At 38.5% G+C, this 144,179-nt stretch overlaps 2 protein-coding genes, 4 long non-coding RNA genes and 1 pseudogene across 9 annotated transcripts; 6 read left to right on the top strand and 1 right to left on the bottom strand.

Moving 5' to 3' along the window:
* The first annotated feature begins 2,726 nt into the window (after positions 1-2,726).
* LOC137046517 (uncharacterized) lies at positions 2,727-4,706 on the top strand. The gene is made up of 2 exons (XR_010898980.1): positions 2,727-2,760; positions 3,593-4,706. It is a non-coding gene; the product is annotated as an uncharacterized lncRNA (long non-coding RNA).
* Positions 4,707-7,544: 2,838 nt separating this feature from the next.
* On the bottom strand, positions 7,545-21,450 carry hmgcrb (3-hydroxy-3-methylglutaryl-CoA reductase b). The gene is made up of 20 exons (XM_067423711.1): positions 21,380-21,450; positions 20,243-20,442; positions 18,264-18,375; positions 18,020-18,107; positions 17,852-17,936; positions 16,943-17,048; positions 15,781-15,887; positions 15,565-15,684; positions 15,359-15,483; positions 15,033-15,280; positions 14,790-14,896; positions 14,493-14,687; positions 14,224-14,382; positions 12,961-13,118; positions 12,772-12,877; positions 12,518-12,688; positions 10,277-10,417; positions 9,484-9,642; positions 8,791-8,945; positions 7,545-8,423 (listed from the first exon to the last, which is right to left on the bottom strand). Exons 2-20 carry the CDS (start codon positions 20,417-20,419, stop codon positions 8,372-8,374), a joined length of 2,571 nt encoding a protein of 856 aa, XP_067279812.1. The 5' UTR covers positions 20,420-20,442; positions 21,380-21,450; the 3' UTR covers positions 7,545-8,371.
* Positions 21,451-51,047: 29,597 nt separating this feature from the next.
* LOC137046514 (uncharacterized) lies at positions 51,048-59,038 on the top strand. Of its 2 annotated transcripts, XR_010898976.1 has the most exons (5): positions 51,048-51,216; positions 54,861-54,900; positions 56,859-57,009; positions 58,152-58,223; positions 58,380-59,038. It is a non-coding gene; the product is annotated as an uncharacterized lncRNA (long non-coding RNA). The 2 variants fall into 2 exon arrangements; XR_010898977.1 differs by lacking the exon at positions 54,861-54,900 and having other exon boundaries at positions 51,057-51,216.
* Positions 59,039-65,877: 6,839 nt separating this feature from the next.
* Positions 65,878-70,288, top strand: LOC137046520 (uncharacterized). Its single transcript, XR_010898983.1, has 4 exons — positions 65,878-66,757; positions 68,563-68,731; positions 69,047-69,115; positions 69,360-70,288. It is a non-coding gene; the product is annotated as an uncharacterized lncRNA (long non-coding RNA).
* A 6,520-nt stretch (positions 70,289-76,808) lies between these two features.
* On the top strand, positions 76,809-113,923 carry LOC137047059 (zinc finger protein 721-like; annotated as a pseudogene).
* Positions 113,924-114,593: 670 nt separating this feature from the next.
* On the top strand, positions 114,594-120,321 carry LOC137046493 (zinc finger protein 501-like). Of its 3 annotated transcripts, none has more exons than XR_010898974.1 (4): positions 114,594-114,693; positions 115,538-115,655; positions 115,837-117,459; positions 117,849-117,874. XR_010898974.1 is itself a non-coding variant. In XM_067423743.1 (4 exons), exons 2-4 carry the CDS (start codon positions 115,598-115,600, stop codon positions 118,694-118,696), a joined length of 1,026 nt encoding a protein of 341 aa, XP_067279844.1. In that variant the 5' UTR covers positions 114,594-114,693; positions 115,538-115,597; the 3' UTR covers positions 118,697-120,321. The 3 variants fall into 3 exon arrangements, 2 of the variants coding, with proteins under 2 accessions (XP_067279844.1, XP_067279845.1); XM_067423743.1 differs by having other exon boundaries at positions 117,340-117,459; positions 117,849-120,321; XM_067423744.1 differs by lacking the exon at positions 114,594-114,693 and adding an exon at positions 114,710-115,138 and having other exon boundaries at positions 117,340-117,459; positions 117,849-120,321.
* Positions 120,322-120,846: 525 nt separating this feature from the next.
* LOC137046515 (uncharacterized) lies at positions 120,847-136,455 on the top strand. Its single transcript, XR_010898978.1, has 4 exons — positions 120,847-121,065; positions 125,778-125,798; positions 126,291-130,502; positions 130,681-136,455. It is a non-coding gene; the product is annotated as an uncharacterized lncRNA (long non-coding RNA).
* Positions 136,456-144,179: the final 7,724 nt, after the last annotated feature.

The following is a 144,179-nucleotide window of genomic DNA, read 5'->3' as shown; positions in this document are numbered from 1 at the left end:
TGGTGGTTTTCCCAGTTGGGAAGAGGTAAAATGTGTAATTTTTACAGTTGATAACCAGGTGGCACCATTAACCCTTTAGATAGGCCTGTGCTGAAGAAAAAAGAAGAAGCTTAGTTTCTGGCATTTGTATAGAGTATAATAACTGCATATAAATGAGGGATTAAAACAATGTAAATCTGATGCTGCACACAAACTAAAAATGCATCAGAGCCAGTGTTGTTACTAATCTTTGACATGTCCAAGACTGTGATAAAAGGTCAAAAGATATCCAGTCCACAATCACTTTTTATATTGAAAATAAGTTATTTTGTGTGTATGTTTTTTTTTTCCAAATCAGTTTTGAATCCGTTTTTGAAAATAATTTATGAACTTAGTTAAAGAGTTAGAGTGATAAGAGTGACAATGAAACAATGACAGCAGCTCAACAATAATAATGGAATCAAGTATGTAAACTTGCAACAGAACACATTTTAAAGTATTTTACTTTTGATTATTTTATTTATTTCTGAAGATCTCTTTAGAAGCCTGTATTGGTGTACTTTAAAGGGATAGTTCACCCAAAAATGAAATTTCTGTCATCATTTACTCTCCCTCATGATGTTCCAAACCTGTATGAGTTTCTTCGTTCTGTTGAACATAAAAGAATATATTTTGAAGAACGTTTGTAACCAAATGTTTGCTTTGGGGGCAACATTGACTTCCATGGTAGGAATGTGTCTTCTACATAAAGAAATGCATACAGGTTTGGAACAACTTGAGGGTGAGGAAATTATGACAGATTTTTCATTTTTGGGTGCACTGTCTCTTTAAGCAGTCATTCTGAACCAGCAACCACTTTACTGACAATTCTGAAATTCAAAAATGTTTAATCCTCTTTCTTAATTTACTATTATGACTATATTATTATGTAATTATTTGTCCCATTTTAATCTAAATATTTTTTAAATATCAAACTGCTAAATGATAAATTGATAACATTAATATGCTATAATCTATTATTTAACAGTTCTAATATCTAAAAAAATAAGTCTGCCAAGCTCTGATAATGTATGAAATATTATATTATCCATTAAAAAAACAATAGGCCTACCTTTAGTTCACGAATGTGTCTGTCATCGCATGCTTTCAGTCAGACAGTCTGAGACACTGAAATGCTTCTCTGCAAAGGGTGCAGTTTGTCTTAGGTTCATCTTAAGTTACTGGACAGACCCACTCATGATACCTTTTTTTCTATTCAGCCCTATATCTGGAAATCCTCTTGCGTTCAAACTGTGGACGCGAGCTCGACATGTTTTAAAAAAAACCCAGCAGGGGTTCAGAAAAAAAATCGACAGCTGGCAGCAGGAAGTACCTGCCGATGGCAGCCGGAAGACACTTATTGGCAGCCGGAAGTCAGTCGTTGGCAGCCAGGCAACCTGCCAAAGTAGGCGGCACCTGCCACTTCTCGATCTCCAATCACTAGCCCCCAAAGAGTGACACCAACCAATCAGATGATGACCGGTGACTGCAGCGTGTAAACAGCGATGATGTCGGCAGAGCTCGAATGAGTAAATTGATAGGCATCATAAATAAATAACACCTGGCATTCGCGAAAAATCGTTAGGTTAGTTAACTTTAAAATCAGAGAACGACATACCTGAGTTAATTGTTTAAAGAGCTGCGTCTTGTATTTTACATTTAATTAGCATCACCGGCCGCAGTATTGTCTTTCAAACATTAACTTGTCAAAACAGAAGAGTCAACACTGGAGACTGTGGAATATGTATGTTTATGGTAAGAAATGTAAGTAAAAGAGCAGGCTTTTCTAACACAACATTAATGATAGACATGTTTAATCATTTGTAAAACACTGGGATATTCCTTATTTAGGTGTTTTCAAATCTTTAGTTTGATTTATATTCATAATTGTTATAAAAATGTGGGGGAAAAAACACTACTACACTGAATATTGCGCTGGACTGGGGGTTTGACTTTACTAACCATAACACATTTTGTAATTATTTATCAAAAGTATTTTGGGACGTTTTAAATGTCATTTTGAATGTATCTACTGTGCTTCAGCATGACTCCTACCAGTGAATCTGCTGGTGTCAGTAATAAAGAAGTGAAGGAATAGATTATGTGAGTTCAAGATATTTTTGACTTAAATTTTGGAATATTAGTAATAACCAAATAATATTTTCTAGGAAGACACAGGGCATATTTGATGCAGACGAAACAACAGACAAGGTAACAGCACATTCAGTGTGACAGGCTAATTTCAAGTGTTTCCCCCGTATACAGTATCTTTCTGAATAAAATACAGAATAAATGTTTTTCTTAAGTACTAACTGCACCCATAGGATGTGCATTCTCTATTAAGGAAAGTTACTGTAAGTAGTGATGTTTAGAAAATAATAGTGTTTAATGACAATGTCATTCATTTTTGTTAGTTTTGTATGCCTCATTGTTGCCAGAGAAATGCTACTTAATGTGCTCATTGAGGTGCTGTGATCCTGCTTTTGTAAACTTGGGTCTTGTATGTTTGCATTACAAATTCTGGTGGGAACTCATTCTTGTGAAAGCACACATTTGCTGGTTAGACCAGTGTTTCCCAACTCTGTTCCTGGAGGCAAACCAACAGGTAAACATTTTGAATGTCTCCCTTATATGACCTCTCCATTTCAGGCCTTGGAGCAGAGATGTGCAGTTTCGTTCACAGTCCTGCAGAGTTCAGCTCCAACCCTGATCAGCGTCTTCAGGGTTAGTAAGTACAGGCAGGTGAGTTTTGATCAGGAGCTGTCTCATTTCCGAGGCTACATTTGTCGACCAAAAAGAATCAGAGACCTGTAGACAGTAGCTGTGTCTCATTTCGTTTAATTTCGAAGGCTCCGTCCTGTGTAGGATGCAGTATACGGAGTGTCCTCAATCAGAATTGAGATGTCCTTCGTAGGACACACAGGCAGGAAGTATCACGCTGCTATGCCAACACGTTCAGCCTCTTTGCGCTCTCATGCCAGTTATATGAATTAAAAATTATTTATAACTTTAAAATGACTATGAAATGTTTCCTATCTTGTCAGCAATGTACTGTTTTAAACGTTTAAACAAGCACTAAACAGTTGTAATCCTGTTTACCACAACTATCTGTTTGAGGTAATCGAGCTTAAAAAACGAAAACAAGCTTGAACTAATTGCATTTAAACACCACATCAACACTTGCATGTATATCTGGCGAGGTGCTGTCTTTTCATAAAATAAAAAAAAAAGGCGGTTGTTAACGGCGACGCAAAGAATTGTGGGTTATTCCAGCTGTGAAGGATAGAGCTCATGCACACTCCAAATTCCTGTGAAAGAAGGACTCATTCGAAGGTCGCATTTGGAGTGTCCTACTCACTTTTATTTTAAATGAGACGGCCTTATGACGTATGCAGGCTTCAGATGCGACTGCCGGAGGATGCAGCCTTTAAACACGGCTTATCTAGCGATAACGGTTTAATAGGTATTTGATTGCAAAATGCAATAAGAATAGTATTCACATGGATGTGCATGTATACTACTGTTAATAAGGTCATGTAAATCTCGTGACACAGTTTTCTTATGAATCCTCTAGGCTACACTGGAAGAGGAAAATGGAGAGAGATGCTTCAAGAAACACACTGGTGCCAGGAGAACCATCTCTAACTCAACATCAACAACATAATCAGCTGGTGGTGGATTTCAGGGGAAAGGACAGAGAACACACCCTGTCACCTTTGACGCCTGTAGGGAGCAGGTCAACAGCTTTAAGTTCACATAACTAAAGATCTCACATGGTTTGCGCACAGCCGCACACATAAGCACGTCAGCACCTCTCTTATACCTCATGTGCCTGAGGAAGTTTGGAATGAACCCCAGCATCCTTAGACCATTCTGCATCTGCACTGTGGAGAGCATCAAGAACACTTGGTAGATAAACTGCACTGCAGGTGACCTACAAACCACATTTTAGGAGTTGAGCTTCCCTCCGTCCAGACGGTGTATAAAGCCCAGAGGATCATCAGTGACTCCTGCCACCCGAGCCACGGACTGCTCTCTCTGCAGCACCAGTCCCACACAAGCCGACTGAGGAATGGCTTTTTTCTTTTAGGCTATCAGGCTGCTAAACAACCCGAACTGATGTGCCTTACAACCCCACTCTATGCTATGCCATACACTGCACTTTAGACTCCACACTTTACACAATTTCAACCAAACGTGAACCTAATGTATTATGCACTGCACTTTTAACACCATCAATTCTGCCATCACCTACTTATCAACCTGCTGTACCTCTGTAACTGTACAATGTGTATAATTGGATGCTGAACACTAGTGGTGGTAGGAGAGACCCCTGACATGGTTGTAAAGCACTTTGGGTGTACATCAGTTCATATGAAACCACTGTGCCTCATTCATTCATTCATCTTATGCATTGTGTGTATAATATGTACATTATTTATTGTGTATAATGTGTATTGTTACCTGTTAAGTATGTCCAATTGTATTCTGCACTGCTCTCAGACTTTCACTTACCACAGTGCATATGCTGTTGCTAATGTGACAATAAAAGTGATTAGATCTGAAAAACACACACAACCAGGTTTCTGAAGTGACGTGTGCCAGTTGCTGGAGAAGTGATTCTTTATTTATTCTGTCTTTATAGTTCCACTCTTAAATTCACTCTCAATAAAACATAGTTAACATTTTGTGACTAGCTCAGTGTTTCTGAATTACATCATGAATCAATTTGTGGGATGTTTGAAACTCATCACACTTTGTTTTTTTTCTAACAACCTACCAAATTCAACATATCGCAATGAACGATATACATATATTTTGTTTATAAAAATTCAGCTAGCCTATCTACTATAGTAAGTTTTAATCATTTAATATCACAATTATGATAAGGCTGTTATTCATTAAATCACTCGTTCTATATTTGCCTTGCTTCCGGTGGCTAAAAGTGACAGGTACCGCCTACTTCTGGTAGTAAACGGCAGCCGACGTCCGGTTTTAGTGGCAGGTACTGTCGGCTGCCATTGGCAGCAACTTCCTGCTGCCAGCTGCCGATTTTTCGCTGGACCCCTTCTCAAAAAACGCGCAAGTTTCCAGCGCATGTTCTCGAGACTCCGTCACTATGGCAGCAAAGCGCCGCTAAAACGCAATCTTGTGCATCGCGTCCGTATTGGTTTGATACGGGACGCGTCATTTTGCTTATTCTAAATATTGATTGGGACTAGTACCTAGCGTCACCCCCAAACCTACGCCATGGCCAGCGGGGTGGCCAGTGGGGTGGCCAGTGGGGTGGCCAGGGGTTGGCCAGGGGTGGCCGCGTGGTGGCGCCACTGCGCAGCGTAAGCTTTTAAGGTGTGCAAACACCCTCAAGTTATTGCCTGATAAGGCAGCAAGGTAACAAGTCAGGGTGCAGCCATAGATATTCATAAATATCCAACAGCCTTGAGTGTGTGATCACTTCTGGTGTGTGAGGAAAATGTACACAATATGGCGCAGTTTACGCAAGGGCCGGAAGTGATCACACACTCATGGGGTTGTATTGGGGGTAAAAAATGATATAAATACTGTTGGGTTTCTCGCACAAACTGATCGTTTTGTGTCTAAAGACATGAGTGTGCGTCCTCTTGAGCCGCGGGGTTTAATATGGATTTGTATGTGCATGTTTTTTGTTTTTTTACTCTCGTAGTTCCCATAAGCCCTATTCGGACCAAGGGGGTAATCTAGCGCTCGGAAAGCGTTCCACCCATAGGGGCTGCCATTGCTAACCAAGCCATCACCTGCTGTTAGCATCCCATTGACTCCCATTCATTTTTGAGTCACTTTGACAGTGAATAACTTTACATCTGAGGCGTTTAAAGACTCCATTTGTCCATTGTTTATTTCTAAAGAAACACGACAATGCATAAAAGGCTCCGTTACCTTGTATCTTACACTATCGCCCCGTAGAAGCTTTTTTGTAAAAATAGGCTAACGATTGCGTCATAACCAACGCGACTCTGTCGCACAGTTGAGAAATTACCGTATAGACCTGAGGAGACGCTCGCAGGCAATCTTTTACTGTCTATGAGACAGTCGGGGGGAAGTGGAAACATAAAGTCTGATAAAGTTAAGGGGGAAGAATGGGGAGAAGCCCATAGTGAGCCAAAAGCAACGGGAGAAAATATTTAAACAACGTGATTCAGATTTCACTTTCCACAACTACTAGAAGACCTATAGCTGTCAGAGAGTTGCTCACGTCACATCTACGTCGTCAAGCTCAGTCTGAGCCGGCGCAGTTCGCTCAGCCATCAGGAAGTGAGTGCCCCTAGGTTGACTTCACTGAACGCCGTAGAAGTCAATGGGAACGCTCCGTCCATTTCTTTTACTGCCTATGATTCGGACGGGATTAGTTTAACATGGGGACATGGGGGTAAAGTCATTTTACCTCAGGACGTCTGTAATATTAATGGCCAATTCGCACAGGATAAGACATCTCGGTAAAACTAGCAGAAGTGGGAAGAGTAACTCGCTTTACACACAACGGTATCCTCCGTGTCGTCATGTGTGTATGACGCTGCTGTTATCACGTGAGCAAACACAACATGAGCGCCAGTCTGAACTCCGTCTCAGTCTATATATGTGTGTTTTAATAAACAGTTAGGTCCAGTCTAACGATTCTGATTGGACTGTATTGGTAATAGATACTTTCCTAGAGCTAAATTAAGTGTTGTGCCTCTGCTTTTGATCTTCTTTTTGCTTTAAATGATATGTGGAAAATACTGGACGTTTGACATAGAGTTGTCCCAACACCTATAAACGCAACCGAATGCTTCAAGCGCCTCCATGCTCGCAAAATGCGCTTTTTAAAAAACTTTTAAACCGGAAATGACGGGATTTTACCATACATTTTTGCAGTGGGTCTATTCGAACGGGATTAGTATTACCCAAGGTCATTTACAGAAGGTTAAAGTCTCGGTAATTCTCACTGACATTGTCCGTAATGATTACCGAGATGTCACATTCGGACGGGACTTAAATCACAGAGAACCTCTAGTAATACTTACTTTACCCCCACGTCCCCATGTTAATCTAATCCAGTCCGAATAGGGCTTTACTCTCCCATCCATGTCTCACCACTGACATACATGCTGGCACACAGCAAGGGTTGGAGTTAAAATCTTCATTTGTGTTCTACTGAAGAAACAAACACACCTACATGTTGGATGAAATGGAGGTAAGCAGATAAACATCACATTTTCGATTTGGGTGAACTATTCCTTCAAGGAACATTAAATTAAATCCATGTCATCAACCCTTTAAAAACACCCAAACAATTAATATATTACAATAGTGTACTCATTATGGGCTTGTTACACAGTTTTTTTAATGTTACATATATATATATATATATATATATATATATATATAATATATAAAATAATTTTTTATTTTATTTGTAAAGGCTTTCATCAAAATAAACTTACAAAACACTTAAATCATGGTGTGGATTGAACTGAATTTGCACTCTTTAGAAACAACTCCACACAAAATACAATTAAATCTCTCATAATGTTTAATTTCTCAGTTTGATGCATTTTAAACAGTTCTCCAACAAAAATACTGACTTTTAAAAATATGCTGATGTAATCAATAGTTTAGCAGGAGAGAAAGCAACTCTAAAGGACACTGATATGGCTTTACCGGCACTTCCTGTAGTCAGAAAGTCAAAGGATTTGCTTTTATCGAGAAAAGCTGAAGCACTTTACAGACATGAACTCATACAGTGGCAATTCAGAAACTCAACGCAATCAGACTCGATTCATTTGACACACACACACACACACACACACACACACACACACACACACACATCTACACTCAGATTCATAAAGTTAAATCACTTATTAAATTACATTAGCACCTCGTTTATAAGGTCCGTCAGTGGAGTTTGTCACAGTGAGTTTGGCGTGATTGATTAGACACATTAAATACATTCATTCACAATCTGACGCTCCTGAAGGTCCAAAACCCCCATCAAGCTCTGATCTGAGATCATCATTTAGTCTAAACTTTGCCCGTGTGCAAAAGAAGCCTGGCTTGTAGTGCAAGACTAAACACAGACTCAGTCAAATGAGCAATGACTGGGCATCTCGCTCGTTTACTCATATCGTCGCTTTATAAAATTGAGGCACAAAGCAAAGGAAAAGCATTAGTATTTCCCATAATTCCCAGTCAGACTGCTAACTGAGCCGCTTCACAGAAGAAAGCTCCTCCGGCCGTCTGTCCACTGTCTTCAGACGCCCTGACAATGAGCACGAGGAACCACACGGACGGGCGCTCAAGACTCCATTTCCCAGAGTTCTCTGGGGCGCGGGCTTCATGAAGCTTCTTTAGGCTGCAATTCAGTCTCTCTAACATTGACTTTTGACCTGAGAGAGAGAGAGAGAGAGAGAGAGAGAGAGCATCAGAATCCAAACTAAACTATTTAATCCCAAATCATATTGTAATCTAATTACGTATATAACTACTATAAACTTAAGATTTGTAATATTACTAGGCAATTTAGAACGAAACCATATAAATATAATATTTATTATATTACATATAAATGTAATATAAATAATACTTAATCTGCTAGTATATTTCACAAATTATTACAAATAAATGGCAAGGAACACATTGAATTAAATGTATTGTTTCCTGCATGACACTGCAAAAAAAAAAAAAAGTGAGATTCTTTATGTATAGAAAACTCTACTATACGTTCTATATGTACATTTGTATAATGTGTTTAACCTGTTGTGCGTCATGTGACTCTTGACGAGGTGTCCTGCGGCGAGCGCGGCCATCAGCGAGAGCTCTCCTGCCAGGACTGTGCCACAGACGATCCGCGCCAGCGTCCGGGAGTTCTCACCGGGACACTGAACACTGGCACCCTGGACACCCAACATCTGACAACACACACAACATCGGTTCATCTCATACAGGGCCTCACTGACCCTTGAGGTAGGTGTGTGTGTCCTTATTTATATTACATTGTGGGGACCAAATGTCCCCATAAGGATAATAAAACCTGAGATCACCGGCAAGCGGTCCCCACTTTTTAAAATGCTAATAAATCATACAGGATGAGGTTTTTTGAGAAAGTAAAAATGCAGAATGTTTCCTGTGATGGGTAGGTTCAGGGGCTGTGTGTGTGTGTGATGGGTAGGTTTAGGGGCAGACTGTGTGTGTGTGTGTGTGTGAGATGGGTAGGTTTAGGGGCAGGGGCTGTGTGTGTGTGTGTGTGTGTGTGTGTGTGTGTGTGTGTGTGTGTGTGTGTGTGTGTGTGTGTGTGTGTGTGTGTGTGTGTGTGAGATGGGTAGGTTTAGGGGCAGTGTAGGGGGATAGAATGTAAAGTTTGTACGGTATAAAAACCATTACATCTATGGAGCGTCCCTCCCCTCAAAGAACCAAATGTGTGTGTGTGTGTGTGTGTGTGTGTGTTACCTGTAAACAGGCGTGTTGTGCAGGCAGTCCGGTTCCTCCGCCCACAGTGCCCAGCTCTAATGAAGGCATGGTGCAGGAGATGTACAGATCGTCTCCATCCGTCCCAACACACTCCATCAGTGTGATACAGTTACTGCTGCCCACCGACTGCGCAGGATCCTACACACACACACACACACACACACACACACACACACACACACACACACACAACGTGTGCTGTGAGATCTTCACTCAGTTTTCCAGTTTATTTAATATAAAAATAGCAAGCAAGGCAAAAACAGATCCAAAATAATACTGATAATAAAATAATAATTCTATAATTATAATAGTATAATTATTATAAAATAATTAATCATCATACAAATAATAATGATTTGAATTAAACTGCACATAATGTGATTAAAAATGTGTATTTATAACAAATAACAGGTTCAGATATTATAGAAATGTATGCAATTAAGTTTATTGTATATAAACATTAACTTCTGACTTTGGATTTTCTTTCTCTCTATATATATAACTGTATAATACATATAAATGATATTAATGCATTTATTAGTTTATTTTTTATTATTCACTGGATTGTGAGTAGAGGATTTAATATATTGTTAATATTATTTCTCTATTTCTATTATTTATTATTTCTCTATTATCTATTATTTCAGTTTTTTTGTTGTTTTTAATAATAACATGCACTGATGAATCGAATCATGCACTATATGATCAGGAATATGTGTATTATTATTATTATTATTATTATTATTATAAGAGTTGTGTGTGTAGCGCGCACCTGTCCGCAGGCGATGTAGATGGCCGTTACGATGTTTGCCGCATGTGCGTTGAATCCGCCGATACTTCCGGCCATCGCCGACCCCACCAGATTCTTACTGATGTTCAGCTCCACCAGAGCGGCTGTGCTCGTCTTCAACACCTACACACACACATCAACTCTATTACTACAGCAATCGATTCATTTCCATTGGTTTTCATGCCCTGATCACATCGAGAAGCTTAAACGGTTAGTTCACTTTTAAATAAACTTTTGTTGATAATTTACTCACCCCATGTCATCCAAGATGTCTTTCTTTCTTCAGTCGAATTTTTTTTTAGTTTATTTTCTCCATATAATAATATAATCAAACAATTCAAGGTCCAAATGGCAGTTTCAGTGCAGCTTCAGAGGGCTTTAAACGATACCAGACAATGAAGAAGGGTCTCATCTAGCCAAACCATCGCTCATTTAAACAAAACATAAAAAGTTGAAGTTTTATAAGCACAAATGCACACCTTGCTCTGTTCTGTGATGTGTATTTGTGACCTCACGTAATACGCAATCACGTTTAAAAGGTCATGCTGGACGTAGGCAAGTGTTTGTAAAAATGTTTTAAACTGACAGATGTTTGAACGTGTGTATGGTCCTCCTTCCACACCCTTGTAAACACTGACTCGGCACTTACACCTATGTCAAGCGTGACTTTTTCAACATAATTGCGTTTTATGTGACGTCACGAACACACGTCACAGAACAGAGCAAGGCGAGCATTTGTGCTTATAAAACTTGAGCGATGGTTTGGCTAGATAAGACCCTTCTTGATCGTCTGGTGTTGTTTAAAGCCCTCTGAAGCAGCACTGAAACTGCAATTTGGACCTTCAAATGTATGGTGTCCATTGAAGTCCATCAAATGGAGAAAAATCCTGAAATGTTTTCATCAAAAACCTTAATTTCTTTTTCGACTGAAGAAAGACATCTTGGATGACATGGGGTGAGTAAATTATCAGCAACAGTTTATTTAAAAGAGAACTAATCCTTTAAACAGACACGTTTAGCCACTTATGCCTGGCTCACACTACAGGAGTTTTAGGCCGATTTATGCCCGATTTTCCCCTCCCGAGACTCAGAGAATATTTTTTTTCCAGGACTCGATCGGTTCCGATGTTCGGCGCAGATGATCTGGTAATGTGAGGCGTTCACAGATCAAATCTTGCACCTCCCGATCTGCTCTCACGCAAATCGGGCTCGCTCAAACATGTTTGATATTTATCGGGATAAGCAAAAGTGTAATAACGTCAGTACTGTCACAATAGCCAATAGGAAACAAGTCTACGACGAGACGGACATTTCGAAAGGGCGACCGCGAGTTGAGTTGCCGTAGTTTGCTGTAACGAGAGAGAGAGAGAGAGAGAGAGAGAGAGAGAGAGAGAGAGAGAGAGAGAGAGAGAGTATCAGCATTTCTTGTTTTTCATTTGACAGCACAAATCTACACTGCAACAGGTGATGATCACTTTTGAACTAGGCAGCGGTAAACATTCTAGCACACTAGTGTGACCTAGCGTTCGTGCTGGGTTCGCCTAAAATACTGAGAAATAAGAAAACAATAAATGACAGTCGTCTGAACGTTCCTTCACTTTATTCTCGGTCACACGCGTAATAACCAGCCTGAAAAACCCGCTACACTCCAGTACAATAAGTGTGCATGCACTACCTCTATACGGCAAGCCCCGAGGGGAAAAATACATTGCAAACACACACACACAACGAACGCCAGAACGACAGGATCAAATAAGGTCAATAAAATTACCTCCATTTCTCGCTGAAGAACTGACAATCCATGTTGAGCCCGTCTCCCCAACCATTGTCTAATCCACACTGGTTTAGTCTTACACTTTAGTCTTTTTTCCACAACAAATGATCATTATTGGTAGGCTACAGCAATCATGTTACAGTAGTAGGCTGATCCATTTTGTTTTCACGCTTACGATCTGCTGCGTAGATCACGTGACGCACTTTCTCTGGCACGATAATCTTAATAATATTTTGTAGTGTGTGATGCTCCTCGATCTTGTAGTGTGAGCATGTTTAAGATTTGAGTTAAGAAAATCTGCAAAGATTCTCCTGAAGTGTGTACTGCAACCAGATTTTATAATCTGATAGGATTTTAAAACTCCTGTAGTGTGAGCCAGGCATTAAAAGTCAAATAAGGAGTTCTGACGCCCCCTAGAGGAACTGAACCCAAGTGACTTTCTGTCTGACCTCTTTGACCACTCGTGCCGGTACGATGGCTTCACACACTGTGGATTTTCCTCTGCCTTGGATCCAGTTGACAGCGGCTGGTTTTTTATCGGTGCAGAAGTTCCCGCTGACGGCTAACAGACGCATGTCAGGATAGCGCTCCTGAAGTCTGCTCAGAGCCTCTTCTGTTCCCTACACACACCAAACACAACCTTTAAACCTTCACCACACACTGGAGCGAAGAGTTCAGGTGCTGACCCATGAACCCGCTGTACCTTTGACAGCATGTTCATGCCCATGGCGTCTCCGGTCTGAGACTGGAAGCGTATGTACATGTTCCTCCCAGCCAAGCTGACCTGCAGCCGGTCCAGACGAGCAAACCTGAAAAACACGGAGCTAAAGTTATCACTCTCCCATACAGTGCTAAACAAGGCCCATTCTGTATGTGACCTCCGCCCTCTGACCTGCTGGTGTGATCGAAGGCCTGTTTGATGTCACTGAAGCCCTCTGAACTCTCCAGCCAGCCCTTGACCTCCGCCGCCCGGCATGCCGACGGCATCTGGACCACCGGCCCGCGGGTCATCCCGTCCGCGAGAACGCGACTGCTCACGCCACCAGACAACTACAGACACAAGCACACTTCTGTCAGAGAGGAGACCAGACACTCACACTCAGAGAAGAAGACATGAAACCAGAGCTGCACCATTAATCGCCACAAACACCCGTGATCTTATTCCTAATGACAGCACGATCACAGCGAACATTCAGATCAGTGTTGGCGCAGCTGCTGATCCAGAGAGAGCCGTTGTCTTGTATAGGTAGGAAACAATTTCCCAAACGTGAAAAGATTCGTTCAAAAACGGATGAAGCACTGATGTCTTTATGAGTGAGCCATTGAATCACTCAATCATTTTTTTTAAATAGTTTATTCAAATTAATTAAATGAACAATTAAAGGTGGGGTAAGTGTTTTTTCAAAACCGTTTTAGAAAAAGGACTCGGGCCGAGTGGAATAACAAACTTGTAGCCAATCAGCAGGTAAGGGGCGTGTCTATGGTGAGAAGAGAGGCTCAGTGCGCGTCATTATTCAAAACACACGAGTCACACAGGACGGACATTAGCCAAGAAAGAACTAATATATGCTGCTTGAATATGCTCGTGTCATGTTCGCTTGGAGCGACTAAATCTCATCAATGTGTGTTTCAAGATCAGCTCACCAAATGTGTCCGACAAGTAAGATACTATACTCCTAATATATGTTTGTTTCCTCTTTTCATGATCTATATAACCCATCTGGTCTTAATTGTAATATGTTCGCTAGCTGGACTGACGGCTCGTGTACTATAGAGTTGTTCATGAGAACGTTTCTTGTTTTTGTGATGGAAGGGATGACTTTTTCATTGAATATTCGACCTGGATTAGTTACACAGAGATTCTGCCATAGTCGTTGCCTGGGTTACACATGTGTGGGGCGGAGCTATCACAATAGGGCCGAGACCCTTTTTGGGGGTAGGGGCGTGTCTGTTTTGGTGATTTGAAATAACAACAACGGTTACCAGAAAGCACTTACCCCACCTTTAACATTTTTTAAGAACCTCTAGTAAATGACATGTTACTTTTTAGTTGTCCGTTTCTAATCGTAGGAGAGTCGATCTCAAAAAGAAAATGAGCAGAAGAAAGAGAAAATAAATAATTTTTATTAGAAAATGAAATGGAAGTATGACTCACTGTGACGGCTCGGCATCCTCTGTTAGTGCTGGCCACTAAACAGCCTTCCGTAGTTGCCATGGGGATGTGGAATTCTTTCCCGTCCAGTAAGAGGGGCCCGGCCACGCCCACTGGCACAGGCACATAGCCAATCACGTTCTCACAGTTAGTGCCAACCACCTGAGAATGAGGAAACAACAGTTAAACACCACGCCATCACACGTGACTCTCCGCAGCCCATCGTGAGTAGAGTGCGGATCAAGTATCCATCCTCTAATCGTGAGACGCACCTTCGAGTAGTCATAGTGTCTGTAGGGCAGATTCTCCAGCGCCGACGAGTCCGGGAGTTTGGCGGAGAGCATTTCTCTGCGTATGGCCACGCCTCTCTCTGGAGTCTCCAGCACCGTTTCCAAAAGGTATCCCAGAATCCCTCTGCACTCCACTAACGCCGTCACCTCAGCGTTGCTCAGGAACCGAGCTCCTCTCTTAGAGAGAGAGAGAGAGAGAGAGAGAAAGATCATGTAAAGCACATGACCTTTTAAGATCAGTGAACACGTGATTGATTGATTGATTGATTGATTGATTACTTTGGGGTCTTTAAGTATGGCGAGACATTCGTCCACAGGGCGGCGCTGGTTAGACTGGAGCTCATGACACTCATCCACTTCTTCCTCCTCAAGCTGTCCATCTCCATCTGACAGATCAATAAGAAAGAATAAATTCATAAACAACAGAAATTAACCCCAAAAAAGAAGGAATCAATCAACAAAGGGAGGGAAATAAAGCAGAAATAATAAAGAAAAGTTAAAAGAAGAAAAGATCTTGTTCACCTTTATTGGTATTGACACTCTTCAGGTCGTTGGGCGGGGCCGGCCCGACAAAAAATCTTCTCGTCGAAAAATCTTGGGCGGGGCTCTGACAGCGCTCCTCTTCTCTCCGATTGGTCAGAGCACAGTTGGGCGTGGCCACAGGAGATCTGATTGACAAGGAGGATTCCGCTTCGGCCTGCTCGAAAAACACGTACTTGGCCGCCAATAGCAGAGCGAGAGAGAGCGTGATGACCTGCTCCAAATCCACACTGAGAACAATAACGAGACCGTTTAAAAACGACGGCTGAAATCTGTGCGAAAACATCACTGTGTTTCTCAGCTCGTACCTGGACATGCTTCTGTCAGACTCCATGTTGGGTGCGGGCAGAACCACGTCTGAACTGCTCATGTTGTGCGTCGGAGATTCGGTCACGAGGCGACTGTGAGCGTGAACCAGCGCCAGGCCGAGAGACTGAAGCAAACGCAAACCAGAAGAGTTAAAATAATCCCACAGAACAGCAGCGTGTGACCTCTTTCTGTCTGTAAAGCTCACCATGATCATTTTGACTCTCTGAGTGACGGGGTTCGGTTTGTTTCCTTCTTCTTCCTCCAGGACACGAGCGAAATGACTAAGCTGCCAGATGGGCCGACCCTCGCGACTCTCACGGGACAACTGGAAGTGACGGGGGTCAGTGACAGGGGTCAGTGTTCACTCACAAATGGGTTTACATGTCATGCATCTTAAACACGAAACAAATGCCACACTGACCTCTAACACCAGCGACACACAGGCGGGGAAGAACGTCAAGAACACGAAGTAATTGGCCAGAACCGACATGCAGCCGAAACAGCACATGATCTCCAGCTGACGCACTCCTGGAACCAGACAGGAAGTAGTTACAGTGACACATGTATAAACAGAAAGATTTAAGGGTTAGGTCATCCAAAAATGAGAATTCTGTCATTGACTCCTCACCCTCATGTCGTTCGACAGCCGTCAGACCTCCGTTCATCTTCAGAACACAAATGATTATATTAGTGTTGAAATCCGATGGCTCAGAAAGGCCTTCATTGACACCAATGTCATTTCCTCTCTCAAGACCCATAAAGGCGCTAAAGACGTCGTTACAAAGCCCATCTCACTACAGCGGCTCTACAATCATTATATGAAGAGACGAGAAGATTTTTTCCGGATTTTTTTTAAATAACGAACAAAGTTTCGAACCGTTATGCATCATCATTGATTCATGATTCGGATCGCCAATGTCACGCGATTTCAGCAGTTTGACACGCGATCCGAATCATGAATCGATTCACTGATTCATAACGATTCGAAGCTTTGTTTTGAAATCGGCCATCGTTATTTCGATTTTTTTGCGCACAAAATCTATTCTCGTCGCTTCATAAAATGATTGTAGAGCCGCTGTAGTGAGATGGGCTTTGTAACGACGTCTTTAGCGCCTTTATGGGTCTTGAGAGAGGAAATGACATTGGTGTCAATGAAGGCCTTTCTGAGCCATCGGATTTCAACACTAATATAATCATTTGTGTTCTGAAGATGAACGGAGGTCTTACGGGTGTCGAACGTCATTGGGGTGAGGAATTAATGACAGAATATTTTTTGGGGGGGTGAACTAACACTTTAAAGTCAGATTAAGACAATAAGGGTTCAAGCAAATTCTAACCAATACATTTCTTTGACTTAAAATTGCATAAGGTATTTGCTGAGCAAAAGTAAAATTTACATAATACTTAATATCCTAATAATTTTTGGCCCAAAAGAATATAATAATTATATATATATTATAATATATTAATTATAATAATGATAATTTTGACCCATACACTTTATTGTTGGCTATTGCCACAAATATACCCGTGAGTCACACAACTGGTTTTGAGCTAAAGGGTCACATGTTCCTTTAACTTACCAGACATGGTGCCCACACCGATGACCAGACACTCCACGACCGCGTCCAGTGTGAACGTGGGTCCCAGAATGGCCATGCCTTGACCGATATTCTCTCTGACCTCCTCCTGTGGGTCACATGACCCGGCATTATTTACATTCTTATGCACAATTATAACATATATGGTTATAAAATATACAATATAAAATGTTTTAAACTAGCTTTACAGAAAATTGTTATTGATGTTTATAATGCATTATAGTGAAGTTTAGCAGATTAGAGCTGGCGAGAATAGTAACATATTATGGCGATACAAGCATAAAAATAGCAATACATTTCTTGAATGTGTATTTTTTGTCAATTAATTATAGTGTTAACTTCACTTGATTTGCATCATCAATTTTTTATCTATTTATGTTAAATGGACGAGAAATCTAGTCTGGATGTCTAGCAAGGTTGCCTGCTAAAATTCGCACTCATGGGTCTATATATCACATAATAGTCGCTTCAAAAATCAACCCGCGGACATAGAAAACAACCCGCAGAAAAAAACGCGGATTTGGCAACACAGTGCAGTTGAGCTCTGTTGACATAGGACAATGCGTCGCTTCGTTGCTCTGATTGGTTGTAGGTCTATCCAATTGACGTCTTTCCTGGTTGGGTTGAAACGCCCCATAATCACAGCCCAATGGAGCAGTTTCAGACTCATATTCTGACTAGAATTAAGTATGACCACGTCAGGCTACGAGAAATCATTTAAATTTACTAAAAATGTTGCGTTTTTAAAAACCCAAAACACTATAAAAACATCTCTCTTAACACTCAGGAAGGTATGTGAAACTCCAAGCTCTTAAAGAAATGTTCAAAACAAAAAGCAATATTCACGATGTTGTTTAATGTTATATTGGCAGCCAAATCATATTTCTGTACCTGTGAGTTTGAGCTGAGAGCGAACTTGGCCAATGTGCAGGCTTTAGACAGATCGATCAGCAACAGGAAGAACGGCAGCGCCTCACTGGAGGAACACGAGGACACGGGTTACAGACACACTCACCACACAGAGATGATAATGAATGAGGGAGACGGAGGAGATCATACTTCAGTCCTGTGAGCTCTTTGCCCAGGAAGTGAACGACCACAGTGCTGAACACAAAGCTGGAGAAGATGGTAAACAGACCTGCGATCCCTGGACATGAAGAGATGAGAGGTAAAGATTAATGCTTGTATATAAAGACCATCTAGTTCTCCACGATAAACACCAACTTAATCTTGTCAAATATCAGGCTTCATTTGGAAATGAATCACATTAAGGAAGTGAAATGAGCTGGACAGAGAAACTCACCCAGTATGTATTTGGAGCCGAGCTGACGAAGGTTTTTGAACTGGATGTAGATGTAAATGATGGCTATGCATCGTGTGACGGTTAAAATGATCATGTCACTGCTTACAATTTTCTAAAAAAATAAGCAACACAAACAATCTGCATTATCAATCTGTAAAGATCATATTTCCTCATTACACAGCACACTGCAGCCTATAAACTGAGCTAGACTTCAGAAGCAATGAAACAGTTCAAATAAGAACTAAGCCCTAAACTTTATAGAGATACATTTTTATGTCAATGAATTCCTGATTGGGCTGTGCAATATTGAAGAAAAATGCGATATGCAATATCTTGATAAATAATGCGATATTCGATGTGATATTGCCATTAGAGTGTAAAATCTATTTAAATTATATTAGGGGTGACCCCGAATAGTCGAAGATTCGATGCATCGATATGCGGAGCCTGATTCGACCACCGATCTCACGGTCGAATCTTCGCGGGTGTTATGAAACGAGGATCATACCATTTTAGCAATATGGGGGTGCTCAATATTTTAAAGACGTGTCGCGGCGCTGAGCTGAGCATCGGCGTGTAACCCCTTTAAGGGCGCTGAGCTTCGCACCGTGGCTTTAAAATTAGAACACGTTCAATGAGTGTACACACACCGGCGGCAGCATTCAGCGCCTGTCCACGGCCACTCAGGAAGTTGTTTATAATCCTGCCGCACCACAGAGCGCTTTCGTGCAGCTCATCTGTCAGTCATTTCAAAATTGAGCTCGCGTGAATATAATGTAAGCATCAGCTGGCGGTGTGAGTGAGATCCTGAGGCGTGCGGGGCTGAGCTTTGCGTACGTCTTCACCCGCTTTAGGCACAATCGGCTTCAGAACGTGCATGTAAACGCACTCAAAGTGTTCTTTTCCTCTCTAGGCAGGTATATTTTTAGGTTTATTTATCAAAATATTCTTTTATATATTTGTGTGATGTTCTGTATTTCGATCGCAGCTTTAACATGTTATGAGAAAACGGTTTATTAATGTTTATCCACCACTTTACCTTTTAGGCTATTTAAACCTAAATTAGAAAGCCATTGTCAGTTCGTCTGTCAGTTGGCAGGCAGTTTTGGTCGTTTTATTAAAAGTTGTTGCTGTGTGCAGTGTGTAAAGGAAAATAAAAATAGTTTTACCCTTCTGCTGACAGTGTCGTGCCCCTCCCAACCCATTCACACACACAGATGATTCGACTATCAGTCGACCATAGAGAGATTCGACAATTCTGATTCGAATGTCTAAATCCTTAGTCGAGGACAGCCCTAAATTATATATAAAAAAATAAATTAATTAAAAACTGAGAATGATACCATTTATGTGATTCACATTCTTTCTGGGAAAAGACAACTTCTGAAAGTGACCAGCAGTGTTTTAGCAAACCTGACAATATAATTTTAAAATCAATGTAAACAAACAAAACGCAATGCCAATATTTAAAATACAAAAAACCCTTTGCTTGACTTGGTAATATATAGTTATATCAACCTAAAACTGAACATCAAGAGCACCCTGGTAAAAAAAAACCCTCCTGAACTAGGGGTGGACGATTATTTTTGTTATTTTAATTTATCTTTGTTATTAAAAATAAGAACTAAAAACAGTCATCTTCACATTAATTAAATATACACTGTGTACAGACAGTGGCAGGTTTACGGTATTAGCTGCCTGTCACTTTAAGAGCTAATGCATGGATCCTATTGACACACACTCAGCTTTTTCCCCCGACTGATAGCGTCCCCTTAAAGCATAACCGACTGTGTTAACATGAATACTCATCAAGATGGCCATTTTGACATAACTGTGTGTGTATATTCACAATGTTGAAGTAGCCTATTAAAATCATTCAGTGCGTGCCACTGCGATATGCATATTGTGATATTTCGATATATTGCACAGCCCTAATTCCTGAAGTGGAACAGCTCTCTGTAACAAGGGTGTCTCTGTACCTCCTGTACTCTGGGACACTGATGGTTCCAGCCGCAGATCTGGTCATTAGTAGCGAAAGCATTCATGGACATCAGACACATCGTCATGGCAACCGTTCCCACGATCACCTCCCACGGATGAGAGGCGACGAACAGGCCATGCAGCCTGAAGAGACGCGACAGCATCATCATCATCATCACCACGGCCTTCAGCGGGTCACCTGTTCAAATACAAAACACCCAAACCAACGGCCAGATGCGTTACAGACCATTTACAGCACTGACCATCGCTTAGAATGAATGTTTAATTGAATTTAGCCATTTTATTACTCTCTTATTCTCCAACATGTGGAAAACAACAGTTACCTAAAAATATACGTCAATTTTGATCAAAACAGTGATGGATACCTTAAAATATTATTCAAACAATCAATATTATTCTGCAAATAAATGATAAACTTTTTTAAATGTTTTTCTTCGCTCTTTTCTCATTATACTTTTGGTTTTACTTCATTAAGTATTTGGTTACCAAATACTTTCCACTCTCAGTGAGATTTTTCTTGAGCTAATTTTAATTTATTCAGATAGTTAAACGTCATAGATGAGAACATTTTACTGATATTAAAGTGAAGAGACAATAAAACTCACATATAAAGCATATCCATCAGTACAGTAATAAAAGCTAACTCATTTAGTATATCATGATAAGTACAGTAATGAAAGCTAACTCAAACACATATAGCATATCCATCAGTACAGTAATAAAAGCTAACTCATAAAGCATTTCCATCAGTAATGAAAGTTAACTGAAGACAAACTAAGGTTAGTTCACTAGCATTAGCACGATCACATTTATCATCAAGTAAGTTATAATAATAGTAATCGGGATCACCATAAACACACCATGTTGCCTCTATAACACATAATGGATAATGAATTATTGATATCGTGCCTTACTGAGTTTGTCAAAGTAGGAATGAGATGCTAGCCTGTTAAGCTAATGTAGCATAAGCTAAAGGAGTCACAGCTGTCATTGAGCCTCAGATTCACCAACAGCACCGAAACATGACAAGATGACTCACCATATCGCCTGAAGTAAGACACTTAAGAACTAAAGAAACAGATATGATTATTAATGTCTGAAATAGTCAAACATACCCTCATCCGTTCTCTGATCAGTGTCCGTGTTACACGGGTCGGTGACTGACTGTAACTGACGTAATCCGCACTCAACGGGCTCGCCCCTGGTCGTGACGTCACCGTACACGAGTGACTGGGAGGTCAAGTGTGACGCGAAAAATGAGCAAGTGTAATAAATATTAATTCTTCCAATTTATTTTATCAAGTTTTAGTTTTTCTTCATTTAGGCTATTGTAGTTTCAATGGAGGGGCGGCAGAGAGGGGTAAAACGACCTATGGGGTTTGAAACACCTATGAATGTAGAAAATACAAAAACGATACAAAAGAGAGTGGGCACTGTCTATTGCACTCCATACATAGCCATAGATATGTTCATATCTATGGTCTTACCTATGTATGGAGTGCAATAGTGCATTGCATACAGTCTTCCAATATATAAAGTCCCCCCCCCCCCCTTAGACAGCAATTTAACTACAATTTAATAATAAAAATAATGACTTAATTCTTTATTCTCTTCTCTTGAACGTTATTCTCCTATTCACGTAGTAAACACGATCCAGCACTTCTGTGTTCTACATCAGAACGCCGGTGTCATTGCTTATCAAACAAACCAAAAAAAGAGTTTATTTCCCTCAGGATTTATATTTCTGAGGTATTTTTGTAATGACTTAATATTAATTAATTCAAGTTAATATCTTTATATTGTGTTTGTTGGATTAATATGAAAATGTAGCTCCGTTTCTGTTTTTCATTTTATTTTATGTTTTATTTCAGTGATATCATAACTGTTATTGACAACAATGCACATTACATTTAAGGAATTTAAACCACTCTGGAATCAATTAAATGTTTTGGTCCATTTGTTTTGATTATTATCTATTATCACTGAGACAGGTTTATGAAGAATTCAAAATATCTCAAACATTTTCAAGAGTTGATCCTTGAACTAATCTGTAAGCTGTAAATATGTAATAATGTTTATGTTTAAATGTTGTCAATATGTCCATACGTTTCAGCATATAGCCAAATGTACAAAACTGTAAGTGGTCAGGCTGGAGCAGCATCATTTCATCCATGGTTGCCAGGTTTCGGAAAACAAAAGTCCAATAGCAAATCAAAAAGGTCATAAGCGGATAGTGTACACTCATTGAATGTGTTTCGAGCTTGAACGAGCTTCGCTTTCGGTGTGCAAGGTTGTAATCGTTTTTTTCATTGACTAATAACAACTAACAGCATTTTGAAGTGAATCTGTTGTTTTTGTTTAAAGTTTGCTGTTAAAACCGCCATTTGGAACATGGGAGGTGTCTTGGAGTTATTTTCTGGCGGTTACCGTCATCTGAGGAAACTGGTAAGCAGAAGCTGGTGATTATATGGCTCTTATATTAAAACGTTAACCTTATATCGTTGGGGGGGTTGAGGGGAAATTATGTTGGACTTGGATTCCCATCCTAAACATAGACAAAGTTTCAAAAACTAATGTTGGACGTTTGATGGAGTATTTCTGTGTCAAAAATACTCCTTACGGTTTCTCACAAGTTTCGGAGAGTTTTTTTCGAGTATGGGTCGGCTTGACGTTAATAGAGCGGAAGGTCCTTGTATGGGCCGTACGGGCTCTTCTCCCGGTAGGGTGCGCGCGCGTGACTAGAGCGAGAGAGGAAATGCACGCCCATAAACACTCGCTCAGCTGCAGATCCAGTCGTCTGTGAACACTTATGACGCGCCGCGCTCCACTTTATTCCTATGGGTGACGTCGAGCGACTTCAACGCTTCAGCACAGCATTCCCAGAGGGCAGCGCTGCATTTGAACGCAGAAATGACGGGAAGCTTCACAACATCGTGGATCTCCACGGTCACTGCTGTCACAGGACTTCACCAAATCATACCAAAGAAGTGTGTTTTTGACGGAGCAGTTCCAGCGATAAAGGTTCGGTCCTGCTTTGGAAGCAGCCGGTGAGTAAAACTGCTTCAAATGTTGTTGGCTATCGTCGCGTTAGTAAACATCAGTAAACAACACAATCGTATAACGTTAGTTAATTTATCAATGGAGCATGCGATCTATGGTGTGTGTTCAAATACATTTGTTTAGCTGACCACTTACGTTATAGGTGTCAGTTTGATTATTGTAAAACCACCCAAACATAAACCTAGCGTTCTCACAAAGCGTGCTTCGTCATTCAAATGCGCTAACGTTACTCCATTGCTGTTCTATGTATAACGTTACACTAGTCTGACGTGCAAAACCGTTTCGCTTGCTACTGCTAAGGTTTAGTCGCATACAATAGTCCATAAACCGAATCATGTCCTCATAAACTGCGAGTAAACACACACAAATGTTGACAGGCCACTAAATACAGTCCATACCACAGAGACCGACGTCCTGCTGTTGCTGTTTCTCCTGTTCAATTTATTTCAGCCTCCGGATCTGATTCTGGATCATATCCGTATTAGTTGAATCTGATTGATAGGCCATGATTTATTTAGGGTAATGTTTTCTTTTCTATGCTTGAGGATGTCAGCTTTCAGAAGCTCTCGTGCAATAGCTGCGCACTCGTCATTCTTTAGCTCCGCCCACACGATACGCCTCCAGCCGCTCGTTTTTTTCCGGAAAGACTCAGCACAGCCTATATTTCTTTTATAAATATAATAAAACTAAAGACTTTTCGGAGATATGAAGGATGCAATACTACTCTATAGGTACTCAAGATTGACATGAGATTGACTGAAACTGAGTGTTTCACCCCCCCTTTAAGATACGGTTTCTAAAAGCAACAGTCAAGATGGTTGCGCAGTTTGTTTGCAAACACTGCAAGTTGTCTGTGCAAACACATTGCAGATTTTACACCATATAGGAACCTCTTGTGAACATGTTGGAGATTAATATTTTGTAAATAAATTAAATTATGTTTAATTGTTTTAGGCAGCAGCCAATCCAACCAGGCTGTACATCACCAGCACTTATCCTAAAATAATTTATTAATGTAATGCATTTATTTGATCAGAAACACAGTAATATTTTTAAATATTATTGCAAGTTAAAATAACTGTTTTCTTTTAAAATATATTTTAAAATGTAATGTATTCCTGTTATCATTACTCCAGTCTTCAGTGTCACTTGATCCTTCAGAAATATTTGTAATTAAGATGGCTTACTGCTCAAGAAACATTTCTGATTATTATCAATGTTGAAAACAGTTACGCTGCTTTTTTATTTGCGTTGAGAAAGTGATAGATGTTTTTTTTAAGATTCCAAAGAAGTATTTAAATAAATTGCTAAAAAAATCTGCTATGATGATGTCTGTTACTGTTTTCTCTGTTTTCTGTGACTCTCATCAAGTTTTCCCACCATCTATCACTTTCGTCTGATAAGGTCAAACGGATGTGATCATATAGATTCCTCATTAGTGCCTGCACAGATCGGTCTAATGAGGCATCTTCGTACTATATATCTATGATTGCGTCAGTTTGACCTTATCAGACGGAAGTAAAAGACCATGGGAAAACCTGATGAGATTTGTCTGGATATGAGGTAAAAAAAATTACATAAATACTGTTTGGTTTCTCACAGAAACCGATCAGTTTGTGTCTTAAGAAATCAATGTGTCATCAGGAGCAGCAGGGTTTTTGTGCATGTTGTCTAAGCATGTTTTGTTTTCCTCTTATTAAATTGTTACCCATTCACATGCATTATGACTGGCACACAGCAACGGTTGGAGTCAAAAATCTTCATTTGTGTTCTACTGAAGAAACAAACACACCTACATGTTGGATGCACTGGGGGTAAGTAGATAAACATCTAATTTTCATTTTTGGGTGAACTAACCCTTTAAAATACATAGCTTCCAATTATAATGTTGTATTGAATGGTGATACTTAATGTTTAACATTGAAAAATAATAATAATTGAAGACATCAGTTGCAGTATTGGTATCAGTGATACTGGCCTTCATTCCTAAAAAGATGTCATTAAACAATAATTTAAAATATACTGTCTTTATGTTGTTTCCACATGTGGTTGTTTCCACAATCATTTGGAGATTAGCTGTGAAATTATTTTCTGTTTTTCATGCTAGTAAGTCAGTCAGATCTATTTAAGATTCAAACTCTTCGTAACAAAAACATACCCTGTAAGTTCCTGTGTTTAATGTTGATCACATACGAATATCCACTCAATTGCAAATGTGACATTGATTTTATACAACAGTTCATCAAATGAAAGGTATTAATATTAAGTGATATTCATATTAAACAGTTATTGTCAGTTTTCTTTGGTATGAAAAATAGCTCCAACGAAAGCCACTGCAGCACACAGCAGTGTTTGTGAACGAATCTGCGGCTTTGAATAAATCATGAGAGTCAATGATTCATTCATAATTACAGCCACTTGCTTTGTTACTGAATTACGGTGACGGGTAGGGGACATGTTCGGTTGACTTAGTTTTGTCGTGGCCACAACATATAAACTCATGATTATATGTTGTTGCCACGAGATATTATTTAGTGGGAATGTCATATTAAGTCGTGGGAACGTGATAATTATTCGTGGCCACGAGATCATTTTGTTGAGTTAATGACATCATTATGTCATGGCCTCGACTTCATATTCAATATATCTATTTCTCATGCCACGAGTTATGTTTAGGGAACCACACCGTTCACTATAGCCTACTGTAACCACAGAAGTTGGAGATGGAGATGACTGATAAAAACATAATTTTACTCTGCATTAGGAATGGCATATACAGATATAGAGCAGTCTCTGGCATTAAGACATGGTTACGGTATTAAGTGAAAGACACTGAAGCCAAGAATAGTTTTTGTGCGCAAAACTAAATAACGACTTACAGATAGGCCGATTTCAAAACAAAGCTTTGAATAGTTATAAATCAGCGTATTGATTCATGATTCAGATCGCGTGTCAATCCGCCAAATACTGAAATCATGTGACATTGGTGATCCAATTCATGAATCAAATTGAACGGTTCCCTAAACTCGTGGCATGAGAAATAGATATATTGAATATGAAGTCGAGACCATGACGAAAGGATGTCATTAACTCAACAAAATGATCTCGTGGCCACGAATAATTATCACGTTCCTACGACTTAATATGACATTCCCACTAAATAATATCTCGTGGCAACAACATATAATCATGAGTTTATATGTTGTGGCCACGACAAAACTAAGTCAACCGAACATGTCCCCTACTGTCCCCTAACATGTCACTGTACTGAATCACATAAGTATTTCCCTATAAATTATCTTCATTCACAAACCACTGTTAATTTTAACAGAAAATTAAGCTTAGGCTACTGGATGTTTGAGTTGGCATGGCAGAAAGCACGCAAAGTGCTGTCCCTTTATAATCACTAAAAATGTGTCCCTCATTTTAATTGCAATCTCACAAATTTCCATTATAATCTGTCCACACTGTTATTTATTTATATAGTACATATTGCTTTTATTATCATCTAAGTGCATACATAGCACCTTGTTATGACTGTTGGGAAAGCAGTGGTTTGATAAATGTCTTTTTTTTTCTTGTGCTTGCAGGTTCATTCTGAGAATTAACACTGATGGCACCAAATGGCAATCAAAATCACAGATCAGCTGGATATCTGGAAAAAGGGCAAAATCGCCATCCTAAATCCCCTATGTGGCATCTTTTATCAGAGAGCTTGTTTACTTCGATTGCAAAATTATTGAAGGCTTGTTCTGCTTTTCAGTATGTTTACATTTTTAGCCATGTTAAAGGGTTAGTTCACCACAACTGAACATTTGATGTTTATCTGCTTACCCAGTGTATCCAATTGTAAATGGAGCCATTGACTTCTTCCACAGTAGGAAAAAAAAAATACTATGGAAGTCAATGGCTCCAGTTAACTGTTTGGTTTCTGACCTCCTTCAAAATATCTTCCCTTGTGTTCAGCTGAAGAAAGAAATTCATACAGGTTTGAAACAACTTGAGGGTGAGTAAAGGATGACAGAATTTTAATTTTAAAGTGAACTATCCCTTTAAGAAGGAAATCCTTCTGTCTCTTTCACTTTCAAAATGAGTGTATTTACATAAGTTTGTGTGAATGCGGCAGTGTTTTTCCTAATAACTGATCATTTTTGTAGCTTAATTTCATATTTTCTCTGCAGTATGTCTTGGAGACACAGTCCTAAAGGTATAAGTAAACTGAAACTCAACTTTCTAGAATCACTTTTTAAAATGGGGAATTCATTGTTTCATTATCACAGCTTTTGGCAATGCTTACATTCATTTACAAAATCTATCTGATTTGTGTTTTACAGTATATGATGGTGATATTGAAATGGGTAAGGTCAAATTGTTGGTATATTAAGGTTATGCTATAGTGGTGTAAAAAGCATATATTTTAGTTAAAGGGAGTGCCGGGTTAGCTGTAACACGCACTTTCCACACATATCAGGATGACGAAACTTTGTGTATTTACTAGTTGCCATATCAACATTATTTAGAGAAAAAATGGCATCAAAATTTAAATTGTGCTTATTTGTGCTGTTGTGCTGTTTTAAAGTATATTATTAATCTGAAAAGACTCCTTGACTAATTGCTAGCTTAACATAGTGCCACTATTGACTATGTTCATGCATCTGGCCACTTAAAAGTACCATTATTTTAAAGTATAGTAATAAAGTAGTGAAGTAATTAATCGTTTTTCACACCCATAAAATCACTGTTGATAACAGTTACACTTCAGACATAAGCGTAATCAGTCATATTATAAATCTGATTCAAGTGAAATCAAATCATTAAATGTTATTTTAATTTATCCATATTGTTTTGGTACTCATCTATGCCTCTTGTGCTTTTTACAGATGATACAACTTGTCTCTTAAGTGAAAATTATGGTAAGATATTTGGCTCTACATTTTCTGATTTTAATTCATGGTGTTCTCATTGTATCCATTAAATTGCATAAATTTTGTGACTTTGCTAACGTAGCATAGAAATGAGAATAGGAAAACATTTTTGTGTGTGCTGGAATTAGAAAAATAGTGTGAATAAATTAGATACAATTTATATTCAGAGCTTTAGTGTTAAAAGTATCTTTGGTGTTAGAGATATAAGATCTTATACAAACGATCTTGTTTTCACCTGTTGTGTTAAGGAGTTTTATGTTGAAGTGTTTTTCTGTTCCTACACTCTCAGAAAAAAGGTACAGCGCTGTCACTGGGGCGGTACCCTAAGGTACAAAAGTGAAAAGGTACATCTTTGTACCTCACTCACCCATAAATGATACATATTAGTACCTTAAAAGGTACATATCAGTACTTTAAGAGTGCGTATTAGTACCTTAAAGGTATATAGTAGAACATTTTTGGTTTTGTACCTAGGGTACCGCCCCTGTGACAGCACTGTACCTTTTTTTTGACAGTGTATTGTTCCTATTGTTCTAAGCTCTGAAGTACATTGACAGGACATCAAAAACAACTCTAAAGCATGTAATAATTCTGTTATTCTTTTAAATATCACACTGTAAAAAATTATTTAGAAAAGAAGTTACCTGGTTGCCTTAAAATTTTGAGTTAATACAATGAACATTTTTTGAGATTCGACAACCTTTATTAAAAGATTATTAAATGATTTTGTAAGCATATTGGATAATTGTGTGTCTGTTTTATACCTGATGACGCAGTGAAACATGCCAAATAGTGCTATTTTCATGATTTATCAAATTTTTTATGTGGTTCAGATACAAAAATATATTGAGTTTCTATTTACTAAACTAATTTCCTTCATTGTATCAACTCAAATTTTTAATTTCAATAAACTCCAAATTTTAAGGCAACGAGGTTACTTACTTTTTTAAGTTAAACCAACAAAAAACAACCAACATTTTTTACAGTGCAGGCCACCATTATTGTGTCTTAACTACAAGCATTTTTACTCACAGGAGAAAATGATGATTCCGATTTTGAACATAGACGTGCACACACAGCACATGCAATAACGTCGACAAAGGGGAACAAACAGGAAAATCTTTCAATAACCCATGGAACACAATGTAGGTGTTTATTTAAGGAATAATACACTTTAATATGTGGTATTACTTTAAAGAAGCCCATTGATAAATGTTCTGAGCTATCTATATAAAATGAATCAACCTTTGGTATTTTTTATGGTAAATTTAAAGCAAATCTTTCTTAGAATTGTATTGCTTAAAACGCAAGATGGGCTGTTTAGGTCCTCAATCAATAAATTATGTTGGACAAGCTTTAAATGTTTTAAAATATGTTACTTTAGGCTTATGGTTGTATATTATTACTTTAATAATTTATTTATTTATTGAAATAAAATGTAATCAATGTATATTATTGACAGGGGCGTGGGACTGGGGGGATAAAGGGTACTGAGTAACCAGGGCCCGAGGCAGGGGGAGGGCCTTAGAAGTCAGTTTTCTATGCATACACATACTTGGTACGGGGGCCCAGCAAGATGGTTTGTACCCAGGGCCCAAAATTTGGTGCTACGCCCCTGATTATTGATATGCTCCTGTTAAATTGTATTTCTACATTTTCTACCACAAATTAAAACCTTATTCATTTTGGTACAATAGTTTCTTGTACACCGGCTGTAAGTGGACCGACAAATGGGCACAGGCTGGACAAATGTGGCTGCTTAGCCAAAAAAAAAAAAAATTTAGACATGGACAATAAAAAAGAAAGAATGAATACAATTTTGCAGAACACAAAAAATGCCCAAAATGGGGTCAGTTATACAGCATTGCCCAGGACAACAGTAAATTTAAAGAAAAAAGGAATAGCTGTTATATACTGTGTATTTTACCATATATGAAACTCTATATTACTCTGTATTTATCAGCATCTAAGTCAGTTTTATAATTTTATTTAAAAAGTGTGCGTTTGAATTTGTGATCTGACTCACTTTTATCCCTATTTACAGATGGAACATCCACACAAGCAGCTGGACATTCCACTGGTTCCATTGGAAACATGAGATTTATAGTGCTTGGAAGTAATAATAATATAATGAATAAAGTTCCTGCGTTCATATTAGGGAAAAGCCAGACAAGTACGAGGAGCCGTCCTGGAATATGTGAGTTAAGAGAGGGTCATGTTCACGATCGCCATGTTTCTGTAGTGAGAACTCCAGCTAACTGGCTGGAACGCTTGAATTCATTCTGGTTTTTCAAAAAGGCAGTCAGATCATTGAAAAATGAAATGGAGTTCTGTGAATCTCTGGTCTTTCCTGGGCCACATGCCTTTCTCTTAGTCATTGATGGCCAGCAGAGCAATAAAGAGCTTTATCTTTTGAATGCAATCAGAGAAGGGTTTGGCCAGGAGGCTTTAGACTACAGTATGGTGCTCTTCATCAATGCATGTCCTCGGCCAGAAGATAATGGTTGTGTCAAGGCATGTGGTAACAGGTTCCATATATTAAACAGCACAAACCAAAGTGTAGCGGATTTATTTGTAAAAGTGGAGAGAATGATACAGAGTAAAAAAAGTATTTTTTTTACAAACCATTTGGAGTTCTTTAAAAAAGTTTCAGTTCATGTTTGTGAGGAATTAAAGACTGAATATAAGAAAAAGGAGAGTGAACTATTGAGAAAATTGACAGAGATGAATGACTCAGTGCAAAATCTACAGAAGGAAATTAAGGACCTTAAAACAGAAGTTTACAGGAAAGACAGAATGCTGCAAAAAGAGAGTCAAAAGCGTAAAGCACTAGAACAGATGCTGAAGCGGGAGTTAAATGAGCCCTGCTAACAAGAGGACAGCCAAGGACAGCACAAAGACAGGTAGGTAAATATGTATATGGCATAAGAAAGTTGGCAAAATTGAGTATACAAAGACTACTTGTGTTGTTGCAGCTTTTTTGAGTATAAAATGTGGTGCTCATCGGGTGTAGCCTTTCTTAAAGGGATAGTTCACCCCACAATTCTGTCATCATTTACTCACCCTCAAGTTGTTCCAAACCTGTTTACATTTCTTTGTTCAGCTGAACACAAAGGAAGATATTTAGAAGAATGTTTGTAACCAAGCAGATCTCTGCAGACATGGTAGTCAATGGCTGCCGAGATCTGCTTGGTTACACATTCTTCTAAATATCTTCCTTTGTGTTCAGCTAAAAAAAAAGAAATTATCAATAATTTGTAAGACTATTCATATGCTTATTTCTGTATTTTTCATTCAGTGTCCATGTACAAAGGTAAAAGCTGGAGAGCATGATATCAGAAAGAAAGTTTCCCAAGCTGGATCACAGAAGTTTGAAGGATTAAGGGCCTCAAGGAAACTGATCCAACACCGAATTGACTTGTGGAGAATAATGACACTATTGTCTTTGAATATTGTATTTGAATTTGGCTTACATTCAGTGAAGTTTGATCATGAGTGCGTTTACATGCACACTCTTAATATGATTATGCTACATAAGCATACACTGACTAGGTTTACATGCTCCCTCATAATGCGATTATAATAGGATTTTGACAATATTGCAATTAAACTTGACCTCATGTAAACGCGAATACTTACACACTTAAAAAGAAAGGTGCCAGGAAGAACCAAAAATTGCTTTTCAATGTGATGCCATATAGAAGAATCAAGTTTGGCTCCCAAAAGAGCTGTTTTGTGAAAGGTTCTTTAAAGAACCTTTTTTTCTAAACATTTTGTAGTCTAAAGCCCCGTTTCCACCAAAATTATCCGGAACAATTTGTACCAGGAACTCTTTTACAGGAACTTTTCTCCCCCCAGACCTGCAGCTGTCTGCGTTTCCACCGCGATCTAAAGTTCCGGGAAGATTAGGCAAATTAATCCGGTGATGTAAATTAGGACTGCGCGCGACTGCTCCTCCAACAAGGGACAGTAATCATTTTTGTGTGTACCTATTGAAAGATTTAGTGTTTACATGAGACGTTACCGATCATGTTTACATGTGATGACTTTCAATCGACTTTCAATGTCTGTATCTGAACTAATATAGTATTATATTATAATCTATTTATCTGTTGTAAAGTGTAATAATCATCTCAGAAAAAAAAAATCTTCTGTCAGGCGCAGTTAAAGTAAAAACTACCTGGGGCAATATACGCTGTGTCATTACTCCAACATTATCTTCATACGAAATAAAAAGTTAACCCCTCAGAAAAATTTACTTTCCTCTCTTGTCAACATGAGTGCGGCGCGCTGTCACGTCATGTAAGGACACACACTTAAAAGTAATCAGTCAGGTCATTTACATGGTGAAAAATAGACTGTAAAAAAATGAATAGCGTGTATGGAAGAGATTCAAGCTGTGCTGCTTTTGCTGGTTATGTATAGGTTTACTAAAGAGGTTATTAACAACGACGGAAAAGAGCACTAATATGCAGATTCAGCAGCATATTCAGAAAGCTTCTAAAGCTAGATTTAAAATGACAATGTATATTATTATCAGCTATTACGGACATTGCACGTGAGATGGCTGAGACAAACGCGCGCCATCAGACAGAGAGCAAGACTGATATTTACTGAACGCAGACCGAACCTCGCAAAAGACTTTTTAAAATGCCGGTTGAAATAAAATGCTGCGTGAGCTAAACCAATCAGCATGTTCAGCGCCCGAGTCCCGCCCTCGAAAGTTCCTGAACTTTGAAAAAGTACTACCTCGCGAGCAGGGCCGTTTGGAGGGGGAAATATTTACCCGGAACTTCATTTGGACCCTGGTTCCTGCGGTCTAAACACACCGAGTACCACCCAAAGTTCCTGGTTCCTGGGTAAAGTTCCTGTGGTGGAAACGCGGCTTAAGGTACCCTTCTGCACTACAAATAACCTTTTGTGCAATGTAGAGGTTCTTTGAATGTTCATGGAACCATACACCCTGCTAAACAACCATTTAAGAACCTTTATTTTTAAGAGTGTAGATCAAACTAATGCGAGTAATAATCATAGTTGCATTAAACTAGGTAGCGTACGTCAACTTTACTCGCTGTGCAGTCTCTGCTCTGTCTTGATAGAGACGGCGCGAAGAACACGACGGTAGCAGGCAAACCTGGCATTGCGATGTTCATCATGCCGCCGAATAATATCCAGCAAGCTACGTCCATAGAAATGTAGGCCTATTGTGAATTTGATGCGATTGGATTAAAACAATGGCTGGTAACATACATACTGTATGCCTATCTGAGTGTGGTATACTTACTATTAGCGAATAATAAGAATAATGGAAATTGCATGTAAACTGGAGTGAAGAGTTCTGCTCATGTAATGTAAACATCTTCATGTGATTAAGACCTTACTCTGATTATTATAGTTGCATTATTTATGCACATGTAAACATAGTCACTGTGTGTGGTCATGTAAACTTGTCAACTGGTTTTCCTTTATTGGAGTGATGACTTTCAATGGCTTAAAGGTGGGGTAAGTGATATTTCAAAATGGTTTAAAAAAGTGTCTCAGCCAAGTAACAAAACAAACTTGTAGCCAATCAGCAGTAACGGGCATGTCTACTTATAATGGTAAGGCCGGAGACACACTGCAAGCGTGGCGTTTCTGCTGCGTGTCAGCCGCGGGGCGGCTGCGCAGGGTTTTCTCTGTCTTTGCACACCAGAAGCGTGTCTGACGCGGCGCTGCTGCTGCTGGGAAGCCCTATACTTCATGTTAAATATAAATATATTGCCTATTGATACAGCAAAGACAACGTCGGCAGTAGCCTATTGGCCATACATATCTATGGTATTGACGGCAAAATAGGCTACAGAATATTTCGTTCTGTATTGACAGGTTTAATATTTCAAAATCGATAATTATGTTGTTTTTTTATTATTGCAAAGGCCTATATCTGCATTTATGTTAACCTAAAGACTTTCAAACATGAAAATGTCATTTATTAATATGTATTCGTGTCAAAATGGCATATAAACATAGTTTCCTATGCTGTTTTGCCTAGAAACGCTTCCAACACGCTCGGGTGTCGTGTGAAAAATAGGCGTCTCTTCTATTTGAAGCATGCACGCGTTTTCCGCGTGGCTCGGACCGCGCGTGAGCCGCGCGGCTGACGCAGGCAGTATGCAAGCGCTAACCGGTTAACATGGGAGCCGAAATAAAAACGGACTCGCCACGCAGCCGAGACGCTCACGACATGCTTGCAGTGTGTCTCCGGCCTAAGAAGAGAGCGCTCAGTGCACATCATTCAAAAGACATGACACTCACGATGGACATTGGACGAGCGACAACAGAAAGAGAGAGGCAGATAAAAAACAAAAGAGGCAAATGTCTGTATAAAGAAGGCTTACAATCAGGCACGGAAAAGGACCCCTGTAAATATTGGATAAGCTTTCCAGTGCTGGAGAGAACTCAAAGAGTGGGAAGGCCTGCAATTGGACGCCAAGGTTGCTTTATTTCTTCTCGACAGGCGAGTAACATTGGTTTTGTTTTGTTTCACAGAACTAATATATGCTTTTCTTGAATATGCTTGTGAACAGTGGCAGCTCCAGACAATTTTGATTGGGGGGGCAATGGTCATTTCAATGGGGGGTCTCATGAAAACCAACAAAAAATACAGCGGACACAGCTAATAACTGCATATTACGGCTACTAAACAAAAACAACACAACATATCAACTACTTTGTTTTAAATTTGCAGTTTGCAAACAATATGCTCAAACTTTAATTTCCATAGCCACACCCATGTCAGAGAAAACAAATTTTTTAGCTCCAAGCTATAGCTTTAGTGTATCAGTTCTTGCGGGTTTGTTGCAGCGCATTGAACGCAACAAAGCAATGCACAGCAACGTTCATAGTGTGGCGTAGTAATTCTTGTTTATATTTTTTTAGGGCTGTCAATCGATTAAATATTTAATCGCACATTCTTATCAGTTCTAAATGTACCTTAAATGAACATGTTTCAAGTTTTTAATACTCTAATCAACATGGGTATGGAGAAAATGCATGCTTTATGCAAATGTATGTTTATTATAAACCATACTCAGAGCATGAAGACTAGACATGTACCAAAGGTCACAGATGATTTTCAAAGAACTTGTTCATGTCTCTTAAGCCAACAATTAAGAATAAGCAGTGATTTCTCTCATTTTAAGAATATAAATAAAGGGAGTTTTTACACTGGCAGTTTAATTTAGAACACGGCACAGTTCAAAAGCTGTAATGCGGACCTGTCAGCACACCATATTCCACAAGTAGGAATATAGTTTGGCCCCTTTAAGAGATGCGCGTTCCTGCCCTATATCTATGTTCCTGCCGGTTTTTGGTGTGTGCGCCAAGCTGTGTGCGCCGAGCTATGCCGCAGTGAGAGAAACATGGACTCGGGAGCGCTCTTGTTCAGGAAAGTAACCTGCTGCTTATTAGTTTTAGCCAATTGTAATGTATTTAGTTCAATAAAACACATGTACTGTAAGTATATGGGAGGCCGTTTCAGCATAAAAACTTTCCAGCGTTACTCGTCGTAATTATATTTTTACTAGTAACAATTCAATTAAAGAGCTCTATAATTTAATTTGTACTAGTAACAATTCCAATTAGAGAGCTCTACAATTCATTTATTACTAGTCATATGTCTCCATTGACTTCCATTCATTTTTAATTATAGAGCTCTGTAATTCAATTGTTACGATTAGAGAGCTCTCTAATTGAATTGTTAGTAACAATTCAATTACAGAGCTCTTCAGATGATTTATTACAAGGCGTTTTTTAGGAGGGTTTTTTGAGACCCCCCAAGACCCATTATCCTCCTCCCCCAACACCCCCCCCCCCCCCCCCCCCCCCCCCCCGGCGGTGAAAGACCCGTTCATTTCCACACCCTATACGCCTGGAGAGTCTAAACCTTCTCCACTGAAGATAATAAACTCCTAATACACTCACCTAAAGGATTATTAAAAAACACCATACTAATATTGTGTTTGTCACCCGTTCGCCTTCAGAACTGAACGATGTTTAAACGATACCCAATTGGCACTAAGAGGCCTAAAGTGTGCCAAGAAAACATCCCCCACACCATTACACCACCACCACCAGTCTGCACTGTGGTAACAAGGCATGATGGATCCATGCTCTCATTCTGTTTACGCCAAATTCTGACTCTACCATCTGAATGTCTCAACAGAAATCGAGACTCATCAGACCAGGCAACATTTTTCCAGTCTTCAACTGTCCAATTTTGGTGAGCTTGTGCAAATTGTAGCCTCTTTTCCTATTTGTAGTGGCGATGAGTGGTACCCGGTGGGGTCTTCTGCTGTTGTAGCCCATCCGCCTCAAGGTTGTGTGTGTTGTGGCTTCACAAATGCTTTGCTGCATACCTGGGTTGTAACGAGTGGTTATTTCAGTCAAAGTTGCTCTTCTATCAGCTTGAATCAGTCGGCCCATTCTCCTCTGACCTCCTCTGAAGGCATTTTCGCCCACAGGACTGCCGCATACTGGATGTTTTTCCCTTTTTACACCATTCTTTGTAAACCCTAGAAATGGTTGTGCGTGAAAATCCCAGTAACTGAGCAGATTGTGAAATACTCAGACTGGCCATCTGGCACCAACAACCATGCCACGCTTAAAATTGCTTAAATCACCTTTCTTTCCCATTCTGACATTCAGTTTGGAGTTCAGGAGATTGTCTTGACCAGGACCACAGCCCTATATGCACTGAAGCAACTGCCATGTGATTGGATGATTAGATAATTGCTTTAATGATAAATTGAACAGGTATAGGTATAAAATAATATATATACAGGTCCTAATAATCCTTTAGGTGAGTGTATATGTTTGTTTACTTCTAATAACCCTCTAATCATTTTATAAATGTAATATGGTCATTAGTTGGACTGTCTTGGTTGTGCCATCGAGTTTGTTTTTTGTTTTCGGGATGGAAGGGATGACTTTTTCATTGAACATTCGACCTGGATTACAGTAACACGCATTGCTTTCACTTATTGTTGACACGCCTGGTAGAGTAGATTCTGCCATAGTCGTTGCCTGCGCTGCGTACGTATGTGTGAGGCAGAGCTATCAATATAGAGGTGAGACCCTTTTGGGTTAGGGGCGTGTTTGAAATATCAACATTGGTTACCAGAAAGCTTTTACCCCACTTTTAATCAATATTTATCCTTCTATATTAATATAATGATTTTTAATTATTGTTTCCAGTTATGATATTACTAATCAAGAGAACCACTGATTGTTTCTTGTTTCTTTATATATGTTTTTTTTTTCTTCATATATGTTTAAATTCGGATTTGGTCTCAGGAGTGACTGAGGGTCTGGCCCATGTCAGGATTCCAGTAACAGTGCTTACTCACTTTGCCTTGCATCCAGAGATGAAATATGGATTTGTCTTTTACTTTATATTATTTTCTTTTATTGAAACACTGAAGAAACTGAATATTGTCAGTGTACCTCTTACTAAGAGAAAGCACATGCTATCGGTATGTTTTGGGAAACTTTCTGGTCAGAGCTGGAGCTCTGCTCAACCTCAGAGAAGTCTGTATTTGTATATGTGCGCTAGGGTTCTGTATTGCAGATTAGTATTAAAGCGTGTCAACTGTTCTCCCCTAACTGGGACAATGGTTCATTTCAATAAACAGTTTTTTTTTGGGTGAGATATCAGCATATTGATGCATGTAAACGTGCTCAATCTGATTGTTATTGTCCTGTCCTTTTTATTACTGGTTAACTGATTCAGAAGCTTGCATTTTATGTTTGTGTGTACCACTCATTTTTGTACAAGCACAAAATAGTTCATACATCTCGTGTAAAAAATATATATTCAAAAGCAGTCACTGGGTAGGCTACTGTTTCAAAAAGGTTTTCTTTGAACTTTATTCACCCCTAAATAATACAAATGAATACCCTTTGAAATGATACCGCCTCAGTGAACTGTCCTTATCTAAAGAGAACTATCCCTTTAATGTTTTTTTGTGCATTGATTGTCGAATAACGTAAATGGCAGTACAGTCTGAGAAATAGGAAATTAATGTCCAATATTTAATTTTTATTTATTTATAAATAGTCATGAAATATTGCTGTATTGACTCGATATGTTCAGCTGTTTATCTTATCCTAATTATCTATAAGCAACACTGGACAATTTGATATAATATTATTTCTTGCTACAGGCCTATGTGAACATGACTGAAATTAAATATTTTCTTTTACCTTTATCTTTTCTCGGGTATCTTTATGGTGAAACCCCATCTCTTTGATAGTCTCTCATGAACGGTTCTTTACTGTATTGTGTTGGCCATAATTAATCTTTGTCTGCATTATAATGACTTCCAAATTCGGAATATTATCATAAAGCCTATTGCATATGTGGACGTGTTCAGAGAAATTAGCCATTGAAAAATTATATTTTAATATACCAGTAGGCCTATGTTTTAATAAACAAAATGACTGAACGGAATTCAAAGGCGTCAAGTCAGTAAAATCAGTATCACTGCTGTAGCCAAGGCCTATGGGTGAAGTTACACAAAACAACGTGTGTAAAGAGAGCTTATTTTATTGACAAATCAATTGTGTATAGCAACCCATTTATAGCCCACATTTAACAACTATATGTGCGAACGCAGACTGAGTGACGAATAAAAGGACATCATAAATATCATTAAACATTCATAAAAGGACATCACTACTTGCGGAACACGGGTTGCAATCTCATTCGGTTTTGCTTCTCTGCACTGGTTCTCTTGAATCGTAGCGTTGCCAGTCAATAACCGTTACCATTTCATGATTTACTGTCGAATGCCGAATTCGGGAATTATCACTTTAGTGCAATGGGGCAATTATATATAAATAAAATAACTTATTTGAAAAAAAGAAGAAGAAGGAGAAAGAGAAAACCACGCAGCCGACCAGCTTTGCCATGCAGGTGTGACAGAACAAAGGTGGGAACAGGCTTTCACTTTCGAAACGAGCTTGTTTGCGGAAGATCGTCTTAGTCCCAAAATAGATTTATTTAGAGTTTTCCTATAACAGTAGACATTTAATTGTCTCATTTTTCTTTTTCCATTCTCAGCAGTAGGCTAGCCTTGGCGAGGAGCGGCACAGGTAATACAAATAAAGTACACTTTAATATTACTAATTAAGCATGTAGTCCCTAAGTATAGGCTACTTGAAGTCGTTCCAATTTAGCACATAAAGGTAAACTCTAAATCCACCAAATGTCCTGCTTTTAACACAACTCAATTCCAACTAAAATATACAAAATTAGTTTTTCCAAAATAGCAGACTTTAAGGTAGGCCTACCTAATTATTACCACACTTGAAGTATACTGATAATCTGGTTGCAATTAGGTTATACTTAACGGTAGTCTACTTTTTTTACTATAGGAAAAGTCAGAGGAAATAGTCTAGAAAGTCAATTGAGTAGCTAAGGCTATAAGTAGGCTATTCTTTGTTTGTGTAATGAGTATACTTTTTGTGTTTTAAGCACATTACAAATTAATTACCAGCAGGGCCGTACCCACCATTGAGGTCCCCGAGGTCCGGATGTAGCAACTGAGTGTTTACCGTCTCATTTCCCAACTTTCCCAACCAGATAGCATTAACCAAAAATGAATAAAATTGTATCCAAAAATAAAAACAAGGTTACATTAAAACAATTATAAAAATAATTACAATTAAAAGAATAAAAAGATGATGCTTATAAGATAAGGTGCAATCAGTCAGCCATACAGTGCTCAGTGCTCATTCAGTAAATGCACAGCTGAACAGATGTGTTTTGAGTCTGGATTTGAATGTGGCGACTGTTGGAGCACATCTGATCTGTTCAGGAAGCTGGTTCAGCTGCGGCTGGCATAATAGCTAAAGGCAGACTCTCCTTGCTTTGAGTGAACTCTTGATATTTCTAACTGACTTGATCCTGCTGATCTGAGTGATCTGTTGGGTTTGTATTTAATCAGCATATCTGCGATGTATTGAGGTCCCAGCTCATTGAGTGATTTATAAAGAAGTAATAGTACTTTAAAATCGATCCTAAATGTAACTGGAAGCCAGTGTAAAGACCTGAGGACTGGTGTGATATGGTCATATTTTCTGGTTCTGCAGCTGTCTAATGGTCTTTTGGGGAAGGCCAGTGAGAAGACCATTACAATAGTCCACCCTACTGATGATGAAAGCATGAACGAGTTTCTCTAAGTCTTGCCTGGAAACAAAGCATCTAATTCTTGCAATATTTTTCAGATGATAGTATGCTGATTTAATTATTGCTTTTACTACTGAAACTCAGAATCACAGCAAGATTCCTGATACCCTTAGCCTTAAGATACGCGTTCACCTTGAGAATTTCCTCTTTGTTTCCAAATGTAGTGATTTCGGTTTTGTCTTTGTTTAACTGAAGATAGTTCTGGCACATCCAGTTGTTAACTTCATCAATGCATTTGCACAGCGAGTCAATGGGGCTGTAGTCATTAGGTGACAGTGCTAAGTAGAGCTGGGTATCGTCAGTATAACTGTGGCAAGATTTGGTTCATTCTTATTATTTTCTACAGGTTAAACAGGAATGGTGCAAGCATTGACCCTTGTGGGACTCCGCATGTCATGGATGTCCACTCAGACTTATTGTCTCCTATACTCACATAATAACCTCTCCCTTCTAAGTATGACCTAAACCATTTATGGACTATATACGGACTCAATATATATAACTTGCATTAACCTTAGCTAACTAGCATCAACACTATCTTTACACTGTATAGCCAAGAGAACTCTGTAAAGCTGCTGTGGAAAACTGTGCATTGTTAAAAAAAACTATGTAAATAAAAATTATACAAATTATAATAAAGGAAATGCCATAGTGATTACAAAATGAGTCGACTCTACTTCCAGGCTCTCAAATACAGAGATGAGTGTGTATTTTGTAAAACCTTTGCAACTGCTTTTTATGACTTAAAGGGCACCTATTATGCAAAATGTTTTACTTTTACATGGTGTTTGAACATAAATGTGTGTTGTGTGACAAAACCACCATTAAATGGTAAAAATCCCCATTTTTAAATCTTTTTTTTAAATCCACATAAATAATAAGCAGTCTCTCAGAACAAGCCTATTGCAGATTCCTGGCAAAGTGATGTCACATTGCACAGGCCCCGCCCACAAGGATTGATGGACACTGCCGTATTAGCATAGACCCGCCCTCGGAGAGCAGTACAGAGTCCGCCATGTTTATCTCCTCCCCAGAGCGTTTAACAGCAGCATTCAGGTCAGCTTCTGTGGGGATGAGATCTTTGTACCAATCACACTGAGACGTTTCATATGACACCAAACATGTATACTACTGTATAGTATTTGTTCACATTAAACTGTATAGATTTTGGGTGAAATGTATGTGATCTCAGCATGAGAGGGAGTAGGAGTTGGGGGAGAGGGAGTCAATAGAGAAAGATGTAGATTAGGTGATACTGAGGTGAGGTCAGATTTTAATTTCCAGAAAGTGTCTAATGTCTTCTCGGAGAGTAATCTTTCCTCAACCAGATAACCCGGCATCTGCTAGTTAATTCCAGTCTTCCAATGGTTTGGGTTCCAATGGGACCCAAAAAGTCGCCGTGTTCCTTTAAAACATTAAAGCATTTTAGAATGCATCCTGGAATAATTAATGGGATAGTTCACCCAAAACTGAAAATTAGCCCATGATTTACTCACCATCAGGTCATCCTAGATGTATTTGACATTCTTCTTTCAGACGAGTAAAATCAGAGTTATAGTAAAAAAATAAAATAAAAAAATAAAAACGGTCCTGGCTCCAAAAATTGTATTTCTATCCATCATAATTCGTATGACACATGCAGGTTCCTAAAGGCCTTCCCTTGTGAAAAAGAAGTGTGCTTAATTGTATTGAAAGTGTATTTTTTGTGCACTTAATATATTTAAAGTATATTTTTTAAAAACTGCACTTGTAGATAATATGATATAATTAAAATTAAGTGCCACTTAAGTGTACTTAAAGAGAATACACTTTAATGACAATATTTCTAAACACACTTAAGTACACTTTTTTAAAATTCACTTTGTAATAATATCTAATTAATTTGTATTTTTAAAAAGTACACTTTCATGACAATATTTATAAACACACTTTAGTGCACTTTTAATAAGTGTACTTTGTAATAATATATAATTAATTTGTACTTTAAAAAAGTACACTTTCATGACGATATTTATAAACACACTTTAGTGCACTTTTAATAAGTGTACTTTGTAATAATATATAATTAATTTGTACTTTAACAAAGTACACTTTCATGACTATTTATAAACACACTTTAGTACACTTATAATAAGTGCGCTTTGTAATAATATATAATTAATTTGTACTTTAAAAAAGTACACTTTCATGACGATATTTATAAACACACTTTAGTGCACTTTTAATTAGTGCACTTTATAATAATATCTAATTAATTTGTACTTTAAAAAAGTACACTTTCATGACAATATTTATAAACACACTTTAGTGCACTTTTAATAAGTGCGCTTTGTAATAATATATAATTAATTTGTACTTTAAAAAAGTACACTTTCATGACGATATTTATAAACACACTTTAGTGCACTTTTTATTAGTGCACTTTATAATAATATCTAATTAATTTGTACTTTAACAAAGAACACTTTCATGACAATATTTATAAACACACTTTAGTACACTTATAATAAGTGCGCTTTGTAATAATATATAATTAATTTGTACTTTAAAAAAAGTACACTTTCATGACAATATTTATAAACACACTTTAGTGCACTTTTAATAAGTGCGCTTTGTAATAATATATAATTAATTTTCACTTAAAGAAAGTACGCTTGTATGACAATATTTATAAACAGACTTAAGTGCACTTTTTTAAAAATGCACCTTGTAATAATGTCTACACCTAAATTTACTTAAACCATTTTAATTATGAGTTTGTTTCATAAAGTGCACTTATTTTACTAATGACAAAGCACATGGAAAATAAATGATTTTTTAAAAAAAATTAGTTGTCCAAATTTACATTGGCTAATGTATTTTTCTTCAAAATTTCACTCGCTTACACTCCAGTACAACATACTGTTGAAATGTTATAACTAGCTCCTATGAACTCAACTACAAGTGTCAGTTTTCTACATAATTTGACATTGTCAATCTTTATGAGAGGAGTTGTCTAATGTACTGTAGGCTACTTTACATCTGTGTACAGAATAACCTACTTTAAATATTATGTTGTTGTATGGCGATTAAACACACATTTAATTGCATTAATTGCAAGAAAAAGTTGAACAAATCTAAACCAAATTAATTTGCATTAAAATTCAGTTAAAATAGGCTACATTTAATTTTAATCAGACTCTAAACATGATTGACTTTTAGTTAGGTGAATGAGTCAAGTTCTCTGAAACACAGTCCAACTACACAGTGTGTTAGAACAACCTGAACAGAAATGGATAATTAATAAGTGATTTATAATCAACATTTAATGCACGAAATATCTTATTTTATATTTATACTTAATATTTCAATGCGCATGCGCCAAAAATACTACGTCATAATTTTGAAAAATGCGCGGTCAGCCATGATTGCGTCATCTCGATGCGTGAGGAGAACAGTCAACAGAGGAGCGAACCGTTTGGATCATTACAGATGAAATGAGACGTTATATGCTACAAATAACGAGTCAAGTAAGTATATCTTGATATAAGCTCTCTTGATTTTACATTTTCACCGTAACATGGTAGCTCTCTATTACGGTGTAGTAGTTATTTAGTTTAATCGCAGATAGGATAGACGCAATATGGACTCGGGAGGTGAATTAACATTAATCATGTTTCCTATGTATCTAAGATTGTATTATTCATATTCATGTATCTAAGATTGCATTATAATAATTTCTTAAATCGGAATGTGATCGCCGGTGTGGGCATGTTCAATGAATTTGCCTGCTGTAAATACAATATTTTAATCGATCTCCTACTTTTTAAATGGACAGAAGACATTTAACGTTATATACATTTATTCCATATATTAACTTAACGTATAACAACATCCAGTAATGAAATAATGATTTTAATATGTTCTTTTCTTTTTGCATTTGGAGAGTAAGATGTTAAAGTACTATTTGTGTTTTTAATATTTTGTGCTTATTTTATTTTTTATTTTGTAGGATCAATACAGATGTGTTATTGGAGATCCAGTGCAAGCTGTGTGGAATCACGGAGCCATCTTGATGAGGTCAAGTTAATGTTAATTATGAATTTATGCCCAGCCATGACACTGATCACACAAGCTAAAACATAACTATCAAGTCTTTAGATTTTAAATGCTTTGCATCTTGTCCATTTGTAAGTAATGCATTCCCACTTGTGCATTTACAGATCCCCTAATCATTATATATTTTACAGGCCACACACCCAAAGGAAAGGAGGGCTCCGCAGCATTGCTGTGCCAGGCGTGGTAAATACAGGAACATCCTTCATGGAGATGGGCGAGGTAAGCTGAAACTTGCAAGGCAAGATGAGGAAAAATGCAAGAATACTTTTCTCAATTTACATTGGTCTTGGGTTATTTATCTATATTTAAGTTATGTTTAATTCCCTGTAAAGTAGGAATAAAAACCATTATTAAAATGTTCTCTATTTTTAAAGTCCAGTGTCAGTGAAGATGATGTGCTCAGTGGGATACGTGAAGGAACCTCCAATCATTCTACCCTGACGACTGAGGTAATTCATCACATAGGGGATGCAGTTGTGGTCAAAAGCTTAAACACACCATGCAGAATAAACTGCTTCATCAGGGCAGTACTAGATTAAAAAGAGACATGCTCATTTTTATGATCCCTCTTATGGCTATTTCTTTTTTTTCTTCTTTTTTTCATACAGATACTGCTGTGTGAATATAAACTGTACATCTATCGTTTTAATTTAATTGAGCCAATTATAATAATGGATAGATCTGTTTTATAAACAAGTTTTTTCTTTGCGTTTTCTTTTTCTTTCCTCAAGGTATATATTTTTTTGCTTTCCTGCCTCTTTGGAACATGTCCATTCACATCTACTGTGGAGAGATGGTGCACCAGTTTCCTACTGATGGAGAGCTTCTCGGACATTGGCATAAACAGCACTTTCCAAACAACTTGAAAAGAGTTGGTGACAAACAATTTTGTGTGCCTTTGGAGTTCTTCAGTTTTTTTTTTTTTTTTTTTTTTCATTCACTAATGCTGGAATAAGATTTTAGAATAAACCTTTTGCTCCTAATTTTGGTGCTAGTAAAGGTTTAAGAGCTTATAAGTTCAGTAACACTTTACAATAAGATCTAATTTGTTAACGTTATTTAATGTATTGGCCAACATGATCTAACAGTGATTTCTTTTTATTTCTTTTTTTTATTTAATTTTTTACAGTGTTTATTAATAGTTGTTGACCTTGCTTAATAAATTATAGTTCAAAGCTAGTTAATTAAATTTATAGTCATTGTTCATGCATTAACAATGCATTAAATAATTAACATTTAAGATTGCATTAATAATAGAGGTGTAACAGTAGACAAAGCTGACAGTTCGGGGAGGAACACTAAATATAAAAATGCTTCTTTTTTTTTATTGGTTTACTGAACAAATTGTAATTGTCCTAATCTAAAGGTTTCTTAAAGAATTAAAAATATAATATAAAAAATATCTCTACTAATTATTATTATTATTATTATTACCTTTATTTAACCAGGAGAAAAACTCACCAAGATTAAAATGTCCTGTCCTGGCCAAGATAGCCAGCTGTGTTTGCATGTACAGTTATACATAAAAAGTCACATAAAAAACATAAAACATACAACCAGTCAAAAACAATTACACACCATTAATTTACTCTCAAAATGATGTAGTAAAATTTTAAAATGACTAAATGTCACCAGATCTTTTAGCTTCGACTCAGTCTGGAGCAAATTCCAATCTGAGGCTGCGACATATCTGAAGGATCTAATTATAGGTTAGATTTTTTTCAGGTTTTCAGGTTAAGTAGAATATGATGAATATATAGGCTAATATAATGCATACATTTAGTGAAAGAGTTCATCTCTCTCGTGTTTTATCGACGTCTTTCTGCTGTTGAAACACTGAACGATTACACAATGTGATACATTTTAGTAAGTTGTAATGTATCCTTAACATACCTTCTGATGTTAATTCATGTTTATTCTTTGACTATGACAAGGTGATCACATTCACTCGTGCCGCGTTGCTGCTTGAACTGATGTGTCTTTACAGTGATCTGTCATGTCACATTAAAGAGCATCAATATGGCATCACTTGAATTTAATGATAAAATTGACAGAATACATATGTTCTTATGAAAACTTGTATTGAAGTGTGTTCCACTCATTAAACAAGCCGTCTGTTAACTGTTAAAGATTGCATTCGTACCGCTCGGTACACACGTGCACTGTACCGGAAGTCCTTTACCGAACCGGTTCGGTATGAATACATGTGCCGTTACACCCCTAATTAGTAAATGTTGAAATTAACATTAACTAAGATAAATAAATGTTTATATTATTATTAATTCTAAGTTCATGTTAAATTAAGTAGTTAACTAATTAAACGTTACCCAAAGTTTTGAATCTTAGTGTTGTACATAAAACGATTCTTTTCTTTCCATTTGTTTGTATTTATTCATCTGTTGTGTGAGGTAATTTTCTGTGATGGGTAGATTTAGGTACCTTTGAATGAGGGAGATATATAATAATGCATATAATTACATATAATTGCATATAATCCTCATTGTCCTCCAGACTCTTTCTAAATGAATTTGTGTTTGTGTAAATAGTTTTTTGGGTTTTTCTTGGGCATCAAAAAAAAGTTTTTTTTGTATATTTGTTTTACAGATCGTTTTGTCAATAAATGTAGAGGATTTAAATTTGGATGTGTTTATTATATGAAATTGCAGCTGTATTATTTGAAAAATGTAATTATGAATGTATTTCATTATATTAGAGTGTACATGTAAATTACGTTAAGGTATATTTTAGTTCATATTAATTGCTTGTTTTTAAGACAGTAGAATGGATGTCAGTACATTGAGCAGTGCACTTTAATTACAATTTTAATACACTAGAAGTGATTATGAAAGTACATATAAAGTTGTATTAAAGTACCACTTAAGTTGTTCCAAAAAATCACTCTTAATTGCAACTTATTGTATTTTATTTCAACTTAATATGTGATAAATTTGAAATCAATTACATATAATGTGTGTTAAGTACACCGAAAACATTGCATTTAATTCACACTTAAGTGTATATTTAGCTGACATTAAAGTATGTTTTAGTTCACATTAATTGCTTGTCAGTACATTGAGCAGTGCACTTTAATTACAATTTTAATACACTAGAAGTGATTATGAAAGTACATATAAAGTTGTATTTAAGTACCACTTAAGTTGTTCCAAAAAATCACTCTTAATTGCAACTTATTGTATTTTATTTCAACTTAATATGTGATAAATTTGAAATCAATTACATATAATGTGTGTTAAGTACACCGAAAACATTGCATTTAATTCACACTTAAGTGTATATTTAGCTGACATTAAAGTATGTTTTAGTTCACATTAATTGCTTGTCAGTACATTGAGCAGTGCACTTTAATTACAATTTTAATACACTAGAAGTGATTATGAAAGTACATATAAAGTTGTATTTAAGTACCACTTAAGTTGTTCCAAAAAATCACTCTTAATTGCAACTTATTGTATTTTATTTCAACTTAATATGTGATAAATTTGAAATCAATTACATATAATGTGTGTTAAGTACACCGAAAACATTGCATTTAATTCACACTTAAGTGTATATTTAGCTGACATTAAAGTATGTTTTAGTTCACATTAATTGCTTGTCAGTACATTGAGCAGTGCACTTTAATTACAATTTTAATACACTAGAAGCGATTATGAAAGTACATATAAAGTTGTATTTAAGTACCAGTTAAGTTGTTCCAAAAAATCACTCTTAATTGCAACTTATTGTATTTTATTTCAACTTAATATGTGATAAATTTGAAATCAATTACATATAATGTGTGTTAAGTACACCGAAAACATTGCATTTAATTGCACAATTAAGTGTATTTAGTATAAGTATATTATCTGTGTAATAAGTACACTTTATAAAAGTACACTAAAGTGCACTTTTTTTTCACAAGGGTTCTGAAACAAAGCCATATGTTTATGTAAGAAAAATATCCATATTTAAAACAGTATGAACTAAAATAACTAGATTCTGACAGACGGCTGTACACACATTTTATATTTTATACTTGATCTAGTTATTTTGTAAGCTTTAAAGGGGGGGGTGAAACACTCAGTTTCAGTCAGTGTCATGTCAATCTTGAGTACCTATAGAGTAGCATTGCATCCTGCATATCTCCGAAAAGTCTTTATTTTTAAAATAATTATATAAGAAAGATGCGCTGTTCCGAGTCTTTCCGAAAAAAGCCGAGCGGGTGGGGGCGTGTCGTGTGAGCGGAGCTAAATAATGACGTGTGCAGCAGCGCGCTGTGTGTTGAGTCGAGTGCGTCATCCCTAACAGCGGGAAAAAAACTTTATTCAAAATAAAAATATGGCTTTTAATCAGATACAGCCATACATCTATGATCCGGAATCAGACCCAGAGGCTGCAGTTGAACAGGAGCAGCAGCAAAAACGACTAGAGCAGGACGTCTGTATGTGGTACAAGTTATACACTAACTATATAATATGCTTAGCGGCTTGTGTTATTTACATATTTATACTTGAATTATATCGTCGTATTTTTGTCTTTGAAGGTGTACATGTGGGAAGTGCAGTTGTGCACGTGTGTTTGTGTGTTTACGCGTGGTTTGTGTAGACAGTAAGCGGACTAAAAAAAACACAGACATTTGAAGCAGTCTCACTCACCCTTCTAACGTTGGGACTGCTCCATCATTCAGCATTAGGCGATTGGGAAAATCCGGCGTCGAGCTGGGCCTTGTTTATGAAACAGTCGGCACCGAAATGCAGCGAACAGATATAAACATTCGCGCAACTCAGTTGCTGATCCGGAAAAGCAAATTACATCCACTGTTGCCTTAACGCAGGGTTTTGGGGAATCTGTGCAGGACTGTCTTGGTCTGGCAACCAAAAACGCACTTTTTTGGTGACATTGTTATGTGCACATCACCTGTCCTACAAGCATCCTACGAGCCAGCGCTTTGATGGGCGTAGCCTGTTGCTTTCGCTCTCTCCCTCTCTCTCTCACGCTCTTCCGGTAGAATTGTCCGTACGGCCCATACAAGGAAATTCCGCCCCCACTAACGTCAAAGGGGACGCATGATCTCAAAAAACTTGCCGAAACTTATGACTAACCGGAAGTAGTATTTTTGACAAAGAAATACTCCCATCAAACGTCCATGAAACTTTGTCTATGTTTAGTATGGGATCCCAAGTCTTTAACAGTGTAAAAAGATCAGTATGCATGAAACAGCATTTCACCCCCCCTTTAATGTGAATGTTATCTGTATGCACCGGGGTCTGAGAGTAACGCAATTTCGATTCTCTTTATGTATGTACTGTACATGTGGAAATTGACAATAAAGCAGACTTGAACTTGAACTTGAACATCATTTTTAAGGTGGAAGATAAACTCCTGACCTGATGCACGCCGTATTGACGAAGGATAGAGCAAAACTAAACACTGATCACGAATTAGAGTCAAAAAAAAAATACACAATGTCAGAGGATTTCGATATTAGTGAAGATGAGCTTGAGTTTATTGCTGAGCACTATTTGTTTGAACCGCGAGAGGCGTCAGAGCTTACTCTACTCCTCATTGGCCATGGCGTATTTCCTAAACTGCTTGTCGATTGGTCAGAATTTATGTGGGAAAATTCCAACAGAAGAGGAAAAACAAAGCAAACTATGACACTATGGAGAGACGACTGCGCGGGCTGGTTTTGTCCCTGGCCATAATCTACTACACTGTGTGTGTATTTACCACAGTATGCAAACAATACATTTCTATAATGAAGTGCGGACGCGACGTGAAAACAACGCTCTAATGCACTGCAGACGGCGAGCGCGCATCACTCATCACGTCAAGCGGAGGCGTGCATTAATTATTCTTGACATGCTCATCTTCCCGAAAATATTGCCAACGATCTATCAGGTAATAATGTCATGCACACAATGTCAGCACAGCTAACTACGGCAGCTGGTTCAGTCCAAAAATGATCAGTACTTTTGCAGTTGGTTCTGTTCGAGGTCGGATCACGTCTCACCACAAAATAACCGCTCCAGAGTTCGTTTGAAAGCAAATCGAGACCACCTCTTCAAGGAGGTCTCAGTACGCTTGTTTGGTCCGCTTTCGGTGCGCACCCGAGTGCGATTGCTGCTTTCAGACCTGACCAAACGAACCGCACCAAAGAGGGAAACGAACTCTAGTACGATTCAACCGAACTAAATGAGGCAGGTGTGAAAGCACCCTAAAACTGAAGACTCTTCTGAGATATGAAGGATCAACTCTACTCTATAGGTACTCAGGATTATGACCTCTTTAAACATGCCTAGTTTACTTTTTCAGCTGTACAATGTAGCAGTGTGTGACAACTGGCACATAAAAATCAGTTCCAAGTCATATACAGACAAATCAACCTGCTGTGAAGGCACTGTGAGGAGGGGGACTTTTCCAGTGCATCTGTCTGCCCCGTCCCACCGGTACTCCTGATGACTACTCCATCCCTCATCATCCCAAAAGATCTGTGATTGGACCATCTCAACCAGTGCTAAAAACAGTGAACGCCTCGCCTGGTGTGCTTCTGCTTCAGTGTTTGCATTGACTTAACACACACACAAACGTATAGTTAACATAGGATAACCATTGGTCCAGGCAACTTTTCGCAATCCCGGTGAGTCAAAAACAGCGTTCCTAACTTTCACTTCAGAAGATGAAAATTGATGCTGACGTTTGTTTCTTCTTGGTTTAATCAATATTTTTTTCTAAAGAACCATTTACTTATATTTACTCACAGCACAGTTAAGAGGATAAGCACTGTTTGTTTCTTTATAAAGGGGAATGTGATGTGCTTGTTATTTTTGTCTGTAAATAATTGCTTGACAGACTTCTCTAATGATCAGAGCTTATTCATTTTACAGAACAGAAAATCTACAAATGCCATTGTCCTTTGTTGTTTCATGTAGCCAGGCGTGTGATTTTGGGGGCAGGGACTCAAGTGGAAAAAAGGACACTTCTCATAATTATTGATTAGATTTTTTTTTTTTTTTTTTAACAAAATGTTAAATATATTAACACAACTTTTGCTTCCTTATGAATATATATGAATTCCCTCACTCTCACGCAATTGTTTCATATTCAACAGATTTCTACAAAATAATCAGTTCACACAGAAACCATGGTCTTCTTTAGTATTTACTCGGTTTATCACAAGAGCAATTGTGGTCAATTTGGGGATTTTGGTATATTTTGTTTTAGTCATCTTTAACTCTAATGGAAAGAACTTCTAAAATCCACATTTAGATGGTGTTTTTTACCGCCCTGTGCGCATCTGTACATTTCTTCTAAATTAACCAAAACAACCTAATCTGCATATTAATCAACATTGCAGGGGAAAAGACACATTCATAAATAAAATACAACCCCAAATCAGAAAAAGTTGGGACAGTATGGAATGTGCAAATAAAATAAAAAAGAAGTGATTTCTAAAATTACTTTGACTTGAATTTCATTGCAGACAATATGAACACAAAATAATTCATGTTTTGTCTGGTCAACTTCATGTCATTTGTAAATATGCATCCTTTCCTGTCATTCAGACCTGCAACACATTTCAGAAAAAGTTGGGACAGTAAAGCATTTACCACTTTGTAATGTTGCCATTCCTTTTCACAACACTTAAAAGACGTTTAGGGACTGAAGACACCAAGTGATGAAGTGTTTCAGTGTAATTTTATCCCATTCTTCCTGCAAACATGTCTTAAGGTGGGTTTTGCGCTTCAAAATGCGCCACACATTCTCTATTGGAGACAGGTCGGGACTGCAGGCAGGCCAGTCAAGTACCCGTACCCTCTTCCTCCGCAGCCAGGACTTTGTAATGTGTGCAGAATGTGGTTTTGCATTGTCTTGTTGAAATATGCATGGACGTCCCTGGAAAAGATATCTTCTTGAAGGCAGCATATTATGCTCCAAAATCTCTATGTACTTTTCAGCATTAATGGTGCCTTCACAGAAGTGCAAGTTACCTTTGCCAAGGGCACTGACACAACCCCATACCATGACAGACCCTGGCTTTTGGACTTTTTGCTGGTAACAGTCTGAATGATCCTTTTCTTCTTTGGTCCGGAGCACACGGCGTCCATTCCTCCCAAAAAATACCTGAAATACTGATTCATCTGACCACAGTACACATTTCCACTCTGTGATGGTCCTTCTTAGATGCCTCCGAGCCCAGAGAAGTCGACGGCGCTTCTGGACACTGTTAACATAAGGCTTCCTTTTGGCACAGTACAGTTTTAACTGGCATTTGTGGATGTAACTACGTATTGTGGTACTTGACAAAGGTTTGCCAAAGAGCCCATGTGGTGATATCGCTTATAGATGAATGACGATTCTTGATGCAGTGCCGCCTGAGGGATCGGAGATCACGGTTGTTCAGCTTAGGCTTGCAGCCTTGTCCTTTACGCACTGAAATTCCTCCAGATTCCTTGAATCTTGTAATTATGTTATGCACTGTTGAATGTGAAATATCCAAATCTCTTCCTATCTTTCTTTGAGGAACATCGTTTTTAAACATTTCAATAATTTTCTCACGTATTTGTTGGCAAACTGGCGATCCTCGGCCCATCTTTGCTCCTAAAGGATTAGATCTTTCTTGGATGCTGCTTTTGTACCAAATCATAATTTCCATCACCTGTTGACATCACCTGTTTCAAATCACATCATTATTTAACCCTTTTACCTCATTACTAGCCCTAAATTGCTCCTGTCCCAACTTTTTTTGAAATGTGTTGCAGGTCTGAATGACAGGAAAGGATGCATATTTACAAATGACATGAAGTTGACCAGACAAAACATGAAATATTTTGTGTTCATATTGTCTGCAATGAAATACAAGTCAAAGTAAATTTATAAATCACTACTTTCTTTTTTTATTTGCGTTTTCCAAACTGTCCCAACTTTTTCTGATTTGGGGTTGTAGATAAAGCATATCACCACAGAACTCCCCCAGTTAATGAATGACATGATGTAAGTCATTAACTGGTGAAGTTCTGTGGTCTTTTTGTTCATCAGCAATCACCTGCACACAAGCCAGAAAAAACACCACTGGGATAGGAGTTAAGAGGAGCTGCGGAGCGAAGGCGAGCATCACAACTTGACATATTCTAATCATATATTAATCTATATTATCTGTGCATGCACATGCCTGATTAATAGCAAAATAAAGTTGCATAGCATGGTAGTTAAAAGTAAAACCATGCTTCTCATTATGGTTTATATATATATATATATATATATATAAAGAAAAACATTTTCTATAGGCTATGGGTCCGAGTTGCCTTCTTCCCATAATGCATCCTGGGGCCATGTGTTCCCCAGGTAAACGACGCACACACACACACCCGGCCATCCAATTGATGTAAAAGAAAACGTGAATCATTAGACCAGGCCACCTTCTTCCTTTACTCTGTGGTCCAGTTCTGATGCTCACGTGCCACTGTTGCTGCTTTCGGCGGGGTCAGGGGTCAGCATTGGCACCCTGACTGGTCTGTGGCTATGTAGCCCCATACACAACAAACTGAGATGCTCTGTGTATTCTGACACCTTTCTATCAGAACCAGCATTAACTTCTGGAGCAATCTGAGCTACAGTAGCTCGTCTGTTTGATCAGACACGGGCCAGCCTTCGCTCCCCACGTGCATCAATAAGCCTTGGCCGCCCATGACCCTGTCAACGGTCCTTACACTTGCCCATTTGTCCTGTTCTAACACATCAACTTCGAGGACAAAATGTTCACTTGCTCCTAATTTCTCCCAGCCACTAACAGGTGCCGTGATGAAGAGATAATCAGTGTTTTTCACTTCACCTGTCGATGGTCATAATGTATATGTCTGATCTGTATTTATCTTTTGGTTAATTATCTGTAAAGCCGAGACACTAGTCTTTTGTTCATCACCATTCACCTGCACACAAGCCAAGAAAAACACTAGGAGTTGGGAGGGTCTGCTGCCTTCCTGTCTGTGTGCCAGACATCAAAAAGCCCACTAAACCCTCATCAGTTAAAAAGGAAGGCTAGATGAGGCTTACCCGTATGGTTGCTGTGAGTCTTTATCTCCCTTTGGATGTTGCGAGAGCCCTCCCGGTCAGGCATATGTTTTCTCTTTCTCTGTCTGGCTAGGCTAATTAATACACTTATTTTATATACGTATGCCCCTGAGGAATTCCCATCTCCTGACCTGATATTTTTATTCTTTTATTCAATATATTTGTTTGACAGGGAAGCTGTACACAAACAGTAATATATATAATTTGTTACAGATTTGGCCCAACACCCAGAAAAAAAATGGGAGGAGCAAGTGTAAGTCATGTATTTTTAATTTAAATGTTTGACACAGCTAACATTTGGAGCTTAAAATGCAATTGTTATTTTGATTGCTTATTAATTGTACTTTTTCAATTTGGTACTTTAAATTTATATTTGTTCATTTAGCAGATGCTCTATCTGTGTAAAAATGTCAGAGATCATCACTGACAAATTATTTTAAAAACTGACTCAGTGAAAGGCAAAACACTTTCACAAAATAACTGGAATGTTTCAGAACAGTTAAAACATGCCATGTGAGGAATAGACATTTGATAGAAATTTGAACATCTGGCAGAATGTGAAGCTGTGATTCCATAGTGATGCTAATTTGGGGAGGTTGTTGCCAGATTTAGTTACTATCTAGATGCAGGTGAGATGACTTACTGCTGAAAAGGGCAAAAGACCCAGAGTACTGGGGTGCAGAGTACATTGCACCCCATATTTACAGAAAAACACTGAAATGTTGACATTTTTGCAGATTAATTAAAAAAGAAAAATTGAAATATCAAATGGTATTCAGACCCTATGCTCAGTATTTAGTAGAAGCACCCTTTTGATCTAATACAGCCATGAGTCTTTTTGGGAAAGATGCAACAAGTTTTTATTTGGGGATCCTCTGCCATTCCTCCTTGCAGATCCTCTCCAGTTCTGTCAGGTTGGATGGTAAACGTTGGTGGACAGCCATTTTCAGGTCTCTCCAGAGATGCTCAATTGGGTTTAAGTCAGGGCTCTGGCTGGGCCATTCAAGAACAGTCCCAGAGTTGTTGTGAAGCCACTCCTTTGTAATTTTAGCTGTATGTTTAGGGTCATTGTCTTGTTGGAAGGTGAACCTTCATCCCATTCTGAGCTCGTGAGCACTCTGGAGAAGGTTTTCATCCAGGATATCCCTGTACTTTGCCAAATTCATTTTTCCCTCGATTGCAACCAGTCGTCCTGTCCCTGCAGCTGAAAAACTCCCCCACAGCATTATGCTGCCACCACCATGCTTCACTGTTGGAACTGTATTGGACAGTCTTTGTATTTTTCTCCACACATACTGCTTAGAATTAAAGGGATAGTTCACCCAAAAATTCTGTCATAACTCACCCCCATGTTGTTCCAAACCTGTATGAGTTTCTTTCTTCTCCTGAACACAAAATAAGATATTTTGAAGAATGATTGTAACTAAGCAGCTATAACAACCATTCACTACCATAGTAGGGGGAAAATATTATGGAAGTATTAACCATAGTAACAAAAGGGTAAACCGCATGATTAAAGATACGCTCCACTTTAAAAAAAAAATTGGCTCAATTTCAAACTCCCCTAGAGTAAAACAGTTGAGTTTCACCGTTTTCAAATCCATTCAGCTGATCTCTGGGTCTGGCGGAAGCTTTTTTAGATAAAATAAAAATGACCAAAGAGTTCTGAGTCATTTAAACCTTGACTCTTCTGTAGTTACATCATGTACTAAGACCGACATGATCTAATCTAGACCTAAATCTAGACCTATATGGTCCGGAACTATCTTCTCATTCCTGCGTAATAATCAGGGAACTTTGCTGCCATACCATGAGTGCAGCAGCACTATGACATTACAGTGCCTGAAGTGTAACTTGGATAGAGATAAGTATAGAAATGGCTACTGTTTGGGCTTTTGTGCACAGACAACATCTTAAACCCTTTTTTTATGCTAAGGTATCGCATCGATAGATGTCTGAAACACTCATGTATTTATGCCCATCTCTGAATCGAAGGGGATTCTCTCCTAATGCGGTTGTCACTCCTGAAACTTATCAGTGTGTCTGTGGTTACAGTGTTCCTCTGAACAGATACAGTGATACTCTGAACTCACTCTTCATTTACAGTGGATAGCCCTAAAAATTTATACAAATGCTAAATAATCAATGAGAATTAAGCCAAGTTAAAAAAGAAAGGTTGTAACAATACAATCTTATCGTCACAACATACAGTCAAGTGAGCTAGAGGGAGAAATGGATAGAAGAGCGGTGGAACTGGATAAAAGAGAGGTGGAACTGGACAAAAGAGCGAAGGAACTGGGGAAGAGGGCTGAAACAAGGACTCCGGTGCGCCGCAACAGCCAAGAATTGGAGATGCTTAAAAGTAAGAGTTATTGTATTGATTCACATTTTGATTGATGCATATGATGACAGAGCATAAGGGAATAATCATAATTTCATAATCTCAGTATAAGCAAAAACAAAAATCCAAAAAAACAAAATAATAAGCAAATACATTTGCTTAATAAAACAATGGCTCTGCAATTGCTCAACACTAGCCTGACAAGCCAGACCCACATCAAGATGTTTGGTCTGGAAACTCACCATTGACAGCTCAATCCGAGGGGCGGGATAAACGGTTGTCTTTCAAACTCCCTCTGCACCCGATAGGATAGCGCTACAACCAACCAGAGCAACGAAGGTGAAGCAGAGCTCGTTGATAGATTAAACATTCGCCGTATCCGGTCAGCAAAACTCCGAACACATCTTCCCTTTTTAAGAATGACTTCAGTGCCGTTCTTTGTTCTTTTCTCAGAGAAAAGCTTAACTCCAAGTCTTCCAGAGTCGCGGTCAAAGCTGATTCGAAAGACCGCCGTTCGCCAGTTTCTGTGTTTACGAGAAGCACGCAAACGCAACTCGGCCGTCATTATGTTAAGCCCCGCCCACCGAGTCTATACACGATGTGATTGGCCTGACCAGAGTTTGGCGATTACAGCTCAGAAGGGTATTGAGAGTTGCTAGACGACATTCGCGGACAGATTAGGTTTGCTGCCGCTAGGGTGCATCTAGATTTCTAGGCTAGCTCAGCACTGTAAAAAAAATAATTAATGTCTCCAATTGAAAATGTTCTAGTGACTTATCACATCAAAAATTTTCAGTTGGCCAAATTGAATTGCTGTGAATTGATGGAATTTAATTCACAGAAATTCAATTTAACCAACTAAAAAAAATTTCAATTTTTTTACAGTGAGTATTAGAAAGTGAAATTATACTTAAATCTTTATCAAAAATATGGGAAAACAGAAGATATGTTCTTGATGCATGGAGACCGTAAAAACTGTAATAAACTGATAAACGGACTGACGGTAGAGCCCGTGACCTGTAGCATCATCTGATGGAGCAAAAAAAGAACTTACATTTTACGTTTATGCTTTTTTTTGATAAAGCATCATCTTAAATGTTTATCATCAGCGGCAATTTTATTGTGCAATTCAAAAACAATGATTGTTTGTTTGCTGCTCTTAGATTGCGGTTGCTGGTTCGTTCGAACGGTAACACAGAGCGAAGAGGAACCGATTACCAGCTGTCCAGATTCAGGTTTCCTTCTGAGTTCTTCTTTCTTTGTTTTTGAGTTCATACATCTGTTTGTGTTTTTAATGATCTGCTTGTTTGCGCTCATCTGTCTCTCCTTATTGCTTGATTTCTGTGATCTATCGATGCTTTTTTATCTCACATGTTTTTTTCTCTGCCCAGTTTGCTCTGTGTTTAAAAGTTGCGCTCCAGAGTCCATTGATCTCGGACAGTTCTTCTGCTGCTGACCATCTGGACTGTTACTGGTGCTGGAGTTTGGAGGGGTTACCGTTCGCCTCTCTGGACTGTTTTGTTCCAGTGAACGCCTGCCTGTTTCCGATCCCCTGTTGGGATTTCCCTGTTGGTTTTGTTTACCCCTCGCCTGACCATCCTGTCTGTCTGAGATTGATCCTGTCTTGTAATTGTAAAAACACATCAGACGGTGCTAAACAACATCAGAGGTGGAGGGGAATTTGAGTTTGTAATGATTTGGGGGTTTATAGTGGGGATAATCATTTTGGGATTTTGGGATTAATAGGGATGGGAATCTTTAGGCACATCACAATCTGATCCAATGATACTGGGAGTCCCAATCCGATTTCAAAACTATTCTTAATCTAGTTTTTAAGTATGGTTTACCCTTATTAATCTTATTAATACATGTTAAAATCTTTTTTTCTTTTATTTGAGTAAGTACTTCAGTAATTCAATTAAAACAAATGTATGTTAAGAAATTTAAATATATAAACCAATACAGCTTTAACACAAAAAAGCTATTAGTAATTAATAAAGAGGAATAAAAAAAATTAATTGCAAGCAATAAACAAAGAGTGCTTTCAGTCTGTAAGAGTATGCTGTGGAAGTTTTGTCTCTTTCTCATCTTTAGCTTTGTTTAATTATTATGATGGCGTCATAGACAGCGGGAGATCCGATAAGCGGCATTCACACCAATGCACAGGTCTCTTTTGAAATATGTTGTGGTTTGTTCTGTCTGTTTAATCCCTTAAAGTCACCATGAAATTTTGATTTTTAGAATTGATACGTTAACCTAATTGTTATTTATAAGCTAGTGTCCTCTAGACTGGGTAAACCCAGCCTGATCTGCCGGAGATTTGATGTCGCCCGGCAGCTCAGTCTGGAAACATGTACATTCTTTTCTTCTGCTTCTGTTACACTTTTGAGGGAACCAATCACAGACGGGCTTATCCACCATTGGTGGGTTTAACACGATGACAGATAGAGAAGCAATGGCTCATTGCCTGTTGATCACTCCTCTTGTGGTCGGATTGGTTGAAGGACTATCCAATTGTGTAAAGAGTCATTTGAATAATGCTCGTTGATCACGCCTCTTGTGCTGTAGAATACACAGAGCAGACTCCCCAGACCAATGTTCAATCTTAAACTGAGCTCGGTCTGGTGATAGCCAGACAAAGTGTCCTCCAAAACAATGACAAAATTCATATTAAGAAGCATTCATAACTTACAGTTTCTCACTTACACCAATATGTATCATAGATTTTGATGACAATACTCTGCAATTCAGCTTCTCATCAGATTTTCTGTCCAATCAAATGCTCTCTAGAATCTGAAGCCCCGCCCCCTACATTATAAATAAACGCTGAAGCTGCGTCTGAAATCAGTCACTTGTTCACTCATTTACTGTTTTCTACATGGTTAAGGGCACATAGTGCACTATATAGGGGATAGGGAACGATTCAATCAGTATGTGAGTTTGTTAATACTGAGTGAGGTGAAGTCACATGTTGTTAAGTGACAGCGTTCAGGAGTCTGATGGCCTGTGGGAAGAAACTCCTCCTGAGTCTCTCAGTTTTGGCCATCAGGCTACGGAAGCGCTTACCAGAAGGCAGTGAAGTGCTGCAGCTCCGGTCCACAATCTATCCAGAATTGTTGAAGAATCTTGATGCATCGCTTTTTCAGTCTCTCCCACCCCGTACAGCATCTTAAAACATCAACCTGGGCCCTAGACACACTCTCCACTTCTTCTTTGTCATGGATGTCCACTCACACTTCTATGTATGACCTGAACCATTTAAGGAAAATCCCAGAAATCCCCACCAAGTTTTCCAGCTTGTCCAGAAGTATGTTGTGATTGACAGTGTCGAATGCAGCACTGAGATCAAGTAGCACCAGCATTATGTATCTGTAGTAAGGCAAATATAATTTATATAATCTTTATGAGCTTCCAATGTCCTGGACATTGTAAACTACATAGGAAAAAATCCCACAGGACTATAAGACAGCACATCTTTATATCATGTATATAAGAAACTGCTATAAAACACCAAAGAAGAAGAGCTGTGTTGCATGGGCTGGGTCCGAAACCTGGAAAATGCTGCCTTCGGAGGAGACATTTCAAGGTAGGCATTAAGCCACATCCGAATCGAATGTTAGCTTCACTTCCTGTCTCCTGCATGAGAGACCTTCATCAGCGTGTTTTCTGAAGGCATCATAAATGTATCCTTCACTGCCTCTGATGTCCCACAATCCTGTGCAGTCCATTCTGTGATAGTTGATCTAGAAAAGAAAGATGGCGTCTGAAAGTTGCGTTTTCTGGTCAGCTTGTGTGTAAATGTAATTAAATATTCACTCAGTTACCACCAAAGCTCTCACTATATTGCTGTAGATCATTAAACTGTGACACTGCCTCAGAAGTCTGTCCGAAATCAGTATTGTGTGGGGCCTTTGTGCGCAAATGTTCCCTTACAAGTCATTGCCTGATAAGGCAGCGAGACAAAAGTTTTCAATTTTCATAGATTATACTCTATGATTGTCTTAAAGGGTTAGTTCACCCAAAAATGAAATTGATGTCATTAATGACTCCCCCTAATGTCATTCCACACCCGTAAGACCTCCGTTCATCTTCACACACAGTTTGAGATATTTTATATTTAGTCCGAGAGCGTATGCAAGTGAATGCACATTATACTGTCCATGTCCATCAAAGGGAATAAAAACATCATCACAGTAGTCCATATGTGACATCAGTTAGTTAATCAGAATCTCTTGAAGCATCGAAAATACATTTGGGTCCAAAAATAACAAAAACTACGACTTTATTCAGCATTGTCTTCTCTTCTGCGTTTGTATTCAGTCCTCAAATAAAGATTCAAAAGGTTATGAATCAGTGAATCGATCAATGATTCGGATCGCCAATGTCACGTGATTTCAGCAGTTTGGCAGTTTGACACGCGATCTGAATCATTGATCGATTCACTGATTCATTACGCTTCAGGAGATTCTAATTAACTGACTGATGTCACAAATGGACTACTTTGATGATATGAATACTTTTGCTACTTTTAGCCTGACAAGCCAGACCCACATCAAGATGTTTGGTCTGGAAACTCACCATTGACAGCTCAATCCGAGGGGCGGATAAACGGTTGTCTTTCAAACTCCCTCTGCTCGCGATAGGATAGCGCTACACCAACCGGAGCAACAATGGTGAAGCAGAGCTCGTTGACAGATTAATCTTTCACCGTATCCGTTTGCAAAACTCTGAACACATCTTCCCTTTTTAAGAATGACTTCAGTGCCGTTCTTTGTTCTTTTCTCAGAGAAAAGCTTAACTCCAAGTCTTCTAGAATCGCAGTCAAAGCTGATTCGAAAGACCGTCGTTCGCCAGTTTCTGTGTTTACTAAGCACGCAAACGCAACTCGGCCGTCGTCATTATGGCCCCGCCCACCGACTCTATACACGATGTGATTGGCCCGACCACAGTTTGGCGATTACAGCTCAGAAGGTTATTGAGAGATGCTAGACGACACTTGCGGCAGATTAGATTTGCTTTCGCTAGGGTGCGTCTAGATTTCTAGGCTAACTTTGAATAGCAATGCACCTGACACATGTGGTTTTCAGACCAGCACACAAATGGCGACGGGTGCATTTGCTATTTAAACAACGTGGCATGAAATGATAAGTGTGTCAGGCTGAAACTAGCAAAAACACTTGCATTGCGCCGGGTGTATGATAGGGCCCCATATGTTTGAGTTTTAATGTTTGCATGATGGTGACCGGCTGAAACGTGCTGTACTGTCTTTTTTTAAAACAAACTATTCACATTATTATCCATGTGGAGAGCAGGTTGTGTTTGCTCTAAATGACTCAAACTGTTTCTTGATTTAACAATGGTCACACTGCTACATTGTAAACTAAGCATAAACTATGATCCTATTAGAAAGATGACTACAATTTTTATTGACAAGTAAAGAATAAAATGAATGCTTGACAGACGTGTATAACCGTTGTGCTCGCCACTTTTGCAGCGTCTCGCCCATGACATGCCATTCTTAAAACTCTGTGGTCAAGTTAAAATCAGTTCATCTGATCTCGTGCAAATACAGCTGTACCTTAATTCTAGGTAAGATTAACATCTCGTGTGAAACTTAACAAACAAGATAGCACACATATTAGACAGGTTACCACAATGAGCAGAAAACGGAAATAAGACTGCGTGTCTAGCTAGTAGCCACACTGTACATTTACACAGTAGAAGTGAACTAAATATCTGGTCTGAATATAACATGAGTATATGATATCAAAAAACACAGACAGACAAAAAGCATAAATGGATTATGTTTGAAAGGATCATAGAAATTACCATTAATGAATAATCATAATAATCATATTTTTTGCTTTATCATACACCACGTTTAGCAATTTTTCATCTTTAATATAAGTATGGATGTATAATCTTTACTTTTATACTTTTAAGTTAATATTTAAGCTCATATTAATGCCTTATTCTACATTCCTAACTTAAAAGTATAAAAGTAAAGATTATACATTCATACTCACTTATATTTAAAGATTAAATATTGCCAATATCCTACTAATATGCATGCTAAAGGCATTTAATAGTCCAACAGTCCTTCCCAGTTAAAAGTGCATTGGATCCCAAAACTAAAGTTTTACCAAAAGTTATTTTTGAAACTTTACCAGAATTTAACATGGTAGTTATAGGCAAAACATGCTTGTGATTACTATTTTGTTTAAAAAAAAGTTTAAAAAATAAAGTTAATAATAAAAAACAACATTTTCTATATGTGTGGTGTGTTGAATGAAAAGCTATATGAAATGAGTGTAGTTTTAACAGGCTTTTAAGCCTTCAAGTTTCCGCTGCAAAGAAAGATGAGAGAGATGTATATGTGTTTTTTACAGACTTGTAATGACCTTGGGAAAATCTAATTGATATAGTCCAAGGACAGTAGCTTACCTTAAAAGGAATTGCTGCATTAAAATGAGAGCCCGAGCTTCTTAAGGCCACACCCCATAAGATGTGCAAGTATAAAAAGCTTTGATTACGGTTTTTCGGCCGAGCTTGGGTGAAGTCTTAAATTCTGTTATTTTTTCCTTTTTTTAAATTATTGTCTTTGTGTTATTCTGAAACCTTTTTGAGTAAAACGAAACCATTCTTTGGTGGTTCGAGAAAACTTTTACAACAAGTCTAAGAGTGATTTTTCCTGGACATATTAGACATATTACTCCTAACATCTTTAACCTGCAGGTAAGGACAGTTTTCTTTGTTTTTATATTTGATTTAATAATCATTAATTTATATGGTAGTCATTTAATTTATAATTTATTCATATTATAATTTGATTTACATAATTTATTATTTTTATCATTGAATAATTTTACTATGCCACTTTATGTATTTATATATTTTTTTATTGCTCTTGCAATGGTTGCTATTGCTGTTTAATCTTATGATTGTGTAGTTTGAAGAGATGTTGGTTCACGAGTAAAAGATTAGAGAATATCTCCATTTCAATGTTTTAATGTCACAGAACGATGTTGTGAAGGATTAATTTTCCATTGTTTCCCTTGGTATAATAAAACATAGGTATTGTACTGGTCGGACAAAGTATAACTTCTAGACGAATTCTGAGCATTGAGCATCGAAACATTGAGATGAAATCTTAGACTTTGAACAAAAACAACTAAGATAAGCCAATAAACTGCTCTTTTATTATCATCACTTCATCTCCTGCTTGTGCTCTTCCTTGGCTGTCTCAGTCAAACTCTCAGGCTGAGAGAAGACTTATATCTTCTGCCAGGAATTCGACGTCCGGGGTCAAATCTGATCTTTCCCATTCAGTCAGCCACGTCCGACCTTAAGACATGTGGTCTCATCTGGGAGCCGAATCACCTCCAAGTGGTACAAAATGAGCCAATGAACATTGGCAAGAAAGATTTGCATGCCGAGCCATACCCACCCAGACATACGGGTAGAAATAGGGTCGGCATTACTCAATTCATTCAGATTTTCCCTCATACGGAGCTTGGGAGCCTGGCTAGCACTTGCCTGCCTTTGCTGTTGGCTCATTTAGAAAATCAGAATCAATTCTGTCCTGTTAACCTCCACGATAGGGAAGGACTCTCATGTCCTAAGGGCCGAGATAACTGTCCTTTTGGCGATGGACGCAATAGCTCCTGTCCCTCTTGCTGACATGAAATCAGGATTTTACAGTCCATACTTTATACCCAAGAAGAGCGGGGGGTTACAGTCAATTTTGGATCTGTGTGTCTTGAATCAGCCCCTTCACAAGATCCCATTCAATATGCTCACGCAGAAACGCATCCTCACGTGCGTACCTCCATGTCTTGATTTTACCTCGACACTTAGCTTTGGAATACCAGTACAAGGTCCTCCCCTTTGGACTGTCCCTGTCTCCCTGTATCTTTACCAAAGTTGTAGAAGCTGCTCTTGTCCCGTTCAGGGAGGTGGACATTCACATCCTCAACTATCTCAATGACTGGCTCATTCTGGCCCAGTCCCGAGATTACACAGCTACCTCAGGCACTTCAGACTTCTGAGGATTCGGGTCAACTGGGAAAAGAGCAAGCTCTCCCCTGTGCTAAATGTCGGCAAACATTTAGCCGTTGGTCAGACTTTGCTTTCTATAGGCTGGAGTGTCCCTAGAATAAGTATCCAGGCATGCTGTTTTCACCACAGATGCCTCCACCACTGGCTGGCATGCCTTTTGCAATGTGCGGGAAAAGTGTCTCGCTTGCGGATCATGCTAGGTCTTCAGGTGATTTCCCCGCTTGTTTAAGTTCCTCCAGCATCATTCGGCAGTCGGACACTACAGAGGAGTCAGACGCCAGGCCCGCCTTTCCCGGGGTGGCTCTGCTCTGTCCTGTCTCTTTGCTGGTAGCAGTTCCTCCCTGGCTAGACCTAGGTCCTGTCCCAAATGGCACACTTCATGTGCACTTTCGGTCTTGTGGACTTACAATGGCGTTGTGTGCGTGTGTCCGTTAAGTCCATGAGACCACAGGGTGTACCATTTGTCATTTAAGGTCTCGGAAGGGTGCTCGCGAGCGGGCCCTTTGAGGTCGATATGCGCCCTCGATGCGCACTTCTGCTGAGCCCGCACTGGTGCAGGTTATGCAGAGGACTTCTTCCCGGCAGTCAAAGCGGCATTACATCGTGAAAGTGCAGACTCAGAGAAAGACCATGAGGGTTTAGGGTGCAATTTGGGACAGGGTCCATTTGACTCCAGAGATCCTCCATATGCTGTACTGCCCTACCCCACGGGTCAGTCCATATGTGTAGCCTTCACACGTTACCTCCCTTCAGGCAGGCTGTGGTGTCCATAGCGTTCCCCTCCTCGTGTTTTGGTAATGGCTGAAAATTCATAGGAATGGGAACAGCAGTTTTGACCGTCCTCAGAGTAAGACCCTGTCCCTTCTATCTCCTTCAGTATGGAGGACTTTTCCCTGGCTTACTTGGGGAGCTGGGTAGGTTACAACATTTGTGGGAGAAGTTGCCAAAAGGGCTATTGCGGCTTTTCAGTATCTGCATCTCCAACACTCGTTACACAATTCAGTGGCTATGATGCTTTCCATAGTGACCCCATGACGTCAGTCCGATGTAACATTGAACGTGACTGACTGAATGGGAATATCTAGGTTACTAATGTAAGCAGGGAACAGAGACATTAAGTCCCCCTGCGATAGCCCAGAAGTATGAATGAAATCAGTAATGCCAGTCCTATTTACACCATATGGCTCGGTATGCAAATCTCAGTGGCCAATGTCCACTGGCTCCTTTTTTTTTACTACTTGGAGGTGATTGGGTACAGAGACGCCCCATGATGTTATGTCTCTTTCTCCAGCAGATTCTGTCTCTTAGCGCTATTTAATACAAAACAATGTTTATTTATATACCACATTTAAAAACAACCAAGGTTTATAGTTTACAATAAGCCTGTAAGCTTTATATACCACTGAACACATCAGACACACTTTAGGTAGAATTCTAATGTCCTTGCAATAATTTAGCCTGAGGGTGGTGCTCTAATGACGAATGGCTGACTTTATTACACAACAAACACATTGAATGCCATTTTCAACTTGCCTTAATGCCGTATTTATTGCCTCTGAATGTTGTTTTAGAATGTTGCAATCTCCAAATGCACAAGTGTCCTTTGTTGTTGCCTATTCATAACGTGATTCACCATTATGCTTTCTTCAAATGGGTTTTGTTACAGATTTGGTGCAAAAAAAACCTCAAGAAGATAATGGGCGCAGGAAATGTAAGTCATATATGCTATATAATTAAAGTTTGATACAGCTAACATAATTATAGTGTTTCAGAACCGTTAAAACATGATGTCAATGTGAAATATGAATTTGACCGCTGCATTTAACCCATCCATTCAGTGCACACACATTAGGAGTAGTGAGTTGTGAACACACTGCAAACCGTGGACACACACCAAGAGCCTTTTTGCTCTGGGGCTAATGGTGCGTTCCATTTCGTTGAAATTATGCCCTTCACTCGCTGACTTCCCTCCATCTCGTTCACTCGGATGTGCATCATTGCTCACGTTGCATGAGTGCACACTATTGGTGAAACCTTTGCAATGGACTGAACAGGAATGTCCTAAGCCCTTAATCACTAGGAATCCACTATGGATTTTTTTTTCCCCTTATGAAATGTATTTATTTATTGCAGCATTCTATTAGCCTGACAAGCCAGAACCACATCAAGATGTTTGGTCTGGAAACTCACCATTGACGGCTCAATCCGAGGGGCGGATAAACGGTTGTCTTTCAAACTCCCTCTGCACCCGATAGGATAGCGCTACAACCAACCAGAGCAACGAAGGTGAAACAGAGCTCGTTGACAGATTAAACATTTGCCGTATCTGGTCGGCTAAACTCCGAACACATCTTCCCTTTTTAAGAATGACTTCAGTGCCGTTCTTTGTTCTTTTCTCAGAGAAAAGCTTAACTCCAAGTCTTCCAGAGTCGCGGTCAAAGCTGATTCGAAAGACCGCCGCCGTTCGCCAGTTTCTGTGTTTACTAGAAGCACGCAAACGCAACTCGGCCGTCGTCATTATGGCCCCGCCCACCGACCCTATACACGATGTGATTGGCCTGACCAGAGTGAGGGGAATACAGCTCAGAAGGGTATTGAGAGTTCCTAGACAACACTTGCGGGCAGATTAGATTTGCTGCTTCTAGGGTGCATCTAGATTTCTAGGCTAGCATTCTTTATGTATATAAGTGTGTTTGGGTTGTGTTTTTGTGTTGCATTGTGGTATATGGATCTGCCTGAACTGTACATATGAAGTGTACATCCCTCATTTAAAATCGAGGGAGTGAGGGTCTGTCCATCCATATAAACTTCCCTCGTCCACTTCACGAAGTGGAACACGCTTCAAAATGGCGGCAGGGTTCCCCTGAGAGGAAGTGCTTAGGGAAGTTCGTAAGTGCATGTCTAAAAAGTGGAGTGGAACACATCCTATAGGTTGGGGGTTAGGTGCCAGTTTACCAGTCTGACTCTCTAACCATTAGGCCACGACTGTCACTGTAAATGTAGTGTTAACCTTTAGTATCTACTCTTGCAGCATGAGAATATAATACTTTTTGCTGTGAGAATAGTGAAATTTCACATGTATCTATAATTTTGGTATCGTAACAACCAACATTTATTTAGTAATGTTCACCACAAGTAACAGGCTGCAGTGTAACCTGGTCAGAAATAAGAATAGAAATGGCTTCTATTTGGCCTTTTGTGCACAGACGACATGTTAAACCCAATTACCCAAGGTATCGCATCGATAGATGTCTGAAACACACATGTATTTATGCCCATCTCTGAATCTAAGTGGATTCTCTCCTAATGCGGTTGTCACTCCTGAAACTTATCAGTGTGTCTGTGGCTACAGTGTTCCTCTGAACAGATACAGTGATACTCTGAATTCACTCTTCATTTACAGTGGATTGCCCTAATAAATTAATACAAATGCTAAATAATTAATGAGAATTAAGTCAAGTAAAAAAAAAAAAGAAACACTTGTAAAAAATTAAATTTTAATGTCACACCATACAGTCAAGTGAGTCAGAGAAAGCACTGAGCAAAAGAGTGTTGGAACTGGATAAAAGAGCGGTGGAACTGGACAAAAGGAAGATGGAGCTAGACAAAAGGGAGATGAAACTGGAAAAAAGGGAGCAGGAACTGGAGAAGAAGGCTGGAACTCACGATTCAGAGACGCCTAACAGTAAGAATTATGGTTGATGCAATGACAGTGGATCATTAAATAATTTCAATTTCATAATCTCAGTATAATTAAAAACAACAAAAATAATTATTTATAAAAAGTGAGAGTTAGAGTGGCAAGAGTCCTTTGATGCATTGAAATCTTACAAACTGTAAGAAACTGATAAACAGGGTGACCACCATTGTTAAAAAAATAAAAATAAAAACACATTTTCCCTGCTTTGAGCTTTGTGCTATTTTTGATCAAATAAACCAGTATCTTTACGTCAATTTTATTGTACAGTTCAATCAATGAGTGTTTATTTGATGCTCTCAGATTGCGGTTGCTGGTACACACAAACAGCACAGAGCGAAGAGGAACCGACTACCATCTGTTCAAATCCAGGTTTGATCTTCCTTCTGTTCTCTTCTTTCTTTTTGTTTCTGTCTTTTCCATGTGTTCACACACATCTGTTTGTGTTTCGCGATCTGCTTGTTTGCGCTCACCTTATTACTTGATTTCTGTGCTCTTGCGATGCTTCCTTCCTCTTTGTCTTCTGCCCGTGTGTTCTGTGATTCTTGCTGTTCAGCTGCTCATTTTTTCTTAGTTTTTTACATTTTATATCTCACATGTTTTTTTCTCTGCCCAGTTTGCGCTGTGTTAAAAAGTTGCTCTCCACAATGTCTCGGACTCCTCTGTTGCTTGTGATGGACTTATCTGGACTGTTACTGGTGCTGGAGTTTGGATGGGTTACCTTTCGCCTCTCTGGCCTGATTTGTTTTCATGAACACCTGCCTGTTCCTGATCAAGAGTTGGGATTTCTTTGTTAGTTCTGTCCTTTTTATTGCGCTTCAGTGGTCAAGCATTCTTCTGCTTTTGGTTCCTTCCTTACTGAGATCATCACATCAAGTTACAGTACAAACTGAAATCAAATCAAACGGTGCTAAAACATACTTTACAGTGCTGAAATTTATCACCTCATGTTGTCTCACAATTCATTTTTCAACCACAAGAAGACTGCTTATCACCAAATGTTACAATTGAATTATATCTAATTCACAGATTTCACATGATGACACCATTGTCAAACCACACAAGTCAAACAGAATCTACCCCAATTTCAGAAAGGAGTCACTATGTTTGATTTTGAGGCAATTGGTGGTAAAATCTTGAAAGAAACTGTACAGCATCTTAAAACATCAACCTGCGCCCTTGACACACTCCCCACTTCATTTTTCAAAACTGTGTGTAACTTTTTTTAGCTGATTTCCTAGAAGTGGTAAACCCCTCACTTCTTTCTGGGACTTTTCCAAACTCCCTGAAAACTGCAGTTGTAAAGCCCCTCCTGAAAAAGAGCAGTCTAAAAACATTTTACGCAACTATAGACCAATCTCAAATCATCCCTTCATATGCACGATAATAGAAAAGGCTATTTTCAATCAACTGTACAAATTCTTGAGATCAAATGGATATTTGGACAATTTTCTTTATTTGGATATTTTGACCGCATCACAGCACAGCAACAGAGCTCATAAAGATAATAAATGATATTCAGTACAGATACAGATAAATTATCAGTGCTGGCCCAGATAGCAAAATTGCTCTGGCCCAGATCCGGCCCACACTTTACACTTTCATCTGGCCCACTACCCGCGTGGAATGATGGCACTTGGGCGGTCCGCTCCCGTTTGCCAGATTTAGGCCGCAATAAAGCCATAGCAACGTCGCATGTCAGCCATGAACAAAACGCATGAAGCAGAACTGGCCCACATCTGGCCCAGATAGCAAAATTGCTCTGGCCCAGATCCGGCCCACACTTGACACTTTCATCTGGCCCACTACCCGCGTGGAGTGATGGCACTTGGGCGGTCCGCTCCCGTTTGCCAGATTTAGGCCGCAATAAAGCCATAGCAACGCCGCATGTCAGCCATGAACAAAACGCATGAAGCAGAACTGGCCCACATCTGGCCCAGATAGCAAAATTGCTCTGGCCCAGATCCGGCCCACACTTGACACTTTCATCTGGCCCACTACCCGCGTGGAGTGATGGCACTTGGGCGGTCCGCTCCCGTTTGCCAGATTTAGGCCGCAATAAAGCCATAGCAACGCCGCATGTCAGCCATGAACAAAACGCATGAAGCAGAACTGGCCCGCTACTTGATCTCAGTGCTCATTTGACTCAATCACAACATTCAGTTGAATAGGCTGGAAAACTGGGTCTGGTTTTCTGGGATGGCCCGTAAATGGTTCAGGTCATACACAGAAGGGTGAGGTTACTATGTGAGTATAGGTGACCATAAGTCTGATTGGACATCCATGACATGAGACCCACAAGACGTAATTATTGCACTACTCTTTTTTTATCCTGTAGATGCTCCCACTGAGCCAAAAAATGAGAACGAACCAAATCTTACCACAGCTATGTAGACGACACTCAGATCTACTTATCCCTATTGTCTAATGACTACAGCCCCATTGACTCCCTGTGCAAGTACATTGATGAAATTAACAACTGGATCTGCCAAAACTGTCTTCAGTTAAACAAACACAAAAACTGAACTTATTGCATTTGGAAACAAAGATGAAAGTCTCGAGGTGAATGCATACCTTGAGGCTAGGGGTCGAAAAAAAAAAAAAAAGTCAGTAATCTTGCTGTGATTTTGGAGTCAAACCTGAGTTTCAGTAGTTATGTCAAAGCATACTAACTAAATTAGCATACACTCATCTCAAAAATATTGCAAGAGTTAGATGTTTTACAGGTGCTGGCCATATAATTAGAATATAATCAAAAAGTTGATTTATTTCACTAATTCCATTCAAAAAGTAAAACTTGTATATTATATTCATTCAATACACACAGACTGATATATAATTTAAATGTTTAATTCTTTTAATTTTGATGATTATAACTAACAACTAAGGAAAATCCCAAATTCAGTATCTCAGAAAATTTGAATATTGTGAAAAGGTTCAATATTGAAGACAGCTGGTGCCAAACTCTAATCAACTAATTAACTCAACAAACTTAAATGCTCTCTCAGTCTAGTTCTGTAGGCTGCACTATCATGGGGAAGACTGCTGACTTGACAGTTGTCCAAAAGACGACCATTGACACCTTGCACAAGGAGTGCAAGACACAAAAGGTCATTGCAAAAGTGGCTGGCTGTTCACAGAGCTCTGCGTCCAAGCACATTAATAGAGATGCGAAGGGAAGGAAAAGATGTGGTTAGAAAAAAAGTTTACAAGCAATAGGGATAACCACACTCTGGAGAGGATTGTGAAACAAAACCCATTTAAAAATGTGGGGGAGATTCACAAAGTACTGCAGCTGGAGTCAGTGCTTTAAGAACCTCTACGCACAGACGTATGCAAGACATGGGTTTCAGCTGTCGCATTCCTTGTGTCAAGCCACTCTTGAACAACAGACAGCGTCAAAAGCGTCTCGTCTGGGCTCGAGACAAAAAGGACTGCTGAGTGGTTCAAAGTAATGTTCTCCAATGAAAGGAAATTTTTCATTTCCTTTTGAAATCAGGGTCCCAGAGTCTGGAGGAAGAGAGGAGAGGCACACAATCCATGTTGCTTGAGGTCCAGTGTAAAGTTTCCACAGTCAGTGATGGTTTGGGGTGCCAAGCCATCTGCTGGTGTTGGTCCACTGTGTTTTCTGAGGTCCAAGGTCAACGCAGCCGTTTACCAGGAAGTTTTAGAGCACTCAATGCTTCTTGCTGCTGACCAACTTTATGGAGATGCAGATTTCATTTTCCAACAGGATTTGGCACCTGCACACCGTGCCAAAGCAACCAGTACCAGGTTTAAGGACCATGTTATCTCTGTTCTTAAAGGTGCACTATGCAACTTTCCGTCCACTGGAGGGCGCCTATTCAAAACAAATGCGTGCATTGATGATGCAAAGTTTGAGCGCAGTATCTTGGGACATGTGTTCTTCACATCACAGCCGGAGAAAAATAGGACTCGGGCAGAAATCACGTTCATGGATGCGGTTATTAACGTTACTGTAGTGTAAAGCAGAGCAGGGCCGAGTGTTGTGGACCTGAGCACGGCCACTCGAGCGATTTTTGACAAGTTTCGCTCAAACTTTTTGATGACATTCAATTTATATAATATATATATTTCTAGGCGAGACTTAGAGAAATTGTTCATGCTTGTAATGGTCTTCTCACCGGCCTTCCCCAAAAGACCATTAGACATCTGCATACAGAACGCTGCTGCCAGGATTGTGAGCAGAACCAGAAAATATGACCATATCACACCAGTCCTCAGGTCTTTACACTGGCTTCCAGTTACATTTAGGATCGATTTTAAAGTACTATTACCGAGGACCTCAATACATCGCAGATATGCTGATTAAATACAAACCCAACAGATCACTCAGATCAGCAGGATCAAGTCAGTTAGAAATACCAAGAGTTCACTCAAAGCAAGGAGAGTCTGCCTTTAGCTATTATGCCAGCCGCAGCTGAACCAGCTTCCTGAACAGATCAGATGTGCTCCAACAGTAGCCACATTCAAATCCAGACTCAAAACACATCTGTTTAGCTGTGCATTTACTGAATGAGCTCTGGCCCAGAGTTAAATTATCAATATGAAAGGAAATAAACTTATTTAAACTCTTTTTTAACTGTTTTACCGAATGAGCACTGTGCCACTGTATGTCCGACAGATAATGTATTTTATTTTTGCATCCTTCTTTTTTCTGTTTTAATATATTTTATATAATTTTTTGATTCTCACCTTTACTTTTTTATTTTATTTCTTTTGATTATTTTAATTCCTTCTATGTTAAGCACTTTGAATTTCCATTGAAATGTTCTATATAAATAAACTTGCCTTGCCATTGTAAAACAAGCCTTTCCTCCATTGACCACCAGCCTTTTTTTACCAGGTTTGTAGTAAGACAGTGATAGTAAAAGACCAAATATGGACCAAATTTAATATACACATTATTGATTATGCATATTTATACAGGCAAGCAAATAAACACAGAATATTAATGTAACACAAGGTTTAAAGAAATTATAAAGATTATAAAGAAAATGGATTGTGTTCATATTCTTGGCTCATCTACTTGCCTATAGTATGCATAATCAAAAAGGTCTAAGTTAAATTATCAATTTGTAAATTATTAAATAACAACATCTTTTCTTTTTTAGTACATTAAGACACCCTGGGTTGCACTAATGAGGATGAAGCCTGCTTTCTTGATTAGCCCTTTAGTTCTGTGAACATTTTGTCCTCAGAGTTGATGTGTTAGAAGCAGACAAATAGGCAAGTGTAAGGATTAGAGCGAGTTTGAGAAGGGCCAGATTGTGATGGCTAGATGACAATCAGAGCATCTCCAAAACTGCAGCTCTTGTGGGCTGTTCCCGGTCTGCAGTGGTCAGTATCTATCAAAAGTGCTCCAAGGAAGGAACAGTGGAGAACCGGCCACAGGGTCATGGGCGGCCAAGGCTCATTGATGCACGTGGGGAGCAAAGCGCTCCCACCATGCACTATACATAGGGCACCAAGTGCTGAGGGGGCACCAAAAAAAAAAAACACCAAATCCCCCAAGTCGGTGGAGATTTTAATTTGAGTAGCTAATCAGACAACCTTCTAAATTGAATGACTCTCATATCAACAATATTAGTCAAAATTTCTGCTCTTTAAAATTTTGATTGATATTTGGAGACTTGAAATGGGCAACAAAAAAATGTGTCTCTCTTGAGTGTCTTATTACAGCCAATGACTGCAAAGAATATCAAACCATTGCCATAACAGTACTTGACACTTAGGAAATGATTTTATGGCTGTGTCCGAAACCTGGAAAATGCTGCCTTCGGAGGACACATTTCAAGGCAGGAAGGCATCAAGGCATGTCCGAATCTAATCTCCTGAGAGACCTTCATCTGATTGATTTTTGATATCCCAAAATCCTGAGCATTCCATTCTGTGAAAGTTGAGCTGGGAAAAAAGATGGCGTCCGAAAGTTGCGCTTGCTGGTCAGTTTGTGTGTAAATGTATGTTTTTTACCAATATTTTCCACTTCTGATGTCAAATCTCGCTCTATTTTGCTGTATTCATTAAACTGTTACACTGCCTTAGAAGTCTGTCTGAAATTTGTTTTGTAAAGCCACTGTCTCATAAGGCAGCGAGGCAACGAGTCAGCTGCCTATAGGTTCGTTCGAGAACCTAAGTTTCTAAGGTTGTTAAGGGGGCGGGGCAATCCCTCATTTTGAGATCAAACCAGAAAAAAGCAAGGTGAGTGGCCTAACATATCAAATATTACTTCGCAATTATAAGGTTGATAAACAAAAAATAAACAACAACAAATGAACATTTAGAAATAATGATTCAAAACACATATGGATGAACTCTGTGAGATAAAATCCTGATTTTTTGCTAAATAATCCAGATTTTTATAATAAAAGCATTTTTAGTTACTGGCCCAATTTAGCTGAATGCATTAGATAAAAGGGGTTAATTGATTTCAGTTAAAATGGGCCTTCTGAGTTGAGTTTAAGCAGAAATTCTGGTGGTTCCTCTTATTAAAAATTATATTTATTATTTATATATTGTATTTGTGACATACTTTCTCACATTTTAACTTCTAAATGTGTTTGTATCTGATGTGTGCTCAACTATGTTTGTGTGTGTGTGTGTGTGTGTGTGTGTGTGTGTGTGTGTGTGTGTGTGTGTGTGTGTGTGTGTGTGTTAGTGAGGTATGTGTATGTGTACACACAAACATTATGCCAACATGGACTCCCTCACTGAAAAGGGAAAGGGTGAAAGAGACAATAGGATGACAGGAGCATTATCTGTCAGTGTTTCAAAACCTGTAGGGCCTGAACTATATCTATATATTTTTTGCATCAATTTAACACAAAAACAATAAAAACAGTCCTTATTAATCATAAGAACACAGTTAAATGTCCTACATAGGTTTCCAGTTAGTGTCCCAAGTGATTAACCAAAAAGTGGCCCAATTTGCCTGATATCAGCCTACCTGAATTTAAAAGTGGGAATAAAGCAGGATTAACTGATGCAACATATATATATATATATATATATATATATATATATATATATATATATATATATATATATATATATATATATATATATATATATATATATATATTAATTCTGTATATCAGTATACAGAATTAATCGCCACTCAGATTGCACTTCAATAGCTGGAAGAGGTGATGCCCAACTCAGAAATGAACATTTTAATTTGTTCAGATTCAGTGGCATTGCTTTCAAGCTTGCACACTTTTCAGTCATGTAAAGGATATACAGACTGAAATATTGATAATTTTATTTAGATTAAGACATCTGCGATAAGACATATACATTCATATCAATGGTTTCGGACAGGAACCAGGAAGATCCAAAAGGCCCAGAAGAGGAAGAAAAGAAAGTAGAAACCACGCCAGGGCCCTTCCAGTGGAGGACTGGTCTGGCGGAGCAAGCAGATAAGTCATCAGACAAATGGAGAGATTAAACAAACAAAACAAAAAAACTGTTGAATGATGTTAGGTAGGAGATTAATGCTAGAAAGTCAATTTGAATGCCCCAATGAATGCCCCAAATATCTGTAATTTTATTACTGATCTCGGGTGCATGTGCATCCTGTCTACACTGATCTTTCTTGAGATGTTTCTACAACTTGATTTGAGTAAATTTGTGGTAAATATCTCTGGTAAATTCAGTTGATTGGACATGATTTGGGAAGGCACACAACTATATAAAGTCTCACAGTTCAAATCATAAAGTTCAAGGAATTGCCTATAGACCTCAGAGCAGACATGTTCACAAGTCCCTGTGGTTCAAATCATGTTTCAAGTCTCTGAGGTCCAAGTCGAGTTTCAAGTCTTTATTCTATTTTTAGCAATATTTTTTTTTCCCAGCTATTGTCTATAATTAACAGGGAATTTTGTATCAATTTAAATATTACTTTTACTTTAAAATTGCATAATAAAGCACACAAAATACTACCTAAAGCATTACTATTACTATAAAGTTTGTACAGAATTATATTATTTAGAACCACCACAAGGAGGGAAAAGTGCGGTGTGTATTTTGAGCTATTTGAGTTGCCGTAGTTAGCTGATCTCAAGTGAGGACCGGCGGTAACAAAACAACAAAACCTTTGTATAGACGAGTTCAACGACACAAAGAACAACATTTCCATCTGCATGTCTCGTTTATGGAAATGAGTTGGGCAGGGTCAAAAATTGTGTATGAAAGTAGGCTACATGGAAATGTGTACTGCTTGAAAATCTGCCGAGATCAAGCCTCTGCTGTGCAGCACCGCAGCTTCATCAATTGATTGTTTTGGTTTTTTTGTAAGGTAAGGCTTGACTATATTACTAATTCTTGCTAATTTATATATCAGCAGTTTTCTCATGGGTGATGCATTTGCGTGCCTGAGCAGTAAAAGGTGGCGTTTCTGAGTGAACTGAGTGAAACGTCACGTCATCATTGCATATCATACATTGCCACCTTGCGGAATAAAGGTGAATTGCACACTGTTTTTTCATTGTAGATTCATTCATCATTGTGCAAAAAAAAAAAAACAGTATATGTCAGAGGCGGCTTTATTATTGTGTGCACTTCAGATGTGAGCGTGAAATCTGTGGGAATGAGTAGATTTGTGTGCATCCTGTGTGAAATTCAGACCCCTTACACCAACACTAACACACTGTCATGAGTTAAAATCCAGCAGAAAGCGCATTCACGGTGTTCAGAGGGTTAGCCGGAGTTAATGAGAGGAGACTGGTGTTGTGTCAACTCGCGGTCGGTCGGAGTATCGATACTGTATACTTTTTTTTTTTTTCTTTTTTTTTTGATATTTCAGTATCGATACATATTAAATATCGATATTTTTGACAACACTAATGTATAGTAAGTGTTGTATTAATCATGCAATTGGGATACACAGGCCTGGCGGCAGGAACATTTTTTAAATGTTGTGAAATGTCTTTTTTAAATCAACTTCAATATTTATACATAGATGTTAACTGTGTGTTGTGTCAGGTGAAAGTGTAAACGAGGCTAGGCGGCTAATATGCTAAAATGTTAAATAACCAGCAGTTATACTTGCATCCACACATAAATGACCACACAGCTATTGACTTGTTAAAATACTGGGGAATATTCCCATCTTCCCACAGGAGAAGCAAGCATGAGGAATTACTCCAGGAGAAACCACAGACGTACTTTTATAAAGATGGAGTTTAAGGAAGAACCCTTGAGAATAAAAGATGAAGATACAGAGGAACAAATTGGTCAATGTTCATTCTTGATTCTTCATTAATAACTGCTATTAAACTATGGATTACTTTTATTTCTGTCTTTAATTGTCTAATGTGATGTTTGTTTTAGACCTGATGGAACAAAGTGAAGTGGACAAGAAACGCCAGAAACCTCAGCCAAAATCTTCTTTAGTATGCGTTCAGTGTGGAAGGAGCTTCAAAAATAAAACGATCATGACGAATCACATGAGAATCCACACTGGAGAGAAACCCTTCAAATGCAGTCAGTGTGGAAAGAGCTTTACATGGGAAACTGGTCTCAGAAAACATCTGCAGTTTCACTCAGAAACAAGACCATTTAGCTGTGATCAGTGTGACAAGGCTTTTTTTGGAGCAGCGCACCTGAAAAGACACCAAAAAATTCATACAGGTGTGAAGCCGTACAAATGTTCTTTTTGTGGGAAGAGATTTTTAATTCTGGGTGTTTTTAAACAGCATGAGCGTACTCATACTGGTGTGAAACCTTATGTGTGCGTTGACTGTGGGAAGAGCTTCAATACATCCAGCAGCTTAAAAACACACCACAGAATTCATACCGGAGAGAAACCGTACAAGTGCTCACTCTGTGGGAAGAGCTTCAATTCATCTGGTGGCTTAAAAACACACCAGACAGTTCATACCGGAGAGAAACCGTATAAGTGCTCACTCTGTGGAAAGGGTTTCACTCGGTCAGAAACATTGAAAGAACATGAGAGAACTCATACTGGGGAGAAACCGCACAAGTGCTCCCACTGTGGACAGGGTTTCACTTGGATGGCAATCTGTAAAGCTCATGAGAGAACTCACACTGGAGAGAAACCGTATAAGTGCTCAAACTGTGGGAAGAGTTTCACTCTGTTAGGAACATTGAAAGATCACGAGAGAACTCATACTGGAGAGAAACCGTACAAGTGCTCACACTGTGGAAAGAGTTTCACCCGGTCAGGATCATTGAAAGATCACGAGAGAATTCATACTGGAGAGAAACCGTACAAGTGCTCGCACTGTGGAAAGAGTTTCACTCGGTCAGGAACATTGAAAGAACATGAGAGAATTCATACTGGGGAGAAACCGTACAAGTGCTCACACTGTGGACAGGGTTTCGCTTGGATGGCAATCTGTAAAGCTCATGAGAGAACTCACTGGAGATAAACCGTATAAGTGCGCAAACTGTGGAAAGAGTTTTTCTCAGATCTCAAGTTCAGAAATAATCTACATACTCATGAGAAAAAGTGTTGCCCAAAGATGTCCAATTGAGCAAAGTTCACATTCAGATCCATCACTTAGTGCATCTGGAAAGAATTCACAGCGCTTCAAGTTTTCCACGTTATGTTACAGCCTTATTCCAAAATGGATTAAATTCATTATTTCTAAAAGTTCTACTAACAATATAACCCGTGACAAAGTGAAAGATGGTTTGAAAACTTTGCAAATAAAAAAAAAAATCACATGTACTGTTGTGCAGTGAATTTTAATTCTTTTGATGAATTCACAGAAACAAGATGATTCAAGTGTAAAAAAGTGACTGATAAAATTGAGTTGTTTATGGATGATATTTTAGTTGAATGACTGCAGAAAAATCACACCAGGAAGATCCAAAAGGCCCAGAAGAGATAGAAAAGAAAGTAGAAACCACGCCAGGGCCCTTCCAGTGGAGGACTGGTCTGGCGGAGCAAGCAGATAAGTCATCAGACAAATGGAGAGATTAAACAAACAAAACTGTTGAATGATGTTAGGTAGGAGATTAATGCTAGAAAGTCAATTTGAATGGCCCAATGGGGAAATATTTTTAACTTGCAAGAGTATAATTCAAACTTGCCTTGCAACAAAGCTTGCATAATATGTGTGAGTGGATTTCTATTTTTCTTGTTTAGAAGTGTTAATAAGCTTAGCATAGCAATAACTGTTTAAAAAAGTTATTTTTGACAGGTTTTAAGCCTTCAAATGTCCGCTGCAAAGAAAAGATGAGAGATGTATGTGTGCCTTTTACAAACTTGTAATGACCTTGGGAAAATATAATTGTTATAGTCCAAGGCCAGTAGCTTATGTTATAAGGAATAGCTGCATTAAAATGACAGCCCAATGATTAGCACAATGACGAAATGTTCACAACATTTTGGACCTCAAAGTTCATATCAAGTCTCAAGTCTTTGAGGTCCTAGTCAAGTCTCTGAAGTCCATGTCAAGTCTTTATGGTTCAAGTCAAGTCTCAAGTCTTTAGGGCCCAAGTCAAGTCTTTGTTCTATTTTTAGCAATATTTGTTTTTTCCAGCTAGTTGTTATAATTAACAGTGTATTTTGTATCAAAATGTAAAGATTACTTTTACTTTAAAATTGCATAATAAATCATACAAAATACTACATAAATCATTACTATTACTTTCAAACTTTTTACTATTTAGAACCTCCTCAAGGGGGGGGAAAGTGCGGTGTGTATTTTGAGCTATTTAAGTTGCCATAGTTTGCTGATCTCAAGCATGCCAGATAAAGTAGTCTCTTACTGAGCACCGGTGGTAACACAACCTGTGTATATACAAGCGATACAGTAAACGACACAAAGAACAACATTTCCATCTGCGTGTCTCGTTTGTGGAAATGAGTCTGACAGAGTCAAAAATTGTGTATGAAAGTACATGGAAATGTGTACTTCTTAAAAATCTGCCGAGAGCAAGCCTCTGCTGTGCAGCACCGCAGCTTCATCAATTAATTGTTTTGTTCTTTTGTAAGGTAAGGCTTGACTATATTGTTACTAATTCTTGCTAATTTATATAACAGCATTTTTCTCATGGGTGATGAATTTGCGTGCCTTCAGATGCGGCACGCGCTGACGGGCTTGGTGTGTTTAGAAATGTTTTGTGATATTTCCTGCTGCAGTACGTATTTGTGAATGAATGAGTAGTAAAAGGTGGCGTTTCGTACTGTCATGTGGGGCAGTAAATAGAGAACATAATCGGGAATGCCGTGCCAAAAGATTTTTTCCAAAAGTGTCAGTCTCCATGTCCAGTCCAAGTCAAGTCTCAAGTCAAATTGAGTGATCAGAGGAGAAGAGCCTTAGTCAGGGATATGACCAAGATCCAGATGGTCCCTCTGACAGAGCTCCAGCGTTTCTCTGTGGAGAAATGAGAACCTTCCAGAGAAACAACCATCTCTGCAGCACTACACCAATCAGGCCTGTATGGTAGAGTGGCTAGATGGCACATGACAGCCTTCCTGAAGTTTGCCAAAAAGGCACATGAAGGATTCTCCAGACCATGAGAAATAAAATGCTCTGATGAAACACAGATTGAACTATTTAGCCCGAATGGTAAGCAACATATCTAGAGGCACTGCTCATTACCTGGACAATACCATACCAGTGGTGGTGGCAGCATCATGCTGTGGGGACATTTTTCAGTGGTAGGCACTAGGACACTAGTCAGGATTGAGGGAAAGATGAATGCACCAATGTACAGAGACGTCCTTAATGAAAACCTCTGACTGGGGTGAAGGTTCATCTTCCTACAGGACAACGACCCTAAGCACACAGCCAAGATAACAAAGGAGAGGCTATAAGACAACTCTGTGAATGTCCTTTACCCCTTTTCCACCAGAATGAACCGGGTGCTAGTTCGGAGCCAGTGATAGTGTCAGTTCTAAGTTGGTTCGACTTGAGAGCCTTCTAAGAACCGTTTTCTTTTCCACATGCTAAGAGCCACAACAGAGCCAGGTCTTACGTCATACCAGTCCTGCACGGGTCCATCCCAGACCCGTTAATATTTGCCCGTTACCCGATCCCTGCCCGCAATAAATCACACACGCTAAAATCATTTCAATTAAAATGCTTTATTTTTTTTAATATTGCACTTCTCTCAACATCAACAGCATCATGAATGGGCTAAAGAAACAGGCTAAAGTGCCTTTATAGACTCGTTGTCAACAATTTTATATACTTCACTCTCCAACTTTACTTTTACTTCATCCATTGCTTATCCTGCAACGCTCGCTCCATCTGGGCTACGAGTGGCATCAACAAAAGTCACAGTGGTGGTGACGTGATGGATCAAATGGCAAATAGTTGTTGCGTGTATGTGTAATGGTAAATTGGACATAGAAATTGTAATACAGTATGTTTGGGGGGGAAGAAGGACGACCGGATCGTTTTGATCGTTTTTCGAGAACCGGCGAACATTTAAAAGACTTAACCAAACAAAGCGAAAGTAACGCGGCCCCTCACGGACATCTGCCACGCACACACATAATAAAACAAACACAACTCAACGTAAAATCCAGGTCTGGTGATCTCTCGTCCTTATATGCCGCCGAGCTTCCTCGTGAGAGGATTTGAGACCGGTGTGGCTCACAGGTGACACTCATTCGCCATCACGCCCCGGTCTCGCTCGCTCCTCCGCCTTGCCACAGCACAGAAAAATATTGCACATATTTTTCATCCGCGCTTCTACCCGCTCGCACGGAATTAATTATCCGCCCACACCCCGCCCGTGTATTTTATAATTTATGTCACAATCCACCTGTTTTAGCCACTTTTATGCCCGCGGGTACCCGACCCGTTGCAGGACTCTACTGCTAGCGAGGCAGCGGGAAACACACACACACACACAATTTCCAGGCGTGTTCTATCTAATGCATTGACGCTGCGCAGACCAACCCACATATGATATCCAAATACTGCGCGAGCGATTCAAAAGCATAAGGGGTCTTTGGCGCTCGCTCTACTTTGATGTCATACGCAATCAGTCTGCACAGCGCGCGCCGATGCATCTCGAACAAGCCTTCCCTCAGTGGCTCATGGCTTTATGATCCTACATCAGCATTAAAACGCCGCAAATCCAACGCATTTGTGCAGCTCTCCATGATTTGTATAGACGGAGATTACAATCCAGCAGCTGTTAGCTTGATTAGCTGCTATTGAAAAAATGGCGGTCACAGGTTTGTGTTCATCTTGTTGGTCACGGTAACGCCGCCCCCAGCCGGTGACGCAAGCGGTTCTTACTTCTAGCCCAGCAATGTTTTGGTGTTACTTAAGAACCACTTTTCCTGGCTCGGAGCTGGTGCTTTGGCTGTGGAAACACAAAGAACCGATTTGAAACTAGGCTCTGGCTCCGATTTAGCACCAGCACTGCCTTGGTGGAAAAGGGGTACTTGAGGGACTTAGCCAGAGCCAATGCTTCAACCTGATTGAACATCTCTGGAGAGATCTGAAAATGGCCATATGCTAACGCACTGTTGTAGTGGCTGCTGTTAACAAAAGACACAATCAGCTGCTGGGGAATAGCAGACGGCAATAGAAGAATATACGCTGGAGCTGGAACGGCAGGCGGCTTAACCAGAGTCCGAATCCGTCGTCCTCAGGGGGTGCACGAGGTTTCGCTGAGTCCAGAGATCAATGAAGGGTAAGTCGCTGAAGGAGATAAAATCTCCTTTTTGAGAGTACTTTCATATTGTGTAGCATTACACTAGGGGACACAATACTTTTATTTAAACGTTTATTATACAGTTTTTTAAGACAGGAATGTTCGCTCTCTAACTCGGACCGCTTTAGTTTGGCAGCTTCCATGACTGGACTAAACTGAAATGAAATATGCAGTGTTTGCCACCAACTGGTAACCCGGGTTGCCAAAATACAATTGGATACTCTGACAGGTGGCGTATTACACAGACCAAAACAAAGACACACTTGTCTGAATCACATATTAATATGTTTAATATTGTTTTAAATGTAAACAAAAAGAGGCAGGGTTGTGTTTTATGACATATTTCATTTTATTGTAGACTAGAATATACATACAGAGATAACCGGCAACTTCTCCACTTTCAGGTCTTGCTACTCACTATTTCAACTTAGCATGAATCGAAAATCTAATCAGAGCTATATATTAATATTTACAAGATACTTATTCACGAATACAACTCCAGTCAAAGTCAAACACTTTGAACAAATGTACTGGAAATAACAACTGTAATTGATTTTAGAATGCATTCAATTAAATTTCTGACTGAAATATTGATCATTTTATAGAAGACATCTGATAATTGTAGTGCAGTTTCATGGGTACCAGCAAATGTTGGGATACAGGGAAATTAAATGGCAGATAAAGTGAATAATATTAAAATAGCAGTCACATTTAGCCAGGCAAAATGAATGCCTTTGATTCAACAAGATTGTGGGAGTAAATGGTAGAAATGTAAAAAAATAAGTAATTTCTATAGAACAAAGTAACATAAAAAGATCCAATAAGTCATAGTTAACAGGATGGAATACTAATCTTGTATGTCAGGAAACTGTTGAACATGTTTTGATTAGAATGAAAGAAAGAAAAAAGTAGGTGGCGGTATGCACCTTTCCATGGCAAACCCACCAATAAATCCACAGAAGAAGAGTCCTACAATAGCGGAAGTCGACAGGTGCTCGCTCAGCCACAACAAGTAACACATCTCGGAGAAATCTTCATCTGGAGTCTATAAGGTTAGTTAGTTTTAATGTTATAAGATCATTACTCGTACTCCTTGATAATTAGCTGTTCTGTGCCTCAGCATGGAGAGAGGCGGACTCTCTGTTCGGAACTCCGATTCAACTGAACCGATTGCTTCGCGAAATGATTCACTCTTTCGCCGCCGCTATCCTCGTTTCAAAGGCGTTTTCAATGAAGAAGACGAATAAGTTTCAGCAGATATATGAATATTCAGCTCTTGCATTAGCTCTACAACTATATATATATAGTTGTATATATACATATATATATATACATATATATATATATGTATATATATATATATATATATATATATATATATGTATATATATATATATATATATATATATATATATATATGTATATATATATATATATATATATATATATATATATATATATATATATGTATATATATATATATATATATATATATATATATATATATATATATATATATATATATGTATATATATATATATATATATATATATATATATATATATATATATATATATATATATATATATATATATATATATATATATATATATATGGAGATGAGAAGTAAACAACCCGCCCTGTAAAGCTGTTCGTTCATCTTCGCGGAGCTTTCAAATAAATGTTAGGGAAAAGGCGACGCTGATCGGTTAGTTCTTCATATGATCTGGTGCGTCTTTGGCATTTTGAAAAGTTGACAGACACGTCGCATGAAGTGGGGTCACAATTTATAGTAAGCAATATTATTATGTTTAAAAAATATTATGAAATTAAGATAATGTCTGTAGCCTACTGTGTTATGAATCTATTGTACAATTAGTCTTCAATCTGAACATTTTACCTCAGGGTGCAACGTTACGTTAACTAAATTAATCGGGAATCTCACCTGAAAATACAAAAACATCAGCTATTATGAAATTAAGATAATGTCTGTACTGTGTTATATGAATCTTTTGTACAATTAGTCTTCAATCTGAACATTTTACCTCAGGGTGCAACGTTACGTTAACTAAATTAATCGGGAATCTCACCTAAAATTACAAAAACATCAGCAATCTTAATTCACACAGCTGATTTATGGATTTTGTCCCTCTGATCAGTCTTGTTTCACTAGCTAGATTACACACACACACACACACACACACACACATACACACCAAGGGCGTAGGTTTGGTCTCAGCTTTGGTGGGGACATCCCACCAGGTTTGCCCAGATTAGTCTATTATTTATGTAACTGAGTATGGAAATGCACCATAGTTTATGAATGAAAACGTCTATTAATTTATGAGGCGCTTCAGTTCAATCCAGTACCATAATTATAATAATAATAAAAATACTCTTTAATTGCCAAGTTCAAAAATTATTTTCAAAACTGATGTGATGAAAAAACAAACACACAAAATGACTTATTTTCAATATAAAATGTGATTGTGGACTGGATATTTTTGACCTCTTATCACAGTTTTGAGCATGTCAAAGATTCGTTTAGCTTTGATGCATTGTTAGTTTTTGTACAGGATCAGATTTTTTCCCCCTCATTTACTGTTTGTGGCTGTTTTTGCCCCATTGACTTCCATTATAGCCACATTTTTTGATTGCAAAAACCCATGATGCCATATAATCATGCCTTCTTTATTGTTGGTGGTTTTCCCTGTTGGAAAGAGGTAAAATGTGTAATGTTTTACAGTTGATAACCAGGTGGCACCATTAACCCTTTAGATAGGCCTGTGCTAAAAAAAAAAAAGGTTAGTGTCTGGCTTTTGTATAGAGTAAAATAACTGCATATAAATGAGGGAGAGAAAAAAAATGTAAATCTGATGCTGCACAATAACTAATAATCTTTGACATGCCCAAGACTGTGATAAAAGGTCACTTTTTATGTTGAAAATAAGTTATTTTATGTGTGTTTTTTCCCCCTAATCAGTTTTGAAAACCATTTATGAACTAATTGTCACTCTTACTTGATAAGAGTGACAATTAAACAATGACAACAGCTCAACAATACACATGGAATCAAGTATGTAAACTTGCAACAGAACACATTTTATATTATTTTAAATTTGATTATTTCATTTATTTCTAAAGAACTCTTTTGTAGCCTATCGGTGCACTTTAAAGGGATGGCTCACCCAAAAATGTACTTGCCCTCATGATGTTCCAAACCTGTATGAGTTTCTTTGTTCCGCTGAACACAAAAGAAAATATTCTGAAGAAACTTTGTAACCAGGCTACTTTGGGGGCATCATTCACTTCCATTGTAGGAATGAGTCTTCCTATGTATTTAACATAACAAAGAAATGTATACAGATTTGGAACAACTTGAGAGTGAGGAAATTGAAAGATTTTAAATGTTTGTCTCTTTAAGCAGATATTCTGAACCAGTAACCCAATTCTGAAATTCAAAAATGTTTAATTTTCTTTATTAATTTATTATTATGACTATAATATGTAATTATTTGTCCCATTTTTATCTAAATATTTTTTACATGTCAAACTTTATATGGCATGATTGTTCACTATTAATATAGCCTATAGCTAAATGATATATTAATAACATTAATTAGGCTATAATCTATAAATTAATCAGTCTAATGTCTAGAAAAATAAGTCTGCCAAGCTTTGATAATTTTTGGAATATTATATTAATATGCTATTCATTAAAAAACTGATACCTGATACCACTGATACCTTTTTTTCAATTCAGCCCTATATCAGGCAAATCCGCAAATCCTCTTGCGTTCAAACGGTGGACGCGAGCTCGATATGTTTTTTTAAAAAACATTAAAGTTTCCAGCACATGTTCTCGAGATTCTGTTGCTATGGCAGCAAAGCAGCTAAAACGCAATCTTGTGTAATTTTGCTTGTAAAAACGGGACAATTTCGTATATCAAGGGACAGGTGGCAACCGTTTCATTTCTTTCATCCTGTCCGTCGGAATCGATCCATATAGCAGCACGAAGGAGTTTGCTAAAATATTTAACATATCTAACATTTTATTTATTTCACTTATTTCATTCAAAAAGTGAAACTTGTATATTATATTCATTCATTACACACAGAACACAGACTGCATATATTTCAAATGTTTATTTCTTTTAATTTTTATGATTATAACTGACAACTAAGGAAAATCCCAAATTCAGTATCTCAGAAAATTAGAATATTGTGAAAAGGTCAAATATTGAAGACAGCTGGTGCCAAACTATAATCAACTAATTAACTCAACACCTGCAAAGGCCTTTAAATGCTCTCTCAGTCTAATTCTGCAGGCTACGCAATCATGGGAAGACTGCTGACTTGACAGCTGTCCAAAAGATGATCATTGCATTGACAACATTCCACACCAGGGCAAGACACAAAAGGTCATTGCAAAAGAGGCTGGCTGTTCACAGAGCTCTGTGTCCAAGCACATTAATAGAGATGTGAAGGGAAGGGGAAAAATGTACAAGTAAGGGATAACAACACTCTGGAGAGGATTTTGAAACAAAACCCATTCAAAAAGGAGATTCACAAAGAGTGTACTGCAGCTGGAGTCAGTGCTTCAAGAACCTCTACGCACAGACGTATGTAAGACATGGGTTTCAGCTGTCACGTTCCTTGTGTCAAGCCACTCTTGAACAACAGACAGCATCAGAAGCGGCTCACCTGGGCTAAAGACAAAAAAGGCCTGCGGAGAGGTCCAAAGTTATGTTCTTTGATGAATGTAAATTTTGCATTTCCTTTGGAAATCAGGGTCCCAGAGTCTGGAGAAAGAGAGGAGAGGCACACAGTCCACGTTGCTTGAGGTCCAGTGTAAAGTTTCCACAGTCAGCAATGGTTTGGGGTGCCATGTCATCTGCTGGTGTTGGTCCACTGTGTTTTCTGAGGTCCAAGGTCAACGCAGCTGTATACCAGGAGGTTTTAGAGCACTTCATGCTACCAGCTGCTGACCAACTTTATGGAGAGGCAGATTTCATAGGACTTTGCAACTGCACACAGTGCCAAAGCAACCAGTACCTGGTTTAAGGACCATGTTATCGCTGTTCTTAATTGGCCAGCAAACTTGCCTGACCATAACCCCATAGAAAATCTATGGGGTATTATGAAGAGGAAGATGCAATAATGTCAGACCCAACAATACAGAAGAGCTGAAGGACACTATCAGAGCAACCTAGGCTCTCATAACACCTGAGCAGTGTGATAGTGTGATAGTATTGAAGTTAATATTAAAGACACCATTCAATCAGTTTACTCCGAAATAAATACTCATTCTAAAGTGAAAGTATAATCCGTGCGGCCACACAGGAATTCATAACGGTACGCATTATGAATGCAGACTCCATTCTTTGTGAAAGATAAAGATAGAAATGCTCACAGGAAAAAAAACCCGGCAAAAATTATATACAATCAGCCTAATCCTGGCCAAATCACAGAGATGTCGATTCGCACGGGAGTACTATTATCACAGGACCTCGGTGTTCGGCGAAATTTGGTAGGTAATTTGCGGGGGAATTTTTACTTTACAAATTACAGAAATGGCCGATTCGCACGGGATTAAGATCACAGACATTCTCTGCAATTATTACAAATCACCAGAGGTCCCTAGATAATACTAGTCCCTTGCGAATTTAAATTACTTTAAAATACAAAGCAATGATCTTTCTTAATTTCACTTAGTTCCCATTTTTCCAGCTCATTTTCCGCTACAAACTTACATACAACTGTGGAATTTTAAGCTATTAACAAAAACAATTTTAGCTAACGTGATATTCCTGCAAGTAGTACCTGCGAGTGTAAGTTTGAGTCCTTTGATAAATAAAGCGTTTTCATAGCTGGAAAACATGGTTTTTGTTTGCGTTGTTAAAAGTTTCCCTGGTGTCTGCATGGCTTGCACATGTAATAAGTGGACGGGCAATATGCCAATGTTTCCTCGTGACGTCACAACGAAACAGCTTAGGACTCGTTTGAAAAACGATTTGTTCAACTCTTACTTTTCAGAGATAATTTTATATATGGTGAACTTTCAGATTTATAACTTTGCAGGATGTTTATTTTTATTTTTTTATGATTGTTAAAATACATTTAATAATTGATGAAAACATCACATAAAAAAACATTACTGATATACCCAACTAAATAAAAAAGAAAACTGCTGATATATTTCAAAATGTTGTAAAATGTCTCGTTATGGTAATTTTTTAAAAATAATTTTTTCAATATGCTTAGTTCAAATGCTGTTGACTAAGACAGGTTTAAAATAGGTAGGCTATTGTTAAACATTTTAAGGCAGTAAGATCACAACCTTTTTTTAAGGCCACTAAAGGCACTGGATCACATGAATGACACTGCAGGTTAACTATATGTTGTCTGTCAGCTGTGTCACATGAAAGTGTAAACAAGCCTTTTGGCTAGGCTAAAAAATGTAAGCAACTGTTAAACGACCAGTTATACTTGCATCCACACAGAAATGACCACACAGCTTGACCTGTTAAAATACTGGAGAATTTTCCCATCTTCCCACAGGAGAAGCAAGCAGGATGAATTACTCCAGGGGAAACCACAGACATACTATTGTAAAGATGGAGTTTAAGGAAGAACCCTGGAGTATAAAAGATGAAGATACAGAGGAACAAATAGGTCAGTGTTCATTCTTGAGTCTTCATTAATAACTGCTATTAAACTAGGGATTACTTTTATTTCTGTCTTGAATTGTCTAATGTGATATGTTCGTTTTAGACCTGATGGAACAAAATGAAGTGGAGAAACACCATCAGTTTCAGAAACCTCAACCAAACACTCAAAAGGAGGAGTTTGAGGAAGAACCCTGCAGTATAAAAGATGAAGAGACAGAAGAACAAATATGTCAGTGTCCATTCTTGAGTCTTCATTAATGACTGCGATTGAACTAGGGATGGCTTTTATTTTGGTCTTGTATTGTCTAATGTAATATGTTTGTTTTAGACCTGATGGAACAAAGTGAAGTGGAGGAGAGAGAGCATCAGTTCCAGAAACCTCAACCAAACACTCAAAGAAGAGCAGCTGAATGTTCTTGCATATGCGTTCAGTGTGGAAAGAGCTTTGCACATAATTCAAGCTTAAAGAAACACATGAGAATCCACACTGGAGAGAAACCCTTCATATGCCATGAGTGTGGAAAGAGCTTCACGTGGGAAGGTAGTCTCACAAAACATCTGCAGTTTCACTCAGGAAAAAAATCATTTGGCTGTGATCAGTGCGACAAGACATTTATTTTAGCTGAACAACTGAAAAGACACATGAAAATTCATGCAGGTTTAAAGCCGTACACATGTTCTGTTTGTGGAAAGTGTTTTTCACTGCTGGACCATTTAAAACAGCATGAGCGTATTCATACTGGTGTGAGACCTTATACATGCTTTGACTGTGGGAAGAGCTTCAATACATCCAGCGACTTAAAATCACACCAGAGGATTCATACTGGAGAGAAACCGTACAAGTGCTCACACTGTGGAAAGAGTTTTACCCGGTCAGGAGCCTTGAAAGACCATGAGAGAATTCATACTGATGAGAAACCTTACAAGTGTTCACACTGTGGACAGAGTTTCACTCGATCAGGAGCCTTGAAAGACCATGAGATAATTCATTCTGAAGAGAAACCGCACCAGTGCTCTCACTGTGGAAAGAGTTTCACTCGGTCAGGAACATTGAAATCTCATGAGAGAATTCATACTGGAGAGAAACCATACACATGCTCATACTGTGGGAAGAGTTTCTCTATGTCAGGAACCTTGAAAGATCATGAGAGAGTTCATACTGGAGAGAAACCGCACCAGTGCTCATGTGGAATGAGTTTCAGACGATTATTTCATCTACGGACTCATAAGAAAAAGCATTGTCCAAGCATTGCTATAAGTGAGCAAAGTCGACATTCAGATCCATAGGCAAGGATCCTGGGGGTGCTCCTTCCTTGGACCACTTTTGATAGATACTGGCCACTGCAGACCGGGAACAGCCCACAAAAACTGCTCTGACTCAGTCGTCTAGGCATCACAATTTGGACCTTGTCAAACTTGCTCAAATCCTTACACTTGCCCATTTTTCCTGCTTCTGACACATCAGCTTTTGAGGACAAAATGTTCACTTGCTGCCTAATATATCCCACCCACTAACAGGTTCCGTGACGAAGAGGTAATCAGTGTTATTCACTTCACCATGTAATAATGTTATGCCTGATTGATGTACATTCATGTCTTCACTACAAATGACTATTGTATTGCATTCAGTGCATACCCTTTGTTGTCCCTCAAAAAGTGCAAGAGCTGTGATTGAATCAGCCCTTCTTGACGGCAGTGAAACAGCTACTCACTTCATGAGCTATTGTGAATTTACATTTATGCATTTAAAATTAATAGTACCCACTGAAAAAGTATACTAGGGGTGGCCAGAGTTTGGCCACCTTTGGGGGCGCCCCGGTCATGTGCTTGAGCACCCATGGAAAAATACATTATATTAATTTTAACCAAAAACAGTGTCTATATACATTGTGCCAATAGCCCCCATTGTTGGCAAAAGGCATTTACAGCATCTCTGCCCACAGATGTTTAGTTGAGCCAGACAAAATTATGGAAGACTGTAAAGTCCATTGGCGGTCACTCAAAATGAATTTGACTGTCCTCTCCATTGGGTCTACATGTGGGTCTTCAGATGGCTCTAAGGTCGATTTGTAATCCACATACTTTGGTGCAGTGTGGGCAGGGAAGACTAGTGATCATTGGTGGTGGTTGAGCCTTTTATCTTTCTCCTTGCGAAACTGTCGCTTTGCAGCACGGTGAAGTTCTGTTTCATAATGTGCTGTACCTACCTGCACTGATTTCTTCCAGGAGCTCCTGTCAAGTGCAACATGTTCCCAGTTGGTCGATATGATGTGGAATTTCTTTATAATGGCCTTTAATATTGTCCTTCTAACATCTATTTTACCCATCAGTTGCTTGACTACCTTTCTTCAACTGGTAGTACTGGATCTGCTTGGGGAAATGTGTATTAGACATAGGGATGACATGGCAGATCCATCACAGTTGGCAGAGCATTATTGTAGGGGTGATACTGGTCATGTTGGTTTCCTCCAGGATTCTGATGTTATTGTGTCTGTGTTTTTAGCTGATCCTCAGAATCTTTCGTAAGGATCTTTGATGGTATTGTTTCATGGCTTTCAGATTACCTTCTGTAGGTGGTCAGTGACTCAGCACCATACGGCAGGGTGAGGAGGACAACGGCATTGTAGACCAGGAGACTCAGACTTCAGGCGGCAGCAGGTCAGTGGTTCATGTAGATTGTCTACAAACCGGAAGGTTGGTGGTTCGATCTCCGGTTCCACCTGACCAAGTGTCGAAGTGTCTATGAGCAAGACACCTAACCCCAGCTGCTCCCGACGAGCTGGATGGCGCCTTGCATAGCTGACACCGCCGTCGGTGTGTGAATGAGGGAGTGAATGGGGGAATCTGAGGCAAGATGTAAAGCGCTTTGGATGGCCATTAATCTGTTAAAAGCGCAATATAAATGCAGCCCATTTACCATTTTACCATTCAAAGACTATTTTCCTTTGTCTAGCCTCCACTGGCATAACTTAGACAATGGCAACCCTTAGAGTCCATGTCAGCTTTGGAGGAAAGAAGGCTGCCAAGGTAGGGGGAATGGTCCATGTTCTCAAGAGCAGTGTTGTACATTTTTATGGTTGGTTGGGTAGCTGGCTAGTTGGGTGGAGACTGATATAGGACCTGGGTCTTCTTGATGTTTAAGTTTAGGCCCAAGGCTCTGTACGCCTTGGCAAAGGCATTCGGGATGCCCTGGAGGTCTTCTGCGGAGTGTGCTGTGATGATGTTATCATCTGTGTATTGAAGCTCTGTGATGGTGGTGTAGTTGACTTTATGTTTGAAGAGTCTGCCTCAGTTCTATACATGATTGAAATCTCCTATGGCAGCTCTTTGCCAATTAGCGGGAGTATGGCTGTGTGAAGATAGCAAACAAGATTGGTTTGGTGATTGGTGATTGAAGATTGGTGATTTAATGCATCCCTGTTTGACTCCCTTTTTCCACCATGATAGGCTCAGATCAGGTCTATAAAGGCCATGTACAAAAGATGCCTTTGTTCATGGCATTTTTCCTGCAAATGCCATGCCATGCTTGTATCATGTCTGAAGTACCTCTGGATAGGTGAAAGCCACACTGTGATTCTCAGAGTACACCCTCAGATAGTGGCAACAGAGGGGTGGCAAGGACACAAGGAAGGACTTTGCCTGTTGTTGACAGGAGCGAGATGCCCCTGTAATTTTCACATTCAGGTCTTGAAAAAGGAAGGACATGAATGTGGTACAGGAGCTCTGATCTACCTTCCTTTAAGATCTCACCTGGCATCCCATCTTGACTGGAAGTCTTGTTGTTCTTAAGGCTCCTGATGCTGTTTTAAACCTCTGTTATAGTCAGAGGTTGCCTCATGTCTTCTCTGATGGGACTTTTGGGGGATGTGTTTGGTAATATCTTTCAGTTGTGCTGTCACCGTTTAGGACTTCTTAGAAGTGCTCTTTTCATACGGCGTCAATGTACTTGTCGTCCTTCAGCAGCTCCTGCCTGTACTTTGTGCATAGGGGGTTTAGGCCACGGTAGGTTGGACAATAGACGGCCTTGGTAGCACTGATAAAGCCTCCGGTGTCACCTGAGTCTGCCAGTCCCTGGATTTCCATAGCCTTTTTTGTCCACCAAGCATCTTTACCACCCCGACCTGACTCTGGATATCCGCCTCGGCTCTGGAATGTCCCAACCATTTCGACCTTAAAGGTTGCATCCTTTTGTCTGGCATGAAAACCTTTCCTTTTCTTGAAGATGAGTTGTTCTATCTCTGTGTCATTTTCATCAAACCAATCCTGGTGGTTTCTGGGCATGACTTGAACCCGAGACTGGTTTTGCAGGAGTGGTAGACTTTAGCAGATTCCACTGCTCTTTGATGTATTCACCGTAGCAATAGGGGTATGGCGCGAGGCAGGAAATTTTGACGCAAATCGACCCGAGTTAGAATCTCATCTTTTACCGAACTCTGTCACTTCCTTTTCCCATTACACATCAGATCGAAAAGGCATTTATTTTCAATAAAAATTAAGAAAATATTTGAAAAGTGGAAATTAAGTGTCTAACTTAGGTGTGCAAAGGCTTTATTGTCCCAGTAAGGCACATTTAATAATTGTATAAAGGTATATAAATGTACAGTTATTTCATACCATTTAATGTAGAAAACACAAGTAGTATTTGCCACTATTTATAAGTATAAATAGCATCTAATTACTATTTACACTTACCCAAATGCAAAGAAATTAAAACTACTGCATTATTAACTACATATTGTTAAGAAAATCCTGATATGCTATTTACACAGTGCAAATAGCAGCTGCCTAAAATAAACAATTGCAGCTTTCAGACAGGACATCTTTTTATAGCTCATTTGAGGCTGTTTCTATGGCGTTATTTTAATGACAAATGTTGAGAGCACAATATTGTAACATGAGAATGGCATCCATGTAACGAATCTCTCCGCTCGCAGGCAGATTTCCTTCACTCTCTCACATAACTGGACATGCTTTGGTCTCATGGCTCTCAGATGTTGTGTGCGCGCTCAGACTTTGTCCTGCGCACTTGTGAATCTCTACTTGCTCTTTCTCTAGAATTGTGTTCTTACCTGGATTTAATGTTGCCAGAAGCTTTCAACCAACAGACTTCCAAGATTGACTGATGAAGTTGTAAAGAAATGACAAGGTCCCCTTTGGGGGGTGGTGAACACTCAGATTTCATTTTAAAAAAATCTTAATAAGGTTTTGAAATGAGGGTGAGTAAATAATGACAGAATTTTGATTTATTTTGATTTATTTGTGGAAAGAGTTTCAGACGATCATCTAAGATCCCTCACTTTCAAGTTAATAATTTGATTTTCTAGGGTGTTGGGGGGATTCAGGTTATATTTTATTGTATTTTCTTATGAATATTCTAACTCCATTTGTAAAGCACTTTTAATTACCACTTTGTATGAAATGTGCTATATAAATAATCTTGCCAATTGCCTATTCTGATTTGGCAGAAGCTGAAATCACTCAGAAACTGCACGGTGTGAAATAAAAATAAGCAATAAAAAGAAACTTCTTCTGTGACTTATTTAATGAATGAATTTCTCTGTTTACCTGAAATCAAGAGGTTAAACATCGTAACATTGTAAATTGTAGTAATATATTTTTTAAACAAAAACTGCACCACATGTTTATATCTTGCTAAACAATTAACTTAATGCATTTTCTCATTGCCTTGTTTCTGAAGCAGATTCTGTGTAGTTTAATCATCATAATAATTATGTATATGAAGTTAATGAAGTGAACATTAGCATTACCACATTTTATTCTAGATAGCATTATTTGTTTATAAATGTTTATAAATTATAAATTGTCAGTCATTTAAACAGTTCATGGATAAATAAATAAAAAAACAGCTCTAAATGGGCTGAGTTATTTATCAGCCTCTGAGTCCATCTCTGTCAGTGTTCAGATCAGATATATGAATTATTAGTTGTTTTTATTTCATATGCCATGATGTGCCAACCAACCTCACTCACTCTTTCTACATGTTAGTCAGGCGACATAATTTATCACATCTAAATCTCAATCTCCAACTAACACTCCATTTCCTAACACTCCACAACATTTCCAATGAACGTTTCCCCCTTTTTTAATATAAAGTCAAAAGCTTTGAACAAATGTACTGGCAATAACAGCTGTAATTGATTTTAGACTTGGTGCAGTTAAATGAAGTTGTGGTTAAATCAAGGCTATATTCATGAGGAAGGATAAAAAGGGATATTGGAGGGTGTGCAACCTTTCTGAGGGGTGATGAAGATTACAGAGTTTTGAAGTTGTGAAATCAAATCAAATCACCTTTATTCATATAGCGCTTTTTACAAGTTCAATTGTTTCAAAGCAGCTTCGCAGTGTTAACAGATAGTTAATGCAACATAAATTGATTTGGCTGTACAGCTGCTCTGGTGAAAACTGATGTTATCCAGCTTATTTCAATCATCATATAGTGTCAACGCGCGCAGATCTGTAATATAGTTGAAATTTAGGTGTCCCCAACTAAGTAAGCCAACAGTCAAAGGCAACGGTAGCAAGGACCCAAAAGTCATCGTAGAACAATTGGATGACTTGGGGAAATTATGAGAGAATTGTTTCTTATTTTAGTGCTATAATAATGTTAATGTGGGTAAAGGAACTCATCTCTTATACCCGTTGGCTTAATTTTCTTCTCACTGTGTTAGTTCACAACCCGCCAGTAATCCTACAATAAAATTAATGGAAAGAATAATTGGAAATCAGGTGTACTACACTGTATAAACAAAAGTTTTGGGACCCTCCAAATTATTAAATTCGGGTGTTCAATCACTTCATGGCCACAGGTGTATAAAATCAAGCACTAGACATGCAGACACTTCTACAAACATTAGTGAAAGAATGGGTCGCTCTCAGGAGCTCAGTGAACTCAAGCGTGGTACTGTGATAGGTTGACACCTGAGCAATAAATCCATTCGTGAAATTTTCCAAACTATTTTTTTGGTGGTATTATAACAAAGTGGAAGCAGTTCAGCAACTCAACGAGGAAGTGGTAGGCCACGTAGAGCAGGGTCAGCGCATGTTGAGGTGTACAGTGTGCAGAAGTCGCCAACTTTCTGCAGAGTCAATAGCTACTGACCTCCAAACTTCTGTGGCCATCAGATGAGCTCAAGAACAGAACATAGAGAGCTATATGGGTTTCCATGGCTGAGTAGCTCATTCAAGTCTTACATGACCAAGTGCAATGCAAAGCATCAGATGCAGTGTAAAGCACACCACCACTGGACTCTAGAGAAGATGCGTTTCTAGAAGTATAGTCAGAAATTCACATAAAAACACTCCTAAGCCTTCACAGAAGAGTTGAAGCTGTTACAAAGGGTGGACCAACTCCATGTTAAACCCTATGGATTAAGAATGGGATAGCGTTAGAATCTGGTAGAAAGTGAACATTTTAATAATCAAGGCTTGCATTGGCTCTTATAAGATAAATTATTTGAACAGAAAATAATTGATCTTATTTTATAAGAGGTATGCAAGCCAATTGGTTATTACAATGTTCACCGTCTACCATATTCTAATCCTGTCTTTATAATGCTGTATAACAATTACAGCTCTACTGATGTTCTTGGGAAACAGTGGACTGAGAAATGGTGTGTAAAATCCACAATCTTCCTTGTTACACTCCAGCACCACAGATGGCGGTATACAGTTTTCCAGTACATGAATCCACAGAAGAAGAATCCTACAGTAGAGAGGAAGACGACTGGTTGTGCTCAGCCACAACAAGAAACACATCTCAGTGAAATCTTCAGCTGGGGGTCTAAGTTATATAGGGTGAGTTAGTTTCAATGTTGCAACAATTCATGCTCATTTATAATTAGCTGTCGTGTGCCTGGGAGCTGCCACAAAAACCTGCCAGGACTAAAGGCAGCTGTCACAGAACCCGTCACTGCTGGAGGCAGCTCCTCTAAAACCTGCCACTGCCGGAGGCAGCTGCCCGGCCGATATATGCGTGTGATCGAAAGGACAACGCTGTTCTTTCTTCACAATATGCATTTCTAGCGTTTTTACACAAACTACAGTACGCGAGAGCCTCTACGGTATGCACAATAGGTCAATATTCACCACGAACCAAACGCATTTCGCCTAGCTGCCTCAAGATTTTTCACGGTTCAACAGCTGTGTTTGATGTAGGCTACGAAAGCAACATACAGTAGTGCTATCGTCCTTGTTTTACTTATTTGCGACCTGACCATGTATTATAATCCACTTAATTGTCTGCAATGGAGCGTGCATCCCATCTGTAGCTGTCGCGCCTGCCTCGCGATCTCTCACAGTTTTACAGCTGTAGACACAGAAGAGCAACAGTGCAGTCATGGTCTTATTTACCATGTTAACTTATATTTTACAGCACTATTTTTGTTTGTAGTGAGAGCGCGCGTCGCGTCATAGCCTCGAGATCTCTCACTGTTTTACAGCTCCAGAACGATGCTATGGAGATCAACATGCGATCATGGACTTATTTACCACTTATATATTTTATTGTGCTATTTTTGTTTGTAATAAGAGCTCACATGACATGATTGCAGTGTGTTGCTCTCCTGCATCTGGAGCTCTAAAACAGTGAGAGATCTTGAGGCAGGCGCAACGCAAAGTTGTGGCAGGCGCAACGCGAAGCGAGCTCTTATTAGGCCTAGGCTACAAACAAAAATAGCACAATAAAATATATTAGTGGTAAATAAGTCCATGATCACAGTGTGTTCTCTTTCATTGTTCGGGGTAGGCTAAGCTCCAGTGAGAGATCTCGAGGCAGGTACAACGCGAAGTTGTGGCAGGCGCAACGCGTATGGCGCGAATCGAGCTCTTATTACAAACAAAAATAGCACAATAAAATATATAAGTGGTAAATAAGTCCATGATCGCAGTGTGTTGATCTCCATAGCATCGCTCTGGAGCTGTAAAACAGTGAGAGATCTCGAGGCAGGCGCAACGCTTATGACGCGAGGCAAGCTCTTATTACAAACAAAAATAGCGGAATAAAATATAAAGTGGTAAAAAAAAATCATGATTGCACTGTTAGTTGCTCTCCTGTATCAATCTGGGTCTAAGCAGCTTAAAACAGTGGTTTTCAAACTTTTTTTAAAGCGACCCTCTTTTTTTTTCCGCGACCCATATATAGGCCTGTATTCTCCATTAAACCAGATGGCACAAATATTCAGCTCAGCACTTTTCCACACAAGTGCTTTTGATCCTTGATGCGTTCGCAACGGAAAGTTGATTCTGCACTAATTTGATAGCTAGGCATATCTATGGGACGCTAATTTTCTGGTTAACTGTTAACCAACAAGACTTTTGAAAGAGAGATAAAAACAGGTAAGTCACGTATAAGTCGCATTTGATTAATTGCATTCATAATACCAGTAGGCTAAATAAAGCAAAATATTAAAACATAGGTTATTTTAATTCCCCTCACTCCACAACAAATCCTTCAAATTTAACGGTATTCAGAACAGAAGGCTATAACTATATAAAGTCAAACCGAAATAATTTAATGAGAAACTGAAAGTAACCAGCGTTAGACTCACGCAGCCTATAACTCCCTCATTCGAGTCCAAATGTTTCCATATTGGTGATAAAGTTAGATGCTAAACCACTATTTATTATAGGCTTTGGCTGCTTAACTCGTCTCAATATTGATGGGGAAAAAATCATCCTCTTCAGTCTTCACATGCGCAAAAATGTGCTTGAGAAGTGCACTCCCGCGGGACTCGCGGAACCCAACGCATAGAGTGCGGCGCGGGACTCGCGGAACCCAACGCATATAGAGTGCGGCGCGGGACTCGCGGAACCCAACGCATATAGAGTGCGGTGCGGGACTGGCGGAACCCAACGCATAGAGTGCGGCGCGGGACTCGCGGAACCCAACGCATATAGAGTGCGGCGCGGGACTCGCGGAACCCAACGCATATAGAGTGCGGCGCGGGACTCGCGGAACCCAACGCATATAGAGTGCGGCGCGGGACTCGCGGAACCCAACGCATATAGAGTGCGGCGCGGGACTCGCGGAACCCAACGCATAGAGTGCGGCGCGGGACTCGCGGAACCCAACGCATATAGAGTGCGGCGCGGGACTAGATTTGATGGCTGAGTGCGGGCGGTAGATTTCGGGAGAATAAAACTATTTGCATGACTACAGCAAAATAACTAAATCTAAAAAGAAAACATATAGAAACAAATAAAATGTTATAAAATAAAATAACAACAAATTACTGGTGGAGGCAGAGTAGCTATGACACGTTTTTGCCACGTTGTGCAATGTAACCAATGGATTCGTTAAACAAATCCGATACAACAAATGTTTATTTCTAGAACGCAATGGCCAAACAGATTCATTTAAGAGAAGAATCCCTTCACCGCTCAAAACAGTTTTTGTGCAGTGCTGAATTCTGTATGCTGACAAATCCTCTGATTATAACAAAGAAAGTTTAGACATTATAAAAAAAAAGATTCATTGTGCAGTCATTTTTATTGATAACAGAGCTTTGTGAGATCGCGTTGAACTGAGATGATAGCTTTTTTGGAATTACGAGCGCACTTTGCCAAACCACGCAGAAAAAAAAAACTACTTATACTTGTATGCGGACAGGAGCTGTCAAAACATGCATGCGAGCGGGTGTCTACTTGAAAACACCTCAGGAGCAGTGCTCATGCTGAATTGCACGAAGTGTTGGCTACTACTGGCTATTTAAACTGAGCTGTGTAACTTTTTATATATTAGGTTGGCTATTTTATTTTGATAATGAACTGGCTGCGATGTCAAGTTTGGAATGCCTTCACAGTTCGCATGTTGTGTGCGCGTGATCGAGGCGCCAGTGCAAAAGAGCAGAGGGAACAAATAAAATCTGTAATAGTCATACACAAGAGAAGGACATTATTTAAAATAGCAAAAGTGTTTACTTACACTGTGCTATAAAATAGCCTAAAGAAAACACGATTTGCTTTCTGTCTTCTGGGTTTCCGTTCCGTGAACTTGTTTGGAGGAGCATCGCGCCTCACGATAATGAACCAGTCAGCAGCAACTGTCACACATTTCTTTTCTTTTCCTTTGTTTTGTTTGTTAATCTGTTAATTATTTAAGTCAATATATATTTCGTGTATTTATTACTTTTATTTAGGCCTATAGAATGATTTTAGGAAAAAATATATATTTTTAATTTAAGCTAACTCTTATGAATGAAAGTCTCTCTCATTTTTCTTAATTGTCCTGGCGACTCATTTTTTAAGTCGCGACCCACCCAAGGGTCGGAACCCAGGGTTTGAAAACCACCGGCATAAAACACTGAGATCTCGAGGCAGGCGACGCTGAGTTGTGGCTGGCGCGACGCTCTGACGCACGCTCCATTACAAACACAAATAGCTGAATAAAATATAAATTAAGGTGGTAAAAAAAAAAGTCATGATTGCACTGTTACTTGCTCTCCTGTATCAATCTAGGTCTAAGCAGCTGTAAAACACTGGGAGATCTCGAGGCAGGCGTGACGCTGAGTTTTTGCTGGCGCGACGCTCTGACGCGCGCTCCATTACAAACACAAATAGCTGAATAAAATATAAATTATATAAGGTGGTAAAAAAAAAAAAAAGTCACGATTGCACTGTTAGCTGCTCTCCTGTATCAATCTGGGTCTAAGCAGCTGCTTAAAACACTGAGAGATCTCGAGGCAGGCGTGACGCTGAGTTGTGGCTGGCGCGACGCTCTGACGCGCGCTCCATTACAAACACAAATAGCTGAATAAAATATAAATTAAGGTGGTAAAAAAAGTCACGATTGCACTGTTAGTTGCTCTCCTGTATCAATCTGGGTCTAAGCAGCTGCTTAAAACACTGAGAGATCTCGAGGCAGGCGCGACGCTGAGTTGTGGCTGGCGCGACGCTCTGACGCGCGCTCCATTACAAACACAAATAGCTGAATAAAATATAAATTAAGGTGTTAAAAAAAGTTATGATTGCACTGTTACTTGCTCTCCTGTATCAATCTGGGTCTAAGCAACTTAAAACATTGAGAGATCTCGAGGCAGGCGCGACGCTGAGTTGTGGCTGGCGCAGCGCTTAAAGGTGACGGACGCGCGCTCCATTACAAACACAAATAGCTGAATATAATATAAATTAAGGTGGTAAAAAAGTCATGAGTACACTGTTAGTTGCTCTCCTGTATCAATCTGGGTCTAAGCAGCTGCTTAAAACATTGAGAGATCTCGAGGCAGGCGTGACGCTGAGTTGTGGCTGGCGCGACGCTCTGACGCGCGCTCCATTACAAACACAAATAGCTGAATATAATATAAATTAAGGTGGTAAAAAAAGTCACGATTGCACTGTTAGTTGCTCTCCTGTATCAATCTGGGTCTAAGCAGCTGTAAAACACTGAGAGATCTCGAGGCAGGCGTGACGCTGAGTTGTGGCTGGCGCGACGCTTAAGGTGACGGACGCGCTCCATTACAAACAAATAAGTGGATTAAAATACATGGGAAGGTCGTAAAAAAGTAAAATAATGCCATTATTTTACAGTCTATTGTTTTCGTGCTTCAGTCTGTGCCTCATTTAGCTGTACAAAACAGAGATCTTGAGGCAGGCGAAAAGCGTTTCTGGTTAGTGAATCGATTGACCTAATGTGCGTACCGTAGTGGCTCTTGCGTTCTGTAGTTTGTGTAAAAACGGCAGAATTACATAGTGAAAGTCATTCACAGACATCTACCGGACGGGCAGCTGCCTCCAGCAGTGGCAGGTTTTAGAGGAGCTGCCTCCAGCAGTGACGGGTTCTGTGACAGCTGCCTTTAGTCCTGGCAGGTTTTTGTGGCAGCTCCCCCTGCCACGCAAAGATTTTACTCCTACTGAGTAAATGATTTATCTCTTGTATGAATACTACAAAAATATGTTGAGAAGTAGATTTATTATAAAGCAGCTGATAATTTTAATCAGCTTAAAAGTAAGAATAACAGATTTTAGGTTCATTGAAAAATAAATAGTACTTGAGATAAACAAACTAACATCTTTCCAGAGCTGGGAAGTATAATTGCACGACCAAAACAAATGAAGAATATTTTCAGTGCCATTCTGACAAAAGAAACATTTAGAGTCAAAATCAGACCAAAATTATTTTATTTTTTTAAGAAAGTGTTTGACAGAGTAAATGTTATGGAGTAATTTAAACGTTATTTCTTTAACTCTAATCTGTTGAATGGACCATATATTTTTCCAGTTTAAATTATCAAAAAGGTTGCAGGCGGAGAGTCTGCAGAAGGGGCAGATACAATGTTCTCAGGGAATAGAGCTTTTATTTTATAATTTCTCCCCCTTTTTTTTTTTTAAGCGAAACATGTCACCAACAGGTGTGTTGACAGGTTCAGGAAAGGGAGTTGTTCCTAAAGAAAGAGTAGTATTTCTGAAAACCATGCAGATTCCAGATGGAATAGCATCCATAATAGCGTACCATAGGCTTATGATGGTAACGTAGAAATCATGTGACCAACAACAAACAAATGCCTCACTCTCTGTCCAATCGTGTGAGATTAATTTTGTGCGTCAGAATGTTCGAATGGGGATCTTACTTTACAGTGTGTTTTCATTCATACTTATTCAATTTACATGTTTAAATAGAAGAATACAAATTATTTGAGAAAAAGAAAATATTTGCCATATGCAATTCATATGTGTATGTTATTCTTCTATTACATTATATTCATATTGGCATTACACGCCACAGTTTAATGGTTAAATTAATTTATCACAGAGAAATTCAACACACACACACACACACATGGGCACTGTTTAAGCTTATATTTTTGCATGTAACATGAATCTATCTGTAATTTAATTTAGGGCATTTTAAAACAACGCTGCGCTTCTCGTCAAGTGTGTGACCCTCTGCAGGATGCAATTCAAAATTCCTGCCCCAGCATTTGCATAGTTTTATATTAAATTTACATGACTTCAAGATACATTTAGTTTTACATAAATTTTCATAAATCAGCTGCGTTGAGAATATTGCTGATGTTATCAGTGAAATGTAAAAGCACATATTTAAGCAAATTTGTCATTTGTACAGTTTTTTTGTTGTTGTTTTTCCATTAAGAATAGGTGGTAAACGGATTTACAGTGTAACTTTCAGTAATTGTAGTGTAACTATAAAGTAAGTAAATGTAAGTATTAGGGAACAATATGTAATATTTGGGGAATAAAGGAAGGGAACTACCAGGAAAATTAACAAAGTATTTATAGGTCCTGGTCATATAATTAAAATATCATCAGAAAGTTGATTTATTTCACTAATTCCATTCAAAAAGAAAGATTGTATATTATATTCATTCATTACACATTGAAATATTTCAAATGTTTATTTCTTTTAATTTTGATGAATTTTACTGATAACTAAGGAAAATCCCAAATTCAGTATCTCAGAAAATTAGAATATTACTTAAGACCAATACAAAGAAAGGATTTTTAGAAAGCTTGGCCAACAAAAATAAATAAAAATAATGAACATGTACATGTACAGCACTCACTACTTAGTTAGCGTTCCTTTTGCCTGAATTACTGCAGCAATGCGGCGTGGCATGGAGTCGATCAGTCTGTGGCTCTGCTCAGGTGTTATAAAGGCCCAGGCTTTATCTGATAGTGGCCTTCAGCTCTTCTGTATTGTTGGGTCTGGCATATCCCATCTTCCTCTTCATAATACCCCATAGATTTTTTATGGGGTTAAGATAAGGCAAGTTTGCTGGCCAAATAAGAACAGCGATAACATGGTCCTTAAACCAGGTACTGCTTGCTATGGCACTGTGTGCAGGTGCCAAGTCCTGATAGAAAATGAATGCATCTCCATAAAGTTGGTCAGCAGCAGAAAGCATGAAGTGCTCTAACACTTCCTGGTATACAGCTGCGTTGACGTTGGACCTCAGAAAACACAGTGGACCAACACCAGCAGATGGCATGGCACCCCAAACCATCGCTGACTGTGGAAACTTTACTGGACCTCAAGCAACGTGGATTGTGTGCCTCTCCCCTCTTCCTCCAGACTCTGGGGCCCTGATTTCCAAAGGAAATGCTAAATGTACTTTCTTTAGAGAACATAACTTTGGACCATTCAGCAGCAGTCCAGTCCTTTTTGTCTTTAGCCCTGGTGAGACACTTCTGACGCTGTCTGTTGTTCAAGAGTGGCTTGACACAAGGAACGCGACAGCTGAAACCCATGTCTTGCATACGTCTGTGCGTAGAGGTTCTTGAAGTACTGACTCCAGCTGCAGTACACTCTTTGTGAATCTCCCCTACATTTTTTAATAGATTTTGTTTCACAATCCTCTCCAGGGTGCGGTTATCCCTATTGCTTGTACAGTTTTTTCCTTCCCATCGACCTCGATTAATGTGCTTGGACACAGAGCTCTGTGAACAGCCAGCCACTTTTGCAATGACCTTTTGTGTCTTGCCCTCCTTGTGAAAGGTGTCAATGATCCTCTTTTGGACAACTGTCAAGTCAGCAGTCTTCCCCATGATTGCGGAGCCTACAGAACTAGACTGAGAAACTATTTAAAGGCCTTTGCAGGTGTTGAGTTAATTAGCTGATTAGAGTGTGGCACCAGCTGTCTTCAATATTGAACCTTTTCACAATATTCTAATTTTCTGAGATACTGAATTTTGGATTTTCCTTAGTTGTCAGTTATAATCATCTAAATGAAAAGAATTAAACATTTGAAATATATCAGTCTGTGTGTAATGAATATACTTTACAAGTTTCACTTTTTGAATGGAATTAGAAAAAAAAAGTTTGATAATATTCTAATTAAATGATCAGCACCTGTATCAGCACCACTTTAATTTACAACCGCAGATTCACACTTACCCTGTAACTACACAGTGATAATTTCAGTATAAATACAGTATAAATAATTTTTTTTATTTTACTTTATTCCTTAAATATTAAATTTTGTTCCCTTAAATCTACACATACTTTTATAGTTAAACTATAATTACCAAAATTTATGCTGTAAATGTTTTTTTACTTATGCAGTGCTTTCCGGGCTGTAATCTGCCCCCGAATTGGCGCTAATTTGAAAGTGAAAGTAAAATCCCCACAGGCATTTATAACTGCGTATCCATTAGTGAGGGGCAGAGAAATTTGAGTTTGTTCCCATGGAAGCTCAACATTTAATTGAAAACTCTGAGGTTGTGAATCTGACAGCAGTTTTCATTCAATTGTAAAATCCTTCTACAGCCTAGTAATCAGATTACTCTTGATGTTATTAGTAAAGCAATGCATTACAAGTAGGATGCGCTTTGTAATCAGATTACTTTTTGCTCTAACGAGTAAAGTAATGCATACAAGTTACATGCACTATGTAATCAGATTACTTTTGATGTTACGAATAAAGCTATGCATTACAAGTAAAGTGCATTATGTAATGAGATTACTTTTTGATGTTACGAGCAAAACAATTCATTACAAGTAACTTGCCGTATGTAATCAGATTACTTTTTGATCACTTAGAAAAGCATTGCATTACACGTAACGTGCATTACATAATCTGATTACTTTATCACTTAGTAAGGTAACGCATTACAAGTAACATGCACTTTGTAATCATTACTTGATCACTTGGTAAACTATTGCATTAGGGCTGTCAACGAATATTCTAAATTGAAATATATATTCGAATACGAATTTCGAAGGTGAAAATTAATATTCCAATTAAAAAAAAAAAAAGTGGAAAAAAATCCCCCGCCGCGGTAGTAGAGGCGTGGCTGTCTGCTTTCTGAGTGAGCGCGCACGTGAGGGTTCAAGGACAGGTCACGGTCGCACTGTCACTGCTGAAAATTGACGCGTCTTGCAGGGAAGATGGCAGAAAGTGCAGAGCCCAACTCGACCGCAGCAGAGAAAGAGATTTAACTCCATAATCCTAAAAGCCATGTCTGGAAGTCCTTTGGATTTTAGTCGGTAGGAGGTAAAATTGTTGAGTCACGAGATAGTTATATGCAAGCCATGTAAGATACACTTAGCATATTACCATGCCTCATTTAATTTAACGTTAAACAGAAACATTACTAAAATGTAGGCTACTGTACTGACTGAAGAGATATTGTATGAATAAAGGATAAATGCACTGCTTTCACTGGTGTGATTATTTACCATGTCAAGGAAAAGCTCCATGTTTAGCACAGCACAGCTCGCTCGGAGCACTCAATATGCTGTAAAAGTTAAATTAATATTAATAATATTTGTTTCAATCACCGAATGAAGCCTGCTATATTTGGGACAAGAGTCGCGAGCCTCGCGATCTTAAATTGCTGTCACAAAACTCTTGATCAGCACTCAAAGTGTTTTCATTTAAAGCGTTATCCGCAGTGAGGACGAGAGAGAGAGGTCTGCGCCCTGCGGTCTTGGCCATTAGTTAATTTATATATAATATATAATAATTATATAATTTACAATACTTGTTTTTGTGTAATACGTTGTCAAATATGTATAAACTTAAAAAGATAAACTATACAAGTAGTTAATGTCTTTGTATTAATTTGTCCTGTTATTGACGTAATGCGCGTTATTGACAAATGCGCGCCCAGATGTTCTAATAGTTTGAATATTCGTGTTTGTTTTAGAGGGAATATTCGAACGTCATTTTTGAGCAGTTTTGACAGCCCTAATTACAAGTAACATGCATTACGTATGCATTATTGCATGATGTCCAATTTAGTGTACAAAGATGATTTATCAGAATTTTATCCCAGTCTAAAATTTCCAATACTTGAAGAGAACAAAATGCAATGAATCCTAGAAATTAATTTAACAGTTTGTTGTGTGTCAGCTGTGTCAGGCTAAAGTGTAAACGAGGCTTCAGCTGGAGTAAAAATAAGCATCTGTTAAATGACCAGTTATACTTGCATCCACACATAAATTACCACACGGCTATTGACTTGTTAAAATACTCCCATCTTCCCACAGGAGAAACAAGCAGGAAGAATTACTCCAGGAAAAAACGCTGACATACTATTATAAAGATGGAGTTTAAGCAAGAACCCTGCAGTATTAAAGATGAAGAGACAGAGGAACAAATAGGTCAGTGTTCATTCTTGATTCTTCATTAATAACTGCTATTAAACTAGGGATTACTTTTATTTCTGTCTTGAATTGTCTAATGTGATATTTTCGTTTTAGGTCTGATGGAACAAGGCAAAGTGGAGGAGAAAGAGCGTCAGTTTCAGAAACCTCAACCAAACACTCAAAAGATGGAGTATAAGCAAGAACCCTATAGTATAAAAGATGAAGATACAGAGGAACAAATAGGTCAGTGTTCATTCTTCATTAATAACTGCTATTAATCTAGGGATTGCTTTTATTTCGGTCTTGTATTGTCTAATGCAGTATGTTTGTTTTAGACCTGATGGAACAAAATGAAGTGAAGAAGAAAAAGCATAAGTTTCAGAAACCTCGACACAAAAATAAAAGAAGAGCAGCTGAATGTTCTTGCATATGCGTTCAGTGTGGAAAGAGCTTTGCACATAATTCAAGCTTAAAGAAACACATGAGAATCCACACTGGAGAGAAACCCTTCATATGCCATGAGTGTGGAAAGAGCTTCACGTGGGAAGGTAGTCTCACAAAACATCTGCAGTTTCACTCAGGAAAAAGATTATTTGGCTGTGATCAGTGTGACAAGACATTTATTTTAGCTGAGCAACTGAAAAGACACATGAAATTCCATGCAGGTTTAAAGCCGTACACATGTTCTGTTTGTGGAAAGTGTTTTTCACTGCTGGACCATTTAAGACAGCATGAGCGTATTCATACTGGTGTGAGACCTCATACGTGCTTTGACTGTGGGAAGAGCTTCACTACATCCGGCGACTTAAAAACACACCAGAGGATTCATACTGGAGAGAAACCGTACAAGTGCTCACACTGTGGACAGAGGTTCTCTCAATCAGGAGATATGAAAGCTCATGAGAGAATTCACACTGGAGAGAAACCGCACAAGTGCTCACACTGTGGGAAGAGTTTCACTCGGTTAGGAACTTTGAAAGACCATGAGAAAGTTCATACTGGAGAGAAACCACACAAGTGCTCACACTGTGGAAAGTGTTTCACTCGGTTAGGAACTTTGAAAGATCATGAGAGAATTCATACTGGAGAGAAACCGTACAAGTGCTCGCACTGTGGACAGAGTTTCTCTCTATCAGGAACCTTGAAAGATCATGAGAAAGTTCATACTGGAGAGAAACCGCACCAGTGCTCTTCATGTGGGAAGAGTTTCAGACGATTATCTCATCTACGGACTCATGAGAAAAAGTATTGTCCAAAGTTAAAAGTATTGTCCAAAGTATTGCTCTGAGTGAGCAAAGTTCACATTCAGATTTATAGTTGCCGATCTGTTTGATATACATTTATATGAAAGTTGACCTTCACTCTCAGTGAAGTGGCCCTGACCCATCTAGGCATGGACTGAAGGTCCACACCTGAAGGTGTGCTGTGGTATCTGGCACCAAGATGTTAGCAGCAGATCCTTCAAGTCCTATAAGTTGCGAGGTGGGGCCAAGTCAACACCTCAAACTCAGTTGTGCTCCTCAAACCATTCCTGAACCATTTTTGCTTTGTGGCAGGAGCATTATCCTGCTGAAAGAGGCCACGTACATGGTCTGCAATGATATGTGTCAAAGTATCATCCACATGGTTAGCAGTACCCAAGGTTTCCCAGCAGAAAATTGCCCAAAGCACCACACTGCCTCCACCGGCTTGCCTTCTACCCATAGTGCATCCTGGTGCCATGTTCCCCAGGAAAGCAACGCACCTGGCCATTCATGTGATGTAAAAGAAAACATGATTCATCAGAAAAGGCCGCCTTTTTCCATAGCTCTGTGGTCCAGTTCTGATGCTCACATGCCACTGTTGGTGCTTTCGGCGGGGTCAGGGGTCAGCATGGACACCCTGACTGGTCTGCGGCTATTCAGCCCCATACGGAACAAACTGCGATGCTCTGTGTATTCTGACACCTTTCAATCAGAACCAGCATTAACTTGAGCTTGTTTGTTTGATCGGACCACACGGGCCAGCCTTCGCTCCTCACGGGCATCAATGAGCCTTGGCCGCCCATGACCCTGTGGCCGGTTCTCCACTGTTCCTTCCTTGGAGCACTTTTGATAGATACTGACCACTGCAGACCGGGAACAGCCCACAAGAGCTGCGGTTTTGGAGATGCTCTGACCCAGTCGTCTAGCCAACTATTATGCAAATTTTATTTAATTTTCATATTGTTCATACTGTTGACATTTTTTTTTTATGTAGATAGATTGACATTGCTAATAAAAAATATTCTAAACAATTCAAGTTTGTACTGTTGGGTTACATTTGAAACATTTTATGAAACTTAAAGGAACAATATGTAAGAAATGTATTTCAATGAATCAGAAAATGGCCCTGATATTTCACTAGACATTAAGAAATCATGTTAATTTCAAATACATACATCACTGACAACAGTAGTCCGGCCAGGATAGTCATTTAATAGATAGTCAGTTGTTGCAGCCTTAAACTGATGTTAATGTTGTCACGAAGTCAGTAGTGTTTCGGCATATGGGTTGCCTTGCCAGATCTACTCTAGTTACCACAGCTGCAGCTCCAAAAGTTCCTGCTGGATCCTGCAGCCTATCTGGCAACCTCGAGTCAGGGGAGTAGGGATACACCTGCAGTACCAGTTTTGATGACAGTTACATACACTTCCTTTATCATTTTAAATGAAAATGAAATGTTTTTTTTTTTTTTTTTTTTAAATCAGATAAAGTACAAAATATGTTTGCAGTTACATATTAACAAAGTCATTGTCAGCTATGTTTAAAAAAAAAAAAAGTAACTAAAAATCTAGCTTTTATTGGTGTTACTTTCATCACCAACTGATTGGGTGGGCAGCTTATGTTCAATGTGACATTGTACTGTAGTCGTTCTACATTTGTACAAAATACCACCTAATATTCATAGACCAGACTTGTGTGTTCTTGACCACAGCAAAAATATATCTCTAAAACATTGTCTTTTAAAATTGAAATAAACTTATGCTCCTGCTCTTCCTTATAAGAGAGTTGTTGTTTATTTGTGTTCTATAATGTTATATATTGGGGGATGATAAGGAACCCAGTCTTATAGGCTTAATTCTCTTCTCACTCCAGCACAGTAGATGGCAGACTGTATAGTTAATTCACAACCCACCAGTAATCCTACAATAGAGTAAGACGACTGCTCCCTCAGCCAGAGATCTCTGTGAACTCTTCAGCTGGAGTCTATAACGTGAGTTCGTTTTTACAATTAATGCTCATTTATAATTAACTGTTGTGTGCATGGAGAGGGTCCGATGATAGGGGAAACGGAGCCTTTTCAACTCCGAATCAACTGAACCTATTGCTTCGCGAAATGATTCACTCTTTCGAAGCTTTGGAAACGCCACACGCTGGCGATACCTGCAAGTCAGAACCGTGTAAATGCAACGAGAACAGCGCGAACATGTGTAACGACACAGTTTACAAGCCAATCGCAAATGCTTTCATGAAAATGTAATAATTAAACATGAAGTATATGTAGTTAGGATTTGTGTTCCCATCACTAGAGGGCGAAGAGTCATACATTTGAACGGTTCCGCCATAGGCACAAATGTAAACAAGCTAGGCTAGTATGCTAAAAAGATTAAACATCTGTTAAATGACAAGAAGTTATAGTTGCACCCACACATCAATGACCACACATTGACCTGTTAAAATTCTTCAAATATTCCCATCTTCCCACAGAAGAAACAAGCAAGCTGGTGGAATTACTCCAAGAGAAACAGAAACCACAGATACTATTGTAAAGATGAAGTTTGAGGAAGAACCCTGCAGAATAAAAGATGAAGATACAGAAGATCAAGCAGGTACAGTGTCTCTTCTTGATTCTTTATTAATAACTACAGAAGAACATTCAGGCTGCAAACCCTCATTTACAAAATTATAGAAAATGGATGCACAGAAATTGTAACATAGCACTTCCCTATCTTGTATTTGGATATCTTATAGTCTGTGATTTTTACGCTGAGTTATGCAAACTGCATCTGCAGTCATAAAGGAGTTGCTAATAGTTGATGACATTATACAGTACTTGCATTTGCAGATGTCGTTTATGACCTAATCGATAACATACAATACATTAAATTGAATTGCATTCTGCTATTAAACTAGAGATTACTTTTATTTAAATCTTGAATCTAATGTAAAATGTTTGTTTTAGACCTGATGGAACAAAATGAAGTGGAGAAACGCCATCAGTTTCAGAAACCTCAGCAAAACACTCAAAGAAGAGCAGTTGAATGTTCTTGCGCATGTACTCAGTGTGGAAAGAGCTTCACATCTAAATCAAGCTTGAATAATCACATGAGAATCCACACTGGAGAGAAACCCTTCATATGCCATCAGTGTGGGAAGAGCTTCACGTGGGAAAGTAGTCTCAAAACTCATCTGCAGTTTCACTCAGGAAAAAAAACATTTGGCTGTGATCAGTGCGACAAGACGTTTATTTTGGCAATGCAACTGAAAAGACACATGAATACTCATGCAGATGTGAAGCCTTATGTGTGTTCTTTTTGTGGAAAGAGTTTTTCACTGCTCCAATATTTAAAAATTCACCAGAGTATTCATACTGGTGTGAAACCTCATGTGTGCTTGGACTGTGGGAAGAACTTTACTAGATCCAGCGACTTAAAATCACACCACAGAGTTCATACTGGAGAGAGACCGTACAAGTGCTCACACTGTGAGAAGAGCTTCTCTATGTCAGGAACCTTGAAGGACCATGAGAGGGTTCATACTGGAGAGAAACCGCACCAGTGCTCTTCATGTGGGAAGGGTTTCAGCCAATTATCTGGTCTACGAACTCATAAGAAAAAGCATTGCCCAAAGTTGTCTAAAGACCTGTTCAGACGGTAATTGTTTCTCATGTGGACGTCCGTAAAGATAAATTTGCATGCCACCTCAGTGATAACTTGTGCATTCGGATGGCGAATTTATTCACATGGTGAAAGAGTGAGTTTTGTGATCATGCGAACCCGGTATGCACTGCTCACGTGGTCATCAGCATGATTATCTTCTCTTAGCATGGAATATTAAAAATAAATTCATATTTAATTTAATAATAGGAAATTATTAATCTCCCGTTAAAAATAAAAAGTTGGTTGTCATTTTAAAAATGTGGAAATGAGCGGATATGTTAATACAGCCTCTTATTTACATGAGGTAAATGTAATGCTACTAATTTAAGGTATAGTACGTTAATTACTGCTGTAATAATGGAAAATGGTCAAATGTTAACTTGTTTACAAGTTACATTTTTCTTGTAAATACTTTACAGCTTTTCAGTAATAAAAGTGTAGGCTAGATCTTTAAAATGCATCCAAATTACAGCGAAACACAACTGTGCAGTGGTCAAAAAAGATAAAGACTGAATTTTTAAGCTATCTCTTTGAAAAAATTCAGAGCTGTGGAATCGGATAGCAATTAAATTACCACACAACCTTGGTGTTTGTCAAAAAAAGTAGGTAATTCGGCCAGGGATTTTTACGCAGGTGGTGGTAGAAAAACACTGACATTCTGGATCCGACAGCAATAAAATCAACAAAATAGCCCCTGTAATTAAATGAAGAAAATACCTCATAACCCCATGAGAAACAATTGCTGACTGAATAGGGCCTAGGGAGCATTATTCACATTCAGCCTTCACATTCACATTCAGATCCATCACTTTTAGCTCATAATTTGAATTCACAGAATGTGTTCTTATTAAAGGCAATAAAGTTATTCAAGAGCAGTGAGTGATTTTTCTTTCTTTTGTTGCTTGATTAATATTACTGTCAAGTATGTGTGTGTATATGTTTATATATATATATATATATATATATATATATATATATATATATATATATATATATATATATATATATATATATATCAGTAGTTGCTGTATATTACATTGCTTTTACTTTAATATACAGATATAATATATACATATAATATATACAAGTGAATTCTTTCACTGCTGTTTACGTTCACAGACATAACAGACAGTTTATGTGAGCTTTGTGTTTTTGACATAACCTTTTGTGTGTTTAAAAGTTTAAGCGCAATAAGATGTGAAGAACTTTCTGTTGGCATTCTTTCTGTTGGTTTCTCCAAAACCCTAATTTCTCTTTGGCTGAACAAAGAAATACTTTATTCCAAAATATGGCCTTTGACATGTAAATCCTGACTGACTTAGATCAGAAAACTGAACAGTCTGTGGAAGTGCAGTGAATAAAAGACCTGTTTTACAGCCGCCATCTTTTTGTTAAAATAGCCTATAAACTAACACTAAAATATTTTAAGCAAAAAATATGGAAACAAATCAAATGAAAATCAACTCGTTAAATAAAATTCAGCGTGTGTAGTTTTGTTCCTCAGAATAAAATGCGTGACTGACAATAGATTGGCAGCGCCACAGATGTTCCTCAAGATGGCGCCATTTGTTTTCATTTCAATCACGTGATCTTGTTGAATCCATCTTGGAACATAAATGAAGAAACCGTTGGTGTTTATCGTACTGTGAGTACATTTATTTTATTATTTATTGGGATACATCTAAATCTGTGTATATATACATGTCATTGAGTTGGACTAGTGTGTATTTCTCGAACGAGTGACTCGGAAGAGCCGGTTCGTTTTAGCGAATAAAACCAAATCAGCTGGAGCGGTTAACAGTTAACTACTGCAATAACCCCGATATTGAATCTAAATACTATAATCAACCATTATGCTAACGCTCGTTATTGACAACATAAATGTTGTTAGTTTATGTAATGGATAACTGAACCCGGTAAACACGAGGTGTAACACAAAAGAATAGTTTATTTCAGACATGTTTAATCGAAGTCTGATTACAGCGATCAACCCATATTTTAGCTTCTCTGAACTGCTGTGGTTTGAATGAATGATAGTTTAAAAGTTCTGGAAATGTACAGATAATTTCGGATCATAACACCACTTTTAAGTAAGTAGACAGTAGACAGACATTATGAAAATAACCATTTATTATAGTAAAAGTGTAACCATGTTTTTGTTATGTAACCACAGTTTTACCACATGTGCACAAATACTATGGTTAAACTATGGTTAGAGTAGCAAAACCACATTTTCGTAAAGGAACACTCGTTTTAAGTCATTTAGTTTGGGTGATGATGTTCTGTAGCAAGAAAGTGTTTAAACATCTCATTTAAGAGCAAAAATCTTTTAGATGATAGAAGTTAAAGTTAAAAACTGAAACAGGTATTTCTAAATGATTTTTTGAGCTACATTTGCACCTAGATTATTCCAGACTAGATTATTGAAATTGTAATGATCATCTGCTAAATGCGCAACAGTGACAATATTATAATAAATCTTCCCACAGAAAAATAAGCAGGAGGAATCATTCCAGGAGAAACTACAGACATAACTTACTATTGTAAAGATGGAGTTTAAGAAAGAACCCCACAGAATAAAAGATGAAGAGACAGAGGAACAAATAGGTTGGTGTTTTCCTTTATTCTCTTTAATGAGGAACATTAAGATGAAAACTGACATATCACAATAACTTTTTATTCTAGATACTAGTAGTAATCTAGATTTTTGCTAATTTGAGGTTCACTTATATTCATTTTGTTCTAATTTCTCCTTAATTGAATTGGGAATTTAATATGTTGATTTTAGACAGGATGGAAGTGAGTGAAGACAAACCACATCATTGCACAAATGAAGATGGAAATGCAGTTGTTTCAAAGACTGAAAAGAGTGTCAAACAAAAACAATCTAGAAAAACTGGAATCAAAGGACCTTTCACATGCACTCAGTGTGGAAATAGTTTTGTTCAGAAAGGAAGCTTGAATGAGCACATGAGGATTCACACCGGAGAAAAACCGTTCACATGCACTCAGTGTGGAAATAGTTTTGTTCAGAAAGGAAGCTTGAATGAGCACATGAGGATTCACACCGGAGAAAAACCGTTCACATGCACTCAGTGTGGAAAGAGTTTTAATCGCAAGAGCTTTCTCAAAGAGCATCTGCGCTCTCACACTGGAGTGAAGTCGTTCGGCTGTGATCGGTGTGAGAAAACATTTGCTTTTTCATCTAGCTTAAGATCACACCTTAAAGTTCATGCTGGTGTGAAGCCTTACGTTTGTACTTTTTGTGGAAACAGTTTTTCAATACTGAACTCTTTAAAAGAGCATGAGCGTATTCATACTGGTGTGAGACCTTTTATGTGCTTTGACTGTGGGAAGACCTTCACTCGTTCCAGCATCTTAAAATCCCACCAGAGAAGTCATACCGGAGAGAGACCATACAAGTGCTCACACTGTGGAAAGAGTTTCTCTTACTTAAAATCCTTGAAAAATCACAAGAGAGTTCACACTGGAGAGAAGCCGCACCAGTGCTCTTCATGTGCGAAGAGTTTCACCAAATTATCTAGTCTACGGACTCATGAGAAAAAGCATTGCCTGAAGCTGTCAAGTGAGCAAAGTTCACATTCAGATCCATCACTTTCAAGTAAATAATTTGATGTAGTGAAATTAGTGAAACTATCTGTACATTCTGAGACCATGAGAAATAAAAAGTCACAAAACGTATGACTAATTAATTAATTTACTTGTGGAATCAAATGGGTTAAACAAACTGCTTTACTGCTGCTATCAAAGGGTAAAATAATGGAGCATAGTGGTGGAAAAATATGCACGAAAGAAAAAATAAGTCAAGACTTTTAGAACTAAAACATTTTTTCCTCCTATTTCATATGAAATAATCTTACTAAACAATTAACTTAATAATGAATTACATAGTTTGACATTAACACCCGCCAACCTACCGAGGTGGATTTTAGCACTTGCGTGTAACAATCACTACTAGCCACTTTCTGCAGAAAGTTGGCGTCTTCTGCGCACTGTGAGCCTCAGCATGCGCTGACCCCGCTCTGTGATTTTACGTGGCCTGCCGCTTCATGGCTGTTGTTCCCAACTGCTTCCACTTTTTTATAATACCACTAACAGTTGAGTGTGGAATATTTAGTAGTGAGGAAATTTCATGAATGGATTTATTTCTCTGGTGGCAACCTATTACGGTACCACGCTTGAGTTCACTGAGCTCCTGAGAGTCAGTGAAGCCGCTCTCACAGCCGTTCATGAGAGTTTAAATGCTGGGAATATTCCCATCTTCCCACAGGAGAAGAAGAAGCAAGCAGGATGAATTACTCCAGGAGGAACTACATACATACTATTGTAAAGATGGAGTTTGAGGAAGAACCCTGCAGAATAAAAGATGACGAGACAGAGGAACAAATAGGTTAGTGTTTATTATTGATTCTTCATTAATATCTGTTGAAGCACATTCATACTACAAACCCTCATTTACAAGTAATATGAGCTATTAACTAACTATAGGAACAAATATGAAAATACAAGATGAGTTTGGGAAAATGTATTTATGGTCACACAGAAGTTGTATTGTTGTTGCATTTCTTGTATTTTCAGATCTTGTAAGTTGTTGGGGAAAATGTATCTGTGGCCATAAAGTAGTTGCCAAGATTTGATGACATAATAATTGCAGAAGTATGTTTAGTGCCTGATGGGTAACCAAAACTAAAATACCTGAGCATGGCTGCTTTCTGCAATTAAACTAGAGATTGCTTTTATTTCAGCCATGAATTGTCTAATGTAATATGTTTGTTTTAGACCTGATGGAACAAAGTCAAGTGGAGGAGAAAGAGCATCAGTTCCAGAAACCTCAGCAAAAAACTAAAAGAAGAGCAGCCGAATGTTCTTACACCTGCTCTCAGTGTGGGACGAGGTTCACTTCCAAATCAACCTTGAAGAATCACACGAGAATCCACACTGGAGAGAAACCCTTCAATTGCAGTCAGTGTGGAAAGAGCTTCACATGGGAAAGTAGTCTCAAAAATCATCTGCAGTTTCACTCAGAAACAAGACCATTTGGCTGTGATCAGTGTGGCAAGACATTTATTGTGGCAATGCACCTGAAAAGACACATGAATACTCATGCAGATGTGAAGCCTCACGTGTGTTCTGTTTGTGGAAAGAGTTGGTTACGACTGGACAAATTAAAGGAGCACCAAAAAATACACACCGGTGTGAAACCACATACGTGCTTTGACTGTGGGAAGAGCTTTATTACATTGTGCAACTTAAAATCACACCAGAGAACTCACACTGGAGAGAAGCCGTACAAGTGCTCACACTGTGGGAAAAGTTTCTCTCAGTCAGGACACCTGAAAGATCATGAGAAAGTTCATACTGGAGAGAAACCGCACAAGTGTTCACACTGTGGAAAGAGTTTCTCTCAGTCAAGAAATTTAAAACATCATGAGAGAATTCATACTGGAGAGAAACCGTATAAGTGCTCACACTGTGGGAAGAGTTTCACTCTGTCAGGAACCTTGAAAGATCATGAGAGAATTCATACTGGAGAGAAACCGCACCAGTGTTCATGTGGGAAGAGTTTCGGCCATTTATCTAGTTTACGAACTCATGAGAAAAAGCATTGCCCAAAATTGTCTAAGTGAGCCAAGTTCACATTCAGATCCATCACCTAAAATAGTCTGACATTTTGATAATGCAAACAGTAGAATTTCTTGCAACTCATCGTATCGTCTATATAGTCAGCCACTTATATTTGCTTATAATTTGTTAAAGCAAGAAATAAAGGAACAAAACGTGTACTTATAGTAACTTAAGTAATGAACAAATTTACTACAGTTTACTTGTAATCAATGGATTTTAATATTGTATTCATAGCTATTAATGAACTCTGCAGTAATCACTCTGAACTGTGTCTGTGGAAGTGCAGTGAATAAAAGACCTGTTATACAAATCATCTAGTGATTTGTTTTCAAATTATAAATGGGCATTTCTGACCAGAAAATGTTCTGTTTTGAAATGTTAAAAATCACTGCTTCATCTGAATGATATGAAACTTGGTGACTATTCTAGGATTAGGTATGTGTAAACACCAAAACAATTGGGCCATGATTCGAGCATGATTATTGGTCGTAAAAACCATCACAAAAAAGTAGCATTCATTTTCTTCAGTCAAAAATGACCGACCATAGGAAATGAATGGGAAATCGACAAAAACACAAATATTTTCTGAATATTTGTGTGTACAGTCTACAAATCGGCCACAATGCTGAAAAAAAAGTACACAGCAGTAAATGGGTGACACTCTTAAACATCAAGAGACATCCACTCACACACACACGCACTTAGACACACACACCTATGAAAAACTGAACCTATGAACCGCATCAGAATTTTAAAAAATCACAGCATCATCGGAATGATATGAATCCTGCTGACTTTTCTAGCATTAGGTATGTAAACACACACAAAAAAATATATTTTTTTTAAATATCTCAGAATTTATAACTCACTATTGCAAGTTTATATCTTAGAAACCTGACTTTATATCACGCAATTGCAAGTTTATATAAAAATTCTGACTTATCTCGCAATTGCGATTTTACATCTCAGAATTGTGACTTTACAACTTGCAATTGTGAGAACAATTAAGTCAGAATTTTGAGATAAGTTGCAATTACTCTTTATTTTTTTATTTAGTGGCAGAAACGGGCTTCCATAGAATTCACATCCCGCTCTATAGAGACCCTAGTGAATTACACCCATGGTTGCATAATTTCTTAAATACGGTAGCCTATTTCAAAAAGAGAGCACTAATCTGCCTTCAAATATTTCTTTTTTGAAGGCCTAGTCTCTATTTTAACCTGAAATACTACAATAATAATACAAAACAAAATTACTAAAAAAAAAAATGTGTATAATATTCAATGCCAATAATAGTTCATAATTATTGCATGAATATTACTGAAAAAATATTACTGGAGAAAAATAAATTGGATTGGTTTTACTGGGGTGGAGGGAGTTTAATTTTTAGATGCCCGGTCACTTATGACTGGGAAGAAAAACCAATGCAACCCTAAACGAAGAGCACCAGAGGGTTCAGTAGTATTTTGTGTGCTTGGCAATTTGAAAGTTAAAGTAATCTGTTTTGATAGTTCAATACACTTTCAATTACAGCAACTAGCTGAAAAAACCATTTGGAAACATGTTCAGCACAGGATTAGCCTGTATACTGTCATATCTCTGGTCAAATTGGAATTTTGATCCTATTGGAATTACACTTTGTCCTGTGATATTTTGTATATTTTTTATTATAATAAATTATTAATAAATTACTTTTTAGAATGTCTATTTTAGATTAACATTGTGTGTGTGTGTGTGTGTGTGTGTGAGAGAGAGAGAGAGAGAGAGAGAGAGAGAGAGAGAGAGAGAGAGAGAGAGAGAGACCCCCAACTGGATCCCATTGAAATCCTGTAGAAATGATCCTACAGGATATACATGTACGTCTTGAAAATTCCAAACGGAATCCTATAGGAACTGTTCCAATTGGAATCTTTTAGGATTGTTTGACAAGGGATCACTGTATTATTTTAAAGTTTGGAAACACATTGAATGGATTGTAAAACTGTCAAGCTTAACTTTTATTTATTGTATCAAAAATGCATGACATTTTCAAGAACAGTTTATTTAATTTCACAGTTTAAAAGGTGCAAAGTAAATGTTTAAAATATAACAGGGGGAGTAGATATCGCGTATCGAAAGGGGCACTTTCACTTTCAATGTGCAGGGTCTCGAGCACTGATCCTCTCAACTGAAGAGAGAACCAGCCTGAGAGAACCGGACTTTCCGCCGCATTGATGTCATCACGCATCACGCATTGCGGCGGGGCAGGCGAAAGACTGATGGGGATAACACGTATAGCCTATATCCACTGTGTAGGCCTATAGTTAAAATAGGACAAACAATTACAATCGATCAGGCTGCTGGTGTCTCATCTTGGTGTCCGTGATATCAGGCAAGAATATCATTTACTTTCTCTTTCGAAGAGATGCTAACGCTTGTTTTGTGTTGATTTTCTAAATAACATTTTTTTTTTGTTGATGCTTGTTCAAAGAATTCGTTCACAGGAAAATGATCAGAAGAGCAGTGTTGCCAGATTTCGCAACGGTTAATTTAGAGGAGAGCGTTTTGAATTAGACAGAAAGATGCTCAGTCATGAGCCTATAGATACATAAAAATAGACTGCGTCATTTCAGCAAGGCTAAATAATATATTTTAATACCGGTAATTATAATTAAGGTAAGACTACAGACAAAACATGAAATCTCAAAACTGACCAGTTTTGAGATTTTTTTAAAGGCTTTTTAAAATGTTGTTTTAGACTGGTAAATAAAAAATGCAAAATACAGGTTTAAGTGTTTTTATTACTATTTTATCGGTTTGCATCTGTAGATTTTAATTAATACCTTAAAGGGGACATATAATGAAAAGCTGACCTTTTCTGTGTTTAAAGAGCATATTGCAGGTTAGTGAGTCCAGTGAGTGTATAGAAAAATAATGTAGGACCTAGATTTTCTTTAAAATATACTTGTAAATACGCTAATAAGGTTTTTTCTGAGTGGTTTTTTTTTTTTAGAACATTTTACTTCCGCATCTAAAAATGCCCAAACCAGAAGTGACATAACGAGAGGCAGTCCGGTGAATTTCAACGATAGGAAAACAATGGATCGCAATGACAGTTCGGATGCTGAGGAAATTATAAATGTTTATTAATACTCATATGGCAGACCACAGCCATGCAATTATGACACAATAAGGGACAGGCCAGGATTAGACAGAACAACGAGAGGAGAAGAATTGAGTTGTTGTGTGAGGAGAAACAGTGGAAAGTTTTGCCGACCGGATACGGCGAATGTTTAATCTGTCATCGAGCTCTGCTTCACCTTCGTTGCAGAGGGAGTTTGAAAGACAACCGTTTATCCCGCCCCTCGGATTGAGCTCTTAATGGTGAATTTCCAGACCAAACATCTTGAGTCTGGCTTGTCAGGCCACACCTCCCGATCTCACAATATTAAAAAAAAAAAAATCGGGAGTCGGCCCAATTTTTACCAGCATATGACTGTCCCCTATTGCCAAATCATGCACAACCATGTCACATAGGCTAGATGTATGAGTATTATTATTATGCTATAGTGGCTGCATCGCTGCAACCATACAGCATGCCTTTTTCACACGTCGCACACACAGACGTGCTCTCCCTCTCTGGTTGTTTCTGTTGAAAGGGCTGCTGTTCTCTGCTTTTCAACAAATCATTTGCACCCAAATATTTTTTTCTATCTGAAGCTATTGCAGCAACATTGAGTCTCTATTTTGAGTCTCCAGTCCAGTCTCTGTTTAACGCGAAAGCTTGTGTGTTCTGTATACACCCGGCGCCCGCCTTAGTTGCGGTGCACATTCACGTTTTCTTCAAGCTGCGTCTCTGACGGATCCGTGACCGTCACACCTCCCGCCGCGGCCGAACCAGAGTTAGTGTTATTGTGTGTTTCATGTGATCCTTTATTCACTCATTCTGTGTTATGGGTTTATTTTGTGCCAATTCACCGTCGATAGTGTGAGGATGTATGACGTTTTGAGTATGTATTTGAGTGAACTTGAATGTATACATGGCATGAATAAAATATTTACGTTATCAGCACATAATTCCAGACTTTTTTTAAAAGTGTGAGACTTTGCATTTGTGTTTATGTAGCTTTATACTTTGTATTCATCAATGTTGAAATTGATTCATATAAAAACAACAACAAAGAAGCACTGCATGTGGGTGTTAAATCATTTAATATTATCATTTAACAATACATTGGTATTGCAATGTTGAACTCCATCATATCACTGGGATGATAATCCACGGTGTAAAGTGAACACACACACACCACCGCATGTGTCGAAGCAGATGCAGAAGTGAAGTCCCGTCTCTTCACCTGCACAAAATGCCACCATGCAGCTTTTCTAACTTTTTTTTAAATGAAACCTGTGGACTCGATGTCCTGACAGGCTGGACACCATTAAATTTCCATGAAAATGATCAATTGAAATTGAAAAACTATGGAAAATACTCTGATTGCTACTGAATACCAACCTATTCTGCACTGAGGCAACGCAGAGCTTGGCAGACGACTCCCTCTCGTGACGTAATATGACGCGATGTTGAAAAAAACAGCGTTTTTTACAGACAGACAACGTAATGGCCACTTTATCAGCCAACGTACTGGCCACTGTCCACCAATTTTCTGCATGCTTGAGCAGCTGTAGTGACAACTTTGGCCCTGTCACTTTCATAACGCAATGCCGCTTTGACTGCCGGGTAGAAGTCCTCTGCGTAGTGCGTAGCTCGCAAACTTGCGGGCTCAGCTGAAGTGCGCATCGAGGGCACATAGCAGCCACAAAGGGGCGCTCACAAGCACCCTTCTTTAAAGGTGCCGTAGAATGATTTGAACAATATGTTAAATTGTTCTCTGATATCTACATAGAGGGTATGTGACTTATTTAGGGAAAAATTGTCCAGATACAGTTTTACAGGGCCATTTACAAGCCTATAAATTCTCCCTAGGATGTAATGCTCTGTTTTTGCCTTATTTGGAAGCGTCATGGACTGCATTTATATAGTCGAACTTGAATATTAATGTCAAGCTCTGCTCTGCTCTGATTGGCTTATTTCAGCAGCTCACAGCTCACAGCAGTCAAGCTGTTCAGCCCGTGAGTCCTGACCGTCCTGACAGAACACAGACCGACTAAATGAAACTTTAAGCAAAACATCTCAAATGGAGATTGATAAAATGCAGCCTACATGACATTAACAGTCATTTAAATCCCCCAAACAGAGTTTTTCTGTGAAAAGAACACATCCAGTGTTTTACCTAAACATGTCCAATCTGGCAACCATATGCACGCGAGCTCTCTCTCGCGCATGGACGATCTGAAAACACCAATAAACAAGTAAGCTCTCGTGTCTGTAGTCTAAATTTAGACCAGAGCCATTCGTGTGTGTGCGCTGCCGCACTAACGTGAAAACAGACTTCATTCGCCTCAAAAGCATATTTACACTGAATCATTTCCTATCAAATATATAGTGTGCTATGTGCCTTGTAGAAATTGAACCATGTAGAAATTAGTAAATGTGTGTTAACAACTGACCGAGCAGTGTAGGGGGCGGGCGTTAGATTCTAGAGAGAATATGATTGGACAGGAGAAGATTTGACGAGAAGGTGAAGTCTGCGATGATGTCATCAAAATCTGAGATTCATTTTAACGGAATTGAGAGACTAAGTTTTGAATGCTTATATCTCCTAAATGCAAATGTTGTCATAGTTTTGGAACATACCAGCTTATTCATAACTATACTAAAAGCTAAAAAACTTCAATTTTAATTTCAGGGGGCCTTTAACTTATATGGTGGAAAAGGTGACGTTTGCTAGAAGGATCAAGTGAACGATCTGTAAGCAACGTATCTACGGTTGTATTTTGTAATACAAAATAATATTACCCTTTGTCATTAGACACACACTTTAGTTTTGTATGGTACTTGGACTTTTTCTATTGTTACTGTACTAGCATCTTGCGTTATCTAGACAATGATATCTCTCTAAGAAACTTTCAATTTAATAAGAATTTGTTGTGGATAAATCACTACTTACTGCTTGCAGGAATATAGTTGCAACTTTCTTCAGTTTAAGACGCTCAGCGAAGTTTGCTTGAAATGGACCTAACAAATGAACGATTTGTTGTGGTATCCGATTATAATAAACCTCAACCTCAACCATGACTGTTGACATATGAAAAGTCCTCACGTCCCCTGCACAGCCTAAACATGACGTGTCATGAGAGCTGCTGTTTTTGCTATCTTTGAGTGTCTTGTTTACCAATGCACATGTTTGGACATATGCAAATGTTGTGCATATAAATGGTCCCCAATGCTTGCGTCACTGTTGGGTTTATGTTCAGAAGCACTTTTTTCCCTGTGGTGTTTTTCACAAACAAGATTTACATAAGAACTAGGAGGCAATGATGTTTGAGACTCACAGTATGTGATGTCCATGTACTGAACTCTTATTATTTCACTATGGCAAGGTTAATTAAATTTTTCATTCTAGGGCACCTTTAAGCTTAAATGACGAATGGGACACCCTACGGTCTTGTGGACTTAATGGACAAGCGCACGCAGCAGCTATTGTAAGTCCACAAGACCGAAAGTGCACATGAAGTGTGCCATTTGGGACAGGGCCAATGTCTCTGTAAGCATTATTGTCCAAGTCCAGTTCTGTTTTTGTTTTGCTGACCCCTTCAAAGCGAAGCCTGACGCCAAATAACATTTAAAGCCTTCACAATAATCTTAATCAAACACAGTGCTCCTGGCAGATATATAAATCTTACATTAGGATTGATCTCTTTATCAATGTGAATGTAGTTAAAGGGATACATAAGACCAGTCATCATATAGTCTCCCTCATGTCGTTTCCAAACCAGCACAATGGCTCATTGTTATAGCTGTTTTTCTTTTTAACCTCTGATATTTGCGCCAATATTCACCTGTATATTGAACTGCTATAATATGCAGGATTAGATTAGGGTTTTCAGAAAAAGTTAATATGTCAAAATATTTTTATCCTGCACAACTGAGACTTTTGAAATGTCAGGTAAAAATCATTGTAACATGACTATTTTTACTTGCAGGTAAACATGGGGGCAGCACAGGTGAGTTAATTTTAAGTATAATTTAAACATTCAATGCAGTTTACAATATTCAGCATTATAACCTTCATAAACTACATTCAAAGATGATGAACACATTTCATTTACATCGGTTTATTTAGTGGATGTTTTGTTCCAATGTGACTTACAAATGAGGAATATGTGTAAATTTATTAATAAAGTTTCAAATAGAAAGCATGTTTATTTTTCACAAAACATTTGCAGTGTTTCAGAAAAGTGAAAACACATTTTAAGAATCTGATGCCAAATGTAAGGAAAGTTATAAACTAAGAAAACGGACAGCATTAGAACATATAAAAATGAATCTGTTTCCAAAGCTAGAGAGATGAGCATCCTGTTAGCTCAACTCGAACATTACACTATAGCAACAAGCTCAGACGCCAACGAATGAATGAACATAAATGTAAAACTATCTGTGAGAATCAAAGTGTAAAAATGCTTGTAAAAATACAATTTTAATGTTGTATTATACAGTCGCATCCAAATCTAAATACTATACTTGAAAGAGCGAGAGACCTGGAGAGAAGAGAGAGAGAACTGGATAGAAGAGAGAGAGAACTGGATAGAAGAGAAAGAGAAGTGGATAAAAGACTGAAGGAACCAGATTTTAGAGAGAGAGAACTGGACAGAAGAGAGAGAGAACTGGACAGAAGAGAGAGAGAACTGGACAGAAAAGAGAAAAATCTGGATAGAAATCAAAGGGAATGGGATACAACAACATGGTGCCGGAATATAGAAGAGGAAGAGAAAGAACTGGCGAGAAGAGAGAAAGAACTGGAAAAAAGAGAGAGTGAACTTGATAGAAGGGCTGTAAGAGAAGAACCTGTGCGACGTAACAGCAATGAGTTAGAGCATCCTAACAGTAAGAATTACATTATATATGTATTTTGATTGATGCATGCGATGATTATAATATGATTATAAAATCATTATAATTTCATACATTTAGTTGTCAAGGTCTGTCTGTTTGTTTTACATTAACTTTTAGTTTATTTTTCTTGTGCATACACTGTGAGATGGAAAGCCAAAGCGCATGATATACGGTCCAATCGTCGAGCTGCGACGTGTCTTCTCACACTGTTGGAGCAAACACACACTGTGCTCGTGTCTATAAGCGAATTTGTATGCCTAATTAAAACCGGTTGCACACTGCGATTTTGTAATAGTCCTATGTGATTGTTCCTTGTCAGACTGTACGAACATGATCCCATCTGTAAGCCATGTGAGCACACTGTAAGATCTCAGCTGTCATTAATGTCAGACTGTACGATAGTCAAGGCGCGCGTTAAAATGGACACACGTTCGGTGACGGTGAGCTGCATTACACACCGGATTGAAATAGTGGCTACAACGAAATCTCTAGCTCTCGGTTTGGTCATAGTTTGTCTTGAAAAACGGAGATATTTGACTGTCGTCGTCGGAGAAGTCACACTGCAGGATTGTGCACCAAATCTTCTGACACTGCCAGAATTTCGTCTGAGGTTAAATTTGATCGCAGCGCTCATTAATCGGCTGCCGGTGAACATGTCAAACTAACGATCAAAGACTTTAGATTTTAGCTTAGGATCAGAGGAATCTTTTAGGATTTGCAACATTTTTCTCAGACGGACCAATCGTGGTCAAAATCGCACAGTGTGCTCCTGGCTTGCGATCAACTAAAATCAGTAGTATTTTATTAGTTTCTTATATTAAATTGAACAGTTCTATTTGCGTGCATCTCTCTCCAACACATACACTACTAAGTTCTTGTTTGTACTGTATTGGCCAAAAAAATTATCTCCGTCACTTTTCTGAATAAGAGACAAACCTTAGCCAATTATCTTTATAAAGATTTATTTCTTGCAAGAAAGAGCCACAGTTAACACAGTCATCGGTGAGTGCGTTTATATGCACCAGTAAACTGATAACTCAAAAAATCAGCTTATTGAAATCACCAGTTTTCCCCGTTTACATGCAAACCAGTAAATTGACAATGCAAGTAACCTGCGTTTACATGACTTTATTAATAAACCGGGTTATTTCCATGTAGTGACGTCAAAAATAATAATGTCCGTATATCTGACTTGGAGTTTTTCAAATGTCAATTGTGATGTTAAATAAAGCGCGCACCGTGTCAGCGGGAGATTCACGACTTCTATTAACCCTCATGCAGTTACAGATGCAGCATTTTGACTGAGCCTCTTCTACTTCTGCTGCATGAGATGAGCACCTGAAACCCGTAGTCGCAACTTGTTTGACAGTTGTCAGACTCGCAAAGATGGATAGTGACTGGAGTGAGGACAGTAGCTTTGCAACAGAGTGGCCATCTAAAGTAGAGGACTTTTCTCCACCACCTTCACCTGAAGTGGAGGAGGGTGAAATGTCTGTAGACACAGAGCCTTATCAATCGAGCCGCTGGCTCAAAGTGCGTTAACTCCCGATGCCGACGATGCTTTCATTCATTCATGCTGAAGGGGGGGATTCTGAAATCCACTGCCACTTCATTATACCTGTATATATTTATATCCTAATTAACTTCATAATCAAAACCTTAATTAATATTTCTCTTCCTATATTACCTATATTATTATAATGATTCTATCCAGTTATGATTTTGCTTTGTTTCTTGTTTTCTAAAGTGTGTATTTGGTCTCTGAGGAGTGACTGAGGGTCTGGCCTAGAGATGTGTGATGTGTCACTAAACACTGGCAACAAGGTCGTGTGTTTGGATTTGAGGTATCACACACCCCTAACATGTCAGGAGTGCAGTAACAGCGTTTGCTCACTTAGCCCGGCTTCCAGATATGGAATATGGATTTGTCTTTCATTTAATTTATTATGTTTTATTCCTTTTATATTTCCTTTTACTGAAACACTAAAGACTCAAGATGAATATTGCCTGTACTATATTGTGTGTTCCTCTCACTAAAGGAAAGCACATGTTATCAGTATGTTTTGGTAAGAACTGGTTAGAACTGGAGCTTAATCAGCTCCAACCTTGGAGAGACTGTGTATCTGTGTATGTGCGCAATATTCTGTTACAGATCAGAATGGTGTACAATGGGCACCCTAAGAGATGGGTGGACTTGTTGTTCTGGGCAAGCTGGCGCCTGCTCCAGATCTGGAAGGTCACTACGGGCCTGATTACGGGGTGAAAGCATCAACAAGTGACACGTCAGTGGAAACGTGCATCAGATTAACTGACTCGAGTGGAAATTTACCAGGACTGTGCATTGTCTCTGAGCCAATCAGAACCATCCACATCGCAGTAATGACGTGGATAAGACCTTGAAAACGGTATAACTGTTGGGACAATTGTATGTAAGATAGGGCGAGGCAACGAGACGGTGAGAGCGGGAGCACGGCCTACGAACTCCTTGTGAGACTTGAAGCTGGCTTCTGCTTTTGAAACTGCAAACTATTCTTAAGTAAATTTTTCTTTTAATTAATTGCAATCCTGACTCTGTCTTCATTTCTTCACTACTGGTCCTGGGTCATAAGCTGTTAACCCCTAACAATGCAAAGCAGCAGCGCAAGAGAGAATGAGATCACTAACTAATCTATGAACACTGAACAGTCAAATCCTTATACTGAAAGCCACTAAAAAAGCGCAGGACCAATAAGTTCAAACCTAATAGCCTATTACAACAGATTTCCTCATATTAAATATTCCTCATGCATTAAATAAAAGTTAGACTACATACGCCAGCATGACGGGTGGCAAAACTATCAGAAGAAAAGCTTAACATGTACTTACAACTGCATTATTTATCTGTATTTTCTCCATTAGGATGTTGAAAGCAAGTGACGAGAAAGTTTAATTCATAATGTTTCTACTTCATTTAACATGAGCGTTCATACTGGACTGAAGCCGTTCTCATCATGTGATCACGGGAAAACGTTTCTCAGGGCGTGGTGAGCTCGTGCCAGGGGCGTGGATAGTGAGCCGTTGGAAGTACCATCCTACGTCACGAAGTACCACAACGTCCAATAGGAAAATTCAACTGCAGTAGCCACCGTTCAACCTTAAGAGGGCAGCACTAAGACGTTTTTACACCATATATTATAATATTAAAATACTTTATACCCAAATTTCAAAACATTTACTCTAATCAATAAACAGCATTAATAAAGCCCCAGTCTTGCAGATCATTAACTAAAAAAAGTTGGTTTAGGGTTTAGTTACCCTTTAAATCACAGAGTGGGGTCAGCGCATGCTGAGGGTCACAGTGCGCAGAAGTCGGCAACTTTCTGCAGAGTCAATAGCTCCAGACCTCCAAACTCTGTGGCCTTCAGATGAGCTCAAGATCAGTGTGTAGAGAGCTTCATGAATGGGTTTCCATGGCTGAGCAGCTCATTCAAGCCTCACATCACCAAGAGCAACGCAACACTGGGAGTAGCACACATTACATCATCAAAGTTTTTTTTAAAGTAACAAGTAAATAACATGTTAACCTGATTTAAACTTACACCATAACACCTAATAATTAAACAAGTAGCACACATTCTTTACCTTAATTTATTCAGTGCATGCTTTGTGTCAAATAGGGAGGTTTTCTGAATTTGCTTTCAGATGTCCACTTATAATGTCCTTAATAACATATGCCTCTTAAATTGTCTCTCTGTCTATTTCCATTAGTGTCTGAAAGACAGGAAGAACCTTTGAAAAACATGGACAATGGAATATGAAGCACGTTTCCAGTGAAGGTTGAGTACAACTGATCAATTGATTCATCCACTGATCAATTATTTATATTTTACCCTCGCTAACATTAATACTTAACTGTGGAAGTCGCTTTGCATGAAATCATCTGCTAGTTGAATGGAAAATGTGAATAATAGTTGAATGTAAAACTAAACTTGCGTGTTTTTCTTCAATTTTCAGAGCTGGTAAAATCTTCAGGGTCCCGGACCTCCCATAAGCAACTCCAAATTGGATTTGCCTCTGAAAAACACTCAAGTGCGCCACATGCTGTTTTCTGAAATTATTTACATACATTGTCGTCGCTGTGTCAAGAGGTCCACAGTGGATCCTCATTGTCACCTCACATTAATTGGAAGCTACGGAAGCCCTGAACGGCCATGGATAATATTTTTTTCTGTGATCTCGAGATAACAAAAGTTGTTTTGTTGTGATCATGACTTCTTTAAGTTACACAACTGCGCTAACAGGTGGCCGTATAGAACCAAATAACTGACGGGGTGCGGTACAGCCTATCTACCTTACTGTTATACTGGCCCAGATTGAAGAACTTTAATGATCGCTATAATTTGTGCAGTACTGTGTGCATTAAGTAATTCATTAATTAAACTAATGTTAATGGTTTCATGTGATTAGTTTGCTATAATAGCACTAGCATTCGGTGTGATACCGAACGTACAAATTTTGATGTCACTGTATTCTGTTTGCACTTTATTATGCCATTTTAATCAGCAGCCTAAATAACTGTTAGCTTGCCACATTGTGTCACTCAATGTAAATTTATAAGAAATATGAATTATAGCCTATAAAGACATGTATCAGCCTATAGTTTAATTCAGTGATACTGTGTAATTAAAACTATTGTATTTTTTAAATCTCTTTGTAGCAAACCGCACACTTACACACACACACTATTCTCCAACAGCATCCCAAAATTGTATTATATCTGGATTAAGCATTTGTTTGTTTTTAGAAATATGGGGTACTGCACCTCTTTTTAATGGAATAGCATGGTAAGAAGGAACGCACACGGTACTAGTCACAGCCTATCCTACAGGATAGTAGGATACTATAATAAACAAATGATCTAATGTAATTTTATTTCAAACGAATGAGAAAATACAATTTTAAGTTGTGATCACGAGATTACAAAACAGAAAAAATATATATTTTTTATCCATGACCGTTCAGAGCTTCCGTTGTTATTTTTCAGAGGTGTATATAATAAATGTGGCGAAATAATACCCTAATATTGACTTAATCAAACACTGATTAATCTTATGTATGTATCTGTGAACTGACTGACGGTCTGACTCAAATGATTTATCTAGAGAATTAACATGCACTTGTTTTGTGTTGAGCATATAGGATTTGCTGTTACAATCCCTTTGAGTAATCGGCACTTTCTTCGCATCTTGAGTGGGTAGGGGTAATCACTTCATGGAGTGTTCTTCCTTTGGTGTTTCATTGATAGGCCCATGACACCTCCAAAAAGCTCAACAGCAACACCTGGCGTCTCAGGTGTGCTCCCCTCTGCTTTTACCCCTCTTGGTCATTTTACCGCCCATTTGGGATCCTTCCTTTTTAGCCACAGCCAGTTACTGCTTTGCTCAGCAGCCTCTGACAGCAGCCTAACTGTTTTGTAATTTATTTTGGGGTTATTTTTTTTACATTTTCGAGTTTTCATTTAGATTCTTTGTTCTGATTTTATTCTGCTGAAGACTGAATCATAAGTACACTGTAAAAAACTTTGGTTGTTTTTTGTGGGTTTAACTTAAAAAAGTAAGTAACCTGGTTGCCTTAAAATTTTGAGTTTATTGAAATTAAAAATTTGAGTTGATACAATGAAGGAAATTAGTTTAATAAATAGAAACTCAAAATATTTTTGTATCTGAACCACATAAAAAATTTGATAAATCATGAAAATAGCACTATTTGGCATGTTTCACTGCATCATCAGAAATAACACACACATAATTACCCAATATGCCTACAAAATCTTTTAATAATATTTTAATAAAGGTTGTCGAATCTCAAAAAATGTTCATTGTATTGACTCAAAATTCAATTTCAATGAACTCAAAATTTTAAGGCAACCAGGTAACTTTTTTTCTAAATATTTTTTTACAGTGTAGAGATTTATATCAGCTTGAGTTTGCGCTGTGGATCTTTTCCCCCCTGTTCTGTTCCAGAGATTTGATGAGACTCAACCTTTAAGGGAAAATATATTGTCTATGATTTATCTTAAAATTTGTATTTAATTAATGTAATTAATTATATTATAATTATATATTAGCTCCTTCAGTACTCTAAGCAACTATCGCATTTCTCCAGAACTCATTTAATGGCAAATTCAGAGGGAGAAACGAAACCGCAATATCTCACTAGACATTGTGCAGTCAGATTTTGGCGAGAGGAATTCGGTCCCTTTGTGAACTTAAGCATGTGAATTCGCTGCATTGATTGTAAGCTGATCTGAAAGTGACAGTAATGGGCCGCCATTTGTAAAGCCTCTCTCAATGAAAATAACAGCAACATTTTGTCACATTTAGCTTCAAACAATGTTTAAAAAACTGGTATGAATTTTTGACGGTCACTTTTTTAGCACATTTACAACAATATTTGTCAACTTAGTGATATTTTAAATAGTTAAATCTAAATATTACATATGGTATTCTTATTTCTCTTGCATATGTTATCACTATTCTAATTCATTTCTATATAAAGCATTTTGAATTGCCATTGGGTATGAAATGTGCTATTCAAATAAAATAGCCTTGGCTCGCCTAAATCTAAATGTTAAATCTAAATCTAAATGTTACATATATAAACCTATATGTTAAATCTATGTCTATATGTTAAATCTCCTCACTCATCATGTCATCATTCTGTCATGTTCGCATGCTAAACGCCAGAAAGAGCCCATATCCCCTCCCGCCCCTTCTCCAAACATGTTTATTATTTTAGGTAGTTATTATCACCAAGAGTCCAAGAGTCAATTTCCTCAGATGAGATGGTTTTTATTTGTTACTTATTTGACACAATGCTATAAACACACACTCCTTGAGCTTTAATTTTGGCACTTCCAGTTATCTGCATTTTGAATTTAGATTTAGATTTAACATTTTTAACATTGTTTGAAGCTAAATGTGACAAAATGTTGCTGTTATTTTCAGCGTGAGCGGCTTTATAAACAGCGCCCCATAGACAGTTGGCTTTGCTTCTCACATCGCTGCATTGTTGACATGGACTTGCTTTAGTTATACTAATGTAAGTGACTCAAAAACAAGTTCTGAAGAGATCTGCTCTCACCGCATGAAGAAGGATATCAAGAGAAGATAAAGCATCCCATAAACTGGAAAAATTTCATTTTCCATTCATCTCTGAATATCTTCACGAAGCTACGCTAAGTTCCTTTTTATACTCGCTGCTTAAAAGCTATCAGGGTAATGGCACCGTGTGTCCCTAAGGCTGTCCGTGTTGCTTTGGCTTCTAGTCGGTTTCAGTAAATGCTGCGCTAGGCTTATATATATGCGATCATAATGGCAGGAGCTACGGAGCTTCTTCAAAGCTTTATAATGGCAGTGAATGGCTGATGCGTTATTGAAGTCCATAAAACGTCTCGGTTACGTATGTAACTCTTCAGGGAACGGAGACATACGTCGGACTTAGACCGACTGAAAGGGAACTAAATATATATCCATCATAAAAGTGCCTCTATCTATAAAGGTTTAAATATGGGTATTTTTCTTACACAAATGTGCCACTTCGCTTCAGAAGGCCCTTGTTAACCCCCTGGAGCTGTGTGAAGCAGTTATATGATAGAAATATGCACTTTTATGGACTTCAATAATGAATCAGCCATTCACTGCCATTATAAAGCTTGGAAGAGCCAGGACTTTTTTAATATAACTAATATAATATAGTTGCTATAGGAAACATGCATGCTCTTAAAACTATAGCGCTATAATAAAGGGTAAATGGACTGCATTTATATAGTCCTTTCAACAGACCCTACGGCCATCCAAAGCGCTTTACATCTTGCCTCGCATTCACCCATTCATACACCGACGGTGCATAGGACTGTGCATACACATTGGCTTCGTCCAGGCTGAATTTTTTTTGTCATGATTGGAGAGCTTAGAAACAATTTATTAGACAGTTGTTGTCAGATTGAATTGGTGATTTTAAATATGAAATTTAATCTTAAACTTGGTGTTACGACCCAAAATAGGGACCAACATAAGAGCCATTCAGAAAGGTAGCAAAACCCAAAGGCCATGGTAGTAAAAAGATAACATTTATTGAAAACAAATTAACAAAACAAAGATATAAACATACAAAACTTAAAATAAGGATTGGTGAGCTAATTAATCCAAACTACACCTCAGAGTTAATGCTAACTCATGAGAAACACAAAATAATATTTTCCTTTTTACAAAAGAATCTTCTGGGTCAGCTTACTTACGCTTTCCCTCTAACCTAATATAACTAAACAAACAAAACTCACCATCCTGTACAAAAGAAACCAGAAACACAACTTCAAAACCTCAAGCAACAGGTTTCCTGAGGTAGGCCCCAAACTGAAGTTTCACCAGCAGCTCTTAAAGGTCCCGTTCTTCGCGATTCCATCTTTCAAACTTTAGTTAGTGTGTAATGTTGCTGTTGGAGCGTAAATAATACCTGTGAAATTATAAAGCTCAAAGTTCAATGCCAAACGAGATATTTTATCAAACAGAAGTTCCCTTTCAAAGCCTACAGCAAACGGCCGGTTTGGACTACACCGCTGCACTTCCTTCAGGAATGACGTCACTAGAACCGTTTGTTGACGAACCCTCCGCCCACAAGAACACGCAGAATAGGCGGCGTGGTCTCGTTGCTCTCCCACGTGGAGAAGAGCGCACATTCAGCGCTTGCATCTCCCCGTTATGGTAAGAGGCGGGACCTTTCCGGGCAAAGTGCGCTAAGCTGCTGTCCAATCACAACACGGGAAGCGCTGGCCCAATCAGAACTCGTTACGTGTTTCTGAAGAAGGGACTTCATAGAACAAGGAAATCATCAGGCCGTTTTTAGGACAGAGGAAACAGCGCTGTACAGATAAGTCAATTGTGTGGAAAATACTGTGTTTTTACACACGAAACATGAACTCATGTTATATTACACACTGTAAACATAATCAAAGCTTCGAAAACACGCGAAGAACGGGACTTTTAAATAGGCAGAGGCCTCAGGCGTTAGGAATAATCAGGCTCCGCCCCCATTCAATTGGCAGCTATCCTCAGAAAGGAAAGAGAAAATAATGCTGCGTTCCACTCCACTTTTAGATATGCACTTGCGAACCTGAGCACTTCTCCTCGGGGGAATCCCAGCCGTCATTTTGAAGTGCGTTCCACTTTGTGAAGTGGACAAGGGAAGTTTTTATGGACAAACCCTTGCTCCTTCGATTTTGACAGAGGGAGTGAGTCTGCTTCATATGTACACTTCAGGCAACTTCATATACCACAATGCAACACAATTGTGACGTCACCGCATATCGCGTTTAATTTACCCCACCACAAACAACTCTGATATTTTAATTATTTTTTTAAAACATTTAAAACAACCCAAAGACACCTTATATACCTTTCGAATGCTGCATTAAACAATTTCATGAAGGTAAAAAAATAATAATAAAAAAATCAACTCCATCTTGGATTCCAAGTGATTAAGGGCTTAGGACGTTCCAGTTCAGTCCATTGCAAAAGTTTCACCAGTAGTGGACACTCATGCAACGTAAGCAATGACGCACATCCGAGTGAACGAGACGGAGGGAAGTTCGCGAGTTAAGGGCATAATAAAAACGAACTGGAACGCAGCACAAGAGAAAGAGCAGGGGTTTGTATACTTGGCGAACAGAGGATTTGATGTTTTCCCATTCAAAGAGAAAAGAGGTGCACTTGCATGCCCATTTCAAAGATAGCCGAGTGGTTTAGCACAATACTACAGACAACTGCACCTGCAGAGAGCAAAAACGGTCCACACCAGCAAGTGGTGGTAGCATTCATCACTCAAAGAACTGGAACTTGGGCTGCTGATATACAACCATAAGCACCCTGTTAAAAACTACAACGGTTAGGTATACGTTGAATCATGGCAGCTGGTGAATGCTGATCATTAGCTGGTTTATGCTGGTCCTGAGCTTGTTAAAGCTGGTCAAGTGCTGGTCCTAAGAAACTAGCTGCCATGCTTCAAAACATACCTAACTAGCATATGCTGCTTTTTCAAGTTCAAGTTCAATTTTATTTGTATAGCACTTTTCCAACAGCCTCCAGGCTGACCAAAGTGCTTTACAGAAGAGCAAGAATAGCACACATACATAGAAATAAAAGCAGAAAAGAGTAAATAAGCCTACCTGTTTAAAAGTTTAACATATCAGGGTAATCAGTACACTTAAGAAAATAACAAAGGTTTTAACAGGGACTTAAAAATAGACAAGGAAATGGCCAGCCTTATCTCTAAAGGCAGGGTATTCCAAAGCCATGGCCCTGCTACCGCAAATGCAATTTGAGATTTAGATATACCGCAATATAAAGAATTACAGTAATCTAGATGCAACGTAACAAACGCATGAACAGCCATTTTGAGAGATTTTGGGGAGAGAAAGTTTTTAATTTTAGACGAAGCTGATAAAAACTAGATCCAACGACAAAGGAGATGTCTGTCAATTTTTAAATGCTGGTCAAAAATAATACCTGGTTCTGCACCATTGTCGATCTAAAAGCGGATAAACATTCTAGGTCAGGGCTTGTACACATGAGTGACAACATGAGTGTTGTCATTGGGACTGAATACAATCACCTCAAGTCTTGTCCTCGTTTAAGAAGAGGACGTTTTTGGCTAGCCATAATTTAACCTTCTCTAAACATTGAAGAAGAGAGGTGATCGCAGTGGAATTATTTTCTTGACAGGAAGGTAGATTTGAGTGTCTGCAAAGAAATGAAAGGACACACCATGCTTTCTTAGAATAGAGCCCAGAGGAAGCATGTACCGAGAGAATAGAGAGGGAGCTAAGATCGAGCCTTGAGGGAGAACACAGGTCAGAGGAGCAGGGGAAGAGGAAAAATTGCCCAGTTTCACTGAAAATGTTCTGTCAGATAGGTAAGAATGAAACCATTTCAGAGCAACCCAAGACTTTTAGACCTACCCAAGACTCTAGTCTAGATAATAGTAAGGAGTGGTCTATGGTATCAAAAGCAGCCGATAAATCGAAGAGAATAAGAACCACGTAGTCCCCAGAGTCAGTGGAGATGTAGATGTCATTTACAACTCTCAGAAGGGCAGACTCAGTGCTGTGAGTGGACTTAAACCAGACTGAAAAACCTCATCAATAGAATTGCTAGTCATTCAGCAGATTTTTCTCTAGAACTTTAGAAATAAAAGGCAAAACAGAAATGGGAAGACATTTTTTTTAGGACGGTTGGGTCCAGAGAAGACTTCTTGAGCAGAGGAGTGACTGTAGCGACTTTAAGGTCAGCAGGAACAGAACCCGTTTGGAGACACTTATTAACAAGAGATAACAGACCCAATCGAATCAATAATTAATTTAAAGTATTTCGGGTGAATAATATAACTAGGATAAAAAGAGGGTTTAAGATTGTCAATCACCTCCTTCAACTCCTGGAGATTGATGGGTTCAAAAGTGTCCAAAAATGCGGAGGTGGGTGACATGATTGGCGAATTGGCTAATGTTAAGGTGGGACGGACATCAAGTCTTAAGTTCGTAATCTTGTCAATAAAGTATCTCAAGAAGTTTTCACAGAGAGCACCAGAAGCCACCGGCAGGGTGTTCACGGAAGAATTGGTAACAGATTGAATAATTGAAAACAAAACCTTCTGTTTAGAGTGATTCGTTTCAATTAAGTTGGAGAAGTAGGCAGCTTTTGCAGACGTGGCTGCAGCTAAGATGTAAGAGAGTCTCTGAACATTTGAAGAAAGATATGCAGCCTGTCTTGTTTCCATTTACGTTCTGCCTTCCTGCAGTTTATAGGCGGGTACCAGAGTTTTTTTTTGCCACAGTACAGATTTGGTTTTCTGTTTGTGAGGCTTAAGGGGGGCAGTTGCATTTGACAGAGTTCAGGAGCCTCAGATGTTGATCAGCATCCAAGTCATGGTTGGTCCAATGGTATTTTTGAAGTAAGGGATAATGTCCACCCAGCCGGTTGTTATCGCAGAATAAACCCCGACAGAGTGATCAGGACCCCGAGGCGAAGCGGAGCATCACTCTGAAGGGGTTTATTCTGCGATAACAACCGGCTGGGTGGACATTATCCCGCTTATTACACGGCTACTAGTCTCAAATAAATAATTATTAGACACAAAATATTGTCTCGAGATTAAATATTTTATTAGCTCTTACACAAAGCTTCCGCAAAGGAAAACAGTTCCAACCTGCTTTAAGCCTTTATCTATTGCTGAAGATTTGCCATATGCCCTTGCTAAATGTTGAAAATGAATGCTGAAAGGGTTAGTTCACCCAAAAATGAAACCAAGCCTATGATTTACTCACCCTCAAGTTATCGTAGGTGTATATGACATTCTTCTTTCAGACAAATAACGTTACAATCGGAGTTAAATTTAAAAAGTCCAGGCTAACGTTAATCCCAGCAGTAGTTGTAGTTGTGTTTGAAGCAGGGGTGGTAAGTAATCAAGTAAAAATACTTTGATACTTTACTTAAGTATTTTTTTCGGGGATCTGTACTTTACTTGAGTATATTTTATTTGCATCTACTTTTACTCTTACTCCACTACAATATTAAAGGCAAAGTGTACTTTTTACTCCAATACATTTCCCCATGCTCGCTCCAAGTATTAAGTATTTATTACACTTGATTTCCAAACCGGTCTGGTCAGTCATGGATGATCCAGTCGGGTATAGACTTGGAAAAGCTGACAAGTCAGTTTTGCCACACTAACGTTAGCTCAGTGTTTCCCCAACTTTTTTATTTTGCGGCACACTATTTACTATGAAAACATCGGTAACATTTTACAATACAGGTGCACTATTATAATTCATGCCTAACTAATGCACAGATAACCATGAGTTAATGTATTACTAATGAAGAACTAAACCATTTATTAATGATTACTGCATCAGCAACTAATGAACATTCTCTATGATTAATAGATTAAGTAATATATGAATTGCTATTAATTAAATATGACATCATTAATTCCCTAATAACATATTAAATTAACTAATAATGTAAATTCATGTATTCAAATCATGCATTCCGACTCTCAGTTGTCTGTTTAATTAATCATTAATCATAACAATTGGCAAAATTATATCATAACTTTACTTGTTGAGGCACATGACTATTAACTAATTGTTACGTAATATGTCATTGTGGTTATGGCTTTTGAATTAATTTTGAATTAGTTAATAGTATCTTGCTCCTCATCTGTTTTATGGAGCTAATGTTATGGAACATGTCTATTTTAAGTTTAACCCCTATACTGCGTTAGGTGCTTCATTGTCTCCTATTAATTGCAAATCTAACAAATTCTTAATTGCAGTATCTAATCTTATAATTTGTTCAATTAAAGCATTGCATATCAGTCCCAAAAGATTTTATCTGCTTATTGATATTTACAGTTAATTTGAATATTTACTTTTTACTTTCGGTACTTGAGTACGTTTTAAATCTGATACTTTTGTACTTTTACTCAAGTGATGTTTGAATGGAGGACTTTCTACTTTTACTGGAGTATTTTTTTATTTAGGTATATATACTTTCACTCGAGTATAACTTTTGAGTACTTTTACCACCTCTGGTTTGAAGTCCATAAAAAATGCAGCTGTCCGTCAAATAACGTGCTCCACACGACTCCGATGGGTTAATAGAGCCTTCTGATTCAAATCGATGCGTTTGTGTAAGAAAAATATCTATATTAAAAACGTTATAAAGGAAACCTGCCTTGATGTCTTCCATTGTAACCCACGGCTGTTTAAGCCACAAGATGGCGCCAGCGTTAAGCATAGAAGTAGTACCGGTCAAGATAACTCGTAGTACCCGTATGAGCGGGTGTTATCTGGAAATAACGTACCGCTGGAATGCGCGATTGACCAATCAGAATCAAGTATTTCACAGAGCCGTGTAATAAGCGTTTTTAACAGAGGCAAGCAGCGACTGAGGCACTTGTATTGCATTCCAAAGAGCTCCATTATAAGCCTCACACAGTGGAAAATGAAACCATAGTATCTTTACCGGCTGGGCTGAATGAAACAATGAGATGAGAACAGTTTGGCCTAAAGGTGGAAAAGCGGCTTAAGAGAGTCATGTGGCTATGCGAATCAGCAAAATATGAAGAGGTTGTAAAACTGCTTTAACACTACTGCTTTTTTCATATTAATCTTAGACAATTGTATTATTAGCCATATTCTATATTATATATATAAAAACTACACCGTAAGATATTTTAGTCACGAGAGTTGATACACATGAATGTGTTGTAATAAATATTGTAATGTTGTTTCAGTGTCATATTGCTGTTTCTAAGTTGTATTGACTTATCTTAGCAAAGACTGTAAGAATAAAATAATTTCAACTTGGAGCAATATTGTCAAGTGTTTTTATTTATTTGTAATACTGTGACACAATCCAAATACCTTGATAGATCCAAATAGCACAAACATTACAGAAAGTTAGAAATAATAGGCCTACTTAACAAATCTTATGTGTATTTTTTTTTTTTTTTTTTGCAAAATGTGAAGATTTAGAAACCTGCAGTAAGTAAATCTCTGCAAAAGTCACACTATTTTCATTGGTTCTTTAATTTAATAAAGAGGACTAATATTTTTTGTGTCTATTATGTTTACTTCTGTGAAGGTCTACTCAGTGAAAGTAAGCATCCTGTGCTATAATCGAGTATTTCAGTATCTGATACAAGTTGAAGACTAAAATTCATTATTTCTAATTAGTACCAATATTAAAGCATATTTTAAGGTACTTTATGTTGAGCAAAGGACTTGAATATTCATATACAAACAGATTTTTATGTTATAAACGTTTTATAAAACAATAATATTTAGTATGTATTGTAAATGGGTTAAATTCATGTTTGAATTATGTCAATTGAGTTTAATATATATTTTTTCAACAGAGCAATGTGGAGAAACATCACAATGTAAGTCACATTTTATATTTTATGACTAAATGTCTTTACAACACAAGTTTATACTATTAATAGAACTGCAAATCGATTAATTACGATTCATTTGATTAATCTTATCTAACATAAAATTTGTTTAAATAATGTATATATATATATATATATATATGATTCATCAGATCAGGCCACCTTCTTCCATTACTCCGTGGTCCAGTTCTGATGCTGACGTGCCACTGTTGGTGCTTTCGGCGGGGTCAGGGGTCAGCATGGGCACCCTTACTGGTCTGCGGCTATTCAGCTCCACACACAACAAACTGAGATGCTCTGTGTATTCTGACACCTTTCTATCAGAACCAGCATTAACTTCTGAAGCAATCTGAGCTCCAGTAGCTCGTCTGTTTGATCGGACCACACGGGCCAGCCTTCGCTCCTCACGAGCATCAATGAGCCTTGGCCGCCCATGACCCTGTGGCCGGTTCTCCACTGTTCCTCTTGGAGCACTTTTGATAGACACTGACCACTGCAGACCGGGAACAGCCCACAAGAGCTGCAGTTCTGGAGATGCTCTGACCCAGTCGTCTAGCATCACAATCTGGCCCTTGTCAAACTCGCTCAAATCCTTACACTTGCCCATTTTCCTGCTTCCAATAAATCAACTTTGAGGACAAAAAGCTACCAGTGCTGGCAACTTGGAGAAAAAAAAACTAATTATTGGCTAATAAATTGATGTTGGTCCTGGGAGGTTAAAAACTGTGAAATGCAATGTGGCCACCTAGTGAGTGTGTGCAGTATTACAGTAAGACTCTAATAGTTCACTGAAAGGGAAACAGATTCTGATCTATAAAGGAAATAATCCAGTGATGCCTGATAAACCTTCTACACACTCAGAAATGTTACTTTTTGGGGTCTTATGTTACCGTCTACTGACTATAATTAAAATTAAAACAAGTCATTTAATACGAGGTTTGAATAAAGATTATTCCACACACCATCATGCCGTTCCAAACCTGAATGTAGAATTCTAAAGGAAGTGTTCTAAGAGGACACAAAGTTCCCGATACAACTATTAACATGAAATCAAAACAACCCATAACTTTTTTTTAAAAATATATAAGTTGCTTGCCTTTCTTTTATATTTCTTTTATTTTCTTTTTTAATTAATTAATTAATTAATTTATTTTTAACAAAATATATAAATAGGCTACATAAAGAAAATGACACTTGCTTATTTTCCTCTTCTTTTCTGCAGTTTAACTTCTCTTTTTGTTCTATGTTCAGTGTCAAGACACTGCTAATGGGCTCTTAGGATCAATTTCTCTTTTTTATCATTTGTCACAAAGCATCTGGTAAATGAATAAATGTCAAATGTAATGTTCTTGTTTTTGGTATCCACTTGATCTGTATGTTTTGTTGCCTGCTATAGTGTAATTTTTAAATGGTTTGATTTGTTCCTCAGAATCTGCCAAGAAATGCAAAGTCTCTGGCCAATTAGGATCATCTTGCTAGCATAGGGTCGGACCCCTTTTCCTTTCAGAACTGCCTTAAGTTTTTATGACAGAGCTGCTGGACACATTCTTCAGAAATGTTGGCCCATATTGACATGCAGATTTGTCGATTACATATCTATGCTGCAAATCTCCCGTTCAGGCACATTCCAAAGCCGCATTCTCTGCCGGATAGAGATCTTTTGATTGCAGACTGACTGTAGATAATGAACTCATTGTCATGTTCAAGAAACCAGTTTGAGATGATTTGAGCTTTGTGACATGGTGTCCATCACACTGTGGTAATTAAAGGTGCACTATGTAAATTTCCGTCCACTGGAGGGCGCCTATTCAAAACAAAGGTGTAGTTTGATGACGCCAAGTGTGAGCGGCTGAGCGCAGTATCTTGGGACATGTGGTCTTCGCCTCACAGCCGGTGGAAAATAGGACGCAGGCAGAAATCATGTTAATGGAAGCGGTTAATAACCTTACTGTAGTGTAAAGCAGAGCAGGGCCGAGTGTTGTGGAGCTGAGCACGGCCGCTGGAGTGATTGTTACACACACAAGGCTCGTGTGTACCGGGACTTTTATTATGACGGGACACAGTCGCCGGGCGCCTGCACTTCCAGTTATGGTTATAAGGTAAAGCAGCTCTGTTTATCCTATTAGATACATTTAAGTGTGTTTAAAATGATGTTATGACGTTACTCTGTGTGTTCGCTCGGCGCTGCTGCGACATGTTCACACTGCTAAGAGTAAAGCGCTTCTGCAGAATAAAACTGAGGGTAACGCAGATATGACGGACGCGATTGACAGGCATCAAAAATGTCAACACTGTTTTCTCCAGCAGCTGGAGTGTGTTAACTGTAGCCATAGCAACTCTTAACGGCCACCAGGACTAATACAGTATTATATAAGCTATTTATTTGTTGTAAAGTGTAATAATCATCTCAGGAAAAAAAATCTTCTGTCAGGTGCAGTTAAAGTAAAAACTGCCTGGGGCAATATACGCTGTGTCATTACTCCAACATTATCGTCATAACTTAC

Source organism: Pseudorasbora parva, chromosome 18 (genome assembly GCF_024679245.1).
Source record: "Pseudorasbora parva isolate DD20220531a chromosome 18, ASM2467924v1, whole genome shotgun sequence".
Classification (NCBI taxonomy): domain Eukaryota; kingdom Metazoa; phylum Chordata; class Actinopteri; order Cypriniformes; family Gobionidae; genus Pseudorasbora; species Pseudorasbora parva.
This window is presented reverse-complemented; position numbering and strand designations above follow the sequence as displayed.

Coding starts and splice junctions, on each gene's coding strand:
- hmgcrb (XM_067423711.1), bottom strand. CDS start 20,419: ATGATGATGATGATGCTGTCGCGTCTCTTCAGGCTGCATGGCCTGTTC. Junction 18,108..18,263: donor CGGCTCCAAATACATACTGG/GTGAGTTTCTCT, acceptor CTTCATGTCCAG/GGATCGCAGGTCTGTTTACC. Junction 15,888..16,942: donor CGGTGTGGGCACCATGTCTG/GTAAGTTAAAGG, acceptor GTCTGGTTCCAG/GAGTGCGTCAGCTGGAGATC.
- LOC137046493 (XM_067423743.1), top strand. CDS start 115,598: ATGGAGTTTAAGAAAGAACCCCACAGAATAAAAGATGAAGAGACAGAG. Junction 115,656..117,339: donor AGAGACAGAGGAACAAATAG/GTTGGTGTTTTC, acceptor ATCTTCCCACAG/GAGAAGAAGAAGCAAGCAGG. Junction 117,460..117,848: donor CGAGACAGAGGAACAAATAG/GTTAGTGTTTAT, acceptor TGTTTGTTTTAG/ACCTGATGGAACAAAGTCAA.